General features: G+C 35.8%; 8 protein-coding genes and 1 long non-coding RNA gene across 13 annotated transcripts; 6 read left to right on the plus strand and 3 right to left on the minus strand.

The window, feature by feature from the left end:
* The first annotated feature begins 7294 nt into the window (after window positions 1-7294).
* On the plus strand, window positions 7295-8996 carry LOC117315658 (gamma-glutamylaminecyclotransferase C-like). 2 transcript variants are annotated; one of them, XM_033869957.1, is made up of 2 exons: window positions 7295-7765; window positions 8454-8996. In XM_033869957.1, the coding sequence occupies exons 1-2, from the start codon at window positions 7583-7585 to the stop codon at window positions 8754-8756; spliced, it is 486 nt and encodes a 161-aa protein (XP_033725848.1). In that variant the 5' UTR covers window positions 7295-7582; the 3' UTR covers window positions 8757-8996. The 2 variants fall into 2 exon arrangements, with proteins under 2 accessions (XP_033725848.1, XP_033725854.1); XM_033869963.1 differs by lacking the exon at window positions 7295-7765 and adding an exon at window positions 7881-7989.
* Window positions 8997-14563: 5567 nt separating this feature from the next.
* Window positions 14564-27961, plus strand: LOC117315675 (putative gamma-glutamylcyclotransferase CG2811). Its single transcript, XM_033869973.1, has 2 exons — window positions 14564-14851; window positions 27417-27961. Exons 1-2 carry the CDS (start codon window positions 14672-14674, stop codon window positions 27714-27716), a joined length of 480 nt encoding a protein of 159 aa, XP_033725864.1. The 5' UTR covers window positions 14564-14671; the 3' UTR covers window positions 27717-27961.
* An 11897-nt stretch (window positions 27962-39858) lies between these two features.
* Window positions 39859-42194, minus strand: LOC117315683. The gene is made up of 2 exons (XR_004529742.1): window positions 41845-42194; window positions 39859-40531 (listed from the first exon to the last, which is right to left on the minus strand). It is a non-coding gene; the product is annotated as an uncharacterized LOC117315683 (long non-coding RNA).
* Window positions 42195-42334: 140 nt separating this feature from the next.
* Window positions 42335-51489, plus strand: LOC117315684. Its single transcript, XM_033869996.1, has 2 exons — window positions 42335-42400; window positions 45433-51489. Exon 2 carries the CDS (start codon window positions 45452-45454, stop codon window positions 46715-46717), a length of 1266 nt encoding a protein of 421 aa, XP_033725887.1. The 5' UTR covers window positions 42335-42400; window positions 45433-45451; the 3' UTR covers window positions 46718-51489.
* A 5377-nt stretch (window positions 51490-56866) lies between these two features.
* Window positions 56867-62205, minus strand: LOC117315691. The gene is made up of 5 exons (XM_033870008.1): window positions 61897-62205; window positions 59422-59980; window positions 58588-58772; window positions 57932-58119; window positions 56867-57153 (listed from the first exon to the last, which is right to left on the minus strand). Exons 1-5 carry the CDS (start codon window positions 62020-62022, stop codon window positions 56961-56963), a joined length of 1251 nt encoding a protein of 416 aa, XP_033725899.1. The 5' UTR covers window positions 62023-62205; the 3' UTR covers window positions 56867-56960.
* Window positions 62206-65800: 3595 nt separating this feature from the next.
* LOC117315706 (deoxyribonuclease-1-like) lies at window positions 65801-80989 on the plus strand. The gene is made up of 9 exons (XM_033870057.1): window positions 65801-67187; window positions 69537-69625; window positions 71347-71427; window positions 71675-71781; window positions 72135-72250; window positions 72612-72766; window positions 73670-73766; window positions 75279-75330; window positions 77457-80989. Exons 1-9 carry the CDS (start codon window positions 67011-67013, stop codon window positions 77894-77896), a joined length of 1314 nt encoding a protein of 437 aa, XP_033725948.1. The 5' UTR covers window positions 65801-67010; the 3' UTR covers window positions 77897-80989.
* Window positions 80990-81536: 547 nt separating this feature from the next.
* On the minus strand, window positions 81537-88580 carry LOC117315696 (poly [ADP-ribose] polymerase tankyrase-1-like). 3 transcript variants are annotated; one of them, XM_033870041.1, is made up of 9 exons: window positions 88212-88580; window positions 87658-87837; window positions 87354-87621; window positions 87046-87143; window positions 86608-86731; window positions 86114-86314; window positions 83490-83608; window positions 82767-82887; window positions 81537-82544 (listed from the first exon to the last, which is right to left on the minus strand). In XM_033870041.1, the coding sequence occupies exons 2-9, from the start codon at window positions 87811-87813 to the stop codon at window positions 82252-82254; spliced, it is 1380 nt and encodes a 459-aa protein (XP_033725932.1). In that variant the 5' UTR covers window positions 87814-87837; window positions 88212-88580; the 3' UTR covers window positions 81537-82251. The 3 variants fall into 3 exon arrangements, with proteins under 3 accessions (XP_033725932.1, XP_033725921.1, XP_033725914.1); XM_033870030.1 differs by having other exon boundaries at window positions 87354-87837; window positions 88369-88580; XM_033870023.1 differs by having other exon boundaries at window positions 87354-87837.
* A 2497-nt stretch (window positions 88581-91077) lies between these two features.
* LOC117315712 lies at window positions 91078-98054 on the plus strand. Of its 2 annotated transcripts, none has more exons than XM_033870068.1 (4): window positions 91078-91413; window positions 92809-92904; window positions 97268-97444; window positions 97779-98054. In XM_033870068.1, the coding sequence occupies exons 1-4, from the start codon at window positions 91371-91373 to the stop codon at window positions 98036-98038; spliced, it is 576 nt and encodes a 191-aa protein (XP_033725959.1). In that variant the 5' UTR covers window positions 91078-91370; the 3' UTR covers window positions 98039-98054. The 2 variants fall into 2 exon arrangements, with proteins under 2 accessions (XP_033725959.1, XP_033725966.1); XM_033870075.1 differs by having other exon boundaries at window positions 91350-91483.
* A 14369-nt stretch (window positions 98055-112423) lies between these two features.
* LOC117315730 lies at window positions 112424-121003 on the plus strand. Its single transcript, XM_033870084.1, has 3 exons — window positions 112424-112636; window positions 113072-113248; window positions 120482-121003. Exons 1-3 carry the CDS (start codon window positions 112576-112578, stop codon window positions 120739-120741), a joined length of 498 nt encoding a protein of 165 aa, XP_033725975.1. The 5' UTR covers window positions 112424-112575; the 3' UTR covers window positions 120742-121003.
* Window positions 121004-122246: the final 1243 nt, after the last annotated feature.

The raw sequence follows: 122246 nt of genomic DNA on the forward strand, positions 1-122246 counted from the left end.
TGTGTACAGAATTCATAAGTAGATTCGGGGTACCTGCTCAAATTCATACAGATAGAGGGGCAGAATTTGAGGGTGAATTGTTAAATTATGTGAAAAAGTAGGAGTCTCAAAAACGAGAACTACCCCTTATAGGCCCCAGTCAGAAGGGTTAGTCGAAAGATTTAACCGTACGTTAATACAAATGCTTTCGTCTTTTGTAAACGAGCACTATGATGGTTGGGACGAACACTTACCATACATGCTAATGGCATATAGGGCAACTAAACAGAGTAGCACAGGCTGTAGTCCAAATTTGTTGATGTTAGGGAGAGAAACCAACTGTCCGTTAGATATAATGATGGGTGTCCCTTCATCACCTTCAGTAGAAACTTGTCCGCAGTTATATGTAGAATGGCTAAGGAAAACCACGGGGAGTGCATTTGGGTATGCATATGGATATCTTTTTTTTATAATTTTTTTATTTTCAAAAGCATTTGATGACAAAAACATATACATGTTATATCCACTCACATACAAGTATACAATTCATTCCATTATTATTCCCTTCCTTCATCAAAATCATCATCTTTCTCATTTATCGTCTATTATTTGTTTAATATTAACCAGAGCGTATCATCATCATCAACATTCATCATCATCACAATCATCATCATCATCATCATCATCACCGTAAGCTCCATCATCATCATCATCATCATCATCATCATCATCACCACAATCATTCATCATAATCATCATAATCATTGTCTCATCATCATCATCATCATCATCATCATCATCGCAATCTTCATCATAATCATCATAATCTTTTTCTCATCCTTGTCATCATCAACATCATCACAAGTTCTCATAAGTCATGATAAAATAAATAAAAAAAACCCAAACAAACATAAACAAACATATGCTGTTTGTGGAGTAAAGAACATATGGACTGCCATGAGTATTTCTGCAAAGCAGATTAACATGTATCACTTCCACACACAACCACACATACCCGCACACAACCTAAACACTCATAACTCATTCACCTCACAAGCACATAACACGCACATACACCCTCACTACATAGACAGTACAACCAGACACACATACAATGTACATTAAAGGGAAAGAGACCTATATCTAATATATCCATTCAAATAAAGTGATCAACTGAGAGAGAGAGAGAGAGAGAGAGAGAGAGAGAGAGAGAGAGAGAGAGAGCCACATTTACTTACCAGGTATATTCTGTAAGTGTTAGATGAATAAATAAAAAATAGAAAAACTAAATAAACAGTTAAAGCCAAATGTCGAGACTTGGGGTTAGCGTGTATAGTAGGGAAAACAAAATTTATTGTAAGATAAGCTACATTTCCAGCATAGGTTTCCATTTTCTCCATTTACTTTCAAACTTCCTTCTCATATGGATATCTTGGTGAAGCGGCTGCTCGCCAGATTAAACATTATGATTGTGGGCTAAGACCTAGGACTTACTCTGTAGGCAATTTTGTATGGAGGTGGTACCCTCCAGCCTTATCATGTAAACTAGGTCAAGGTTGGACAGGACCTTACAAGGTCGCCAAGGTCATATCAGAAGTAACTTATGGGATACAAAAAGAACCTAAAGGTAGATCCATAAGTGTTCATGTAGACCATTTAAAACCTTATGAGGGGGTAATTGTTCCGAAGGCCTGGATGGAAGAGAACGAGACTTGTTCATCTGATTCAGAGCCTGGAATTGATGTAGATGTAGGTGACATGACATCAGAAATGGGGAATGTTGAAACTCCAGTGAAAACTCCAGTTAAAACTCGTGCTGGTCGGGTGGTAGTCCCCAAGAAAATATTTTCACCATAAGTACAGGGCCTGGTTCCACAGAATGCCTTCTACCATCTCCTTTTCTTTCCTCTCCTTTCTTTTTTCTTTCCTTCAATTCTCTTTTCCTTAAAAAGAAGTAATAAAGTAACAGTGAATTATATGAGCATGTTTGTTTAAGCTGAATAGTTTATATATACCATATCATTATTATATAATGGTTAATTTATATTATTATACAATAAAATTAACTGTGACTAAGGGAAGTTTATATGGATTATAAATATAAATATACACTTAACGTCTAGTATTGTTTTATCAGTACTAAATTTGTTGATAGCTAGCAGTATTAAATTTGAAATTGACATACCTGAAATTGAGTTGGATATGAGGTATTATCACTCGGTATATACTATAGCGCGCACATATATATATATTATATACTAACTGATAATTATTCATATTATAAATGCTTACCATTTTCTTGTAATTTTTGTGTCTGCAGATATGGATGTACTTGATTTGACGGTTAAAGTACGTGAGGTGCAGGCCCTGGACAAGGATTTAAGACCTGTCTGGGGGGAGTCTGGCATGCCTTGTCCTGTGGCATCATGTGGTACAGACATGATCTACACCAAGTACAGGAATCTGGTGGCGCATTGGGTGCAGATTCATCGTCCATACATCAAAAAGTATCCTTGTGGTGTTGGCACCTGTGCCAAGAGGGTTATCAACAAACAGCAGCTTCAGAGGCACATGACAAAATCTCATCATCTACCTGTTGATGTGGCGAGGACCAATGTTGGCAGGTGTCAAGGTTCTATGGAGTCTAATTATCGGTACATCTCACCAGGGGAAGCTCAACTTCCTGTGGCTGAGGTTTCTCGTCGTACAGCCAGCTTCCGGGAAGCTGCAGATTTCCGCCGTAGGGAGGCTGCAAATGTGTCAAGTGTGGAATCTGAATCTCTTCCCGGGAGTACATCAATCACGGGACGAGACCGTCGACGTGGACATCGATGGAGATGAGGTCAAGGTCACAACCTATGTGAGGGGATGGGGGCAAGACCACACCCCCAGGGAAATTAACTCGCCAGACTTCCTGTGGAATAGTCAATAAAATATTAGAATATATACAGGGTGGACTTAAAGTTCCTTCATTTCTTTTTTTTCTTGTAAATACTGACTGTTATATACCCTGTTGGATGTGGTGTCACTTGTTAATTTTTTTGTGTACATGTGTTAAATAAATTATTAATATGGATGCAGCTGTGCTAACGCGTCGCGTGTGGTGTGGACCCTGATGTCGCGATCAGTTGGACAATAATTTTTGATCATGAAATAATTGCCATTTTTTTAATGGCGTGATTATGTTTGAATTTAGTAACACTTTGATACATTTTTATACATTATAATATATTGTTACCGTTATATATTTACTTGAATGTGTGTTAGTCGTTTACATATTCCTTATTACATACTGATGCAGCACTTATAGTTATTTCTATTTGTTGAGATCAGACTCTGCATTTTTGCATGAGATAGGTCTAGAGCAAAATGTTGTTCAGTAGTGTAATAGGGATAGGCATGATATGTTTGTGTATATAAATAGTTATCTTATATGTTGTATATATATATGTTATAGGCAAATGTTTCCTAGTTTAATGGTTTTTTTTGGTTGACATTGGCCTATTTTTCAAGAGGGGGGGGGGGGGGGAGTGTAGCAGGATAAATAGTGTAGGTTATATATATTAGAACACACCTCGTGTTTCACTTAGCGTCGTTAGTTATATACCGGAAGTCTATCTACTTCCGCTAATCTTTTCTTCCGCAATCGTTATGTAACCTTAGCTCTCATTGGTTAGTAATTGTGTATTGTTGGCTAGAGTATAAATAGCGTCTGCACGTGTATTTCGATAGCCAGACGGATGCGTTTAGTCGCAGGTCAGCTCATTCTTTAGCTCTCTCTCTCTCTCTCTCTCTCTCTCTCTCTCACTCTAACTGTGATGTAGTAGTGTAGGGTACTTTATATTATTAACATTGTAGTCACATATTCTGTGGAACCGGCATGGGGTGGTTTATTACACACACATCTGTATACCGGTAGGCGAAGTTATAAGTAGCTACTGAGTAGGACAGGGTTATATATTAGGTGATAGGGTAGTAAGGGTACGTATATTTCTAGGTATTATTGTTTGTATTTGCGTGTGTATAAACTCGTCAAATATCCACGGGGTATAATAAATGTGTTATTGAATGTTTATCTGCCTTTCTTGCTTATTCTACTTATAGCCTATATATTACTTATACACAACGGAACCTCGAGTACAGAACCTGGGTACTATACTTCACGACTAGACAGGTGTACCTCGCCTGTTACACATGCAGTAAAATGTTATAAAAAGAAAAATCGTAAGACGCGATACAAGAATGGCAAGTCATTGTACGTGTCACCGGTGTATGTTAATATCTACAAGCTCCTAGTGGAAGAAAAAGGTAACATGTAATTCAACAACATCAAAAATAATATAGAACCCAACATCAACACTGAAGAATTAAAACCGAAACAGATACAGCACGCAAGGACATCGATTATGAATTAAAACAAGACCTTAATAAGGGGATAAATGAAAAGGTCGGGGATTAAATCGCAAGGTGCCTCTCCCAACAGGTGTGTCGAAAAATTATATCTAATGTGAAAGCCTTCATTATACCTGAGTCAAGATGCCATTCCCGACAGGTGTGTGGAGAAATTATATTTAATGTGATAGCCTTCAATATACCTGAATCAAGGTGCCTCTCCCAACAGGTGTGTGGAGAAATTGTATTTAATGTGATAGCCTTCAATATACCCCAATCAAGGTGCCTCTCCCAACAGGTGTGTGGAGAAATTATATTTAATGTGATAGCCTTCAATATACCTGAATCAAGGTGCCTCTCCCAACAGGTGTGTGGAGAAATTGTATTTAATGTGATAGCCTTCAATATACCTGAATCAAGGTGCCTCTCCCAACAGGTGTGTGGAGAAATTGTATTTAATGTGATAGCCTTCAATATACCTGAATCAAGGTGCCTCTCCCAACAGGTGTGTGGAGAAATTGTATTTAATGTGATAGCCTTCAATATACCTGAATCAAGGTGCCTCTCCCAACAGGTGTGTGGAGAAATTATATTTAATGTGATAGCCTTCAATATACCTGAATCAAGGTGCCTCTCCCAACAGGTGTGTGGAGAAATTATATTTAATGTGATAGCCTTCAATATACCTGAATCAAGGTGCCTCTCCCAACAGGTGTGTGGAGAAATTGTATTTAATGTGATAGCCTTCAATATACCTGAATCAAGGTGCCTCTCCCAACAGGTGTGTGGAGAAATTATATTTAATGTGATAGCCTTCAATATGCCTGAATCAAGGTGCCTCTCCCAACAGGTGTGTAGAGAAATTATATTTAATGCGAAAGCCTTCAATATACCTAAATCAAGGTGCCTCTCCCAACAGGTGTGTGGAGAAATTATATTTAATGCGAAAGCCTTCAATGTACCTGAATCAAAAGTGAACAGGTGAGCAGGGAAAGAAAAACGAAGTCTATACTAAACGAATTCGGTATTTGGAGTCCAGGAAGTCAAAATAAAGGTAACCATAGAAATAAATAAAGTCTGCCACAGCAAGCAAGCACAAAAAAACATGTTCAACATTAACCATCAGATAAAAAAAAAAAAAAAAAAAAGTGGGGATACAAAATGTAGATATGGGAGAAACGATTGTAGGAGCAGACACAAATATGAGAGAAAACCAGCAAGCGAGAAAAAGATAATTCTGGAGATATAATCGGTCAAAACCCAAAAGATTTGTTACTAGTGTATTCACAATGGTAAACATTGACATTTTTTTCACAGTCAGTGTGGAGGACAGGCCTGGAAAGACGAACAGTACAGAGGCTCGCACAAGCATCTGAACTGTTTGGAGGGAGAGAGAATACAGTACCTCTATTAACTATTAACCCGGAAGCCAACCATTCGAGCACAGTGAGTGATCACTATAACTTAGTGTGCAAAACAGAACAACTGTTCACTACTAACTTTCTATCCACGTTACTTTGTTGTTGACCAGATGCCACACCAGAGATGGTAAACCAAGTGACGAGTCTGAGAAGCCAGAGACATATACAGTGGAACTTCGTTAACTCGAACTCGGATAACTCGAATACCCCGCTTAACTCGAAGTACCTCGCCGGTCCCGGCCGAATTCTCTCTTTATCTTAGTAAAATAAACTCGGATAATTCGAATTCGGATAACTCGAAAAACTCGGATAATACGAAGTAAAAATTTGGTCCCAACAATAAAAATCCTACTTAAAATGTTCGAATAACTCGAAGTAAAAAATTTTCGTCGATCGGTGGCAAACGCCGACATTTTTTAAGAGCTAAATTCCGTTTGTAATACTGAACATCTCGGCACTACTAACCTATATGCTATTATAAGTGTTTCATAAATTCATCAAAGAAATTGTCGGTTGAATCTTATAACAACAAGTCTTGGTGATAAAAAGTACTGCTTTACTTACATCAGGTAATTTCCCAAGGCGGTCGCCGATACCAGTACACACGATAGTCAACAACTCATCTACCCGTTCGCTCAAGCGGAACTAATCTCTGACACACCGGTAGATCTACCCGGCTGATGTTTTTACAGGTGTAGAAATGACACAGTCACCGGCGACTATTAAATCTTTAAACTGCTGAAACAATAGCGTAATTACTGCCGAGGTGTTCAGAGTACAACTGTAACGGTCAGTGCTGTCTATTAAATCGGATAAAACGCCAGCTCAGTTACAGTAACATTTTATACGCACATGCGCAGCCCAACTTCCGGTGCTAATACACATGGAAATGGCGTGGTTATCAATAAAAAGTAAGTAGGCCGATCAAACAGTATTTTACATATGTCCAATAAAAGGTAATGGTTCTGTTACGTTTTGTATGCAATCTGTGTTAAACTTAAACGGTTATTTGTTTTGACATTAATAACTTGTTATTTTGTCGAATTCCGTTTTATCGTTTACCTTTTGCAAACATGACTTGCACATCAGATCGTTATTGAAGTGACTAAGTGAAAGAAACTTTATCGTGACTGTATATCGGCAAAACTACACCAAATTACAAGTGACATAACGAAACATTACATATATATTTACATGTATTGACCAGTCTTCACACTAAACTGATGAGCGACAGAGCGAAGTTATAATGATTATATAATGTTGTCAAATATTGACCAAACTTTTCACCAAAAACGATAACTCGCTTAATTCGAACACTCGGATAACTCGAAGTTTTTTCGTGGTCCCGTCGACTTCGAGTTAACGAAGTTCCACTGTACATATATTTCCGCTATGACATGAACAGATAACAGGTTCATTTCGGGCAGTCTCATAAACCAATGAAGGCATCTTTAGGGATATTTGGGTACAGGTGACCCTTCACTTTCTGTTTCACAGACACCGATAAAGTTGTGCTGAATATTCATCAGGAGATACAGGTACATAAAATTATATACAAATCGCTAATTAAGAATACAAGTCTCAATGACCTAACTGCCGATACAGGTCACCGAGGAGTAAACAGTGTAGATAAGAGGAGAGAAACATGCTAGCGCCTAATCTGGACGGTGGTCAACATCTTCACCGCATACTCATTTGGGACAACAGTACCTGTAATGCTAACTCACTACAACTGGTATAAGGTACAAATTTGGCTGATATCTATTACTATTGACTAACTATAGATACGTATGATGAAGGTGTTTGTGTACGGAGCGTTACAAAGAGGTCAGCCGAACTCAAAGTTGTTTGACAACACAAAGGACGGTCATTATCAGTACCTAGGTGTCGGAGTGACCGTTAACCAGTATCCGCTGGTGATCGCCTCACGGTTTAATATACCGTTCATGTTGCCTGTGGAGGGTAGAGGCAATGTAAGTATTGTACATGTGTATAATCTAACTCCGTGATATTACCTAAATAGGTAGTGTAGTATGGGGACCTTATAATATACCGTTCATGTTGCCTGTGGAGGGTAGAGGCAATGTAAGTATTGTACATGTGTATAATCTAACTCCGTGATATTACCTAAATAGGTAGTGTAGTATGGGGACCTTATAATATACCGTTCATGTTGCCTGTGGAGGGTAGAGGCAATGTAAGTATTGTACATGTGTATAATCTAACTCCGTGATATTACCTAAATAGGTAGTGTGGTATGGGGACCTTATAATATATATTGGTCTCCTGAGCTTCCATGAAAACGATTAGTTGTGTTTTACAGAACGTGTCTCGTAATAGATTACCTTCCCTGTACATGATGGTGTATAGTTACATGTATAACAGTTCCACGTGTGTCGGTGCAACATGATACTGTATAATGCTATGTGATGTAGTTCTAACGTGTCCGTTTACTATGTTATAATAGGGACAGCTTAGATGGTGGCTCGTTTGTCCAATACATGATGAATTAAAAATGTTTTAAGTGTTGCTATTGAAATTATTTCAGAATTAGTAGTGGGTGTTGGGCTAGTTAACGCCTTTCTAAGGACGTAAAGGTTTGTCTGAGTATAATTATTTCATTAACTCTGATTTATACATGGTGTTTTCTGTTTCCCTCAGAGGATTAAGGGCGAGATTTACGACGTTAACGAGCCGATGTTGGAAGCCCTGGATCAACTCGAAGGTCACCCAAACTTTTACCGTCGCGAGTTGATAGCTGTCACAGGTGAAGATGGCTCGACTGTAGATTGTGGCTGTTATTTCCTGATCAACTTCCGGAAGGACTTATTGGAACTGCCCTTCCAGGAATCTTACCATTTCGAAGGGTCCCACAATTTACAATTCTCCATGCCTAGCGCAAGGGAAGGCGTCGATGAACTCGAAGAGCGGCGCACTTTCCTCGCTTCTGTTATAAACATTTGATCCCTATCAGTATCCTATATGGACTAGAGCCTTAGTAACTTGGACTCCCAATATCCATGGAATATCTGTATGCGTATCCGAGTGTCTGGACTAACAAAGTTGTGCTTCTTATCAATACTCTCAAGTGTTTTCTTAATTAGTAATACGATGTAACCTCTCAATACTACAAGAATGATTGTACTAGTATTTGGTTTTATTTTTCATTTATAAATGCAAAAAAGTACACGATTATGAATGGAATTTCATTGTGTTGATATTTTTTTCTATAGAGGATCTACTGCATAATCCAGTAATTGTAGAATAATTTAGTAATATTGTTACTCAGATAAAGGACGTAGGACACATTAATTGTGTATATTATTATAATTCTCTTTACTTCCTCCTTAAAGAAGATTTTATAAATAGAATAACATATTTACAATAATAAACAGGATAATTGATATGTAGGGTATATGATATAACAAACCATTTGAATACAACAATATCAATTATAAGGGTTGTACAAAAAAGTATATACAAAATGTATCTATATATCTAGGTAATTATTTAAAATATTTGTTTAGAATTTTTGAACGGTACTGAACCGATACCAGCCGGAAGTCCGCTAGCTCTGACATAACCAGTTCATATTTAATTTTGCCACCAATTAGTTTGCGAAATAACTGAAAATCTGAATGGGAGTGTATATAGATATTAAACATAATTTCATTTGAATCAATTAGTTCACAGCATAACTGATCTCTTACTTAAAAATATTGAGGAAATTACCGGAGTAATTAATTATAACAATGTCCATAGATGTAACGACGTGATGAAAAAAAAACTAATTCGAATCTGTTATTGCTATAATGATTTGAATTGAAATCAACATGCTCATGATATGTGTTAAGATAAAAAAAAATGCATACCGGTAAACCCCAGCTTAATATGTACAACTGTTACGACGCACAATTCATTTTCTTTATCTCATGTGAAATATTAGACACTTTAAATTCTATCAAACTACCTTGTACATCGTAAACTGGTATGTTCTACATTATCGTACTCTACATTGTATCATGTATAGACAGCGGACATTGTGTATCGTGCAATATACATCATACATCCTGTAGAATAATAAAAACAGGTGGTCAAGAAGTGGACACGCTTATAAGAAGACCGATGACTGATATTGCTATTGCTATTGCTATTGCCCTGCAGGTAGGGCGTAAGAATCGTACCTGTTGCCCAAATTGCATGATCGTAAGAGGCGACTAAAGTTAGGATCTTATCTTTTCTCTTCTTTCTTAACAACTGTATTCTTCCTAATGTCTCCCTTGACAATACCTCACTTAGCCAAGACATACCAGAGTCTGTAAAAATGGTAGTTGCTACTCCTGCTAAGCGCTAAGCATTCTTGGGAGTGGGAACTACTAGTACTGGTTCGCCCGTTGTCAGTATGATTTGACCGGGTGGGGTGTCCTGCTGGATGCTTCAGTGAGGTAGCACTATCAAGTCGTTATCAGATACGCACTATCACGAGGAGAAAAACTTAAGCGTCCAATCCCAAATCCAACTTACAATGATAATATTTACTTATACACAAAAATAATATGTATAAACTTTTCAAATCAAAACCACAAGCAACAGATTTCCTTCGTTGTTTGTAATGTCTATTGATATTATTGACACAGAAATTCTCCGTACAATGTACGATCCTGACCCACAAGCACATGTGCAATAATATAACTAAAATGTAAATTTGTCGCATCCGAGTGTACATGTAAATGCAACTCACCGGAGCTAATTTAGCCCTGTGTTCATACATATGACCCACAGGCACGTGTGGAATAATATAATTAATGCAACTCACCGGAACTGATTTAGCTCCGTGTTCATACATAAAGTGATACCCCTGTAAAATTTGAGATTTTGGGTCACCTTAAGTATTACCTACAAACAATGGGTCTTAAACCTTGTACACGTACCTACATTTGTATATTCCTTATACAATGGGGAACTGGAAATTTGAAATGTGTTTACAGAAGTTGTGATGAGGCAGAGATATATGTAGCACAAAACGGAATGGAAGTTAATAAACATATACAGATTTAACAAACAAATGGTTCCATTCGACAACGTATACGAAACAAACGGGTCTAAAAATATAATATTGATAGTATTGGTATCTGAAATGTACAGGTCAAATTGAACGCTCGATATCAACCTGTATGTATAACTGTTGATATATACAGAACATCGGGTATCTATGGTAGGGTTTAGGTCCCAGAGATTTTGCGATTAACTGTAGGTTCCCGCAGTGGTCAAACAGTATAAATAACCAACTACAGAAGACGGAATGACTGGGACAATATACATTGTCGTTGATACTCACCAACCTAAACCCAAAACGCCCGCTGGAGTCCCCTTTCTTGCCTTAAGATATAAAAATTGATATTTGAAAATTTGAGTGCATGCTGTATGAACTTCAGATTAGTTAACGGACTTTGTTTTAGTAAATTAACTTGAACAAGATGTAAAGTACGTCATTTAAAATATAACATGTATATTTAATTAACATTTAGTATGTATCTCGATGTCGGATGTACATATACTGGGAAATTAATATCAATATTGAACTCGCCAAACAGTCTCCCTAAAGCGCATTCTTTAAGAATAAATACGTTAGTTTCAATACAGGTGAAAAACTGACATTTTGCATTAACGAGAGGCCCATAAGCCTTAACGGTCAACTGACTCTATAAAGACCCTTGTACTATACATACTCAGTAGCAAGTATAGTGGTACGTATGGCCATGGCGACCATTTTGGATTTTGGGCCGACCAAAAAATAACAACATTTGGTCAGGGCCAGATCAAGATCATTAAAACCAAGTTTGAGTTGAATGCCATTGGTGGAACTTGAGAAGAAGTTTAGTCAGAATCATTTCTGGTAAGCTTGAGAAGAAGTTAAGTCAGAATCATTTCTGGTAAGCTTGAGAAGAAGTTAAGTCAGAATCATTTCTGGTAAGCTTGAGAAGAAGTTTGTAATGTGAAAAGCCTACGGACGACGACGGACGAAACACGATGACTATAGGTCATCCTGATTCTTTGGGTCAAATGACCTAAAAAGCAGTTTTATCAACGGAATATGCACCTAATCAACTTATTGTGCAAAACGTGTGGAATTTATTATTTTATAAGAGTTGCCTCCCCTGAACTAATTTGTGTATTGTCTATGTATTTCATCAAAATGTCCTTACAGAAAAAACGACCCCAGTTTAAATGGTCCTATATAGTATCGATAAGTCCAAGTACTGTAGTCTAAGACTTTCCAAAGTTTTGATATTGGTATATAAGATTTGATCAAAGGAATCGTAAGTTAAGTTTGATACCAGCTATGCATATTGTTTTTGGTTGGCTAGTACGCCAAGCAGCAATTGTTCAGGCTTCCATTTCAATGAGTGGCTATTTCATAAAAAAAATCTGATGGTGGAATTGGCATTTATATGCATCAATATTGAATGTACGGTTCTGTTGATATTGATATAATATGTATGTGTCTATAAACCGTGAAACCTAGTGATATCGCAGTCCATTCCCAAAGTGTCTTCCATCAAGCGTCGGTATATTGATTGCTATGTACAGAGGAACGTATCTCATCATACATTCTCCAGTAACACGATACATATCATTTAATGCGATGTTCCATGCAGTGGTGTTAAAATTAAACGCGTTTATTCATTTCATATAATTCAGAAAAAAAAACAAAATCAATAAATAAAACATTAATGATTACCACGTCATTATATCAATACACGACATCACGCTTTGTTTATGTACGTGTCCTTTCGACAAATGTGTCGGTACAGATGGAGGCAGAGGAGAAGCCTTGATTCGTTTTTCTAGAGTGTGATTATTCTGTCGCCCCCTAGGGTGTGATTTCTATGTCACTCTCTAGGGTGTGATTATTCTGTCGCCCCCTAGGGTGTGATTTCTATGTCACTCTCTAGGGTGTGATTTGTCTGTCACTCATAGGGTTTGATTTCTATGTCACTATATAGGGTGTAATTTCTCTGTCACCCTCTAGGGTGTGATTTCTCTGTCGCCCCTAGGGTGTGATTTCTATGTCACTCTCTAGGGTGTGATTTCTCTGTCATTCTCTGGGGTGTGATTTCAATGTCGCCCCTAGGGTGTGATTTCTATGTCACCCCTAGGGTGTGATTTCTATGTCACCCCTAGGGTGTGATTTCTATGTCGCCCCCTAGGGTGTGATTTCTATGTCACCCCAAGGGTGTGATTTCTATGTCGCCCCCTAGGGTGTGATTTCTCTGTCACTCTCTAGGGTGTGATTTCTATGTCACTCTCTAGGGTGTGATTTCTCTGTCATTCTCTGGGGTGTGATTTCAATGTCACCCCTAGGGTGTGATTTCTATGTCACCCCTAGGGTGTGATTTCTATGTCACCCCTAGGGTGTGATTTCTATGTCGCCCCCTAGGGTGTGATTTCTATGTCACCCCTAGGGTGTGATTTCTATGTCGCCCCCTAGGGTGTGATTTCTCTGTCACTCCCTAGGGTGTGATTTCTATGTCGCCCCCTAGGGTGTGATTTCTCTGTCACTCCCTAGCTAGGGTGTGATTTCTATGTCACCCCTAGGGTGTGATTTCCATGTCGTCCCCTAGGGTGTGATTTCTATGTCACTCTCTAGGGTGTGATTTCTCTGTCACCCCTAGGTTGTGATTTTTATGTCGCCCCCTAGGGTGTGATTTCTCTGTCAATCCTTAGTGTATACCAAAAAGCGCGTGTTGACAATGACGTCATTAGGGTGTTGGGGGAAAAAAGATTAATAGAATCATTCATTCGGCAAGCCTCGTGTTTGGCAACTTAAGAATCCCCCTCGGGTTGTCTTCTAGACAAATGTCTCATATCATATCTTATATGATTATGAGATATCTTATATGTTTATAAGATCTCTTATTTAAAGCTTATAAGATATATAATATATAAGATACCTCATAAAAGATATAAGATATCTTATATCTTTTTTAAGATATCTTATAAGCTTTTCTTTATAAGATATCTTATATATTATATAAACTTTTCCTTATAAGATATCTTATATATTATATAAGATATCTTATATTTTTTCTTTATGAGATATCTTATAAAGTATATAAGATATCTTATAAAGAAAAGTTTATAATATATCTTATAAAGAACGCGACTCTCGTGAGACCGGCAAAATTAAGAGTCCGAGAATGACTGCTCCCTCTGTAAGGTAACTTCCGTTTTGTTGGAAGGCACGCGGAACAAACACAATCAACCATCTGTCGCGACCACGTTCGGCTAGGCACGGAGCAATATATGGCAATTATAAATCTGTTTCAAACCATTATACGTTACATGTCCTTTATAAGATATCTTATATAATATATATGATATCTTATAAAATGTTTAAGATATCTAATTTAATTTTCTTTATAAGATATGTTATATCTTTTATGGGATATCTTATATTTTATATATAAAGATGAAGTATATAAGATATCTCATTTATTATATAAGATATTTTATATAATTATATAAGATATCTTATATAATTTGGCAAAATCCTGGATCAACGTTGCTTCGTGAATGTTACATGGCTACGTTTACTATGCAATGTTAAGGCGTAGTGCATAGTAAACGTACCCATGTAACAGCTGATTTTAATCAGATTGGAATAAATGACAACTTGGCTTGCCATAGTATGTCCTCTGTCGATATTTTCCCCGTGCCACTAGGATTTTAATGTGTACGCTAGGATCGATTTTATGTGGGCCCATTTTACCGTCAGACCGCTCTGAGCTTTATTAAGTAACATGAATGCTTTCGTTTCGTAGGCTCCACCATAAACCTTATCTACAAGGGCTCGTCGGTGTTGCTTATTTGTCACGATGAAGGTGTTTGTGTACGGAACGCTGAAGAAAGGTCAGCCGAACTCAAAGCTGTTTGACAACACAAAGGACGGTCATTATGAGTACCTAGGTGTCGGACTGACCGTTAACCAGTATCCGCTGGTGATCGCCTCACGGTTTAATATACCGTTCATGTTGCCTGTGGAGGGTAGAGGCAATGTAAGTATTGTACATTACATAAATAGGTAGTGTAGTATGGGGACCTTATAATATACCGTTCATGTTGCCTGTGGAGGGTAGAGGCAATGTAAGTATTGTACATGTGTATAATCTAACTCCGTGATATTACATAAATAGGTAGTGTGGTATGGGGACCTTATAATATACCGTTCATGTTTCCCGTGGAGGGTAGATGCAATGTAAGTGTCACGATTTTTCATCCCTCTTCATAAACTTTATTAGCCCACCATCTGATGATGGTGGGCTATTCAAATCGCCCTGCGTCCGTGGTCCGTGGTCCGTCTTTCTGATCTTTCTGAAATTTCATATGTAGGTTCCCCTTTGTGCCTAGTTATGCATATTGCATTTTGAGACCAATCAGAAAACATGACCGACAGGCAGCCATCTTGGATTTTGACAATTGAAGTTTGTTATCGCTATTTCTCAAAAAGTACCAAAGGGATCTTTCTCAAATTTCATATGTAGGTTCCCCTCTGTGCCTTGTTATGCATATTGCATTTTGAGACCAATCGGAAAACAACATGGCCGACAGGCAGCCATCTTGGATTTGAACAAATGAAGTTTGTTATCTCTATTTCTCAGAAAAAAACTGAAGGGATCTTTCTCAAATTTTGTATGTAGGTTCCCCTTGGTGCCTAGTTATGCATATTGCATTTTGAGACCAATCGGAAAACAACATGGCCGACAGGCAGCCATCTTGGATTTTGACAATTGAAGTTTGTTATCGCTATTTCTCAGAATGTAGTGAAGGGATCTTTCTCAAATTTCATATGTAGGTTTCCCATGGTCCCTAGTTATTCATATTGCATCTTGGGTCCAATCAGAAAAAAACATGGCCGACAGGCAGCCATCTTGGATTTTGACAATTGAAGTTTGTTATCGCTATTTCTCAGAAAGTACCAAAGGGATCTTTCTAAAATTTTATATGTAGGTTCCGCTTGGTGCCTAGTTATGCATTTTGCATTTTGGGACCAATAGGAAAACAACATGGCCGACAGGCAGCCATCTTGGATTTTGACAATTGCAGTTTGTTATCGCTATTTCTCAGAAAGTACTAAAGGGGTCTTTCTCAAATTTTATATATAGGTTCCCCTTGTTTGAAAAGTACTTGAGGGATGTTTCTCAATTTGCACAGATTAGTAAGGGGAAGGGAAAAATAGAGAAAAGATCAATCTGACATGGAACCTATAAAGATCATTCAATGGTGGGCGCCAAGATCCCCCTGGGATCTCTTGTATATATGAGAACTGAAAATAGCTACATTGAATTTGAAGCGTGTTTAATGTTCATATTCCCACATAACTCAAAACAAAATTTGTGATGAAAGATTCTTTTTAATAAAGGAGTTGGCTGAAAAATTGTACCACATAATTGAAGCAGCTATAAGCATATTACTGAAAAGGACATTCATATGTAGAAGGAATTCAAATGTGTTTACCTTTAAGAGATAAGTGTTGTAGCAAAATAAAGAAAATAGTAATGATTCAGAACTGAAAATCTATCATCCTGATACACACTTCATTAAAATTAATTAAGTGACCATTATTTCTGGATACCCTATGATGGAGGCTAAAGACTGCAATTACTCTACAGACAGTACTTTATACACTTAAGTTATTGGACTTTAAATCCTTATCACTGTTAGAATTCTCCCTTATGTATTTATATCAAATTCTTTTTGATGGCTTTAAGTATAAAAACATGTATGTATCCTTTGTAATACATCATGTGCCCCACTTAAATATGTCACAAATCTGGCCCATTTTGTTTATGGCTGTAATGTTTGTACGTTCCATATACAATTATATTAAAACAAATCTCCTTTTTCTTTTCTATCAGTCTATCATTGATATTTGTTTCGTACTTATGTGTACATTCTGCTTGTAATTAGCAACCTTATTTTCTTGTTACAACCCCCCCCCCCCCCCCCCCCCCCCCCCTTTTTTTTTTTTTTTTTTACACATATTTTTTTGTCTCATTTTACATCTCACTATGTTCACCGATCTGATGACAAATGTTGTTATACATTTTGATTTATGTCATTATTTATGAATCTATTGTCTGTGATGACTAATACTAATAGATACATGCATAATTTTTTTCTGAAATGTGATATCAATGCTTAAAACTGTTTTTTTTTATTTATTTATTTAAAAAATAATGTGTTTAGAAACCAGTGATCCAGAGGAAAGATAGAAATGTAGAGAAAAGATCAGGCTTACATTCACTCAATTAAGCTCACTCAATGGTGGATGTCAAGACCCCTCTGGGATCTCAGTTGGATAGCCATGTCATAGAGTCAGAAGACCACTTTAAACACTATACATGCTGTATCTTATTATGTCCTCAGCAATATCAATATGAATGTGTTACTGATGTGTCCTACAAACTCCTGGCTGTATGGAACTTAACTGGAAAACAATAGAAAAGTTTTTTTCCCCAATATCCATTTGTGTTATTCATTAGAAGCTAATTAAAACACTCGTATTAAAGCCTGAAGCAGTATAGTATAGCAAAGATGAGTTGATGATGTGTCGTTTTGCATGTTGCTAACACATATTTGATACTTCGACAGGCCTGACATTTAAGTAATACACTTATCATAATAGGCCTTGTAACAGAGGAAATATTGATGGCGTTTCTTTGATTGACTCCTATAAATAAACAGATGTTGGCTTATTTATTACATAAAAAGTGAAAACAAAACATTTAGTTGTGATTAACTACCAGAACGGATATATTGGATATCTATGAACGTCACTTCCACAACAAACATGCTATGTGTCATTTATGACCGTCACTTTGAATCTTATATACATTTGTAGTATTCACATATACATGTCATTGTATAAGCTACATGTGTATTACTGGAGTATTATAATTAATAGTTAAAGTAACGGTCAAGCATCCTTAATATCTTGTACCGGAAATTATTGTCTGTATACATGTGATCATGCGCAGTGAAATAAATGGAGACCATGCTTGTGAAGACCTTGAATGGTGTTTGTGGTTTAATCCAGCTGTCAGAATAAGAATCATGAAGTCATCGGGTGATGACAACACTACAACATTAATTATAGAATGACAGATGTTGGCTTACTTAATGCATATGTTTATGATGTTTGAATGTCAGAACAGCTGAAAACGTTTTTAATATTTCCATTCTGGAAACGGGCATCAGTGTTGATAATAATTTCAAGAGCTAGTTCACGCTTTTGCTTATGGTATTTGAGTATTGGGTGTTAATTTTATATGAATATATATATATGTGTGTTGACATTTTGCACTATATAAAATTAGTAGAGATAATATTTTTCAATATAATCACTTTATTTGGACATTTGTATACTTTTGGATGACATATTTCTACTATCAATTTTGTTTTTAAATCATCAAAAAAGTGTAATAAACACTTGTTTGTAGACACTGGTAGATTGTGTGTACCTACAGTTGTCAATACAAAAATAGTTTGGTAAGAATGTACGAAATATTGACCAAGGGAATACAAAAACATGAAAATGTTTATCGTTTTGGTGTCATAATGATCACATTAGTCCTATTATTGTATGGGCTGTGAGGTGATTTAGTAAGTGGCCATTCAACACATAACTATATTGTAGTCAATGATGGGTGTCTGACAAAACTTATTCAGCTTAAAATTCACGACATAACTTCTCAATCATATTGATTAAACTAAGTTATAAACATGATGATTATAAGCATACTATTAATGATGACAGATGTTATTTCTCTTTCCTTCTCAAATGCTTATTTCCAAACCAAGGGCTTTCATCAGTTTGAGACTTCTTCACATTTGTATCCCCTCACAAACCAAGTTTTGAGGGGACATATGATTCTTGCTGTCACACGTTCATTTCTCAGGGGAATTTCATGAAATTTGTTACACAAGTTTATTATGGTAACGTCTCAAATGAGTTTGAGTTTCAGAATCCATGCTCCTTTAAGTGTCAGTATTGCCCTTAGTTTATTTCATTCAGTTTAACTTTGTCATCACTCTCAAAAGTGTTTCCCCAATGGAATTTCATGAAACTTAAGTTGTTATTTGAGTTTCAGAACTGGTGTTCATTATTTACTAAGTTATTGCCTTTAGTTTATTTCACTTGTTATTGCCCTTATTTTGATTAACTCAAATTGAATTCTATCAGTACTTTTACAAGTACATTACTTTACAGAATTTCATGAAACTTTGTACACGAGTTTACTCCGGCATTGTTCCTGACAAGTTTCCCTTTTCATAAGCTGCATTCCTTATCTAATTGCACTTAGTTTCTTACACTCAAATTTCACTTCATCAGTACTTCTTGCACAACTTCATTTCTCATCAGAATTTCTATATAGGGAGCTTTTTTTATTAGGCTATTCAAATCGCCAAGCATCCGTGGTCCGTCCGTCCGTAAACAATTCTTGTTATCGTTAATCCTCAGAAAGTACTGAAGGGTTCTTTCTCAAATTTCATATGTAGGTTCCCCTCGGTGCCTAGTTATGCATATTGCATTTTGAGACCAATCGGAATACAACATGGCCGACAGGCAGCCATCTTGGATTTTGACAATTGAAGTTTGTTATCGCTATTTCTCAGAAAGTACTGAAGGGATTTTTCTCAAATTTCATATGTAGGTTTCCCTTGGTGCCTTGTTATGCATATTGCATTTTGAGACCAATCGGAAAACAACATGGCCGACAGGCAGCCATCTTGGATTTGAACAAATGAAGTTTGTTATCTCTATTTCTCAGAAAAAAACTGAAGGGATCTTTCTCAAATTTTGTATGTAGGTTCCCCTCGGTGCCTCGTTATGCATATTGCATTTTGGGACCTATCGGAAAACAACATGGCCGACAGGCAGCCATTATCGCTAAATCTTAAATTTCATATATAGGTTCCCCTTGTTTGAATAGTACTAGAGGGCTGTTTCTGAATTTACACAGATTAGTAAGATTTAGAGAGGAAGAGAAAAGTAGAGAAAAGATCAATCTGACATGGAACCTATAAAGATCATTCAATGGTGGGCGCCAAGATCCCTCTGGGATCTCTTGTTTTCAATTTAAACTGATCAAATTGTTATATCGATTACAACATGTGTGTGTGTGTGGGAGAGAGAGTGTATATATAGAGGTTACATAACGAGTGGTTGTTGGATATGGAATTTATTTCACACTTGCAGATTTTCTAAGTTATTTTTTAAAAGTTACAAAAGACACGAGTTTTAGCGAGTGTCTTTCGCAACTTTTAAAAAATAACTTACAAGTGTGAAATATCCATATCCAACAATTACTAGTCGTGTGACCTGTTTCTACCACAATAATATCGGCTTGAATCAAAGGCAAAACGTGGCCAAGTATTATTTCGCGTATGCAAATAAAGTGTACCGGTGACGTCCGGGACCCGGTGATGTGACGTCATTCGATTATTGATGACGTCAATAGCAATTACAGCTTTGGTCAAAGTTCGAATTCTTGACCAATCAAAAGACCGGAAGTATATGGTATATAACATATATTTATCCAACAGTCGGGCCATTTATACAATGGCTTGAGAGTGGAATAACGCGGCGTATTGTGGTAGAAACATAAATATAGTTCAAGTTCAACTTGATGAAAACATTGTAGATCTATATCGTTTATTTAAACAATAAAAACTCAAAATTGCTTGAAAACGTTAGCGATAATCAACTGCAATTGCCTTTTTGAGTTCTTTATTATTGCAATATATGTATAGATCAACTATGGAAAAACCGTGAGGTCACTGTACCACGTACTGTGGTGGTACCACCATACAGTACCAACCGATCCAGGTGGTACAGTGACGTCACAGTTTTTTCGTAGTTGATTATCGCTTTAACACGTTTCAACATGATTATATTGGTAGTGACTAAAACATGTTTCCACATATTGAAACACTTTAATATGAACAGATGAACAGAAATCACGTACTTGAAAGTATTTATTAGGTGTTTAGGTGGACGTCAAAAACCCTGATAAACCAAAAAAGCTCTACCTCTCTTCTCCCTCCAGTTTCGCTAGTGTAGGCGTAGCTACTTCTAAACAGAGCTAGGTTCAGAACTCATTCGAATCTGGAAGTCGTTTTCAAAATTAATTACACCATCAGTTAGACAGACGACTCCCCTCTCTTCATCCCACGCTCTCCTTTTACTCCATACTGTACCCATTCTACTCAATTCCTTATCTCTTCACGTCAGCTGAAGGGCCGCAAGGGCCATTAATTATATATAAGTAAAAAGACCGAGGATCATTTTGAGACTGATACCCGTACCGAGCGGACGTATTCCGAGCAGCAGCAGCAGCAGCAGAAGCAAACTCTAGCTGAAACTCAGTTACCACAAGAAGATATGTCAGCCTGTGACGATTGTTGTATTGTGTTCGAAGACATGCATAATTGACAGACACATGAAAACATTGTGCCGAGAAAATGATTCCCATAAACGAAACGAGAACTTGTCGACGAATATGTGTATGTGTGTATAAGTCAAAAAGGCAGATCCCATTTGAAAATCTGGAGTCTGATGATGAAAACAGCGATAGTAAAGAATGCGAAGTATTCAATACCATGATGAATGAAGCAAGATCCTCTAACGAGACGAAATGGAATCAAAAGTTTTGATAAATAGGTAAATAAGGGAATGTCTGATGACGAAGCAGAGGAAAAAATAAATGAAAAAATGCAATCTGAAGACATAGATTAATTTAAAAAACAGTATTGGTCCATTATCCAGTCCATTTTCCAGCTAAGAAATGGTATGATCCACGAAAAGGTCAGGGAAGAATTTACAGATTTCATACACGATGGATATGAAGATCGTAAAGCGATCAAAAAGAACTGGCACGACTCCGAAGATGAAGAATCGGATGACGAATCTGAAGAGGACGAAAGCTGACATAAATAGGGTTCTAGAAGTATCTTGTTTAAAGCTTCATTTCAACGTCTAGCACTCGACAAGGAACGATGCTATCTTGGGAGGATTATTTAAGAGATATTTATTTCAATCCTGCAAATACTGGGAGTTTCTCTGGCCCGAAAAGTTATATAGATACGACAAGAGCCTTTCAGCCTTCATAGACCACTCCGAAAATCAGTTAAAAGGAATGGGATAGTAGTGACAGTGATCGACGACCGGTGGTCTGCTGATAACATCTCGTGGACATTGTCAAGTTCAAGAGTGAAAACGACGGTTATGCCTACATTATGTCGGTCATAAACGTGTTTTCCAGGAATCTGTGGATGAGGCCGTTAACAGGTAGGAAAGGCACATCTGACGCTATGGCACTAGTGGACAATCTTGGTCAGGGGAGACAGCCTAGTCGAATCCGTACTGACAAGGACCAGGAATTCCGACCAAAAGAGGCCCAATTTGCTTTTGAAAAGATACGACATACAACATCACCATGTGCAAAACGAATCCAAAGCAGCGGAATCTGAGCATGCCATCAAGATGATAATAACAGATATTTCACATGATTATGTTAAGCAATAACAAACGTTTGCCGACAGCTAAAATCAAACGTATTACTCGACGATCGATATATCGCCCAAGCAAATGTAACTAAAGACCAAGTGATTTCTTGTATGGGCCGAAGAAATAGCCAGTGTTACGAAAAACGACGAAAGTCTGTAAACCTTTCAAGTTTAAAGTCAGAGATGAAGTAAGGTTGTCTAATTTGAAAAACCTTTTCTCACGAGACAAAAAATGGACAGAAAAGATATTCACTATTTCTCAAAAGATACTACACGGAGGCTTACCAGTTTACCGATTCAAAGACAATGATGGAGAGGAGATCAAAGGAACCTTTTATCAGTCGGAACTCCTGAAGGTGAATGTGAGAGATGGCGATATGTGGAAAGTGGAAGAAATATTAAACAACACTATGGCAAATGGCTTCACTGGCCCAAGAAATTTAATTTCTTGATACGCGCATCTGATATTGTAATATAGATATTGCCATTTTGTAGGAGAGTGAACTACTCTGGAGGGATAAATTTCAAGATCCTGTATGATGAGAAAGAGCGTACATATATACAGATCGCTTCAATACTATAGTATGGGTGGATTAGTTGTTAATATGTATTTGTTCATGATAGGGGTTAATGGGTGATATGGCTCTCATTCCTACATTTATTCTGTCGCGACGGCGAAAATAATATGGCTCGATATTAAGCCTTCAAGTTATAAATTTGTTAAGCAGCAATCTCCTCCTCTTCTATTCAACCATTCCTTTCTTCCTTTTAAGATTCATACGACCTTTCTCTCCTTCCTCAAATTTTAATCAGTTCATAGAAAGAAAAGGGACTTATGTCTTAAGTCTAGATCACTGAACCGAGAGAGACCAATGCTTATCTAGTCACACACCACACATGTTCAGTCATGTTTATATAAAAACTGCTTTGATGTTGGATGACTCACCGACTTTCATTATCATTGGCAACATGTGCTAACATGTTTTAGTCACAATCAATACAATCATGTTGCAGCTTGTTAAAGCTGCAATCTAAATATAGATCAACTACGGTAAAACCGTGACGTCACTATACCACCTGGATAGGGTGGTACTAGGTTGGTACTATAGATTATATAGGGGAGGGACTGCGCGAGAACCCTTACATTCTCTACTACTAATACGTATTTTATGAATTATCACAGCATACAACGACTCATTCGACGACACCACCTCAAAAGTGTCTGGATGATATGCGGTATTTTTCGGCGTCGTGAACGTTAACACAGACATGTCCTGGCTTATTGAATTAGTTTATCACAACTTTGGTATTTTAAGCATTTAAGATAATAGCGCGTAATATACTCATCACATCTCAAGTCAATAAAGAAGTCACATTTAAATATGAAATGAAATTCATCTACAATGTTAGTATTATTACACATGGTGTTCAATAGTTGAATTCTTTATAGGTTTCTAAATCTACTGATTTTAATGATATTCGTTCATCCTAACATGCTATTTATATAAAATTATGCGATGTTCTTAATTTTAACCAGCACTTACTAATTCAAAGATTCTTACCGTCAAAATCTTCCTAACTCACAATAAACTAAATTATTTCACGTGTTCACCAAGTATTTTTTTACAAAAAAGTATGTGTTTTTTCTCATCACTTCTGCCTTATTGTTAAATATGCAATAAACGTTGGTATAAAAAAATTGAGTTTGATTATTAAAATTATAACTTTCGAACTCAAAACGCAAAATACGCCTTATTACCTTAATCTGCATCATACTTTTGTGTTATATTAACTTTGCCGCTATAGTTAAAAAGGACACCTAGATAATTAACTGATCAACAACCTGTATATCGCCGTTATCAATATACAAGATACAAAAATACGAAAGGCCCACATGGGGGCATCATAAAATAAATGTACATAATGAGATGAAGTAAACATTAATATCAACCTAAAGTATGATACAAACCCCCTCATATAAACCTAAGTATGATACAAACACCCTCATATAAACCTAAAGTATGATACAAACACCCTCATATCAACTTAAGTATGATACAAACCCCCTCATATAAACCTAAAGTATGATACAAACCCCCTCATATAAACCTAAGTATGATACAAACACCCTCATATAAACCTAAAGTATGATACAAACACCCTCATATAAACTTAAGTATGATACAAACCCCCTCATATAAACCTAAAGTATGATACAAACACCCTCATATAAACCTAAGTATGATACAAACACCCTCATATAAACCTAAAGTATGATACAAACCCCCTCATATAAACCTAAGTATGATACAAACCCCCTCATATAAACCTAAAGTATGATACAAACACCCTCATATAAACCTAAAGTATGATACAAACACCCTCATATAAACCTCAAGTATGATACAAACACCCTCATATAAACCTAAAGTATGATACAAACACCCTCATATAAACCTAAAGTATGATACAAACACCCTCATATAAACCTAACGGATGATACAAACACCCTCATATAAACCTTAATTATGATACAAACACCCTCATATAAACCTCAAGTATGATACAAACCCCCTCATATAAACCTCAAGTGTGATACAAACACCCTCATATAAACCTAAAGTATGATACAAACACCCTCAAATAAACCTAAAGTATGATACAAACCCCCTCAAATAAACCTAAAGTATGATACAAACACCCTCATATAAACCTAACGGATGATACAAACCCCCTCATATAAACCTCAAGTATGATACAAACCCCTCATATAAACCTAAAGTATGATACAAACCCCCTCATATAAACCTAAAGTATGATACAAACCCCCTCATATAAACCTTAATTATGATACAAACACCCTCATATAAACCTCAAGTATGATACAAACCCCCTCATATAAACCTCAAGTGTGATACAAACACCCTCATATAAACCTCAAGTATGATACAAACACCCTCATATAAACCTAAAGTATGATACAAACCCCCTCATATAAACCTCAAGTATGATACAAACACCCTCATATAAACCTAAAGTATGATACAAACCCCCCCATATAAACCTCAAGTATGATACAAACCCCCTCATATAAACCTAAAGTATGATACAAACCCCCTCATATAAACCTCAAGTATGATACAAACCCCTTTATATAAACCTCAAGTTTGATACAAACCCCCTCATATAAACCTAAAGTATGATACAAACCCCCTCATATAAACCTAAAGTATGATACAAACCCCCTCATATAAACCTAAAGTATGATACAGACCCCTCATATAAACCTCAAGTATGATACAAACCCCCTCATATAAACCTAAAGTATGATACAAACACCCTCATATAAACCTAAAGTATGATACAAACCCCTTATATAAACCTCAAGTATGATACAAACACCCTCATATAAACCTCAAGTATGATACAAACCCCCTCATATAAACCTGAAGTATGATACAAACCCCCTCATATAAACCTCAAGTATGATACAAACACCCTCATATAAACCTAAAGGCCTGATGATACAAACACCCTTATATAAACCTAAAGTATGATACAACCCCCCCCCCCCCCCCCCCCCCCATATAAACCTAAAGTATGATACAAACCCCCACATATAAACCTCAAGTATGATACAAACCCCCTCATATAAACCTAAAGTATGATACAAACCCCCTTATATAAACCTCAAGTATGATACAAACACCCTCATATAAACCTAAAGGCCTGATGATACAAACACCCTTATATAAACCTAAAGTATGATACAACCCCCCCCCCCCCCCCCCCCATATAAACCTAAAGTATGATACAAACCCCCTCATATAAACCTAAAGTATGATACAAACCCCCTCATATAAACCTAAAGTATGATACAAACACCCTCATATAAACCTCAAGTATGATACAAACACCCTCATATAAACCTAAAGTATGATACAAACCCCCTCATATAAACCTCAAGTATGATACAAACCCCCTCATATAAACCTAAAGTATGATACAAACACCCTCATATAAACCTAAAGTATGATACAAACCCACTCATTGTCATAGTGTACGAAGGATATCAGTTTTTATAAAACCTCGATCAGGTTAATAATTAAAAGATTCTATTAAGACTGGATTTGGGACTGACTGTGGACGAATACACCACATCAAAATAATAAAATTGTATCATGTTATCGTACTCGATAATTGATTAGAAATATGGATATGTATAACTAAAAAGTCCCGAAAGTGTTCAAATTGTTGACTTTTACACATTGATAATAAAACCGCATTTCGTTATTTCCAATAACACCACAATTTCTGAATCAGAAGACGACAATCTTGATCTTGTGTGTTATTTAAGAAAAGTTTGTATTGGTCGTTATATGATAATAACGGGTCTAATATTGCATCTTTTCTGGTGTCATGTGAATAGGAATGTCGTCAGCATGCATTAAATGAAATATATCGATAAAGGTGATTTCAATTGATATTTATATTAATATAAAAGTGGATTTTTAATCTTACGCTCAAATTCAATTCTTCGTGTGCAATCTGCAAATTTTGGAATTGATTGTAGAAAATAAATTGTCAATATCTATTTTCTTTGATTTTTTTTTTTTTTTTTTCTTCTTCTTCTTCTTCTTTGGCAAATGATTTCAGGTAAGATATTCCACCACATCTCTCTCTCTCTTGATGCTGATATTATCTCTTAAGCCTTAACTCAATTTCCTTACACTCGGACTTTCTTCACTAATACTATTTGGTTTTGTTTATATTTACATGATATTTCTGTTTACATGGATGGGGTTTTCTAAAATATCATATGTAGGTCTCGTGTTCAGATTTGTATCTTGTGGTGTCGTTCAAAGACTTATATACAGTGTACCTATCCATGTTTTAAAGGCCAGCGTCATGTTAGGTTGTCACAATCAAGACATTGTCTATCATTCTGTCGTTTCCAGTTTCTTTCTATTATAATTCCACATTATTTGTTGGGAAACTCTCCATCCAAAAGTCACCGTCTGTATTTATATAAAATGCTTCGCTTTGCTACAGAAAATCAAGGGCGAGGTGTACGAAGTTGACGAACGAATGTTGGAAGCTTTGGACGCTCTTGAACGCCACCCTGTTTTCTACCGTCGGGAGATGATTCCAGTCACGAGTGAGGATGGTTCCACCGTAGATTGTGGCTGTTACATCTTGTTTGACTTCCGGGAAGAACTGTTGGAACTGCCTTTCTATGAATCTTACGACTCCAAAGGATCCCATAACTTAGAGTACATCCAACATAACAAGAGAGAAACAACCTCTGACAAAGACGAGAATCAAAAATTTATTTCGTCGGTGAAGAAGTAGAATAATTTCAAAGTCAATTGTGAAAAAATCCTTAACCCATTAGTCCAGAGCCGACCTTATCGACGTGAAGTTACTGTATATAGAGAGAAACAATGGCAACTTAACCAAGGAAGTCGGATATTTTGCAATAGCAATACAAATACTACGGTCGGACATGTTTCAATTAGTCATATTCCTTGTACGTATATAACGTTTGAGGAAAATTTCTCATTTTGTAAATTAAATACAATATGAAGAAAAAATGAGTCACATGAAACAATATTTGTTTTAACGAAATGCACAAATGCAAGATGTAGGAGATATCTTTATCCTTGTTATAGCTCGCAGGCTGTATGTAGTTTTGGATGGTTAATCAGGACCGATAACTCTCAAGAACTATTGCTGTTGACTGGTGACGCCACGACGACATAAACCGATATATTGAGAATACGTGGTCAGTGTCTTAAAATATAAGCTGTGTTTTGGCGAGGATAAAGAAAGACAAAAGTGACGAGCCTTGGCGAGCAACATTTGTCTTTCTGTCCCGAGCCAAAAATACAGCTTATATTTTAAGACACTGACCATGTATTATATTTATCATGCAACAGTCATAAAATAAGCATTTTTAAGTGAAAAAGTATCAACAATGCCCCCAAGTAATTTCACCTTTTAAATGTTGTTTCACTTGGAAGTAGGTCAGTCAAATTGACGCACGTGCTAAGATTCTAAATACGGCTGTTTTCTGTCACTGCCGTATACAGCAAAAAATATATATGGTGGGTGTATACCAACAATGCAGTGCATGTTGCAGGATAAATAACTTTGTAACGATACTATGAATTTGCTACGGACAATCTATTGTACGATGACTTTAAATTGTTCAACTCTACGGTCATAAAATTGATTTCAAGCAAAACAGATTACATATGATTATTAGTTACCTTCATTAAATAAATTTAATGAGGTAATCAGTAATGAAGTACAGCGATATCGTGGCCCTGACATGGGAGGATATTTGGTGAATGTCAAGTTGGTAAAGCGATACCATAGCGCGGACATGGGAGGACACTGGGTGTAGGTCATTGTGGTACAGCGGTACCCGAGGCCCTGACATTGGAGGACATTGGGTGTAGGTCACTGTGGTACAGCGGTACCCGAGGCCCTGACATTGGAGGACATTGGGTGTAGGTCACTGTGGTACAGCGGTACCCGAGGCCCTGACATGGGAGGACATTGGGCGTATGTCAAGTTGGTACAGCGATACCGAGGTCCTGACATTGGAGGACATTGGGTGTAGGTCAATGTAGTACAGTGATACCCTAGGCCCTGACATGGGGAGGACAAGGGTAATAGGTCTTTATCAATGTTGTACAGGGTCACCTTCGAATCTCTTTCCGTTTCAAATCAATTACATTTCTTGATAATATCTCAACAGATTTGGTTCATATTTACATGATAGTATCGGAACATCTCATTCTTAATTATTTTCTTATAGTCATTGGTCAAGGTTTAATGGTCAATGTCAATATTTGAAATTTGTAGAGGTGAACAAAAAGTGCTTTCTCTTAATGTCAGAATTGTTGGTTATGTGTTTTCTTCACAGAGAGCAAGGCCAGGAATTTATTAAACAATACATTGGTCCATACTTCGTGATACGAAGACGTGGTATCTTCCATTTGCCTGCTCATTTGGCGACAGTGATTTTCATCAAAAATGTTCAGTCGGTCGTTTCATCTAGTCTAAAGGTTTTGTGTAGACTCGAATTACAATGACCTGCAACTTTGAAATTGCATATGACCTAAGCTTATCAATCAACTAAGTTTATTTTTTAAATAAGTCAATCAAAGAAGGAAACATTTATTACGAGATTAGAAAACCAAAAACCGTTGGAAAAGAGGAACCATTGTGTTTGACCATGTTTGACTTCAAGTGCTATACAACAGCTAAACATTTTGTGACCAACGGCATTGTACGATAAAACGATATATATATTACCATAGCTTAAGACCTCGAGAGGTAGGGAGCACGTACAGGTAACATTACAAAACAAAAACAAAAACAAATGAATACGAAAATGAGACAGTATGAAACAAAGCACACTCTCGGAAAGAAGGCTAGAAACCAGAAAGGTATGCTGTCTAAATAAAGCAAGAAAACTGAGAAAGGAATTCGATAACAAGTCATCATCAGAACCCGAAGGCAATGTAGAAATTCGTTCGAAGTCAAAAACGAAAACCGAAATAGATTACTTTTCCGAACTAGGTAAAGCAAACAACAAAACTAAAGAGAAAAGTCAAATAGTTTGCCAACTTCTTTCAAAACCGTAGTAATAACCAAAACTTACCTACAAAAAGAAGTTTACTTCCCAATGCAACCGATACATATTACTTAATGTGTTGATTGAAAGTCAACAAAATCACCAGGTATAGAATAACTACATTCGGGTTTTCTAACGGAAATGGCAGAAACAATTTCAGCATATTTATCATAGTTACAAAATTAACATGTCGTTAGAAGTACAAAATGTAGGTACTGTACCAGATTATTGTAAGGCGACACAAATTAGCGCTATTTTTTAACAAGAGGCCCATGGGCCTTAACGGTCATCTGACTTAATTATTGGTGATTGTGTACTTCATTGAATATCCAATAGAAAGAGGTACTGTGGACATAAATCGCTGATTGGCATGGAGGTTTTGGTTGAGAAGTTGTTTGAAGACTAGAGTCCTGTAGTCTTAAAAGGAGGTCAGGGTTATTCATTTGGACAAACTTGGTAGCCCTTCACCCCAGAATGCTACAGATCAAATATCAACTCCCTGGCACTCTTGATTATTAAGAAGAAGTTGTTTGAAGATTTTAGCCTAGTTTACTCCTGTGCTCTTAAAAGTAGGTCAAGGTCATCGATTTTAACAAACTTGATAGGGCTTTATCCTAGCATGCTACAGGCCCAATATCAGTATCCTGGGACTTCTGGTTATTGAGAAGTCGTTTTAATGAGAAATTTATGCACGACGCACGACGCACAACGCACGACACACGATGCACGACGCACGACGACGGACGAAGCATGATGACTACAGGTCATCCTGACCCTTTGGGTCAGATGACCTAAAAAGGGAGACAAGTGTCCATCATGTGAAAAGTATTATAACCAATTTTATTTTGTTGTTAAATACATTACGGTAAAACCACGGATTCGTATCCGGTAGATCTAACGCAAGCAACTTCTAGTTCTATCACTGGCAGACAGCAACGAGTACCACGGAACGGAGAAACTGGATGAACGTAACTTGTTGACTACCTCAAGGATCAATGCTAGGACTGTTATTGTTTATAATTGTTCTTCCTGGTAGTGCTATAGCCGGGTGTATACTTTTTTGCGGGTAATACGTAGGTTTTCATAGGTTAACGTGGAAACGCTGATGTAGATATTTTACATGACATAAATAAACTTTAAACTTGAGCGATAAATATTTATTAAAATGCATCCTTGTAAGTGCAAATTAATGCATATAGGCCGACCCTGTAGAATATATTACATATAAAACGAACCTGTACAAATGGAGCAAGAGAAGTATATAGAGCCATCTGTCAGATTTCAGGAGGCCAAATATCAAATAATCAAACATAAAACTAATCTGAACGAACGTATTTTTTCAGTTTGGAAAGTTAAATCAACATTCATTCAAGGAAGACTGTCGATCCTATTTTTCATAAAGTTATTAAAAGATACCATACATGACATTTACAATGTTTTATATAACATAAGTTTAACATTATGAGATATCTTTATATAGCATATAAGATAAATCATACACGATAAAGATAGTCTGAGTTTCCTCTGCCCCTGTCACCATGTCTGGTGTAGCCCCCGACATGGTGTCAGGGCCAGAGGAAAATCGGGCTATATTGAAGATAATCAATATACTAAACATAGAAAACTAAGAGATACCCTATATAGTATGAGATACGTGTAACTTTTATAACAAATAAGATATTTTATATCTAATCTTAATTCATTTCATAAGATATCTTACATATATGTAATTCAAATCTCGTTACTACGTAAGATATCTTATACAGAATGAGATTTACTTCATTTTAACATTTTGTGAAAGTCTCGTTCCTATATATCTTCTACAGATTACCAAGAAAGCAGTAAATGAGCAACAGTGACCTTGACCTTTGAACCAGTAAACAACAGGCCCATGAGGCCTGTATCGCTCACCTGGTTGGATTTGACCAAACGTCAAAATAATGTTCATGTTCATTTTGTTAATATGTAGCTCTATTTGTCAATCTCGAACAATGCTATAGAGAGAGGATATTGAATGGTTTCAAGTTTGATATAACATATATTTCACGAGTATGACAGAATATTGATATTTTCACGAGTGCGAAGCACGAGTGAAAAATATCGAAATATTCTGTCATACGATTGAAATATATGTTATATTTAACGGGAAACCATTCAATTTTCTTTTTATTGCATTTCTTCAACTTAAAAACTAAATTAAAAACATACAAAAATTAATAGCGTCAAAAAGTGCGAGAATCAGTTATGACATCATTTCTTTGTGACGTTACTCCACGTCAACTTGACGGCGCCATTTTGAAAGGACTGATCAACGCAATTTAAGCGTTTTCTGCTGTTATAGGATAATCTGTGCATGAATAGCTAAGGTCAAGTGAGTATTTTGTCAAAAACTAGTCTGAACATTTCAGAAATACAGTAAAATAACCAATTTATCTATCTCCGCTTCGGTTGGAAAAATCGGCAAGTTTCAACGAGTTGAATACAAAGGTCCGCTCTGATTGGCCAAAAACGGAAAACTTATATTTTCACTGCAAAATCTTATATTTTCACTGCTCATCACTGCAGTGGAAATATAAGTTTTATTAGTTTGATAAATTTCTATATTTCACTGGCAAAAATGCAATAAATGGTTATAGTGTGGGATCCCAACTGCTTAAAGAAATAATGAAGTCAAGACTGGGTGTGAAAAGACCTCAGAGATTGTTTTTACAACATGATTGTGTTTAAAGAAACAAAGTTCCTAAGGGTGGGGAAAACCCCTTGAGCCTATTTTTACATCAGAATTGTGTTTATCCCTTAACGCCCAGCGATGCTATACATGGTTATGGGATGGAGGGTCACAGCAACCATTTATGCAAAATCAGTTCCCCTTTCCCCAAGGATGCTTCTGGGTTCAAATCCATTCATAACTTTATGACTAGTAACGATTTAAAGGAATTGCCTCAATTTCCCCTATTGGGCCCCCGCCTCTCTGGCCCCTTAGGGGTCAGAGTCACCATTTATGCAAAATCTGTTCCCCTTCCCCAATGATGTTCCTGACTAAATTGGGTTTAAATCCATTCATAACTTTATGACTAGTAGCGATTTAAAGGCATTACCTCTATTTCCCCTATTTGGCCCTGACCCTTTGGCCCCTCCTAGGTCAGTCACCATTTATGCAATATCTGTCCCCTTCTCCCAAGGATGTTCTTTACTAAATTAGGTTCAAATCCAAAATAGAACTTATTGACAATTAGCGGTTTAAAGAAATTACCTCTATTTCCCCTATTTGGCCCCGCCCCTCTGGCCCCTTGAGGGTCAGAATGATTATTTATGCAAAATCTGTTTCCCTTCCCCCAAGGATGTTTCTGGCCAAATTAAGTTCAAATCCATTCAAAACTTAATGACTAGTAGCGATTCAAGGGCATTGCCTCAATTTCCCCTATTGGGCCCAGCCCCTCGGTGCCCCTGGGGGATCAGCGTCACCGTTAATGCAAAATCTATTCCCCTTCCCCCAAGGATGTTTCTGACCAAATTAAGTTCAAATCCATTCAAAACTTTATGACTAGTAGCGATTTAAAGGCATTGTCTCAATTTCCCCTATTGGGCCCCACCCCTCCGGCACTTGGAGGTCAGTCACCATTTATGCAAAATCTTATATCCCCTTCTGCCAAGGATGTTTCTGACCAAATTTGGTGAAAATCCAATAAGAATGTTTTGACTAGTAGCGATTTGAAGCAAATGTTGAGGGACGGACGACGGACGCTGCGCCACGACATAAGCTCACCGGACCTTCGGTTCCAGGCCACAGGCGCTTGCATAGAAAATGTTATTTTCATTTTTTTTTGACAGTGGTATGTGTAATATGTTAAGCTGAAGGTTGGCAACAACGCCACGAGCGAAACGGCACCCCATCTCACTTCAACCGACTAAAAAACACATTTATTCAAACTGACACGGCGCACACTATATGCGACCGTCATCAGAAAACATTCATCTTTAACCTACTGTGCCACTCAATACGAATTGTTACATCCAAAACACAATAATCCGTGAAAACATCGCCGAATTCCTCGCTCAGAACGCCATTTCTCAAACGGCTCCCTGAGCCTGTCCAGATTCTTCATTTACATACGGGGTTCAAAGGTCATGCGATTATATAATCGACTGTCACCAGGTGCACTTTTTGGGGTCATCTCGGCATACTTTATTTTACAGGTGCATGCACAGGACGTCGTTTGCGATATCACGGACTAATAAGATAGCATGTTTTAATGCCATGCAGTGATGAGATCGTCCTTCCTTTTCTTCAACTGCATCATTTCGGTAGTTGTTGAACTTCGTTTTCAATCAAAAAGATTGCATATAACGGTGCTCAATAACTTGTTCAAGACAGGGCCGGGACATTATACGTATACCATGAACAAGCAGTATCAGTTGGGATTTTTCGAAGTTAAAATTTTGATGGGGTAATAGCTGATATTTGTTTGATATTTTGATTTTTTATTGTACTTGCCATTATGTAGGGCTATGCCAATCTTCAATTTAAAAAAAAAAAATGGACCCCTACATGACTAGTTAAAAATGTATGTACCACACAATACCGATAAGAATAAGAGGTTGTTCTGGGTATTCTGGCGTTAAGCCCTAAAATACTATAAAAGTCTGGCGTTGACACAAAATAACCACTACTTCCCCCTCAAGTATTCTCTTTTCTTTCTCATTTTAATTCAGTTTCATAATTCTGTAAGCAATTCAGCCAGCTTGATTAATATTAGAGTAGCGTTAGATGCTTACACACTCAATTAATCAGGTAATTCATCAATAACTTAAATTTTATATATGCGAGCGATGTAAAGTGGAATAAATGGATAATGAGTATTACAAAGAATACATTTTACAATGCGTTAAACTCTTTGACATTGTCACTGGCGGATTTAAAGCCCCCCCCCCCCCCCTAAAACTGTCAAAGTAAGGGTATCTTAAAAAGCGAATTCCCGTATCAATCAGTGAAATAATAATATAAAATCATTAAAAAACATCTCTCATATACTTGTTTTTATAAAACACACCAGGTATGAATATATCGTGAAATACACTAGAATGCAGGAATTTGCATTTACCTGCCATTTTTTTCCGGGGGGGGGGGGGGGGGGGGGGGGGAACCCCCCCCCCCCCCCCCCCCCCCTTTAATTTCGCACGCCCCCTATTTGAAAATCCTGTGTCCGCCCCTGATTGTAGACACTAAGGGGCAAACTGATATCGAGTGTATTAAAACCGAAATCAAGTAAGAAAGTAATACTGTTTCGAAAATTTGAATAAAAAGGGGTTTAAAACAAAATGACTGAAGGAACTCAATATTTCGATAATCATACAGTGATAGATGTACTCATAAAATTTGGATTGAACTCGAAGAACTTCTAGCAAACATTAAATCTAACATTGTGGGAAATGAAAATAAATTGATGATGGATCATAGATCACAACGTACAAATCGTTTGGCAGGTCTGAAGTATGATTTTCGTAATTAGACGACGACATGATATTTGTAAAATGTGCAGAAATAAATGAACTGGTCTGAAGTAAGTAATGTTGGTACACATGTATACGTTCCAGTAACCTGATGACAGTCTTATTCGTGATTCACTTTTCTTTTTGTTCGTCCAGATTTCAGTAAACTGACAAAAGTTAATCAATAAATAAGCATTTTGTTCTACCTTTGTGACAATTATTTCATTATTTAGAAAACGATACGATAGTGACGTTCTGTGTGAATCAATTTATTCCCCTCCCCCCTTTCCACATATCGAAAATCTTATTCTCGAAAGATTGCAAAATTTGCTATAATCATTTAATCATTTCATTTTTCCGAAATTTTGTTCCGAAATTTTGGCCCCCAGACCCCTCGCCAAAAAAAAAATTCGGCTCCCGCCTATGGCGCACGCATTACCACATTACCACTAAATTACTGGACCCCCCCTTTCCAATTCCTGGATCCGCGCCTGCTGTGTACTGTCATATACGGTGCATGGTAATCTAACGTTCAAAATAATGAATAATTTATGATTATAAATCATCGTTCATCGACGAAACTCTTCAAATAATCGTAAATTAGACGAAACTCTTCAGCGAGCCGAAGCATTTTCCGGACAAAATGCATGCGGAGATGACCCCCAAAAGTACACCTGACGACTGACGATCATATAATCGCATGTCCTTTGAACCCCGTATGTAAATGAAGAATCTGGACAGGCTCAGGGAGCCGTTTGAGAAATGGCGTTCTGAGCGAGGAAGTCGGCGATGTTTTTACGGATTATTGTGTTTTGAATGTAACAATTCGTATTGAGTGACACAGTAGGTTAAAGATGAATGTTTTCTGATGACGGTCGCATATAGTGTGCGTCGTGTCAGTTTGAATAAATGTGTTTTTTAGTCGATTGAAGTGAGATGGGGTGCCGTTTCGCTCGTGGCGTTGTTGCCAACCTTGTACTTAACAGATTACACATACCACTGCCATATCAAAAAAAAATTGAAAGTCATATTTTCTATGCAAGCGCCTGTGTTCCAGGCGAGTTAAAAACAACCCCTTGCAAGCACTAGTGGTAATGATAAACTGCATGCAAACTGAGTTTGATGGACCTAAAAGAGAACTTGAGTTACCACAAGGAAATTAATTTTCTATTTTTAGTAACAATGACCTTGGCCTTCATTCTTAGGACCCGAAAAGCATTCACAAACAAGCACTTTTGGTAAGGAAAATCTGCATGAGGTTTGGGTTTGATCACATCTTCTATTTGGGTAGCAGAGTACAGTAAAACTGCCCAATTCTAAAAAATATGGCACACGTTTTAGATATGTGAACATTGTCAGTTAACTCTACATATTACCTCTAATAGAGTATATATATTTGTAATCTGTACAACATTTGCAATTTTAATACAGCTCTTAAGGATAAGTAAACTTATTTTTTCTGTGATTTTTAGAGCTGTGAATACCATGGTAACAGCTGAATAAGTGCTAAAAAATTGCAAAATATTATGATATTTGACCCAAAATGACACAATTCTCTACACAATTTTTTTCCTGAAACTTATTTAAAATTAAATATCTCTATCCAAAAGACAGAATTAATCTTGTTTTGACATATGTTGTAAATTAAGTTTTCCTGCTATCTTACCTTTTCTGTGGGCTTCCATTTTTCGCTCTAGGCAAAACTTAATTTCCTATGTAAACACACTTTCGGAAAATCTAGAAATTTAAAATCCGGAACCAATTTAATCATTTTTGTTTTAATTAGTGTGAAGCCTGTATGTACTTCTTCATACTGAATATACCAATTATAGAGTACATTTATTTTTTCATTTTTTTATGCATATCATAATACAGGAGTTATTTACTTAACAAAAAAATTGCCCAGGCCAGGCTGTCCTACTGTAGTGTGCTACCTTGTAGGGACAGTGACCTTGACCTTTTCCTTTTGGACCTGAATAGCAATCCCATGTGAGCACTCTTAGTAAGGAAGATCTGCATGAAGTTTGAGTTTGATCTGCCCAAAAGAACTTAAAAAGAGTTATCGCACAGAAACCTCCAAGTCTATGCAGATGAGGATGACACCAACATCGACATAGTGGTATCTATATGTCGCCTGCTTTTGTCAGACAACACAATAAGATATACATACCTTTACATTTAACCACCACTCACATTTAATTCTGATTAACATTGTTTTATTACAAGTTTATTATCCTGGAACCACTGGTCTTTTCACTACTTTTCCCTTCTCCTATAATCATTCGAGAACAAGGGTAACCTACACATGAAGTTTCAGCAATATCAGAAAGATCTAATAGAATATTGACAACAAATTTCCACAGGGCAAATCCAAATTAGGCACCTGTCTACCATTTTGATTTCATAATTGAACTTCAAAGTAGATGGGTTCAGCTAGGGACCAAGGGTAACCTAAAAATGGAGAAAAATCCTTCTAGAACTTCTTAAGAAATAGCAGTAACAAATTCCATAATGTGATAACAAAATTTTCATCAGAAAAAATGGTTAAAATTTGACCTTGACCTTTGGTCAGTTGATTACTTGTTAAATTCCAAATAACTGTTCACCTATGAAAAGATATAAAATATTACCTTGACCTTTGAACTTGATTTTTGACCTCATTATATATTTTTGTATACTGAGAATCTTAACTAAATTTTATGTAAACCAGACAATAAATACTGAAGTTTCAGTCAGAAATTTGTTCACACACACAGTGCTAATTATATGCAATGATGTTTCAGACCAAAATTTGGTTATAATCCACTCTGGAATTAAGACCTTTTAAATTTATTTCTAAAGCAAAATTTAAGTTCCAATTTTTAGGCCTGTCCCTCTGTCCTAAGCGGTCAAATCAGTCTCATTTATTTGAAATGATTGCCTTTTCCTAATGTTGTTTTAAGACTAAGTTTGGCTGTAACCCACTTAGGGATTAATTAATAAGAAGGATTAGCATTTTAAAGCAAAATTTTGGCAAGGTTCCTGTTTTAGGGCCCTGCCCTTCAATCTATCACCCTCTACTTTTCAGCCCTACTCCCTGTCCCAAGAGGACTAATTGACTTCATTTATTTAAGAAATGATTGCCTTCCCTAATGATGACCTAAGACCAAATCTGGTTAAAATCTGCCTGTGGGATTTGGAGGAGTAGCATTTTTAACTGAAAAGTTTATGGATGGCAAATGGCAAAAGACAATAATTAAACTTTAGGTTTAAAGTAATGACAGCAGAATATTTAGGTTTCAAAATGATATTACCAAAATGCTAACAAGGCATCGCAAATGATACAAATCCCCTCGCGTGCTAACACATGAACTCCAACGCAAAATGGGGGGTGGGGTTATTGCAGGACATTGAAATGACATCAGTTGTCATTTGCACTGAACTGCAATAGACGTGGATGGGCTTATTATCAGGCATGGGCTATCGAGGTATTGCCATGCTGGACCAATATATGAAGTTTGGTCAGGATCCATTCAAAAATGAAGTCGCAACAACGCTGACAAATATTTTCTATAAATAGTAACGGTGACCTTGACCTTGGCGCCCTGAAACACGAACTTGTTTGAGGTATTGCCATGCTTGACCCATATATGAAGTTTGGTCAGGATCCGTTCAAAAATGAAGTCGCATTACAGCGCTGACAAAGATTTTCTATAAATAGCAATGGTGACATTGGCCTTGACCTTGGCGCCCTAAAACACGAACTCGTTTGAGGTATTCCCATGCTGGACCCATATATGAAGTTTGGTCAGGATCCGTTCAGAAATGAAGTCGCAAGAGTGCTGACAAAGATTTTCTATAAATAGTAACGGTGACCTTAACCTTGACCTTGGCGCCCTAAAACACGAACTCGTTCGAGGTATTCCCATGCTAGACCCATATACGAAGTTTGGTCAGGATCCGTTCCGAAATGAAGTCGCAAGAGCGCTGACAAAGATTTTCTATAAATAGTAACGGTGACCTTAACCTTGACCTTGGCACCCTGAAACACGAACTCGTTCGAGGTATTCCCATGCTGGACCCATATATGAAGTTTGGTCAGGATCCGTTCAGAAATGAAGTTGCAAGAGTGCTGACAAAGATTTTCTATAAATAGTAATGCTGACCTTGACCTTGGCACCCTGAAACACGAAGTCGTTCGAGGTATTCCCATGCTGGGCCCATATATGAAGTTTGGTCAGTATCCGTTCAAAAATGAAGTCGCAAGAGCGCTGACAAAAAGTGAACATACGTCGTACTTACGTACAAACGGAACGCTATATCCCCTCCCCGACTTTCGTCGCGAGGGGATAATAAAGGGGGAAAAACAATATTGTCTTCAAGTTGAAAGTTTTTAATGTTAGATGACAAAATATATGTACACATATATTTCATACAAGATAACACAAATTTATTATCACATGACTACAATTCAACACATTTAAATGTGTTACAAAAATTTAAATCTATCACAAAGAACAGGACATTACAGTCTCTGTGCATGGTAACTTATACAGGTATTGTCATAATCAAGAAAACATTTAATCAAAACAGTTTGAAATGCTATAGTTTCTACATTGTTATACCTATAGTTATCTAACCTGCATGTGTAACGTGAACAAACCACAAATCATGTATAGATATGTCATTGTGGTCCATCCCATTCAAAGTTCACCATTCCTTCCAGCATCATATTGTAAACCCGAAACAACAGCTTCTCATCAGTGGGAGCAATGTCTGTCTGTGATTTTCACCTTAAAACTGTGAAGAATATGTAACATCTTAATTGTTGAAACTCACAAAATTATTCATTCAATTAGATTTTATTCTAATCCATAATTAAAGTTCCAATTCCAGTAATCAATCACACACCTTTTCATCCTTATAATAAAACAGAAGAAACAGGCACTCCATAGCATTTCACACAAAAAAAGGAAATGCTAGGATTTATGCATATCGTCAAATTCATCCAAGAATGTCTCTTGTTTGATGCTGCGGAGGGTTCCTAGATCTGAGCAAAGTGTTAAGGATGTAACAAGAATCAATTTAAGTATGCCGTTCTCAATTTGACAGAATGGTAATAACTTTTAACCAAAATGTTTAAATGATTTTGTCCAGTGCAAGAAGATATGTCAAATAAATATACTGTTTCTATGAAGAACCTGCAAAGGACTCTTTCAAATGAAATCATGCTGGATTTCTTTGTTTCCTTCAATAAACTAAGGTTGATTCCTATAGTTCAAGCCCACAGGCTTTTTTATTATGGACACTTTCCTATTACAGATTCGACATTCCAAGTTTAAAATAAAGGTTGAGGTCACCGCCGAAGCAAATTACAATTTTCTGATTAAATTGACCAAAATGCAAATTAAAGATTTTCCACATCCTTAATCAATTGGGTTCGAAAAATGTGTAATTACATGTTTATACCAAGTAAAAATAGATTACCGATCTAAAAAATGTAAACTTTATTCATTTTACAACAATTGCAAAGCAAGTTATATACCAACTTACATTAATCACTTTTGTTAGCCCGGATGGAAGCAAGAGAGCTCGAGGGCCTCAGTGTAGGAGAGGTGAATGGCAAGTGTGTTACCACTGCAGTACCACCCAAATTATGAGTGGAATTTGGTTTTTTTTTTCTTGATATTTTATTACATGTGTGATGGCCACATCTACCTTGAACTGATAGAGAACATCCAGAGGAGAGCTACAAAACTCATACCTGGATTAATTTAATATTAAAAAGCTTAGAGAAATTAAACCTGCCAACCTTATATTAGAACACTGAAAGAAAAGAGGGGTCCTAATAAGCGTATGAGTTTAAAACCCTGAAAAAAATATCTATGTTGAACGAGTCACAACATCTGTACTCTGAATTGATACTATCAGCAGGACAAGAGGATATTCACTAAAATATTCAAAAAGCCATGTAGCAGGGACATCTGAAAAAAAACTGTTTTAGATTCCACATTGTAGAGTACTAGTAGATGCCTGGAAATACTTGCCACAGCATGTTATTGTTGTATCAGATGTAAAGCAATTTGAAATTCTGCAGGACAATCATTGGGGAAATGCCAACACACTTAAATGCTGTTTATTTAAATACAGAGATTATTCTAATTATACCACAAGTATTGTATTGATATACAGTAGGGCTTACAGCCTGCATTCATTATTTATCGTATTATACATTAGAATAAGAGTTTTTAACTACTAAAGTTGTCACATTTTAAACAATCAATCAGGTTTTCGACACTTCGTTCATCTCAGACATTGCCTGTCATGTTTACATCAAATATGCTGTGACATTGAAAAGGATACATAACCCGACAGCACTAAAAAGCAGAAAAAGACCAATAAATCGGCCTCGCTTCTTTGATGATTTCGTCTGGATAACTCGCACTTTATTCGCTTTTTCAATCTTCTTCACAAAAAACATTTGATTTTCATCAAGGTATTTCGACGCATCTTTAGAAAGATCCAATTGCTGCATGCGTGTATTATCTTTGATTCCGAGTTTCTGTCGGATCCAGGACGCCATGCTGCTTATGAAATGAAATAGCAACATATAGTCGATATCTTTTAGAAAATAATCTTCATGCCATCGCTTAGATTGTTCAGTAATAAACTATTTCATGAAGATAATTAGATCGATATATAAAAGAAAAATATAGAGTATTTTGAGTCATACTGGTAAAAACAAGCATAATTATATACAAGGGTAATTTTATCGGTTAGTTCTTTTGAAGGGATGTCGGTGTCGATCGAAGGTTTGAAATGATGGTCGTTATCGTACAAAGCTTTTTAGAGACGCAGTGTTTTGATTTTTGACAAGTGCAGTCGACTCGACTTTCAGCTTCAGATTATCCACAACAAAGTAAGTTTTACTTCTGATTTTGGCTATAATGATCAATCGGACATTTGAACAATATCTTACTTAAGTGCACTAGTGCACAATATATACAAATTTATCACAGGGAAATACCATATGTATCAGATGACGTATAATTTGATGTCGAACACTTGAAAAAAGGCACTTAGCGATTTGCGTCTGTAAATTAAACCAGCAGCGGAAACTGGTGAACTTGTAAGAAAAATCGTACGACTGACACAACGATAAGTTTTTTTTATTGCAGATATTTATAAACCTTCACTTGTTAACATTTGTTTATAGATTTATAACATACAAGTGTAATCCTGTACCACCAGACGTTTTCTTATTAATCAACTAACGACGAAAGACACCAAAAACAATACTTTGATTTAGGCCTAATAAGTCACAAGTGCGTGAAGAAAGTTTATTTTTTGTCTTGAGCATGAAATAACAATGCACAATGAAAGGTCTAATAACTACAATGAGTTAGTTGATATGAAAACCCAAGAACTATGCTTCTGTTAATTATAATAATTATTAACTAAAATCTTTTAAGCTGAATTTAGAGTAAGAATATGACATTGATTGATTTGTTGCAATTTAATTGTATATTACAGTTATGATTTTGACATTGATATGTTACTGGTCTGATAAAATTGTACATCGTGATTGTTAATAAGAGATAAAGCCAGACAAATAGTTAATTAATGCATGTGCTAGCTATAGACCAATAAAGTTTCCTGTGACGTTACGTTGACACCATGTCTGGTCCATCAGACATGACGAGAGGAAACTCAGGCTATGCATGTATCTTATGTTATGAAAATATAGTAAATAACAGTGTTTACATACAATTTGTACATAACATAGCAAGGAAGTCATTACATGTACAAAATCAAAAAACATTTCAGTAATTAAATAAAAGCACAGATGAAATTGAAATCTCGAAGGACGAGTGGTTGAAGCAGTCCCTACTGACCAAAACCTTTGGCCTATTGAAGGGTGCAGCACAATAAACAAAAGCAAAACAATTTTCATCTTTGTACAGGTAAAGCATAAAAAGGGGACCATCCCAGATGTGAAGCAGCCTCTGCCCAGTATTCCGAGACTGGGAAGTATTCACATCTATGATATTAATTGAGGGACTGTTCTTTACACCAGCAGCCATGGTTGACCTCCTGATAATTCAAAATATTATTCTTCTTAACTATATGTTTTCTGTTTGTTAATGCAGTTCCCTAAAAATACAACAGCTTAAAATGTTGAAGATCTTGCCATGCAAATTTGAAAAAAAAATGAGCATGTAACAATGTACATATTTAGTATCCATAATCTGTATGTCCCTCGACTAGTATAATAGCGATTGATATCTGTGATTTTGTTTTGCTTGGAAACCAGAGGCTGTCATAATTTTGCAAATTGTTTGTATACATCAAAATTTTGGATTTTAGTGTTATCTATTGTCACTTTAACTATTTTCACTTCTCTTTTGGGTTGATATATGAACAATTTTGGTTATGGTGGTTTGATTTTTTGCCGTATAATATGCATTTGTATTCCATGTTTTGTAAAAGTAGACAAAAAAGACTGTTTAAAGTTGTCTTACCTCAAACTTTTCAACAGCAGCTCATGTGGATTTCAGGGTATACGTAACTTGTCACTTTGAAGTATGCACATCAAATAACCTTATCCATTTTGATATTGAAGTAAAACTAGAATCATAAAGTGTTTAGCCCACGATCATAAGATGATAGGTTATCCTATATATATAGCTAGGTTGCCTTGCCTCTAGTGGTCCGTCGTTCATTAGTCCACCCGTCTGTCCATTAACAATTCTTGTTATTGCTATTTCTCAGAAAGTGCTCAAGGGATCTTTCTAAAATTTGGTTGTGAAAAGTTGTGCACATTCTATAACGGTACTGATCAGAAAACAATTGAAATTTGTTATCACAATATCTCAGAAAGTACTAAGTGTCTTTCTGAAATGTAATAAATATGTTCCCCTTGATACTTAGTTGTGTATTTTCCATTTTGGAACTGATTGAAAAGCAACATGGCCGACAGGTGGCCATATTGGATTTTAACATTGATTAATGAAGATTTTTATTGTTATTTTCCACAAAGTAATTGAAGAATCTTTCTGAAATTTAATATGTCCCTCAGTCCCTAGTTCTGCATATTCTATTATAGGACATATTGAAAACCAACATAGTTTAACAGGTGGCCAGCTTGGATTTTGACAATTGAAGTTTGTTACTGCTATTTCTCAGAAAGTAATGAAGGAATCTTTATGAAATTTTTATTGAGGTTCCCCTTGGTACCTTGTTATGCATGTTCCATTTTGGGAACAATTGGAAAACAACATGGCTGACAGGTGGCCATCTTGGATTTTGATATTTCTTGTTTGTCACTGGTATTTCTTAGAAAGTACTAAAGGGATCTTTCTGAAATTTGATACTTATGTTCTCCTTAGTTGCTAGCTATATATATATATAGTTGTGCATACTCCATTTTAGAACCAATTGAAAAATCAAGGTCAAAGCTCAAGGTAATATCCATTTAGCCCACCATTATCAGATGGACCATCATCTGCTGTCTGTCCATAAATAATACCTTTTAATCCCTATTTCTTGAAAAGTACTACCTAACATGTAGGTTCCCCTTTGTCCCTACTTATGCCCATTTATCTTAGTCTGATCAGGAAAACGAAATGGCTTAAAGGCATCTACCATGAATTTCAACAGTTAAATCTCTTATTGATAAATTTCCAAAAGTTTTTCTTAGATCTTTCTTAGACTTTATATGTAGGTTTCCCATATGATCAAATGATTTAGAGTAAGAGGGAGCAAGAAGAAAAAAGTAGAGAAATGATCAGTCTTTCATTAGATGGACAAGGATCATTCACTGGTGGACGCCAATATAATATCCCTATGGGATCTCTTGTTTTTTCTAAGAACTAGTACATTATTGAGTGAACATTGAGAAATCACCTTTATGCAACATTGAAACAATTCACTAAATATTACCTTTTGCAGGTGGGTTGGATGGACCATCATGGGGAACTCCAACAGCCACAAGCGGACTGGATGTACCAACAAAGTGGAGCACTGGTCGTTGATCCAGAACACACCAGTAACAGGAGTCCTGCAGTCTTGTTCCTATGGCAGATGGATAAAAACTCAGCGCACCATTTGTGGTTATGCAGATTATGCTGACTTCACTACTTGTCGTGAGTCCAGGAGAAGGTGTGGAGTACTTGCCAAACCTGACACCACATGTGGGAGATACTTTGTACCAAGTTTCAAATCTAAATCTGAATTGCTTATTGTGGAAAAACAGAAATGGTATGTTGGGAACTTTAAACTCCCACGTGTACCTGTTCCAGACCCACAATGGGTCCGCCATTCTCAACATAATCGGAATCGCAGGGAATGCAGTGTTATTGCATACAGCAATGGACTTGTCGTTGTTCAGATAAACACCAACAGGTACTACTTGTCACCAAAGTTCTATATACTGGACATTGAAACAGGTCAGGTCATAGGTCATTTTCTGATGTTCTATCACTGTAGAAGATGGTATGAGAGCTATATTTCACCCAATAAGCACAGGATTCTATTACGTCCTGACAGTCTCACAAGGGTGGTGGCTTTACCTGACAACTACCTGTTAGAAAATGTCTATGTTAATCCTAACTCCAACTACTCTGGTCTGTCTGTAGGAACCATCCCACCAATATTTCGTGCTCATGTCATGACATTTAATGCCTTAGCTGGTGACAATAGAATTGTCATGGCAAATCAGAAAGATCTGGAAATCCGCTCTGTAGAAACATGGGATATTCTTTATGGTGTTCAAAATCTTGACCTTCCTACAAACATACAACAAATGAAATCCAGTCCGCTTGGTGACTTCATTGCTCTGCGCTGCGTTCACCCTGTTCATTGTAAGGAGTACAGCGTCAATGTAATCGCTTTGCTCAACTTTCGGACTCTAGATATTTTGTTCAAAGTGGATGTATGTGGCTGCTACTGGCCAGTGTCAGAGGTTATCAATCTTCAAGTCTTCCCCTACTTTTCTCCTGGTGAGGCTTCCATATCACTAATGAAGAATTGTACCTATCATCGCAAAGTAGTCACATACAAACTACCAATACCCCGCTTGAATCTGCAGTACCTGTGTCGAAGAGCAATACTCCATCTGACAAACTTTAGAGATCTGAGCAAGTTGCCTCTTCCAAAGAAGATCATCAGCTTTCTCCAGGCCAAACCATCTGTTAACAAGGGACAAACCATTGTGATTATCCAGCCACAGAGATAATTGGTCTGCGTACCCAGGACACTGCCATCAATTAGCACCAACTGTAACTCTTCAGCTGGCACCATATATAAGTGAGGAGACAAAAAGAACTGATGTACACACATATATCCTTCTGAAACTTTGTGTGTCTGTTAAACACTTGACAGTTTATCTAACTTCATATTATAACTACAATGTAAGACAAGCCAAATAACCATTGCCTTTAATTCTATTTTTCAAAATATTTTGGCAGATACCTGTAATCAGGTAGGAAAGCAATGTATTTTGGTAGAGCCAGATTTAACTAGAATTATATAGTAATTCAGATTGGTTTGTTGGTAATGTCTGTGCAGAGTAGAAGGCGGTGAGATTATGGGTTATATATATATATATATATATGTTTTAGTATTTTAGTTTTAACGGTATGTTAGAGGTTGTGTCTGACCAACATTTTCTGATTTATTGTTCCTATCATGTTTTGTAGATTTCATCATATTAATTATGTCAGCTTTATTCTTCATCATATTAATTATGTCAGCTTTATTCTTCATATTAATTATGACAGCTTTGTTCTATTCTCAGAATGGGATCTGCAGCTACTTACTGACCGGCCACATCACTCCTCAGAGTTATAACAGAGTTATCAATTAGTATCAGGCATACACTGGTGATGCATTTTACATTGTGGCTGTGGTCTCCCTACCAAATTATTATTTATACCATCTGACATAGTACTAGATTATTTCTTTATTTTTTTCAAATGTTTCACAGATTGATGAAAAATATCCTTTTATATAAGTGGAATTTACTCTATCGTGTATGTAAACTAGAATTGAATCTCCTTAATTGACTCCATGGTGTATGTAAACTAGAAATGAATCACCTTAATTGACTCCATGGTGTACATAAACTAGAATTGAATCTCCTTAATTGACTCCATGGTGTACATAAACTAGAATTGAATCTCCTTAATTGACTCCATGGTGTACATAAACTAGAATTGAATCTCCTTAATTGACTCCATGGTGTATGTAAACTAGAATTGAATCTCCTTAATTGACTCCATGGTGTATGTAAACTTATATTGAATCTCCTTAATTACTGTTATTTCTTTGGGTATCCAATTTGTGTATTGACAGTGCTTTATCTTCTTAATGTTTCTTTTCTGTAATAGGAACTATATATGTTAATTATACTACTGTAGCTGTTTACTTGCCAAAATTACATACTTGTAGTAAACTCTCTCTCTTTTATGAGTTATGTTGCTTAAATTAAACGTCTCTATTAAACATGAGACAAGATAACAGGTTAGAGATTGAATAATTATAAGTTAAGTCAGGTTGAATTTGTACATTTCTAGTTGATGTTCATTTTTATGAATTATTTTTTAAACTTAAAGTTCAACAAATCTAATTATATATATAATTGTATATTTTATAATCAGCATACATATTCTCTAATAATCATTAGAATTCATTGCTTCATTAGCTCAGTCAGTAGAGTATTTGATAATAAAACCTCAGGCGAAGGTCTGAAATGTGTAGTTCAACCCCATCCAGGACAGTTTGCCTTTGTGATCAAGAAGCAACGGTTGCAGACAGTAATATGCTGTTGTTGTCAGCTCATGGTCAAGACACTTTACCCAAATTGCTTTGAACATTATGGAACAGTCTTGCATTATATTGTTCAATGAGGTAGCCACCAGCTACTACAAGAAGAAAATTGTGCTATTATTACATCATTTGGATTATACATATACAAATTAATTCACCATTCTATGGTTTATAATAAGTAATATCATCACATGTTTACATCATCATTGATTTAATGTGACGTCACAACACATCGGACATCTGAAACATTTATATAGGTACTACTGGTGTCAATCCTACAGTCACCCTCAAGTCATTACAGTTAGCTCCCTTTGTTTCACTCATTGTCACATTGTTGTAGACACTTTCATATTATGTGCATTGTCATTAGATTGACCCACAAGTCATCAATTTGCCTTCATGACAAAGTTACAGTAATATATAAACCTCATTAGTACTTCGAGTCAACTTTGGGCTGTTATATTTTCTCTCATCATCAAGTCAGTACATTCACCATCAAGTTTTTAGGTTATACCAGAATATTAGATAATGTAAAATATTTGAGAGAATGTTTACATCTATGAATATGAGCCTTTATATTTTGAAGCTTGCCCGCTATTAATTTTGATCCATTGAAAGTTTTAAAATAAGAAATCAACATCATTTTGTCGGAAATATAAATTGAGGTATATTGTAGATGAAAGGCAGCAATTTAAGCAATACTCATTACACACATGGACAAGAAAACCATTTTCAGATTTTGACTTTTTATAGCTAGGAAGTCAACCTGTATAGTTGATATGTACCCAGTAGATAGATAGTTTCAAATGTCAAAAATTTAGATATTTGTTTAAGCATGGCCATATTTTACTCAAACATAATTGTATAATATTCTGCGGATGAAGGTTTTGACATTTTTACTTGTATATATGTGTGTTAATGTTTGATTTGAAACTAGCTAATGTTGATATAATATGTTCATAAACTAGCTAATGTTGATATAATATGTTACACCATGGCCATGATGAACATACCTGCTCTAAACTTAATAGTTAGAATTATGGATTTGGAGGCAAGTTTCTTTTATCAATTCACAATCTAGAAGTTCCACTAATGTTATAAGTTGGACTGAATGATATACTATATTATGAATTATTACAGGATGTTTATATGTTTTATACAAAGCCAATTTTAGCAAATAGGGGAAAATTAGATTACATTTTATTGTATTTGTGATCTAATAATTATGTTTACTATATCACTAACTTGTTGAAAATGTATTGAACTGTTACAGTAAATAGTTAAAATGGCTTTATTATATCCCAGTTAACAAATTGATTTACTCTAGCTTCACTTGTGACAAAGACACTTTTATTATAGCTCTTATATATTAATCATTTCTACTAAAAGTAGTGTCAAAATCAGCATTAGCCTCCCACATCTCATACATTAGACTGGCTCTTGTCTCTAGAATATTAAAATTATAAATAAAATTGGAGATTTATAATTTTGGTCTCTAGGATATTTCTAGAGACTCAATCTAGTGGGAGATATGCTAGTGTAAGTACTCAGGGGTGGGTAGCCAGTCTTATATCTTATAAATAGATGAAATTTATGTAGTTATTTGTATTACCTTAATATTGCAATGGATACCATTTTGTATTTTTAAAGTTGGCTTTAATTTCAACAATTATTTTTCCAAATTTCACCTCACATACAGTAAATTATAGAACCTTTTAAAGACGAATGGTAAACAAACACTAAATATATGCCATTTTTTACAGATTTTGTATGGATTTAGCCATATGTTGGTGCTAGAATACAATGGCAAGTTAATTATAAGTGAACACAAAACTTACCTATTAGTTACTATCTTAATTTCCACACAAAAATATCTTCAGTCTTTACTGTAGTAATGTATACAGACTCAAAAAACCTCTTCTCGGGCATCGGAAGCTGCCTGTGAATGAAAGTACATCTTCCTAGCCATGCCTTGATAGATTTTTAATGTTATCAGATTTGGGGTTTATATAGAAGTACAGAGTAACATTGTATGTGTTGTATATTTGCATAAAGAAAAAAACAATTGCCAAAAATTATATCAACAATACCTTAAATTATAATAGTGTGAATAAGAGTGATGAAGCATGTTCCTGTCTGGAAAAATAATAAATAATGGAATTTTTTCATGATCATTCAATCAGAAATAATATAATTAAACTGTCAATTTATTGTATAATGCGGGAGTAGTTTTTTTGTTAAAACGTTAATTATCAGCAGTTATAAAGGAATGATATTGAATATTTACTAATATTACAGGTATGTGGTTAAATTAAGTCAGCTCTGCATTATTTTTCTCTCCTCAATTTTTATACTACCCTATATGGAAATAAGGTTCAATTTTAGGGTATGTATAAGGTGACTTGCTAAGTCAGTAAGTTATACCATTGGTATATAAAATACATACATGTATTTGAAGTATAAGATTATTGTCAACAGATGATATACTCAGGAATATTAATATATTAAAAAAAAACTTTAATACATTGAAAGTCCATTTTCATACAATAATAGATATTGTTTCAATTTAAAAGATAATTTCTTTTATTTTATATGATTAAAATCACGTTTTTCATTTCAATTAGGCACTTGCATACTCTGTCATATAGATATCTATGTAACATATGCTACAAAAATGAAATCAGATATCCATGTAGCATATGCTACAAAAATGAAATCTGATATCCATGTAACATATGCTACAGAAGTGAAATCAGATATCCATGTAACATATGCTACATAAGTGAAATCAGATATCCATGTAACATATGCTACATAAGTGAAATCAGATATCTATGTAACATATGCTACAAAAACGAAATCTGATATCCATATGACATATGCTACAAAAATAAAATAAGATATCTATGTAACATAATGCTACTAAAGTGAAATCTGATATCCATGTAACATATGCTACAAAATGAAATCAGATATCCATGTAACATAAGCTACAGAAGTGAAATCAGATATCTATGTAACATATGCTACATAAGTGAAATTAGATATCCATGTAACATATGCTACATAAGTGAAATCAGATATCTATGTAAACATATGCTACATAAGTGAAATCAGATATCTATGTAAACTTATGCTACAAAAAAGAAATCTGATATCCATATGACATATGCTACAAAATTGAAATAGAAATCTATAGCAAATGCTACTGAAGTGAAATCAGATATCTATGTAAAATTTACAGAAGTGAAATCATATCTATGGAATTGTTACAAGGTTTGTACACGTATAGGAAAATCTGAGCAAATATCAAGTAAACAAACAGGAAAATTAACTGATCATAGAACTTTAAAAAAAAAAAAAGCACTGGTTGGCTTTGTGATATATGTGTTAATGAGAGACAAAGATCGACCATAGATTGTCAAAGTTGTTACAGAGACACCAAGGTCGTAAGCATGATGACAAAGTTTTTTAAAGGTTTTGAATAACTCGATACATCATAGCTTATGAAATATAGACATTGATGCTTATTGGTTCATTAATTTTGATTATTTTATTTTTGTAGTTTTGAAATATAAAATTCTATAGAATGGTTACATTACACTGAAACGCACTTTGCTGAAATGGATATTTTTGAATGTGATTTTATTTCATGTGAAAATCTATATGGATTGTTGTGATTATAGAAATTCAAAAATGAATTATTGGCAATTACTCTTATGAGAAATAAGACTTGACCTAACTGCTTTGTGATTGATGGTTTGGTACACATTTATAAAAGGATCTGCTTTATTTGATACATGTAATGCCAATACATACGTTTGTTCTAAAAGTAATGTCATTTGAATTGCTAGAAGAATATTTCGTTTGTAACATTTTAATCACAACTTGAAATTTCTATCAAATATATAACTAATTGAAGTCAGGGTATTGAATGTAATTGAAACTGCCAAATATATACATGTATATTGTTTATTGCTATAGGTGTATACAATTCATTTGGGATGTTCACTGAAGATGATGCACTGCCAGATGTTATTTGACTGCCATTTTCAATTTTTACTTAGTTGTGATGTTAGAAGTTGTGATTTTTACATTACATTTCAGTGCATATTCTGACAGAATGAAGTACTAGTACATCTATATATGATGTGGTCTGTTGCGATGTTTTGGAATGAGGTAGAAGTCATAACCTACAGACGATAACAAAATGTTATTAGAAAATATTAGTTTTACGTAAAAGATACTTAATGGTTAATTCTATGTCAGTACACAGATGTTGTTAGATGTGGATCAAATGCTGTATCTTCTTCCATGGTTTTGTTGACATCCGTCATACGGCATAATGTCATTTATCCCAATAGCTTTGTTAATAAATATGCACTAATTTAAAGTTTGATATTGTAGGGAAAACGGTTCAAATTGTCAATTCGGTGGATAAGACAAAATCGTTTGAATATTTCAGTTAAGCGTTTTACTTTGATTTGTATATATTGTATCTTTTCATTAATCGTGTATGGTTTTCGTTAGATGTTTATATTTATCTGCAACTAAATTCTGTAACAATAAAGATCATAAATTTCTCCCAAAGAACATACAAGAGGCGAAATCCTTTATTAATCATGACTAAAACACTATTAAGGGTCATCTATACAGGATAATAATGTTATATATCAAGCATAAAAGATATCTACAAATATATACAAAAATACTCGTAAAGAAATATACTAAGTCCCTATTGTGTGCTAGATACCTTGCGAGCAAATCGGCTTGATTATTTTGTGCAATACATATTATACAAACGAGCTAATTGCGTCCCCCTGAAACAAATTGCATGTCAACATCAAGGCCCAAGGTTTGCCATGATGCATACTAAAAGTAGTTAATCAAATTACTTCTGGTAAATTGCACTGTAATAGAAATTTGGTTTGTAAAATATCAGTGTTTACTGGATTTGCTATTTAGATGCCGCGTAATAATGATGGTATATATTTATTGTACATACATTGTATTGTTTTATGATGGTTTAGTCTTAGGTCGCAGTTTGTACATTGTACTAATATGATATGTTGTAAGTTCTGTATTTGCTATTGATCTGGACATCCACAGAAAAATGCATTTTCTGCCAATTGAGATTTGTGTCTAAAGCAACATCCTTACACGTTTCTGTATTCTACGTTGAGCCTTTTTATATTGGTCAGTAAAATCAGGTAGGAATAATGGTTTATTTTGTTTTGCGAACACACCTCCATGTTTTCAATAAAATACTAAAATGACTAAATAAAAATTATCACTGAAATACATAAAGAACTATTTATCTATAATGTTAATTTTTCTGGCTTTTTATGATAATCGATTCCATTTCTGTTTTTATTCACCTTTGAAAACATCTATCCTTAACTAAGCTTATCCTGTTTGTATGTAATGCTTTTGTGTTGAAACTGTAAATATTTGTCGTAAGTTAATCCTTATCAACTGTAAGTTATGTTTGACTATACTTTATGATAATTTTAATAAGATGTATGCGTTATTATTGGTGATATTTATAAAGGTTATTTATTTGAATTTGTTGATTTTTTTAAATGTTTTTCACGTATGAATCTTTTTTATAGTATATAACACCCCCTCGGATTCTTAAAGTGAGTCTCATTTTATATTTATCACTATGTTTTGTTTGAATTGTTTAGTCATTTGCTTTTTCAATGATGTCGCTTGTGTGGTATGATAAAACGTGGTTTTTTTTCGTGACATTTTAATTTGTATTTAGACAGAGGTTGATGTAGCATCCGTGATTTATAGTATTTGCCATAACGACTTCTAGTTTCCAATTTGTTTATAATATTTGGCCTCTAAAAAAAATTCACCCAAAAATTCGTATTTTACACAATAAAGTATACACAGGCTTTCGTTCGACACACAATTAAAAAGTTCCATTTATACATTGTTTACACTCGGTATTTGATCATGTGACGGCCAAACCTGTCATGTCAACACGCAAAGCAGAACTTTCCGAATAGTGATTGATGCACGGACTATAAGACAATGAGTCATTACAGTAGAAATATGTCTTATTGTAATACATGATATACTTGAAATACAACATTATCAGACTGAAAAATGAGGCTTAAGACAGGTCATGTGCTAAAAACACAGCAATATACGTTATGAAATCCTGTTTTCGTTTTCGGTATATTGTATGCAATACTGAGTAATAATGTTGATATCCATGGACGAGTATTGAATGAGATCTTAAACAACCGTGCTCTCATATTGTATGCTTCTAGTACTCAAATACGGAACAGTATGTTATTTACCGATGTAAGTGCTTTATGTTTTGTGCCAATTTTTGAAAACATTACAAAATCGAGTGTTTATACATTTTTGCTTTATTATTTATGTTATGATTTATTAGTCACGTAAGGTTTATGTTGCTGTGTTCATATATGCGATAATATCATTGTTTTCAAAACTGTCTGTGCTGCTGATTCTGTTTATCAAGATTATTGTCCCCTACTGTGAACAAAAAATATGGTAGAAGACTCACATTTCAAGAGCCATGTGTTTAACTCGACACTTAGATGAATGAGGTTTAATGAATACTTTGTAAAACCTCACATTTGAATATAATTTTACAGCAGAAACTCAATTATTGAATGAGTACATATTTTATACAGCGTGGATTTTAACTTGTAATACTTAGCTAAGTATTACAATTACTGTATAAAACTTTCGGATCATAAAGCTAAGTCTTACAATTACTGTATAAAACTTTCGGGTCACAAACGGGTTGTTTTGGCATTGTTAAAATATCTTTCTGTTGAAAATTGTGAAAACAGGAACACATAGAAGTCACAGAGCCAGAACCCGGGATCTGTTTGGGTCAAAATCTGTACTACAGAACCAGGACAAGAGTATTCGACCGATTCCTGTGTTTAAACTATATAAATCTGCGAATACATTTGTCCGACATCTGTATGACATGATCAATATCTACATTATGTGACATTGAAACGTAAACGAGGAAGGAGTTGTCTACCTTTTATTATGTTTCTAATAAGGAGAGCAATATCCTGAACCTGATGATAATATTTTGTGGATAAGGCAGTGTCGTAGTAAAAACCATAGACTTGTATGTGAGCTGCTGAAATATTGTGTATACAATAGCCATTATCTATGGAGTGAACCACTACGTGCAGGCATAATCAGTTATTTATTGTGCTGTTTTTATCGTAAATATAATAAAGTGAAACATATTTGAAACATATTCTTGATTATTTATTTCTAACCACTGGGAATTTTATTGCCGACATATCTAAGTTCTAGCCGATGAAAGCATACTATGAAAAGCCGGTTATTTTTCTGTGGTTATTGTTGTTGTGTAATCTTTGGGATGATTTGAAGGTCACCATAGTGATCTCACCTGGAAAAAAATGGAATCTTGATGTTGTTCGATGCCTAACGTTATCTCGATTAGCTGTCGTTCGTGAAAGAGTCTTATCCTTCTAGATTACCCTTTTTAGTTCATCTGGCCCGAAGGGCAAAGTTAGCTGATGCCTTTGTGCGGCATCCGTCGTCCGTCTGTCATCAATCCGTCGTCAACATTTTCCTTTAAGCTACATCTTCTCCATAAGGCATATCCTCATATTTGGCCGCTAGGTTACTGGGATAGAGCCCTACCAAAGTTTGTAAAAAATCATTACCTCAATTTGTTAAAATGACTTGGACAACTACTGATTCATTTAAGACATAATCAGGATATACGACTAGTAGGTTCCTTGGATGACCCCCGAAAATGTCCCAAGAATCTTTGTTTTAGAAAAACTCAAATGACCCTGTTTTTATTATTAGTAGGTTCTTTGGAATCCAACTAAATTTGTGAAAATAAATCACATTGCCCTATATTCAAGGTCACGGGGTTTAACTTTTTCTAACGCACAGAAACAGGTTATTTTGATAAACTGAAAGGCAAAGAAAAATCGAGGACTTTGAATTACAATATTGTTTACACGATGGTATTCGCATGATGCTTTTTGAAAACAATTACAGGATGTTGCCTTCTAACATAAATTGACTGATTTGATTTTGTTTCTTTTGACTTTTTGCCTACAAAGACATTTTGCTCGTGCCTGATCTCCTACATTTCTTCTCACAAAGTTTTACTTTGGATATGCTGTCATCTTACTTGGGGCATGGGTCCACTTGTATTGAACAACTGCTATCTCCTACTCAGTGATATTCCTGAATTAATTTGCATTGACCAAATTCAATTACTGAATGATTATATACAACCAGTTTCCTTGGTCATATAATTCCGCATTTGGCGCGAGACTGTTATTCGCCGAATCGTCTTGTTTAATTTTTAACACGGCCACGTACAGCTAAGTTAAGTCCACGGACCTTTGCTTTCTGCTACCAACTCATATGATTCAAGCGTAATTTCCCTTTTATGTCATATTTTAAAAACTCCAGTATAATCAAAATTTACAGAGACGTCGACTTATGTAGTTTATTCAAATTTTAGTAGTGTCAATAAGAAACGACATTTTTTTGTGGAATGAAGATGTTGTACCTGAATGGGAGCATAGTCACACACTATTCGGTTCTTATGGCTTCAATAATTTATTTACAAGTTAATCGTGTGAGTGACCTTTTTAATAACGTGGTTTGAAATTGTATGCACTAAGATACAGTTTAGTTGCCACAGCAAAACATTTTCGTTCTAATTCTGTCCTTGAACGGTACAATTTCATGGTTGATGGCGAACGGTTTCTGATACAAATTATCCACATTGCCGAGCATTGGCTTACGTGATACACAGCTCCATTATATTCAGGTAACGTGTACCTGGAAAGAAATAGTACAGCAATAAGTAATGGTTTAAAACAATGTCATTTGATTTTTTTTTTCTGCATCAAAATGATTACATGTATAGTTTACCTTTTCTACTTAATATTGAAAGGGCTTCACTCATCATAGTTCAGTATATATATATCCACTGTCGGAGTAAAATTAGTTCATACAAATCAGGTGTTAAAAACATTGCAGCATTTACTGTCAGGGTAAGAGCTCTTAAAATAAGCGATTACATTACATAAATCCCTTTTCTGAACATCGGTGATGGGGGGGGGGGGGGGGGGGGGGGAGTCTACGCCTTCCGCAATATGTTATACTAATTCCTTCAATGTAAATGAAAAACTCAGGAAAGCCAAGGCTACATAATGCATTATGGCTGCTTGAATTGGATATTGGTAATTGAAGTCTAATGAACATTTTTTTTTTCGATTATCAGAATAATCGTCTGAAAATATCTCAGGCGTAGATTTAAATGGAAATTGAGTTTTTCTGGAAGACATTGGTACACTCATGAATATATTGCACAATAATTTTCTGGAGTGGAGGAAGCAAATTTCGTTAAGTAAGCAATTACAGGGTTGATAAGATTGATGTATAAGGTGTACTCATGTTCTTGGAGCAGTGCATCCCTTTAGTATGGCCTATGATATCTTAGGTGAGAAAATTCATATCTTTAAACTTAAAACAGTCATTGCCTATCAACGTTTAAGGTCATGGAATTGAATGAACTGTTAAGAATTGGTTAATGTTATATATATCGTATGCTTACACATGGTAATTTGTGTGTGGTATGACCAGGTCGCTTCTCGTGGGTTCCACATGTCCAGGGATATAGATGATCTTGTACTTAATGCGTTCTGTATCATTTTTTCCTTTGAAATTTGACTTATAATGTGAATCTTGTACATATCGCAGTTTCACGGCTGCGGCGTCGGGATATGTCTTTTCAAATGTTTCCTACAAGAAACGATTTGTAAATAATGTTACATTTACTGATAAGAATGTGATCTTTGTTAAACATATGATAGAAGGGTATTATGGTAGATACCGCTATATTTTCTTACGATTATCTCGTGCTGAAAAAAATATCAGTGTGCTATTCTGTGTCAAAATTTATCATTAAAAATTTTGTTCTAAAACATCCTGTGAAAGTACCATATCTAAATACAAATAAGAGCTTTAATTGACTAGAAAATAACGTATGGGCAACGGTTATACTACAATGTATATTCCGTATTTCCTTCCCAATATAATATCTAATAGAAAGATATTCCGGGAAAGAATTGCAAAAGTAAAGGCAACGGGTTACCTTGTGATGAAAATACTTTCTTAGCATCAATTATCTATAGCATCAATTATCTATAACCGGAAGTTTGTGAAACCAACAATCGATACAGATTTTTTTTTCTTGGATAGTTATTTTACCTCGAGAAAGTAAAATAGCACTCTCCATTTTTCTGTTAAGATGAATTCATTTACGTCGATATTGGCCGCATATCCATAACCACGAAGATATTCCCTACAATGGAATGTTCCTACGAGTTTGTCCTGATCAAGCTGACGTTGGATAAGGTCGTCCATTGTTGTCGTAAAACTGCGATCGACGGTATCTGTAACATTCACATAACTCATTACCTTTATTACGATATCAAATCAATCTCTTCTTTTATTTTCATTTTTTAAAAAGAAAAAATAATTTCATTTGCGTCGTATACTTGTATCTGGATTGATAATATAATCTACAAATAATTTGTAAAAAGATAAAAACAATGATAGCAAATTCAACTTATCCTTCTAGGTAGATTGTCCCAGTATTGTATGTTGTAAAGATAACGAGCTTTCTAACTCGTTTTGAATTGTTCTAACTTGGTGTTGCTTCTCACTATACCAAAAAAAATCGTTTTTATTTTTCACAAAAACAGTTAGCCGTCCCGTGTGAGGACACAGATTGCCTTAGAGGCCTCAGGGTTCCCCAACCGCGGCATTCCACTCATTTGCTGGGTGAATAAAATAAAAGTTATCTCATGTTCCTGGTTGTCTTAATGCATATTTACAACATAACTGGGAACTATTTCAATTTTTCTAACTCCCAAACTATTAACCAATATTTGTATTTGTATGAATAATGAGAAGAACACACACAAAAAACAGCAACTAAAATATACCTCACGAAGGTGTATATGTAGTGGAGAAGTGATGGGGCGCTTTACTCGGGTATCCTTGACGATATAAGTAATTTGTTTAATCAGTTTAACATACCTTGTGATCTACCAGGTAGTGGGAAAGGTAGTTCCTTTATCTCTAGGAAATCATTTCGTGAATAGTATGATAACACTGTCATCAGCTGTGCATACGGAAGCTGGAGAACCAGGTAGATTTTGTCTACTCCTGTAGATTTATAGTATTCTAGCCATTCGATCAGCTGAATAGGACGTACTTCTTGTGTTAACACAGAATAGATAACAAAACTGTTGACTATTTTTGGCCTTGAAGGAAACATTACGTTTGTAAACTGTTCACTCATCGTACATGTTTTAGAAGCCGGTATCATAGCAACGGAGATCACATGACCTTTTAGTGAGGAAAAGGAACATCGATACTGTCGAGCAGATATAACGTTTTCCTCGTATGCAGAATCTAGTGGTTTCGCTAAAACTTGAACTAATTTTGCATTAGAAATCAAAATACAACATTTGTAGTCCATGTCCCTTGTCCCATCCCAGACATTTAATGTAACTTTGTGTTCATCTTCAATGTCAATAACAGCAGAAAACACGGAAAGTAATGTAGAATCTTGTGACGGGACGTAACTGTACATCTGGAATTGAAATATAAATATTTTTATTTTATTTCATTATTATTTCATTGTCATACCGAAACCATTTCTAGGTAACTTTAACATTGATATGCATATCTCGGTAAATATGTAACACAGCCATATCAATATGGAAATATCTTACTACATGCTTCCTTATTACATGTTCATGTGTGTGAAGGAATGTATGCTTCTTTAGGTGTTAGTGTTTAATTCCTTATTACACGTCTATGTGTGTGGATGCCTCTTTTTATAGGGGTTATGCTGTTTCTGTAGGGGTTATACCTGTTTCTGTAGGTGTTATGCCTGTTTCCGTAGGTGTTATACCTGTTTCTGTAGGTGTTATGCCTGTTTCTGTAGGTGTTATACCTGTTTCTGTAGGTGTTATGCCTGTTTTTGTGTGTGTTATACCTGTTTCTGTAGGTGTTTTGCCTGTTTCTGTAGGTATTATACCTGTTTCTGTAGGTGTTTTGTCTGTTCCTGTATGTGTTATACCTATTTCTGTAGGTGTTATGCTGTTTCTGTAGGTATTATACCTTTCTGTAGGTGTTATGTCTGTTTCTGTAGGTATTATACCTTTCTGTAGGGGTTATGCCTGTTTCTGTAGGTATTATACTTGTTACTGTAGGTGTTATACCTGTTTCTGTAGGTGTTATGCTGTTTCTGTAGGTATTATACCTTTCTGTAGGGGTTATGCCTGTTTCTGTAGGTGTCATACCTATTTCTGTAGGTGTTATACCTGTTTCTGTAGGTGTTATGCCTGTTTCCGTAGGTGTTATGCCTGTTTCTGTAGGTGTTATGCCTGTTTCTGTAGGTGTTATACCTGTTTCTGTAGGTATTATACCTGTTTCTGTAGGTGTTTTGTCTGTTCCTGTATGTGTTATACCCGTTTCTATAGGTGTTATGCCTGTTTCTGTGTGTGTTATGCCTGTTTCTGTAGGTGGTATACATGTTTCCGTAGGTGTTATTCCTGTTTCTGTATGTGTTATACCTGTTTCTGTAGGTGTTATGCATGTTTCTGTTTGTGTTATACCCGTTTCTGTAGGTGTTTTACCTGGTTCTGTACGCTTTATACCTGTTACTGTAGGTGTTATACCTGGTTCTGTACGCTTTATACCTGTTACTGTAGGTGTTATACCTGGTTCTGTACGTGTTGTACATGTACCTGTTTCTGTAGGTGGTATGCTAGGTTTTAATCCATATAATACTAACAGAAGGACATATTCTGTTGAACGTTTATCATTAATTGGAGACGAATCGATATTCATAAATTATATTAGAAATAGGCATATTGTGCAAGTGTATATATGCAACATTGTAAAGTAATGGACAACAAGACAGACGGAATTTCTTTATTTCCTTCTCCTTTGTAGAGACTGTACATGTGTCGTGTTTTATCCTGTGTTTAGATCAAATGGAGAATACATACATGGTACTAGACTGGCCACCTGCAGTCATTCGTTATAATTGCACCACTAAATTCTAATACTAGATTATCTCCCCCTAGTTTGAAACTTAGAATCAGAGATATTCTCTAGACCAAAATTATAAACCTCAATTTAATTCATAATTTTGTTATTCTATAGACAGGTGGCCAATCTAACAATGTACATCAACTTTTCCCCCTCGTGATTTTTGATATAATTCAATTATCGCTTTAACCCTTTTCTGTCTGTATATGTCTCACCAGTGTCAGTGGTGTCGTTGTTGTCGTCCAATAGGTTCATAATTAATTTAACTATTTTACTACCGCGTCCCTCACACTACTGCTTTTCTAGTATTTACATATGTTACACAGCCTTGTCCAGTTTAATACACTTTTCATTTCAATGACAGCATCTGTTTCTATCAGAAATATTGGATATTCCAGAAAAAAAATGGACAGTATATAGCATAAAACATTAAATGATAATACTTACCGATATAGGTTTTATATATTCGGAATATGCTAGAACTGTATAAATAAATAAACCAAATACTGCGCTCAATACTGAACACATTCCAAAGGAAAGGGGCTTCCGCAAGCGACCGGAACCGTACACCATGACCCTTCAATAAAAGCAAAGCCTTGTATTAACAAACGGTAAATCATTCATTATTCGCGCTAGAAATGTTAATACACTGATGAGAATACCCTCTCCTTAGCTCGGTTATGTCAATGGTGATCAGTTTGTTTTCTAAAGCAGTTGGTCCAAATGTTATTTAATAAAATGTCAGCTTAACGTATAGTTTCCTAAATGATATGTGTTCCTTTAATGGCAATGTATCCAGATATTCTCTGGCCAGGTATTAAGTTAACTATGCTTCAGACAATTGATATAGGTCGTGGGTAGGACCGCATTATGCATTCAATTCAAATATTGAAAAAGTTATAGCCGTAAATTAACCTATTGCGTTTCTATACATGGAACATGTATTCAGTTATGCGAATAGAAGACATTCAGTCATTGAAACTCTCGTCTCCCTGTGGCTGTGTTATAACCAAACCGTTTATAAAGGAACTGTACAGAATCAGTGATATCCGTGTATAGGAAACTAGTATTGCCACTCATTCAAAACAACTTATTTGAATTAGTATAACACTTATTTGAATTAGTATAAACAAATATTGTCAATGTTTGCCAAACAAACAATATATTAAAACACCACACTAAACAAATACTTACGATTATAATACTGGCACACAGTTAAATTATATTTACACTGATCAACCGAATATCCACTGATCATTGCCGTGTCTTACCCTCGCATTGAATGATATCAATTACCATTGTTGTTTTATCTACCATTACGCCGAGGTCAAAGGTCATATGTCATCCAACCGGTGTTATTGTTTTTAATCTTAGCTTTATTTGTACCATATGTATTGTTTCGTTAACAACTACAAAGTGACATTGTTATTTAACTTTAAAAAAAATATATCTGATACAATTCATGTTAATCTACTGTAGAATAAAATAAAATGAATCTAATTGGGTCAGACAGTGCGATCATAGTTTTTCATCATTGTATAGTTATTTTAATGCGTTTGTTGTAATTGAATGTATTATTGTGACTTAACATGACACGAACGTATGGAAATCAATCAATTTATTCAACTTAGCTTCCTTTGTAAAACATTTTAAATTGTTATGTAATATTCCTCCCTTTCTGAAAACTACATTTTTCGGCATAGCCGTTTAATTTTCTTTTGGCCCCGGATATGACGCGACAGGTGGCGTTACTGGTCAAGATGAATTATGTGATTGGTCAATGTAGCGGTAAATGCAAAATGCAGATAAGCAGTTAAAAACGAAACAAAGATAAGATTGTATACAGTAAATGCAAAATGCAGATGTGCGGTTAAAAACGAAACAAAGATAAGATTGAATGCAAGCAGAATAAATATATTATCTTTTTAAATGACACATTGTTAAAATCACATTCCTGATTCAAATGCAGTCTTAATATCAACAAAAATGATTCAAACTTATATAATTTTGTTATTCGTGCTAAAACGCTTTAGTTCGTTAATTTATTTCACCAGCAGTTTTACATTATAACCACCAGCATTAAAACTATGCCGTTTATCTTTTTTTTAAGATATTTCTTGTTAGTTTTATTTCATACTTAAAGTTAAATCCGACTCAGTACCATCCTTTCTTTAAATTATCAAGCTTAGCTCAAAGACCTTCATCAATTTCATAATGTAATACTATCATATATCATCATATATCAACTGAGTTCCGCAAAAAAATGATAACTATATTTACATTCTTTTATACAATATCATTCAAAATAATTAATACGAATTCACTTCGTAATATCAATAACTTCACTTCACTCCACCTAAGTGAAACTAGTCAACTCAGTTCAGTTCATTTCCCAAAGAAGATTTCTGGTGGTGTGTTTCTGTTCTAATAGCCGAATCACTTTTTCATTGTTTACATCGGCTATCTAGTTTTTCACCGCCTCAGACTTGAATGCACTTTCATTTTGGATATTATGTAACCTTGTTATACACGTTTATAAACACAAATGGAACAGCTAGTATTACAGAGAGTTTAGGAAACACGATCTGACAGAACACTGACACTCCTGGTAGTACCGAGCTCATGACCTCTAGGCCCTAGCTCATGATCAGTATCGAAAACGATTCTGGATTTCGTATGACTGGTCACAAAAACGAAGCCATAGTCGAAACACTGTTAGACAAACACAAAACAGTCTGGTATCGGCAATATATTATAGCTAGCTTGTGGGCACTCTCGTAAAGCTTCCCTGTGACTCATAAACTGTGACGATGGAAGAAACAAGTTGGAAGGTCCGGGTATACGAATACCACCAGTCGGTGGTAAAATCCACATTGTAACACTTTTTCTTAAGCTCTGAACACCACGGCTATTCGGTTGCATCGCGTGTACTGTTTGTTGCTCTGAGTCAAAGGATTTCGGTTTTAGTAGTTTTTGAGTAAAACTTTTGTGTTGTGGTTATTGAATGATGGTTAAGTTTCTATTATAAAAACTGCCATCAATTTTATGTTAACAAAGTATTCTATCTTGAGAATACCATATTTACGATATCAATACCAATATAACGCATGGACTGATAGAGGGAATAGAACCTCATGCAAATGGTACATTAACTGCATCGCAGTTCACTTCATTTGCACGAGGTTTAATCTTTAAGCAATCCCACCTCCTTTGAGAAAATATTCCGACATTTCTATACCCCCGCGAAGAAATGGTTTAGGGGAGGAATACTTTTACCCATGTCCGTCCAGTCCCGTCCCGTCCCAATGCAATGTAAGTAGCTAATCTTATAGATTGCGACTCTCACCAAACTGTGTTTCGGGGTGTCACGTGGCAGCGGGGGCATTTTTCTCTTACAGACATTTTCTAGTTTCATCTTGTTAAACACAAGATCAAATATGGGGATACATAGACTTTTCTGAGAATTTTCCTCTTATACTAAGTTTTGATAAGTTGGCATGTAACTTCAGTATGAGTAGCTACAGATCAAGTTCGAGTTGCAGCTTTTTTGGGTCAAGCTCACTGTTACTATATTTAACGAGGGCCTGTATTGTTCTTGTTCATTACTGGAGATCATCCATATAGGATTTCAAATATACAATGAAACGTACTTTAGCTTCTTCATACTTTGTATGAAATCTATTTTTGACGGTAGTTACATTTGTGGTCTTGGCTAGCCACTCATGTATTACTTATGCAATCAATGTCGGGGAACATCGACAAACATATGTATAAGTTACTCTCTTCATATGCTCCGTACATGATTAAGACAGAATACTACGACAGTATCTCAAGCCAGTATATATTGTTAAGGGTACAATGATCCAAATGGTTATACATTTTAAGTATAATTTACAAGATTCAAAATCACTATGAATAATGCTTACACTTTCATAGGATAAATGGCATAAATATCTAATGGTACATGCTTGTAAACTTGACAAATTACTTAAATGTATTCTAAAAGGTGAAAAATATATACAGTGTGTGTATAACAGGATATATCGGTTAGCTATTATACAGCTAGGGAATAATGCTGCACTTCAAAACGCAAATTAGTTTTATTTTTTTTCTAACTGTGTAAACAAACGTATTTCTAAGGAAAACAGCTTTTTTCTGTTGTCTTCCATACTCGAGTTTTATATAGTTTAACTACTTAAGCGATGGGTGTATAGGTCTTTGTCTAAATATACTGTTGTTGAAGCGAGACTTACCTAAATACCTACATGGAAAGTTCTATACCTATTATAAAATGACAATATTTTCGAACGCCGTATACAGAATTGTAAAGGTGACCCACACGTGAAATGTATTCACGCTAAATGACCTCGAAGCGTTTGAAGATATCATCTGTTTGTAAAGTTAAGTCAGACGTGTCACTCTGATAAAGGGGAATGAGTTTATTTCAGGGTAGATCATATCAATGTCGACCCTGGTTAAAAAAACCCATCCATGCATGTGGAAAGAGAAAAGTCCAGGAAGGATATAAGAACTATATGGTACAGGGCGTCATCATAATTTTTTGAAAGTGCGACTATGTTCCGGAAAAACATACTGATGCGACCTAAATACAGGTTAACAGTATACATGTTTTCATCTCTGAATATGTTAACACTGTACATTAATTCATCTTTACACATGCTAACACTGAACATTCATCTTTACACATGTTAACACTGTATATTCATCTTTACACATGTTAACACTGTACATTAATCTTTACACAAGTTAACACTGTACATTCGTCTTTGCACATGTTAACACTGTACATTAATCTTTACACAAGTTAACACTGTACATTCGTCTTTACACAAGTTAACACTGTACATTCGTCTTTGCACAAGTTAACACTATACATTCATCTTTACACAAGTTAACACTGTACATTAATCTTTACACAAGTTACCACTGTACATTCGTCTTTAAACAAGTTAACACTGTACATTCGTCTTTGCACAAGTTAACACTGTACATTAATCTTTACACAAGTTAACACTGTACATTCATCTTTACACAAGTTAACAATGTACTTTCATCTTTAGATAGGTTAACACTGTACATTCGTCTTTACACAAGTTAACACTGTACATTAATTCATCTTTACACAAGTTAACACTGTACATTCATCTTTACACAAGTTAACACTGTACATTAATTCATCCTTACACAAGTTAACATTGTATATTCATCTTTACACAAGTTAACATTGTACATTTATTTTAACACATGTTGACGCTATACATTCATTTTAGATGTGTTACACAGTGCATTTATCAACTGTACCTGCGTAACACCTTATACTAGTATACCTTTTTACTCTTCAAATCTTTCTATTACAAAGAAGGCAAACATCTTAATATCCACACAAAAATAGGAAACAGAATGGTCGCCGACGCTGTGATTGCTATTAATGTATTCAAATTGGAGTACAGAGGTAGTTAGAAAGAGATCCACCTACTGACACCTAGTACACTTAGGTAGTGAGGTGTTACGCCCGTTACTGAACACATCGCCAATACAACATGGCAGGCTTCATCACTGGCAAATTTCTCTTCGGGATTCTCGCCTTTCTTACCATCCAATTTGGTACATGTTTGTCTAAGATGTTAGAAGAAAACTTGAGAATATCAGCTTTCAACCTGAGGATGTTTGGAGATGCGAGAGCGGAAAATACAGACGTTGTTGAAATTCTCGCAAAGGTATGTGTCTGTTTTCTTGTTTGCCATCCAATATATTTCATTCCTGGGCTTCAAAGATACTCGTTTATATGTCTTTATTTGTCATTTCAGACTGCACGAGTTTATCAAAATTTCAAACCATATAACATTTATATATTCCTAACACAATGTACCTCAATGCGTAGTATGTATTGACTTTATCGTCTGCTCTGTCCAAACTTGATTCAGGTATAAAATAGCAGGTAATGACATTTCAACACTGACTTATGTGATTAGAATGTCACAGAGTGTACCACCTAATCCTGTTAAGGGGTTGTACAACCGCTACGAAGCAATTTACCTTTAAATAACTACAGTGAACTGTATTGATGTATCATTGCATCAGTGATTTGCATTTCACATACTAAATACAGATCAAAATATATGTGTACAGGAAATTGGAAGAACTCACTACTAGGAAATAAACAAAACAGATCAGAAAACTAATTATTGTGGAGGGAACCTTTGTAAAGCCAGTGCTCAACATTCCGGCGGCGATGGCCATGACATCCTATTCAAACTTTATATATTACTTCAATGTGACCTTCGGCGTAAGGATTCGAAAATTGATAATTATCCAAAATTTGACTTTTACTGCAATGTTACCCTGAATAGTGTGTCAGTAATCAAATTGATGATACATGGATTCGTTACCACATGTATGTCTGACAATATCTATTGACCTACTGTCAGTAAGTAAGTTAACCTTTAACCTCAATATGACGTTGGGTTGGGAGTTCCTGTTATGCTATTCGACACAAATATAGAATACTGACATGTAAAGGAGATTATATCCCGAACAAGGCCTTTGTACTCAATGAAGAGTTGGATACAGTAGTCACACTGTTCGGTTTCACAACACAATTTACGAATTAATGAACATCTATACATTGAATGAGGGATTTTGTTTAGAATAATGAAATATTTAATATTGAGTATTAACTAGATCTTCTATAGATTTAGTGAAGTAGTTAGATTTTTGAAATGTAAATATAATTAAACAAATATTTTTGCGTTTCCCTAACAATAGTTAAACATGATTTTTGCACAGAGGTATTTATGACACTTATGACAATATATAATGCATGGTTACAACAGAATGGAGAAATTGACGCCCATTTATGTTGCGTGACAGATAGGTTACCTCCACTAGATTTTATATGAAGTCGGTGGGTTGGAACAAGTAGTAAACTACGCCTAGAAATATCATACAGGACAAACTCAAGACAAGGGGAAGAGAAAAGAGACACACGTAACCAGGTTACCCGCAAAACGTGGTCACTGGATAATATTCTACCAGTACGTGGGTCTCGAGTTAAACCCCCGTAACTGTAGTATATTTCCAATAACTCACGCAAAAAAAAGTGAATATCCGTGTCAAAATATGTGAAAGGATTATTATAAACCTTGGTACTCTGTATGAACGACTACGAATATATCAAAATAAACAAATACTTATGATTTATTACTGAATTTATCATGTAAGGTACCGCTTGACAAGCTACATATCCCAATTTGTAAAAGTGGTTACAGTCTAAGTGAATTTGTTGATACACCTAAGCGGAAACAGTAACAATTCCCTTTTCCCTGTTGGCACTAGTTCTGTCTAGTAAACGTTCTATGTGGTTGTTTGCTTACATTTAGTGGAACTTCAACTTCTGTTTTATCGACACTATTGAAATGTGTCCGATTATATATATCAATGCACTCGTATAGGATTTTTCTTGAATTACACTCGGTGAAAGTTACTTATACTATTTGCATTAAAGTCCTCATTCTGAAGGATGTATAATTGATGTTATCATTCCAGTTACCCTTCTGTTATCAACTATGAGTAATAAAGCTTTTTGACGATTTGGTGAATTCCTCGATTATATCTTCATTCTTTTGACATTATCGTAACACTGAAGAGTCCACGATAGACTATAATCTCTGTCTATATCGTCATTTCAGGTGATTAGGTCTATAAACCAAGCTTTATATCATGGACGCTCTCCTTCCAGAAACTCTTTGACTAACGTGAATTCCTTTAAAAATCTAAGTAATGTAGATATGGCTATGGTAACCAATATGTGTATTCACAAAGTAACAAAAATCAACCACTTTGTCTTTGAATATTGTTGGTGTAACTATATAGAATCACCAGTGTTGGAGAGTTAAAAGTAGTGTTCAATTCAGAAATAAATATTGTACACACATGTATCCAGAAATATCCTATCAATTATAATGTCAATTCAGAAATGAATATTGTACACACATCTATCCAGAAATATCTTATCAAGAATTATTTCTAATGAGACTAAATACTATATATGACTTTTATCTGTGCAGATTATCAGACGATACGATATCAGTATCTTACAAGAAATACGAGATAAAGACGGTTCGGCATTCAAACTGCTGATGAATGAAGTAAATGGGTAAGTAGTGTCTGATATTCAATTGGTATCAGATAAGTGGGAAAGTCGTCTTTGGCAGAACAATTGGTATCAGATAAGTGGGAAAGTCGTCTTTGGCAGAACAATTGGTATCAGATAAGTGGGAAAGGCGTCTTTGGCAGAACAGAACAAAAGTAAATATTCTCTAACAATATATATGATACTGATTTCTTCCGTAAATGTGAATATATCCCATTTTTTGTTTTTCTCTCAGAATTACTAAACTAACCCTGATATTTACGTACGTGGTAACATATTGTGAATTATTCAATAAATCAGATATCAACTCGAATCGTCCCTGCAAAGTGCTGGCCTATTATTGAGTCATTTAAAGATGCAGCGTATCCGACAAAGAGTAATTATGATAGATTAAAACAAGAATAGACTGTTGTATTTTCATGTACCATCCCTCAATGGTTTGAGCTTCCAATTTGATATTTTATATTTAAAGTGGATACATCATTAATTAATTAATTGAAAGGCAAATAAATTATATTCTCTCGCCTCTATATTTTGCATGTAACTGTCTGTCTTATAAGCGATCTATGCTGCATTTCTATACCATGGGTTTTAATTAGTTGGTGTTAATTAGATCTATACTTTATTTCTATACCATGAGTGTCGCTAGTTGGTGTTAATTAGATATATGCTGTATTTCTATACCATGGGTGTCATTAGTTGGTGTTAATTAGATCTATACTTTATTTCTATACCATGAGTGTCGCTAGTTGGTGTTAATTAGATCTATGCTGTATTTCTATACCATGGGTGTAGTTAGTTGGTGTTAATTAGATATATACTGTATTTCTATACCGTGGGTATCATCAGTTGGTGTTAATTAGATCTATACTGTATTTCTATACCATGGGTGTCATTAGTTGGTGTTAATTAGATATATGCTGTATGTCTATACCGTGGGTGTCATTAGTTGGTGTTAATTAGATCTATGCTGTATGTCTATACCGTGGTTGTCTTTTGTTTGTGTTAACTAGATGTATGCTTTATTTCTATATCATAGGTGCTAATCTATACTTGTGAAGAGCAGTGTTTACACTGTCGGCAGTGTAGGATATTTAGGGAAAATCACTGTTGCAATATTTGTGGTGAACATATATGATTTTAGTAATTCTTATATCATTGTTTGCAATGGTATAATTGTCTGCGATTAATCTTGACTATGAAGTTAGAATCGACATGATAAATGTCCCATTGTTTTCCTGCGTGTACAACATTGAAATTGATAAATAGAGGATATCTAACAGTGTCTTCAGTAATACCAAATATATTTCACGAGTTGGGCTAATATTTTGATATTTTTCACGAGTGCGCAGCACGAGTGAAAAATATCAAAATATTAGCCACACGAGTGAAATATATTTGGTTTTAGTGAAGACACTGTTAGATATTCTGTTTATTACATTTTTTATCAACGAAAACCCTACCCCGTATGCTAACTAGGACTACAGCGATAATTTGTAAACAAAAAAGTCCAGGTGCTGACATATATGTCGGGCTTTCTGATTGGTCAATTATTTTGGTATTTTCTAATCATTAATTTGATTGGTCAAATCAGCAAAAGTGATATTTTTCACTAGTGAAAAATATGATATTCTTCACTAGTGAAAAATATCACTTTTATAGAATGAATAATTTTTGATATTTCACTGGTAAAAATGTAATAAATCTACCTATCTTATTTTTAGTAACACTGATGAATATGCTAGCGACTTGAGTCAACGTCTGGGGACAAGCCACATCAAGGAGGAGTACGCAGTGATTTACAGGTAGGCTACACTGACACTGCCCCAATATGTGTCTATGGAATAGGTGTTTTGGAAGGCTATACTCTGTATAATATAATAGTGTTAAATAGCGTAGTACATATTCATTAGTAGAGATGAGGATGTGACAAATACTTGTTAATACAGATATACAAACAATTTTTCACAATTTAGATTTTATATAAGACTTGGTTATAATAATTTCAACTACTGTATACGTGAGTAAATATTTTACATACGTTTATCCCAGGAAAGATACTGTCCGTCTAGACGACACATACCAGTACCCCGACCCAGACTACGATTATTTTGAGAGACCGCCGTTTTCTGTTAAGGTTCACCTGAAAACAGCCGATGGTATGACTAAAACACTTGATATCATAAAATATCATTGACAATGAAACTATCAATAAATGCTTTCATACATGGAAGGTCAAAAACATGACAATAATGTCTTCATTTCTGAATAGATGTGTTATTACATGAACGAATAGGCATGCTATTTGTATATTGTTGAGCAATTAAATCCCAAAATGACAGTTTGATATATTTCGCCATTACTTCACGTATATTTTACAACAGTTACGTTATGGCACTCTTCTGTCAATGTGTACTTTAAAACATTACATCGATAACAACCAAGTCGTTACTAATGTGATGTTCGGGGTTCTTTTTCATCGCACGTCATTCTATAATGTCGTATATTTCAGAATTAGACGAGATGGCAATAATTGCCATCCACACTAAGCCCACCGAGGCCGTTGAGGAGATTGATAAACTCGTCGATGTATCTAAGAATACAAGTGATCACTGGAATGGTTTAAAGGTGAGAGGTTCAGGGTTACATTTATGTGGCGCCGTTTTTTTCCATTTCCCCATTTAGTGATATCACTTAGAAGTTCGAATATGTGATATCAATTAAACAAAACCTTTAAGTTAAAATTGTATTTAAGTAATAACCCTTTCATGACTAAGTGATATCACTTAGCGTCTAAATGATATCACTTAAGCCAACTTTTTAAAATGTGATATCATTAATTACTAAACGAGATTAAAGAGAAAAACGACGAACTATAGGCATTCACTTCCGCGTCCTTATTACGCAACGAATATTAAGTCTTTGTATATTTAGTGGAACATCAATGTAACACATGATAAGGTTATCGAATATTACTTCATGATTACAGAATATCCTAATCGCCGGAGACCTAAACGCCGGCTGCAGTTATGTGACAACTAAGGAAATGAAGATCATTTCTCTCCGAAAGGACAAGCGATATAGCTGGCTTATTGGCGATGATGTCGATACTACGACTTCCGGTTCAGACTGTGCTTACGACAGGTAAGTGACAGGTTATTAAAATAGGGACACGCTTCCTATGTTTAATACTCATGATAAATAAATCTTATACATAGGTGAGCTTGCATTTGTGACCTTTATTATTATTACGTCACAATTAACTAATGACGTCATTTATATTTGATACCATTACATTGTATTATCATTATATTAAATGACACAAACTCTTGAGAATACGCTGCCATCGGTATCCCCGCCCAGAACATAGCTTTCTGACACTATTTGGCCTATCTTGAAAATTCACGGATATACAGACCAAAGGCGGCTCAGTTATTTATTCATTTGATGCTGAGGCATTATGATCTGGCTGGCGACAACACGAAATGTAGACAAAATATAGTGTTAACAGCATGAATTATGTAGGGCAACAGTAGTAATACAACCATTCAGACCGACTTTACGTGCTCTTCTGAACCTTGCATCGTCGAACGCAGACAACAATTGAAACCTTTTATAAGAATAACGTCATATGAAGAATAAAATGACAGCGGCGATGGTTGATAATGATAAATGCTTCCACATCTCTAAATATACCAATAATCTGCGCAGGTTAGTGATAAAAATTAGAACGAAACAATACAACCGCACTCACGTTACCTGTCATATAGGTAAGTCGTATACTCTTAATTATCTTTGTATTGGCAGTGACATAACTTAAGTCTATGATGTAAAAACGAAAACATCAGCACACAGCCTTTATAAACGCCATTGCAACAATATCGTTTTAAATTTCCAAATCAGTATCTGAACATATCAAAACAAAATATTCACTACGTTTCACAGAATATTTGTATATGATTCATTAAGTACCTGATTTAGAGCAGTATAAGTAAATGATAATTAATATCCGCATTACTAAATTTGTCTTATTTGTATCGTTGTCAGATTTGTGGCTTCTGGTGATCAATTGAAGGCTGCAATAGTTCCAGGAAGTGCACGTGAATTCAAGTTTGAGGAAGAATACAATTTATCGGAAAAACAGGTAGAATATGCGCTCTATATTAATCAAACGTTATAGTGATCAACCATTAAACAAAAACAATTAATTTCATATTGAAAAGCAAGAGGTCCATTGGCCTTGCATCGATCAAGTCATTTTCGAAGTTGGTGACAAATATAACCTTCTTAGTAGACCAAACGAATTTTTTTCTCAATGCTAAATTTTACAACTTGAGCAATTAATTTGTTAAATATTCCAAACAACCCCTAATATTGTAGATGTTTAACGGTTAAAATGTTACAAATGGCAGCGAGACAAGGTTTTGTCTGAGCGCAGATTCATTCAAGACCTGTCAGCCATGATAATGCCATGTTATAGCTTATACATCATGACATTTTACATTATTTAATTATTCAGAAGAATCTGCTTAAAGCGCAGGCCCCTGTGAATTTTGGAGTCGATTTACATAATCGATTACGCTTATTTGACATTTCTTCATCTTGGCATGTTAGGGTCATTTAAAAAAAACATTAAAGTTGAACATTGGATGTTAATGAAGGAACGTTATTTGAGACATTCGCCCCATTAGGTTTCTAGCCAAATGATACTATCTCATTATCAAAAATAAAACTTAGTAAGAGGAATACAAATGGAAACGGAGATTAATAGAATCTAACATGGGTCTGTTCCTTGGACAGTGGTATCTCAACCCGAGTGTAAGAGTTTGGCCAGTCAGCACGAGGCTTGCCGAGTGCTGGCCAGCCGAACTCTTACATGAGGGTTGAGATATCCTTGTTCGCGGAACAGACCCATGTTTGATTATTTTCTCACATACTTGCAACCAAATAAAAGTTTTAATGAAAGTTTTTCACTGCGCCATCTTCAATGCTCCATGGAATGTGCATCAAAATTGATGACGGCTGTCTTTAACCCCCTGTACAAGATCGATTTATATTTTCCCTATCAACCTCCGGATAACCATGTGAAGTATGTGACAAATGATGTTCCGTTATATCTAGTCACAGCTACTTTGTACTAGATAAACTTGAACACTTTAATTTTGTGAAGTCGAAACCAAAACTAAAATATTTGGTACAAACTCGCCATCATATACAGCAGAACGGCGTTATTCGAATACAAAATCACCAGACGCCTTCTTCCTAAGATGTAAATCTTGAACATGCGATAAGAGGCTTTCTGGATTACACGTAATTACTTTTGAATTAAAACAGCTGATATTCGATTATTTTTTCATTTATTTATCTTTTTTATTATTATTTTATAAATGGAGTCAGTTCCGAGTATTGATATAAAGGTTGGTATTCTAGATTCAAGATTGGGAATACGTTTTTGGATCTTTTAAATTAAAGTTTTTACAAGCCTTTCATGTTGTCCAGGAAGAAACTTACAATCTGAGTATTATCATATGTTCATTATCCACTCCGTAAACTCCGTAAGGTCATACGTAGTGGATAATGAATATCTTACTTTAATAAGATGGAGAAACTTAAGTCTTCGTCTATTTTATCTGCTCGAATTCTTCCATATTTACAGATGAAAGAAGTCAGTGATCATTATCCCATTGAACTTGAAATCAGAGGGAGAGGTAAGTGTTATACATGTAAATCTTTTTGTGAGAGATTAGTGTTATTCGTGTAAATATATTAGGGAGAGGTAAGTGTGATCCATGTAAATTTATTAGGGAGAGGTTAGTGTGATTCGTGTAAATCTATTAGGGAGAGGTAAGTGTTACACATGTAAAATTTCTTTGGGAGAGGTAAGTGTTATACATGTAAAATTTCTTTGGGAGAGGTAAGTGTTATACATGTAAAATTTCTTTGGGAGAGGCAAGTGTTATACATGTAAAATTTCTTTGGGAGAGGTAAGTGTTGTCCATGTAAATCTATTTGGGTGAGGTAAGTGTGATCCGTGTAAATCTAGTTGGGAGAGGTAAGTGTGATCCGTGTAAATCTAGTTGGGAGAGGTAAGTGTTATCCATGTAAATCTTCATAAAATTTCATTATAGATTAGCAATAATATTGTTCAGAGTAATTTACACGTTCAAATTGCTTAGTGTATGTAGTATACCGATATGATATTGCAATATAGGTATATTACCCTCAGGAACATTCAGTCTGTCCACATTTCACTGAATAAAGCATTACTGGTTGTGCATTTTACCTTTTATGTACATCGAAAACAGCTTTATAGATTTATGCCAAACAAAATATATATCATCCCTTGTGTACTTCCCATGTCAATGTTGAAGTAATATATAGAGAGGGTATTGAATGGTTTACTGTTGAATATAGCATATATTTCACGACTATGAACGAATATTGATGTTTTTTTGCGACTTCGAATCACGAGTGAACAAATATCTGTATATTCTATCATGCGAGAGAAATATACGGTTTAATTGCATTTTTGCCAATGAAATACAGAAATTCATCAAACTAATAAAACTTATATTTTCACTGCAGCGATGAGCAGTGAAAATGTAAGATTTTGCAGTGAAAAATATGTTTTTCGTTTTTGACTCACCAGAGCGAATCTTTGTATTCACCTCAGTGAAACTTGCCGATCTTTCCAATCGAAGCGAAGATAAATAAATAGGTTATTTTGATGTATTTCTGAAAAATTCGGCTAGTGTTTTTACTAAATACTCACTTGACGTTAGCTTTTCAAGCACAGATTCTTCGATAACAGCAGAATATCCTTAAATTGCGTTGATCAATCCTTTCATAATGGCGCCGTCTATTCAATCTATTCAATTCATATATTTACATAACCTTTTTTTTTTTTAATTTATCGAGAAAACGAGAAATTTTATTAAAAAGAAAAAATTATCATGTATACGACGAAACGCCAAATTATTAGAACAGCCGGGAGATCCCGCCTATGCACCATCTTTTACCGTGTCCTTCCGCTCCGCAGTTTGCAGTAGTTTATTTATTTTTTGCTTGTTATTCAACATCGAATACACAAAGTTGTGTTAAATTAGATTTAATTTATGTAAATAGATTACAAAGAAAACATAATTTACGGAAATGAAACGAGGACTATTTTTCAAGCGTATTGATATTTTTCTGATGTTATGTGTGGAAAATCAGCACGAGAGACAATGTTTTCATACGGTTTTCATAGTGTATTCATGGTCATATGTTTGTTGTTTTCACTTGGTATGTTCATATCAGCAAACCACATTAGGAATGTAAATATAAGCATATGAAATGCAATAAAAAGAAAATAGAATGGTTTCCCGTTGAAATAACATTTTTCGTTTGTATGATATTCTGTCATATTCGTCATATATATGTTATATACAACGGGAAACCACTCAATTTTCTGCTTAATTCATTTTTAAAATCGCAAATAAAAGAGAAAAAATATGTATGCGTCGAAAACGCGATCAGTAGCATAATCTGTAATGCCACATCCTTATAATGTTAACATGACGATGCCATTTTCAATGGCCCTCTCTACGTAATTTCAACGTTTTCTGCTCTCACCTGGAAAGTTTAGCTTTCCTGACTTTGTCAAATGAGCATGTTATCTATCAATTTCAAGAAGGTTGATAAAAGCGCTGTTCTGATTGATAAAAAAAAAAAAAAGTAATATAATCACAGTGATGATATAAGCAGTGATGATAATTTTTTTATCGAGTTGGTTATTTCTTTGGTAAAAATGTAGTGAAACGGTCGTATTAACTACGTGTTTTTATTGCTTCAGTAAACCGCAGAGAACTGGCTAAATTTGACAGTAAATTGTCGATGTCATTCCAAGATAACACCATTCACAACAGAGAAGATGTCATGCGGATACTCAACTCGGACGACTTCGTGCAATATGGTTTTGACGTTTCGATTGATGTTAACATTGGCACCGAAAAAAAACATATCACTGCCTTTATGGACAATATGACAAAAGATCAGGTCTTATCAATAATGCATAGCATTAACCTTTCCTCGGATCTGATCAGGGAATCGGTGTGCGAGCTGGTAATACTCCACCTTAATTCGCCACTCATGAGTGGCATTCCAGGTGGACACGGTTTTCTGATTGAGTATGATATGAGATATGCTTTCGAGGTATCGTGTGAAGAGGACGGATATCATAGGTGTAGTTTTAAACTCACACGCGGTATCGTCACCATCGGCAGCTTTGCCTAGACGTGTAATCTTCACAGTTTAGTTACAATTACATTAAAATGAATATTAACAAATTCAATTATTATCTTGTGTATCGTTAAGATATAACCGGAGTGTTAACGCTATGAAACTTTCGATTACAATAGTTACATGCGTTTTAACTTTTCAAGTGTATCCGTTGAGACCGCGTGCGATCGCTGATGAATGCGCGTACTTGATTAATGTGAATGAAATCAGAAATATTACATATCTTAGTAAGCGCTATAAGTAAGAGACGATGTGATTTTTCCAACTGTAACAAATGATATAAAATATGTATGATCAACCAACTGAAATAAACATCATACATAATGCATAGGAATATGTATTGTCTGAAAATACTCCTACTCCTTGTACGTTAATCAATTCGAATAGCCTGAACATCATCACAATCCAAACGTTCTACTAAAACTTGAATTAGGAACATAATTTTGGGTAAAGATTTAACACACTATTCATCGAAGCAGGTCACTGATTTTAATCATATCAAGTAAATTTGTGCTATCACTGCAAGATATCAAAATAAGTTGGCTACTGGAAACGATCAGATCACGATTGTGTTGTCAATGTTTGTGGGATGTATATGTAAGTGTATGTAGTGCAGTCATTTGTGTACGTATCCTGCGATAGTGCAGAACTCATCCCGTGTTGATAGCGTTATCATACTGAAATAACAGAGTCGAGTGTATACAACACGATCGACGCTCGTTTACACTAAGGTTATAGATCGTTACCTGTATTTACACAACTAGAGGTATCCATTATAAGACTCTTTTCATGCGTAGGTATGAAGGTTATGGACATTCTAACCATTTCACAAACAAACAGGGTTTTACAACATTTTGTCATCCGGGGGGTAGAATATCCATGTCCTTCACACCTTTTCTATAGCAATGTTCCCGTATCCTGCATCCAGACCTTCCACAGTTTTGGAAAATTATAATCTATTGTCTAGAAATTAACTGTCAATACCCGGAAACGGCATCCAATGGTTGCACAAAACATTTTGTCGATTTTTCCCCCGTTGTTTGTGCCCCTTTTTATTTCCCTTTTAATGAAAACTATGACGGGAAGACGGTCATATTGATAACAACAAGATGTCACGCCAGTAATCTTCGTTGTAACGTCATAATCAACACACAAGGACCAATATTATACCCGTAAGTTTTTTAAAGTATACGGGGAATTCCCAAAAATAATAACTGTGGCTGCCGGACAAAGTTTCTCTGAAAATTAGTCCCACAATGCAACGGCGGGTTTTATAGTCCATACAAAATGGCAAAACTCCGAAAGCGTGGACCTGTGAAAACGCCGACAGATTCTGCCAAAAAAAACAAGAAACAAAAAACCGCAAAAGTGAGTGGAATCGGCAAAACCCGAGTATTTCCTTAGGAAAGGAAATGATTCGTCGGAACGTAGCGAGAGAAGAAAAGGGAATAGACTCGAATTCCGATTTTGCCGGACGTCTATTGGATTGCTGGTTAGATTTTGTACATTGTCAATTTGCTACATTTTAAAGTATTTAAATGTAAACTATGATTATTTTGTTCAGTTGCCTGGGTATTACGCGAATGTTTAAATGAAAGCATTATTAGGCAAAGTTCACGTATGCTCGATATGTAAACAACGGCCATGTGTGTAGTTTATGTGCAGTGCACGTTGTTATAGCCTCATTCTCGGCGCCGTGACAAATGTCGCGATAAATATAAATGCAGCGAGTTATTTTTATATACTGATGTCTCAAGGACTCCCCCGGTCAAGCGTCTAGACCAGTGGTCATTTTAATGTGAGGAGAGCGTGAATGAGCATCTTGGATTACCATTAATACATGTGAGCAACTAGAATTTTATGTTGTTTGGAAGTATGTGGCTTTAAATGACGGTCACATTCGATTTCAGACCTATCCGAAAAATAAAAACACTTGGTCAAGAATATCTGAATCCCACTGGAAGAACTTGAGAAGATTGAATTGTGAAAAGTTTACGCACATCGCACAACACTCGGCGACGGACAAAGCACGATGGCTATAGGTCAAAATAAATGTATTTTCTGTTGAAATGATAATAATATTTTAAGTAATTAATTAATATCAATAAAGACTTCTACCTTATAGTGTATGACTGTAAAACATAATTGTCATATTGAAACTGTTGAACAGAAATAAGTTAATCATGAGATAGCTGTTGGAACAAATACCAATATTGTATATAGAACACCATAATAATATAAGTTCGAATATGTTTTTATTATGATAGGAAATTGACATAACATGTTAATATACATATATGTAAAATTATGTAAAAAAAAATATCTAAAAACTTAATAATGTATACACCGCGAAGGACTTTAATGTGCATGTACATACCAGAATCCAACAAAGGCGTTTGTTTATAAGTTACCTTTCTGACGTTCGTTTATAAGTTACGTACATACCTTTCTATCACTTTAGAATGAACCTTTACTAAACTGTATCTAATATTGGTTTTGTAATTGACATATCTATGCTTACTTCCGCTAAAAGTGGTTATCCGTGTGGCGTCTCTGACAAATCAGTTTGACAATAGTTTACTTCCGAAGCCAATCAAGTAAATCAGGCCATTCTTCAAACATGTAGATATAGTATCACCATACATGTAGATATAGTATCACCATACATGTAGATATAGTATCACCATACATGTAGATATAGTATCACCATACATGTAGATATAGTATCACCATACATGTAGATATAGTATCACCATACATGAACTATCATACAGCATACTTAAAACAAATCCTCTTTGTAACGGTCTTGGTGATTTCGTGGGTTTTTTTTTACTAATTTTAAATCAGAAAATATTTGAATTTAAAAACTCAAATTCAATGAATTAAAATGACATTTGCTTGGTAAATAGAGCAAGATAGGTTCAGAATGATGGATATATCAACTCTTAAAATGTAAACTTATAGATAATGTAACAAGCATACTTTAGGTTTGTTTACATGTAGATTACACGTATGTTCACACCACTACAATGTTATTATTATTATCATCACAACCAGCACTTTACGTTAGGGGGGGGGGGGGGGGCATTAACAGAATAACGTAATATAAATATCACAAGTGTTCCCAGACGGATTTTGGCGCCCACCCATTGACTAAGTAAAATATCACAAAAGATCTCAGACGGATCTTGGCACCGTCTATTGACGTAATGTAAATATCACAAGAGATCCCAGACGGATCTCGGCACCCACTATTGACGTAATGTAAATATCACAAGAGACCCCAGACGGATCTTGGCACCCACTATTGACGTAATGTAAATATCACAAGAGACCCCAGACGGATCTTGGCACCCACTATTGACGTAATGTAAATATTACAAGAGATCCCAGAAGGATCTTGACGCCCACTATTGACTAAGTAAATATCACATGAGAACTCACCACTGAAAGTATTTTTATTGGTTCTTTGTTAGACTGGTCTTTTTCTCTTCTTTTTTTCTTTAATCCTTTTTGCCTCATACTTACCTATTGACATATATATATAGGGATATTACGTAAGGAATAAAATAACCGTACAATGAACAACTAGCAACAGAGAATAAACGTGCGTAACCAGAGACCAATTGCAAGGAACCCTCTACATATCAAATCCTTCTAGTACTCATTTTTCTCGTTCCCATTTTTCGTCGATCAATCTCAATATCAACTATGCAAAACTAAGGATCTGTCAAGATCAAAGATTGCCACCTGTTAGTCATTTTTTCCAATCCGTCTCAAGAATGAACGTGCGTAACCAGAGACCAAGGAACCCCTACATATCAAATCCTTCTAGTACTCATTTTTCTCGTTCCCATTTTTCGTCAATCAATCTCAATATCAACTATGCAAAACTAAGGACCAATGGGGACCTACATGTGAAATGAGAAAGATCTATAAATCACTTTCTTGGGAATAGCGGTAACAAACTTCAACTATTAATTGGAAGAAAATCTTAGAAATAGTGGTAACAAGCATTGTTTACGTACGGAATACGTCCGACTTACGGACAACGAACAGACCACGAACGAAGGGCGATTTGAACAGTCCGCCATCTGCTGATAGTGGCGTAAAAAATGCAAATTACTAGTCTTCTTGCACATGATGCGTTTCGATACAATGAGGATATTGCTACAACAAATCTGCCATTATATCACTTTACACACCCAAGCTTTAAGTTCAGACATTAATATGACAGATGTGGAAATAAAGAGGAGTGACACAATACGATTCAGACAGAGGAGCATACTTCTCCTTTAGATACCAGATCCATCACATACTTGTTTATGTGCCAGCTTCCGTTTACATGATTATTTAAACTGAAGATAATTCTTCAATGTCCTGGGTATCATCAGTTTCTCAAGGTCAGTTATATGACCTTGTCGTAGGTTATTTCTAATGGTATATCGGCAGGACCGCAGTAAAGATCTTGGGATGTTTAGTTCATTTTCCATCCACAAATTAAAGTGCGAGTAGGACTCCCGTAAATCCGTGATTTTCTCGCCACGAAGGAGGTCCATATCACGATAACAGTCCATTGACAGTAACATGTGTATTGTCTGCATTCTACCAAACCGAATCGATTTGGATAACGGTGTGTTTCCTGGAATAGAAATAGTAAACATAATTATACTTGGCCCTTCTTGGGAATTTGTAGATGAAGGCAACATCTCTTTCACAATGAAACTATATGCATGTACTATAATTCAAATACTGTCATTTTATTTGCTCGTTTTTATTTTGGTACTGTGAAATGAAATTATGAGTTCCAACTTTTCTGGAGAGTGCACTTTTGATATCAAAATGAGAAGATTAGTATTTATACCGTTCTTGTCTACAGCGTTTATATCAGCACCTCTCTGGATCAGTAACCTGGTGATGGTAGGGACAGCCCTAGAGCTAAGCTCTACTACAGAGTGAATTGGGCTCCTTCTCATGGCATCAACCTGAAAATACACGACATCCAACTTTGAAATCTATTACAAAGTGACAGTGGAAGGATTAAAGTTACACTTCACACACAGGTCCTAGCCTCGTCTGTCAATACATCCAATATAAATTAAATATAATTATATATTGGATGCATTGACAGACGAGGCTAGGACCTGTACGAATCAACTTTTATTTATCAAACAGCTTTATTTGTTGTATGAGGAAATATGGCGATGGCAATCACATAGAAAATACTAATTAAACTGTTCTTTTATATAATTTATCTGAACTGCAGAACAATTACATTTGTAAAGAAAAATAGTATTACTATTAGAAAAATATCCAATATTAAAGTTACGATAGTTCATCACTTTGCTACTGATAATAACTTATTTTCCAGTGTTACTTATTTTTCTAACCAGTCCATTGTAGCCTATGGCTGCATCCACTTGAATATTTCTTTGAAAAGACATGTCTGAAATCCCAACAGCCAAACTCTTCCGTATTTATCTAAAGTTCATTGAATCTCACTGTCCCAAATAAATATTAAACAGACACCTCACGTTCTATGTCTTATCTTTTATAAACGTATACACCTCACATTTCAGGTACTTACTTTATCAACATCCGCTCCTCCGTCCAGCAACATTTCTATAAGAGCGAGATCTCTGGTGGTGACCGACATCATTAGAGGTGTGGCACCCTTCTTGTTGGCAATGTTAACATTAGCACCACCTATAACGTGTTGATTTGTATTGTATACACTTAAAACAATCATTATCTCACTACCAATACATTACAAGTATATGTTAACATAACGTTTTTATTAGACTGGCCCCCATTCTCTAGAATATTAAAATTATAAATAAAATTGACCTTCATGATTTTGGTCCCTAGGATATGTCTGATTCTAGAAGTTTCAAACTAGGGCAGATAATCTAGTATTAGAATTTAGCTTGGCAATTCTTAACAAAAAGATCTTATGGTCTGGTGGCCAGTCTACGTGCTTATTTATGCAAATGACACATCAGTAGGCCAGATGTCATAGTTCGTCTTTTGCGGATGATATTATTGTCTTAGTCCCCAAGTCTGATAGCTCAGGGCAAAGTTGAAAATGTCAATTCATCCAGATATGTATAGTGTCGTGCTAATAAATGAAACTAAGTCCTCTATTTCGTGTACAAATGTCTACACATTACCACAAACACTGACTCACAACTCTTCAGTCAAGACTGTACTATAAACATTGACTCATAACTCTACAGGAAAGGCTGTACTACAAACATTGACTCACAACTCTTTAGTCAAGACTGTACTATAAACATTGACTCACAACTCTTTAGAAAAGGCTGTACTACACACATTGACTCCTAACTCTTCAGTAAAGGCTGTACCACAAACATTGACTCACAACTCTTTAGGAAAGACTGTACTACAAACATTGACTCACAACTCTTCAGGAAAGGCTGTACTACAAACACTGACTCATAACTCTTCAGTAGAGGTCGTACTACAAACATTGACTCACGACTCTTCAGTAACGGCTGTACTATAAAAAGTGACACACAACTCTTTAGTAAAGGTTGTACAATAAACAGTGACTCACAACTTACAGTAAAGGCCGTACTACAAACATTTACTCACAACACTTCAGGAAATGCTGTACTATAAACAGTGACTCACAACTCATCAGAAAAGGCAGTACTACAAACATTGACTCACAGCTCTGCAGTAAAGGCCGTTCTACAAACATTGACTCACAACTCTTCAGAAAAGGCTGTACTACAAACATTGACTCTACAGTCTTCAGTAAAGGCTGTACTACACACATTGACTCACAGCTCTGCAGTAAAGGCCGTTCTACAAACATTGACTCACCAATCTTCAGTTAAGGTCTTACTACACACATGAACTTTTCAGAAAATGTTGTACTACAAACATTGACTCACCAATCTTCAGTAAAGGCTGTACTACAAACATTGACTCACAGCTCTGCAGTAAAGGCCGTTCTACAAACATTGACTCACCAATCTTCAGTTAAGGTCTTACTACACACATGAACTCTTCAGAAAATGTTGTACTACAAACATTGACTCACAACTCTTCAGTAAAAGTCATACTACAAACATTGACTCATAACTCTTCAGTTAAGGCTGTACTACAAACATTGACTCATAACTCTTCAGTTAAGGCCGTACTACAAATATTGACTCATAACTCTTCAGTTAAGGCCGTACTACAAACATGGACTCATAACTCTTCAGTTAAGGCTGTACTACAAACATGGACTCACCAAATGCCAGAGGCACTCTATATAGCTAAACAAAATGTCCTATCGTCGAGCGATAACATATAGTTACCATTTCCTCACATAGACGTACAGGTAAACATGATTTTTGCTCACACAGTCAGTCAGAGCTCAACACAGAGGCAAGTCGGTCTTGAAACGTTGCAACAACACTTTTTCGCATTGCTAAGTATAATGTTTGTGTAAGGATAAACCTTCTGACTTGCTCCTCTGTAAAAGCTGTACTGGCAAACACTGACTCGACTTGCAGTATTACCTGTACTACAAACATTGACTAACCTTCCAGACACATTTATATTACAAATATTGAATCACCCTCCAATGCCAACTATAATATTGACTCGTCCCCCAGTACGAACTGTATCATAAAATAATATTGACTCATCCCTCAGCACAGGTTGTACTATAAAAATAATATTGACTCACCTCTCAGTACGAACTGTACTACACAATTATATTGACTCGCCCCTCAATACGAGCTGTACTACACAATAATATTGACTCACCTCTTAGTACGAGCTGTACTACACAATAATATTGACTCGCCCCTCAATACGAGCTGTACTACTATATTGACTCGCCCCTCAATACGAGCTGTACTACACAATAATATTGACTCACCCTTAGTACGAGCTGTACTACACAATAATATTGACTCACCCCTTAGTACGAGCTGTACTACACAATAATATTGACTCACCCCTTAGTACGAGCTGTATTACACAATAATATTGACTCACCCCTTAGTACGAGCTGTACTACACAATAATATTGACTCAGCCCATAGTGTGAAGTGTACTACACAATAATATTGACTCATCCCTTAGTACAAGTTGCACTTCATAATAATATTGATTTCTCCTGCAGTAAGAGCTGTCCTACATACACTGACTCAATTTCCAGTAAGAGCTTTGCCACAAATATTGACTTACCCTTCAGTAAGAGCTGTACGATATAATGTTTGACTGGCATGGTGAAGCTGGCCAGATGGAGTGCTGATGTACCCTTCTCATCTGTAATATCGAGGTCAGCACCAGCCTTGATCAGCAAGCTGACACACAATGTGTCCCCCTTTATCACTGCATACATCAGAGGAGTCTTCATACTGGCTGACTGTATATTGCAGTTTGAACCTGCATAGTAGAAAAAGGTATGTTAAGGTATTTCTTCAACCATTCCATGTCTTCAACCATTCAATAGTACATTATATTGACAGTCGGTTGAGAAATTCTAGAAAGTCCCTTTGCATCCAGTCACAACAAAAGTACAATATTTTGTTTCCATGGTTTCTTCTTGTCTTATAACAAGATTAATTGATGTATAAACGTTTTGTGTTGTTTAGTTACCATTATTCATTTCATTAGGATCAATACAAGGTCTGATGCCAGCCCATCACAATAATCAATTCCAGATTATCTTAATTTACCTTTCTGTACAAGGAACAGTATAACGTCTGCCCTGCCAGCATTTGCAGCATAGTGTAATGGCACCCTGTTGTTTCCATCACAACTATTTACGTCAGCTCCCTGGTCTACTAGGAAGGATATAGTCTGCAACAGTATGCATTAAAATTCATCATAATGCCTGTTTTAAAACATCAAGAATCAGTTAAACCCTATTTTCACTACTCAATTCTTTAACATTTTAAAAATATTACTGGCATGTTTGCAGGAAAGATAGTGTTCATTTATGTTTTTGTGTGATGGCAATAAAGGTATGGTTGTTAAGGTAACTATCAACAATTTTAAACATTAATACAATTAAGTCACATTCAGTCATTTATGTTATTTGGATAAAGAAAATGTCAGCAGATTATGGTTAATATAAGCTTTGTAAGACTACAACAAAGTTAACAGTCTCTTACCTTCATTGGACTCTGCAGTACTGCGACATGTAAGGGGGTATATCTAGTCATTCTGATGTGGCTCCCTAACACACGACATCTCACGGTACAGGGCATGCCTAAAAAGTTGCGCAAAGATTACAAACCCTTCCAATTCAAAATTGTTGAAATATTTTTTCCCATATATACCAGCTTGATATTTTAATGTATGCTATCTCATAAAACATAAACATGTACTGCTGAGGGTATAATTAACACATGCTCGGTTTAATCATAACAGAAAGCTGTTTTACAAGACAAGCTACTACAAAAATATTAGGGAACTTTACCTGGATGTTTGGAATTGATGTCAACTCCAGCTCTCACCAGTCTTCCAATCATATCTAGATCATCATATCGAACAGCTTTGAAGATATCCTCCTCATCATTAGGAACTTCCAAGAGTAGATCTGATCCATTGATGGGCTCACTTTCCCTAACACGGATGTCATTTATACCTACAGCAGTGCTATCAAGTGGCAAGAGGGTGGGTAATGGAGGGGGTGGGGGTGGTGGTGGTGGAGGGGCTGGAGGGATAAAGGGTGGGGATGCAGAAACCTGCTGATGTGGAGGTGGGGAGCTTGAGGGAGACACCTGCTGATGTGGAGGTGGGGAGCTTGAGGGAGACACCTGCTGATGTGGAGGCGGGGGGCTGGAAGAAGACACCTCCTGATGTGAAGGAGGAGAGCCAGAAGGAGACGCCTGTTGATGTAGAGGCACGTCATCCAGAGATTCAGGATCAAAATCCATTTCTGTATATTGTTCAGCTCAGAACTGGAAAAAATACAACAAAATCCATTACATAGTCTTTCTCTTCCACATAGATATATGTATCACTATCTTGCACCACCACCCCAGAACGAACTAAGGTTATATTCAAATTGTCTAATTTTAATTTGTAACATTGTAGTAGTACAACAACCAGAAACGGATTTTTTTTTTAAAGGGCCTTATAATCGATTCCAATGTTGAATAGGTGCATAAATAGACAAGAAATGATGTTACAAATAAAGATTAGACAATTTGATTATAACTCTTAACCCCAAGTACCTGTGGTAGAAATTAAACCTACCCACAACAACTACTAAGCACCATAACATGACATTCAAACAAATTATTAGATACGTGTCAAAATATATTCTACTTACCGGCTAATACAGGTTAGACAGTGTAGCTATTGTTCTGTGAGTTCAAGCTTTTCAAACTACGGTATACCCAGTATACATAAGCATTATGACTACTCCGTAAAGCAACCAATAGCCATATATGGTCAAACGAAATTAGGTTATCATTGGTTATGTGTACCTGTCTAAAAATAGTGATGAGCAAAGAAGCCAGTAAATTACTCAGTTTTCGTCCAGGTCTCTATATAGTTACTACCATAGCATATAAACTCAACTGCTATTTTTTAAACAATCTGATGATTATTTACCGACGGGACAGTAGGCCTATATACAGATAGATTGTCGGTACGATGCAAGACAACTGATTATTCCACAAGGATGTAAACAATGAACGAAGGGAGGTCACTGTAGTAGAAAGTTGGACAGGTGCGTCCGAATGCAAACATTGCGAACCTCTATTTTTATCTTACAGCTTTTTATTTCACGAATTACAATGTATCTTCAAACTGTTTATGTTGCATACTACGTCCTCTGAATACAAAAAACGTGTGGTCCGCATACTGTATAATAGAAGTACTGAACTTTGAAGAAAGGGTGAAAAAAGCAAACTTGCCATTATTAGAAGACAATTCCATTTTTAGATAACGCAACATTCGTCCCACTCTTCAAATGTCTTGTGAAAACATGTAGTTGGAATACGCAGGAACAGTTTGGTACGGAAGAGCATTAGGGCCATGAAGCAAAAAAAATAAATTCATTTTTTCGTGTTAATAACTCGAAATTTCGACTTAATAACTCGAAATTTCGAGATAATAACTCGAAATTTCGACTTACTAACTCGAAATTTCGAGATAATAACTCGAAATTTCGACTTACTAACTCGAAATTTCGACTTAATAACTCGAAATTTCGACTTAATAACTCGAAATTTCGAGAGAATAACTCGAAATTTCGACTTAATAATTCGAAATTTCGAAATAATAACTCGAAATTTCGACTTAATAACTCGAAATTTCGAGAAAATAACTCGAAATTTCGACTTACTAACTCGAAATTTCAACTTACTAACTCGAAATTTCAACTTACTAACTCGAAATTTCGACTTAATAACTCGAAATTTCGAGATAATAACTCGAAATTTCGAGATAATAATTTTAGTTATGGAGATTGGTAATGCACTAGATTTAGTGAAAAAACATGTTTCTCTTAATGTCACTACTGTAAATATCATGTTTTTGTCTGACAAATAGGACATGATATTAAGAGGAATGCACTGTATGTTTATGTATAAATGTGAAAAATATAAATTCAACATGACAACTGTTGTGTTTTGTTAACGTTTTCAGGCCTAACGGCCATCTTCAGGCGATTCATTTATTCAACGTCTAGGTTACCACATTATGACGTGTATATGCAGGTACATGTGTGACCATCTTTCAACTTTTATGAAGTTTTAAGCAGAATTGTTAAATTCATTTAATCAAAGTCTTCGATAGCATCTGTACTTGTAATTCCGTGATTTGTCTAAGACTGAAAACATAGATGAAAGGCCCCTCCTTATAGTCATTATTACCTCCACTATCAATTTACTATAAGCCTTCTTAGTTCTTGGCCCCTTTTAAGTGGCCTCCCACATACATATATACACACAAGAATGGGAAATCAACTTCATCTTCTCTATCAGTTTAGGTCAGGATGATTTATAGCCAATTCGTCTTAATAACCAAAAGTAAAATTAGTTTGCTTTCGTGAGATCCCCCTTTAAGTGAATATGATAGATTGTGTTGAATATACTTATGATTAACATAGAAACACAAATGATGAATAAAGACACTAAATCTAGTGCATTACCAATCTCCATAACTAAAATTATTATCTCGAAATTTCGAGTTATTAAGTCGAAATTTCGAATTATTAAGTCGAAATTTCGAGTTATTATCTCGAAATTTCGAGTTATTAAGTCGAAATTTCGAATCATTAAGTCGAAATTTCGAGTTATTATCTCGAAATTTCGAGTTATTAACACGAAAAAATGAATTTATTTTTTTTGCTTCATGTCCCTAATGCTCTTCCGTAGTTTGGTCATTGTGCAAACTAAAATATGTAAACAAATTCGAAGGTGTAAAACGTCGCACTATGAAATGACTAAGTCTACCAGGGATGAAGGGCATAAAATGATCGAAATGTACAAGATTGTAAACAGAATTTATAATACAGAGACATGTAGAATCTACTTTTATTAAGTTTGGAGTGAAGAATCTGTCCGAAACGGTACATGAGAAAACTCAAAGAACAAATATCCCCATATCAGTGGACAATATCCTAAGGAGAAGCCATGGAAAAGTCTTCCGGGTGACGTTGTATCTAAATATTGATACATTTTTAAAAAAGGGTAATTTTAAGTAACAATGAACTCGAACTTTATTATAATTATAGGGTAATTTTAAGTAACAATAAACTCGAACTTTATTATAATTATAGGGTTATTTTAAGTAACAATGAACTCGAACTTTATTATAATTATAGGACAATGTTAAGTAACAATGAACCCGAACTTTATTATAATTATAGGGCAATTTTAAGTAACAATGAACTCGAACTTTATTATAATTATAGGGTAATTTTAAGTAACAATGAACTCTAACTTAATTATAATTATAGGGCAATTTCAAGTAACAATAAACTCGAACTTTATTATAGTTTGAACTTTATTATAATTCTAGGGTGATTTTAACCAGAGACATATCTCGATCATCTCTCTATATATGCCTCTGTTTTAAGTAATAATGAACTCGAGCTTTATTATAATTATAGGACAAATTTAAGTAACAATGAACTCGTCAGTGTGGTATCACTACATTATGATTCACTATGATGACGTGACCTCCTCATTTCGAGTTAGGTGATATCACCCATTCATTGTATATTGTTATAAATGTTATAAGTTCTCTTTATCCGTGAGGTTATTAAAATCTCAAGTTAAACTTTGAAAAATCACATGAGTCATGTCGTAAAACAAATCGCGAAGATATATGCCGATATGTTGAGAGAAAATACTTAGACTCTCAAAATAAACTATGGCTTTTACCTTTATGAACTTTGTTAGCGGCAAACCTGTAAGGACCGTTAATTACCTACCTACACCACAGTCTGCCTGTAAAATAGCCTCGGGATATAGACGTCATGTTCCTAGAACGGAGACACAAAGGATTGTTATACATACATGGTAAATATTAACGTAGCTACCATATTGGTTTTGCTGACAGGCACGACGTCGGAAGTTTGAAGTCTTTAAGGTAAGGGGCACAGTATAAACGTTATACTAGTACGCCAGTAAATTATACTATATTGCTTGGTTTGATTGTTGCAAGCGTCCATGAATATACAGACACTTACATTGTTATTTATATTTAATACTCCACATACTTCATTTGAGTCATTAAGGCGTTAACCTGTTAAAAGCAGACGATTCTTGTCAATGAACATGTGCGCTGTATTGTGATTTTACATCACCAGTTTTTACATCTTGGTGTTGAAGTAAAACTATGATGGACTTATGGTGACTAAAATACATATAAAGGGAGATATAAGGTCCACTTTAGTGATATATTTGTGATTGTCTGACTGGAATGGACAAATAAGTCTATAAAAAGTAACTACAAATGACTCGGGATTGTTTCCCCTTTCTCGTGTTTATTTGGTGTGGTAATTTGTATAATAGCTTTGTAAATATTGTGATTATTATTGACACGATTATGTGAAATATCAATATCATTGCCATGAATGTATGGAATAATTCAGAAGAATATAAGATTTCAAATATTTCTATTCATAATTATTATGTATACAAATTACACGTCCATCAATACCTAACCAGGAAGCCATTCTTTTGTACCACATTTAAGAAGACTGTACTAAATATATGTTTTCTTCCTGTAAGATATGCATGTACAGGGTGTCAAGTGTATCATGTTTAACCGAGAACCAAAGTTCTTTTATAGGTATTTAAAAATCGTCCAAAAACCTGTTGGTATAGATTTCCTTTTAACTCTTCTCCTCCCTTACTCCCCTGTATGTTTAGTCTATGTAGCTACCCACCACTGGGGCGATATAACTAGTTAAAGTGGGGTTCAGTTTAGTTGTTCTGTTAATATCTACCTGATCATTGACATCAATGACAGTACATTAAAGTTGTCCATTATATACAGATAGCCCTGACAATAGACGGTAATGCACTATGTAATTGGAGGCCATTTAAGTTTAGGTAAACATGCGTTGATAACACGCTTCGCCTTGCAATTCATTGTTTAAGAAAACATTGAACTTTGCAGAATGAAAACGCGATTTTGTAAACAAGAAAATATTAACTAATCAAATATACCGAAATTGTGAAACAAAGTTTTATAATTCTTGTTATATTTAAATCAATAAGAAAAACGACACTATCGTTTAGAAAGCATGACTTGCGAAAATGAATAATAACTGGCCCAAAAGCAAACCATATGGGATCGTGATTATGATACTTTGTCCTGACCCCACATTGTGTGTTAGACATTATGTTCAAGGCCTTCGAGGTTTATTAAGGCGTTGGGAGATTTCTACGTTATGGTTATTGTTTCAGCTAAGGAAGGAGGACAACACGAGAAGGAAAACTATAATTCTAAAGTTGGAAACATGACGCAATTCGTTGGAGCATTGTTGTTGGCGGTTCTTACAGGTATTCCCTTTTTATACCGTGTTTACATCGTTGTTATCAAGTCGAATAACCGAAATATTTATGACTAGTATTAGTTTACTAATTACATGTTCATGACCACTTAACTTCAACCTTTATCAATATCAAAAGTGGGACAAAAGACGGGGTTTACACTATAACAGTAAATTACTTTTTTTCTTCTTCGCTGAAATGTGTTTTATACACGTTGCAGATCACTTAGCACTGCAAACTTCTCTTTCAAACCAATTCTTGCTAATAAAAGTAAACCATTGTTAGATTATGTTCATCTTCCCATTGTCTTCTTATCCAATCAGGTAGACACAGAAATGAAAACCACGTCAACTTCGAACCTGCCCTTTGTGCCTTTCTGACATCGAAGACGAATATCATTTCATTCTCCAATGCCCCTTGTACAGTGATTTCAGAACCAAATAGATTAAGCCCTATTATCGAATAAATGCCTCCGTTTTTAAATTACTTATTATCCTATCGTCTGTTAATACGAAAGAAATGTATAATGTAGGAAAAATTGTCAATCAAGCAAATCTGTTAAGAAGAAATTATGTAGTAAATAATTAAATGTTATATGAATGGAATTAACCTGGAATATTTATGAAAATAATTACTTGTAATATCTATGGAAATATTTATTGTAATTTGATGTATCAAATTTTGTATCTACGAACTGTAACTGTGAACGGTAACCGTCACAGACCTATGTCTATACCAGCCATCATCGGTACCTCAGGGTAACCGTCACAGTCCTATGTCTGTGCCCGTCCATCCTCGGTACCTCAGGGTAACCGTCACAGTCCTATGTCTGTACCCGTCCATCCTCGGTACCTCAGGGTAACCGTCACAGTCCTATGTCTGTGCCCGTCCATCATCGGTACCTCAGGGTAACCGTCACCGTCCTATGTCTGTACCCGTCCATCATCGGTACCTCAGGGTAACCGTCACAGTCCTATGTCTGTACCCGTCTATCATCGGTACCTTAGGGTAACCGTCACAGTCCTATGTCTGTACCCGTCCATCCTCGGTACCTCAGGGTAACCGTAACGGTCCTATGTCTGTACCCGTCCATCCTCGGTACCTCAGGGTAACCGTCACCGTCCTATGTCTGTACCCGTCCATCATCGGTACCTCAGGGTAACCGTCACAGACCTATGTCTGTTAGCCGTCCATCCTCGGTACCTCATGGTAACCGTCACAGTCCTATGTCTGTACCCGTCCATCCTCGGTACCTCAGAGTAACCGTCATAGTCCTATGTCTGTACCAGCCATCCTCGGTACCCCAGGGTAACCGTCACAGTCCTATGTCTGTACCCGTCCATCCTCGGTACCTCAGCGTAACCGTCACAGTCCTATGTCTGTACCCGTCCATCCTCGGTACCTCAGGGTAACCGTCACAGTCCTATGTCTGTGCCCGTCCATCCTTGGTACCTCAGGGTAACCGTCACAGTCCTATGTCTGTACCAGCCATCCTCGGTACCTCAGAGTAACCGTCATAGTCATATGTCTGTACCAGCCATCCTCGGTACCCCAGGGTAACCGTCACAGTCCTATGTCTGTACCCGTCCATCCTCGGTACCTCAGGGTAACCGTCACAGTCCTATGTCTGTGCCCGTCCATCATCGGTACCCCAGGGTAACCGTAACGGTCCTATGTCTGTACCCGTCCATCCTCGGTACCTCAGGGTTACTGTCACAGTCCTATGTCTTTACCGGACAATCCTCGACACTCTATGGTAACCCTCACAGGCCTATGTCTATACCGACCAATCCTCGATACTCCATGATAACCGTCACAGGCAGTTGTCTTTACCGGACAATCCTCGATACTCCATGGTAACCATCACAGGCCTATGTTTATACCGGCCAATCCTCGATACTCCATGAAAACCGTCACAGACATTTGTCTTTACCGGCCAATCCTCAATACTCCATGGTAACCGTCGCAGGCCTATGTCTATTCCGGCCCATCCTCGATACTCCATGGTAACCGTCACAGTCCTATGTCTGTACCCGTCCATCCTCGATACTCCATGGTGACCGTAACAGTCCTATGTCTATACCGGCCCATCCTCGATACTCCATGGTCCCCGTCGCAGGCCTATGTCTATTCCTATGGCGCGGGAAGGATGTCATAATTAAATATTTTTGCCTAGGCAGAAATCGAATTTTGCCTAGGCATAAATCGAATATTGCCTAGGCTGAAATATTTTTGCCTAAGCAATATTCGATTTTTGCCTAGGCAGAAATAATTTTGCCTAGGCAATATTTTATTTTTGCCTAGGCAAAAATATTTAATTATGACATCCTTCCCGCGCCATATATTCCGGCCCATCCTCGAAAAAAGACCATCCGCTAGACTGATGCATTTCGTTTAAAGATCAGAGAGGAGACAGAGGCATAGCGTGCACAAGAAAATAAAGGCCGGGCTTACACAACAAAATAAAGCCCGGGCTTACACATGAACATTCTGACCGTGTGTCAGGGGTCAATATTTCAAGTAACCGTCGAATAAACAATCAATTATGACTATATCATCAAATTCTTGTATCAAATAACCAAATTAGTAACTAGTCTACCATATATAATAAAAAACATCATACTTTGTCTACTACTATCAATCCAATGTGTCCTATTGTATAATGATAAGTGTAATTATTCAAAACGAAGAAGGCTTCCGAAAATGTGCAAAAGTTCGGCACCTTCTTCAAACTCGAGCAAGAAGTATTAGTTACTGAAAACCAGTCTAATGTAAGCTTTAGAAGCCCATTTCCTGGCCCGAGTAACGTTGCACAGACACAGGGCAAAGTAAGACTAATATGCACAGACACAGGGCAAAGTAAGACTAATAGAATCTACCATGGGTCTGTTCCTTGGACAGGGATATCTCAACCCGAGTGTAAGAGTTTGGCCAGTCAGCACGAGGCTTGCCGAGTGCTGGCCAGCCAAACTTTTACACGAGGGTTGAGATTTCCTTGTTCGCGGAGCAGACCCATGATTGATTATTTTTCTCACATACATGCAACCAAACGTAAGTTTTTATGAAATTTTTCTTCAATGCTCATTGGAATGTGCGTCAAAATTGATGACGTCATCATTTACGACTTGGTTACTCAACGTAAAATGATGACGTTACGTTATTGTGAGCAGCGTCATATAGCGCGGCCCGGCTGTCTTTACCCACCCTGTGTAAGATCGATTTATCTTCTCCCTAGCAACCGCCGGATAACCCTGTGAAGTATGGGAGAAACACATGTTCGGACCGAAAAACATCCCAGAAAGTGCAAAATTTCCTTGACATGGGATTAATTTCCAACAAACTTGATTATGAACAAATTCCCAAGTCGCAATCGCAAGTTCGTTGTCATCATCACGCAAAACGGACACTGCAAAGAACAGACCTATCAAGAGAAACATAATTGATGTCATAATTATGCGTGACCGGCAACGTATTCCGCTCCGCGGACACATTGGAGAAAACAGCAATTTTTTGTCCATACTCCACATGTATGCCAAGGATTACGCATTACTGGCAGACCATCTTTTCTACACAGCGAAACACAAACACAACTGTATGTGAGTCTTCCTTCGTACAGGTTAATGATCAGTGAAGGATTATTTTCTTGGTTTTCTCAATGCCAAATGTATGGATATTTGCGACCTTCTGGTTGAAGTTTATGCAAGAAAAGAACATTTCTTTCGGTTTCATGCGAGCACAAGGATACGAAGTTGCCAGTACCATGTCAGGACAAGTCAGCGGGGTTCAGGTTCTTATGAACCAGCATGCACCTAAAGCATTGTATGTGCACTGTAAAGCACTTTGGCTTGACCTGGTAGTCGTTCATAGCTCTAAAGAGCCGTGCGTACGGACAATGATGGCCACTGTCCAAGAAGTTGGGTTTGCGTTTAGTTACTAAGTTATTTCATCACTGGTTAATCATTAATCGGCGTCTAGCAATACGAATTTACATCCTCTAGATTTCTGTGTCTTTCCTCAATTCATAACTGCACATTTTTGTTTCAAAAGCTGCAGATTCTGAATTGCTAATTGCTCAAAATTAATCAATTAATTATAAGCATTAATAGGATTTCTTTAGTTTCTCGCTGGTATGAAAGAAAAAAACGAAATTACGCGCATTTTTCATACGTATGTAATTCGAGTTTTCTTTCATATCAGCATGGAACTAAAGAATATTTATATCAATACTTAAATAAAAGGACTTTGAAATTACCAGGCGTGTTGAACCATAACCTAAACAAATACATTGTAGCTGAAACCGGCAACACACACTACTAATGGGAGTTTTAAGATATTGTTTTAGAAAACCACGCTCTATCACTTATACTTGCAGGCACCGTATCTGTGGTGTCCGGCTTCATCAACTGTTACACGTGTTCATACACGATAACTGCCGCACCCTGGATCACCTTTGAATGCGCCAATGACACAGATCACGTGACAACAGGATCCCCAAAGGTGCAATGTGACGACTCGTTGCATTGCGTCACAAAGGTGGTTTACAACGCAGGTATGTTTTATGTTACATGTTCACCGGTTCTACAGTGTTATTACGTTACAGGTAACATGGTTATCGTGATTGTGTTTTTAACAATTTGTTCTGAATCCATGATAATTTGTATCATTCAAATCATATGCTATATTGTATACGAGGAAACATTTGCCCAGCTTTTTGTTTTGCCTAAACTATTCTTTTCACCAATTGTTAAGTTTTTCTCAATATATCAGTATATTCCTGTTATCAAAGACTGACGCAATTATGCGATAAATTTAATTCGTTACGATTATTCTGTTGATCTAACTGCATAGTGAATGTGTTATATTTTGTTTTCGTTACTACTTAGATCTTACACAAATAAAATCGGTCACACGAGGATGCTTTGTACCAGACCCCTTCAAGTGCGGTGTGAATTGTTGTGACCAGAGTATATATGACGTTTCTTGCCAGTACCAATGTCGTTCTGATAGCTGTAACAACAGGGATGTCACCGCCAAACTGAAGCGACAGACCGGTACGGCTTCCTCTACCAGTCCAACTGTCACCATGACATGCGCTCTGATGTTTTGTTACTTTATTTTATATATTTTTGTTGGCATTAAATAAATACCTTGTAAAACAATGAACTTAGTTTTTCTTTGTTTAAAAATCCAGCAAAGAGCAATATTCAAGACTGCATGCTAGATCGTTACCTTCAAACATGTTATAACTAGTGTCTCTCAAGATCAGGGGCATGACACTTCCTCATTCATATTCACGAAACGCTAATTTGCCGATGTTGATTCAATGAGATAAAACCTTAGGCACATCACTATCTCCAATAAACTTTAAATATCAATACATGGTCTAAATCCAATCACAAAAATACTGAAGAGGTGTCTTTCACTAGTAGAAGACATATATTAATATTTCGTTCGTTTTGCCATTCATTTGCAATCAAACTATATCAATCTTTGTTTAATTTGTCCCCGGATGGAAATGTCATTGCCACATATAAGATGTGTTAAAACTCGTTGAAACGCTTTAGAAATGTTAATGGATAGCTGGACTTTAAAAGGAGACTGTTATTCATGATCTGTTTAGCTACAGGGCCTAAGATTATATAGAACTATTTATTCTATCATGGCTGACAAGCTTTACAGAGAATATGGCTGAGAAGCTTTTGCTGCAAGATGGAAAAGGGGGTTATCATAAAATCATGATTGTAAACACTTCTTTTTACCTAAAAGATTTTGCCAAATATCACTTGAAGCACCAAAATAACATCTAAATTCAAAAGGGAAATAATATGCTGTCCCCTTTTTTATAACTACTTCCACTATTTATTCCTATCGTCCTGAACTGAAAGTAGCTCGCACTTGTACTAATGTAACAATGAACCATGCCGCTGTACTGTCTTCATACGACATTAGGTGTTACGAACGAAACAGATATGACATACAAAAATGAACATGCCTTATCAGAAATATGTGTACTTGTCTATATGTTTATTGTGTAACACTTCAGGTGTTTTACATGTACTTATATAAAAGAAAAGTTCAACCGCAGGTTCTTTGATGTAACTTCTTTAATTAGATGGCTCATGGCGTTTTAACATCTTTTCCCCCAGGCTGGTCAAATGGCAATAACTTCTAATATGAGGCTTTAGTTACGTGGCCGAAAATGAGTGCTAGGTACAACATCGAGATGTTGTACTGTCTGCGTCCCGGGTCCGCACTGCACACCCCGTAGTCGTGGACAGTGTCCCTTTTATAGTAGGTTGTTATGAAACCACTTTTGACCATCACGTTTTCAACACGTGAATTAACTTTTACATAAGTTAAGGAATGTTGACATTGGTCCAAAATAGATGGTCACCCTGACTTAATGACTTTAAAATAGATGGTCATCCTGACTTAATGACGTTTAAATAAATGGTCATCCTGCCTTAATGACGTTTGCCTAACGTGGCAGGACTCGCCTTATCTATTTCAACATGTGTAAACATTCTGCCCGCCTTTGACCAACCTGTAGTACATGTATATACATATCATAAAATATCTATGGTAATTATAATTGATAATTATAATTAACAACATTTATAAATTACGCAATAATATTACGTCATCAAGTCCATTGTGTTACATTCCTCCCACGGCCGAAGATTCATAACTTATGAATCTACAAATAAAGTTTTAACACAATGACTTGCAATTAAGTTTAACACAGTTCCTTGAACATCGACAGAAAACCAATCGTCAACATAACAACATAACTCTTTAGCACAGTTAATATCTTCTCATGAAGCACAGAGTTCCAACTCCACATCACAAAATCTTAATATATATATCAACAAAGAATTGTCTATTCATTGTTGACCTATCGTCTCGCTGGCCAGCAAGTCTTTCCACAGCCTGACCTTTGAACCTTACACGGTTCTAGTTTACGAACAAATTGTCAGGTATGTCCGCTCTCCAACTTGAGTGCCGAAATTAAGCGATCACCACGCTCCATCACGGGAGTGTTATCACTTTCCCGAAACAGTCTGATCGGCTGTAAGTTGAAAGGTAGTTGGGTATAAATTCTCTGTTTCCCTCCGTGCTTCTGATTGGTCTCTCACAGGAGCGCTAGGAGTGACGACATCCCTCATAGGTGCTCCTGGTCTGTCACGTAACATCGCCACCTCATAACTGGGTGCAGCTTTGATGTCATTCTTACCATACCTTAACATGGTCAACCAGTGCTTTTTACCCTTTAATCGTTTGCAGTAACAATAGAGAAATATAAATAATCCCAACCCAATAGTAATCGCAGCAGTGATAATAACCGTTTTCCATACCGGAAACGGATCATCCGTTTGGACAGGTTGTAATTCGTAAAGAGATTTAATCAACTTATCCATTGAAATTTGCTTAACATCCTTCAATGCTTCCGGTATTTTAACGCGAGTTAAATTAGGTAACGCTATTTGGAATGGTGTCCATAACTTAACATTAGTTACATTAGCATATGTTTTGATCAACTGATCGATTGGATCTACAATATTGTAAAAACTTTCCTTTTCAAAGAACGGCAATAACGTTATATAATCGTTAGCAGCAGAACAAGAATTATTTAAACGGACCACTCCCATCGGTGGTTTGACTATGACTGCGCGATCCATAGATTTCGCTACTATGTTATCAACCTTACACACTATTGTAAAACGAAGCGTGATTTGGGTGGCTACTAGCCATATCCCTTCTGTTAAATACTCTGCTTTCGGCAGAATAGTATTTGGTGCCACTACCTTTCTACAGTTTTGTTCAATCTTTTCGGTTGATTTAGTAAATAACGCTATTAAACATAATTTGCTCAAATTGGCTGGGTAAACAGGACTTTTAATATTACAATATTTCATAACTGGATTAATGCAATGATTAGATTCGTCAGAATTTAGTAACGCATAATGAGTATGCCCTGTATTTATTGCAAACGTTTCGGCTTCTAATTGATAATTCGCGACCATACCTGCCGTTTGTATGTCCGGTATGATATTGGATGGGCCTGGTAGAGGTAAGTTATGTATTTGGTATATATCGAATCTACCCCGTATGTCTAAGAGAGGGATGGAGATAATTACTAAAATTTGATTTTCTTCAAACACCGTGGTACATGTGAGAAATTTATAGTAATACCATCATTTGGATCTTCAGGAAGTTTCAGGGTGCTAGGTAAATTGACTTTAACCGAATGCAATATATTTCTAAGATTCCCAGGTGTGACTGTACTTGGCGACAAGTGTCCCAATGACAACATATTTAGTTGTAACCCTAAATGTTCCAAGTAAAACCTAGCCCGTTGCATCATTTGCTTTAGATCCTCAATTATCTTATCTAATTGCGTATATAATTGTACAGCTTTATTCAGACCATTTAGTTCCCTTTCCAAGGTGCTCGACACATTTTTCAAATTTTGATCCAGCTGTGCAACACCTGTAGCTAAGTTATTTATTGCTAATCTATTTTCAGATATTTCCCTTCTGGACACATTTAATATTGACATATTTTCTTCCAAAACATGTGCAATATCTTTTTGATTCTTGCTAAGTACCGCTATGTTCCTACGTATTGAATCTAAGTCAGCCTCGGACACTGTGCCGAACAGAAAACTCAGTGCTTTACCTATAATCGGTAACAGAGCTCTTTTTGATCTAGTTTGGTGTAACAGTTTATAATCTAAGAAATTGCCCATAACCGTGTTGTGAGTTGTCCTTACTGTTTCTAACATAGTCCGTAGTCCTATAAAAACATTGAGAAAACCAGCCCTTCCTGGCGTGTCGTACTGTCGTACCACAGTACTGGCTAAAGTGTTAGCCATTTCTATGTCACTTGTCAAGTGTGACATAAATCTATCATATGGTTCCATGTCTATTACAAATGTAACCAACCATTTCGACCTGGGTGTAGTTATCTCATTTACTTTATGAAAAACAACATTTTCTTGAACAATTAAAGCACTGGTTAAACCAAGCAGTAAAGGTAAGATAAGCTTCATCTTCCCTGATGATTCTAAAACAACAATAATATATAGTTGTCATCCAATAACTATTTACAAATATTCAAGGCCTATAACAGTTCAGAAATTGTCCTTAACAACTTCTTAACTGATTCACTGTTTGGACTTCTACGTTTCTTACGTTTCAACTGACGTTTTTGACCTACATGATCGATAGACATTAATTCCTCCTTGTCAGGCTCTGATGAACCATCATTACTGGAATTCCCATTCAATTGATCATTAGACGTTGAGTCTGTATCCTTACTTTCCTCATTATCACTATTTATTCTGGCATTACGTCGTCTAATTCTTTTTGCTAATTCCATTAATGGGATATCTTCTTCCTCAGAAGAAGTATCTCGTTCCTTACGGAACCTCTTAGCTATTTTACTCAGTGGTGTATCGGAGTCAGAATCTGAAGATGCCTCTTTGCTGCTATTGTCACTGTCTTTGTCTGGTACTGCATAAGTTGATTGTCTTAATAATCTATCGCCCCCGGAAGGTATCTCCCAATCATCATTATTTGCTAATCGTATATGTTCCGCGTGTGCTTTAGTCGTGCGCCCGTCAAGTTGATTCTTAATTATAAATGTCACTGGTGTCGTTTGTTCAATAATTCGAAAATAAGGTCGCCATTTCCCTTGTAACTTGTTTTTACGCAAATGATTCTTATAAAAGACGGGATCACCTACCTTAAATTCTAGTGGTTTGCTATTTTGATCAGCATGTTTTGCCTGGCGTTTTTTTAGCTTTCTTCAAATGTCTATGTACTAAAACAAACGACTTGTGTTGCTGTTCGAGGGCTATTTTATGTTGTTCTTCCCCCATGTATTTTCGTCTTGGTTTTAATAATGTATCTACCGGAAGTACGACATCCCTGTTGTATAACAGAAAGAACGGAGAGAATTTTGATGATTCACTTATATAAAACCTAACTGCAGCCAAAGTTTGATTCAGGTAGAGGTCCCAAGTCGTAGATTCATTATCTAATTTCTTAGCCAAAACATCATGTAAGGTTCTATGGAATCGTTCCACTTTGGCATTACTCTGTGGGTGATAGAAGGAGGTCTTAACGTGACTAATGTTCAGTGTTTCTAACACGTGTTTCACTACTCTGTTAACACTTTCTGTCCCATTGTCCGTAATTATTTGTAGTGGTGCCCCGTATCTTGGGAATATTTCTTCTATCAATAAATGGACAATGTTTTCAGCTGATTTGTCAGGAACAGCGAAGGCTTCCGGCCAACCACTGTATACATCTACAAAACTGATGATGTATTTATTTCCCGATAATGTTTTTGGATAAGGACCCGATAGATCTAGTCCGATTTTTGCAAAGGGATACGGTGGTATGTCCGTTTCCTGTAACGGAGGCTTTCTCCTCTTTAAACTACGTGTTTGGCAAGTAACACAACTACTTACATAATCATATAATTGCTTGTAAAGGTTTGGCCAAAAATAGTTCTGTTTAATTGAGTCAAATGTTTTATCAATACCCATGTGACCATTGTCCTCGTGGTATTGTGTCACTACCTTCAATCTAACATGTTCCGGTACATACAGTCTCAGTACAGGTTCATCGTCTGGGTCAGATATATAATATACTACACCCTCAACGACCATATAATGCCTTTGTACCTGACTTGTAGCTTTTCCTTGCTCTAGTTGCTGTTTAATCTGTAATATCCCTTTATCTTTCGTTTGTTCTGTCAAAATGTCAAATTCCTGCCAATTAATTGTAGGTTTCTCTGGTGTGTCAGGGGTGTCTAGTGTACTACTTGCAAATTCTTTAGGATTAAATTGATTAGAATTCAGTGTACTAATTTCAAATGCCTTGTCACTAATGTCTGGTTCATAATCTTGGTCTTCTCTATCCGATACTTCGGCACTTTGTGGAGTACGCGACAATAAATCTGCGCAACTGTTTTCTGGACCTGCTATATATTCAATCTTACAGTTATAACCCGCTATGCTTAGAGCCCAAAGTTGTATCTTTTTATTCTGCATTGGGGAATCTAACAAGTATTTCAAAGGTTTGTGATCAGTTTTGATGATGAACTCAGCCCCGTCTAAATAGTGATCTAATTTTTGCAATGCATAGTGAATAGCAAATGCTTCTTTCTCTACTGTAGACCATCTAGTCTGCGTGTTTGATAATCTGTGAGATAAATAATACACTGGTCTTTCTTCACCATCACAAGTTTGAGTAAGACAGGCACCTACACATGTGTTCGCTAGCATCGGTATATAAAGTGTACGGCTTATTAACATCTGGATATGCCAGGACAGGTACAACCGTCAAACTTTCTTTCAAGAAATTAAAGGCCTCTTCGCACTCAGAGGTCCATTTAAATTTCGCGAATTTCTTTGTCAAGTTTATCAATGGCACTGCTATTTTAGAGAAATTTGGTATAAACCGTCGGTAATAACTACCCATACCTATAAATCCACGTACTTCTCTTACTGTCTTTGGCGCCGACATTGATCGTATAGCTTTGACTTTATCAGGATCTGGTTTAACTCCTACCCTATCTATTACAAACCCTAAGTACTTTGTCTCTGTTTGGGCGAAGTAGCATTTCTTTAACTTAAGTTTTAGATCATGCTTCCTTAACCTTTCAAATGTCTGTTGTATGTGGCTCAAATGTTCTGAAATGGAGGGCGAGAATATCAGAATATCATCTAAATATGCAATTGCAAAACCTTCTAACCCCTGCAATACTCTAGACATTAATTCTTGGAACACCGCTGGAGCATTAGCCAATCCAAATGGCATCACATTGAATTCAAATAATCCCCTATGGCATGAAAAACTTGTCAATTCTTTCGATTTTGGATCCATTGCAATTTGCCAATATCCCGATTTCAAATCTAATGTTGTAAAATATTTTGCTTTGCCTAATAACGCCAAAATATCATCTATAAGTGGTAAGGGATATGAATTGATTTTTTTATCTTATTAACTGCCTAAAATCTACACAAAATCTTTTTGACCCGTCTTTTTTATCAACTATTACCACTGGAAAACTCCAGGGTGATGTTGACCTACTGATAACCTTATCTTCAAGCATTTCATCTACAGCTTTATCAATAACGTTCCTTTTGTTAAGCGGGGTTCTATACGGTCTCATTTTTATTGGAGGGTGGTTACCTGTGTCAATTTTCATTTTCACTGTGTTTGCACAACCTTAATCAGAATCAGTTTTAGCAAAGATATCTTGATTTCTTTTGACCAAATTGACAATGGTTGAATGATGTTCAGTTGTCACTTGTATTTCCTTCTCAAAATCGTCTGACGTAACACTACTGATGTCTTTTGTTACCTTGGTCTGATCTATCGTCACTACATTTTGCTCCGGTACCCCCGAAACCTTACCTAGTGTACATCCTCTCCTCAGTTTTATTGTCTTATTGGTGTTATTAACAATCATTACTGGGAGTCTGAGATTATTGTCAGCTTTAGCTATAGAATTCGTGACCATTACACCTGGTTCATTATGCACATACCCTGTGTCTATAGCTGATATTTGTAATGTGGTGTTTTTAAGATATTCTCTGTCCTTGACTTTACCTTCACGTACTGTGGCGGTCTGTGGTTTTAAAATAACTTCCTTGTGAACTCTAACAAGTGAAGAAATATGAATATCTTCTCCTAATGGTACATAGGCTTTACGTAATCTTAAACAACCTAAATCAAAATAAACTCTAACACCATTGTCTTGTAACCAGTCTCTGCCTAAAATGATATTTCTGTTCATGTTCTTAACAACAATAAACTTATGTGTCAGTGTTTCATTACCCATTCGAAAGTTTAGAGTTGTCGCCCCGTCAATAGTCAATGAGCTACCGTTTACAGATTGTAAGTAAACGTTGTGTTTTTCAGCTTCAGAGGATCTTTTAACATCCGATACACCCTGCTATGAATAAGTGACACTTCTGCTCCTGAATCTACTAGAGCTCTAAATTTTTGTTTATTTATCTTAATTAGAATTGAATTAGGATTTCCTGCCAAATTTATTGTAAATTTATGTTTCTTCTTTGCTTTACTCCTGGCATCGGCCTTATCATGACAGGAGTTTATTAGTTTTTTTCGACCGCTACGTTGTAACCGAGGACAATCGCGTCTAATATGGGGACCCCCACAATGCCAACATTCTAATCCTGGCCTACCCTGTTGCTCATTACCCTGCTGTTGATAATAACGATCATGCTGTCTTTGATAGGCATTTACTTGTCTTGGCGCCCCTGTCCTACATTTTTTTGCTATATGGCCCTGTTTCCCGCATTTGTAGCAGTGCTTATTCCTATAGTGATCTATTTCCATGGGCTCATCCCTCCTATCTGTACTATCAGAATGTCGTGGTGTTAAAGAATGTAAAGCGAACCTACGCCTAAGGTTTTGTTCTCTTCTGGCTATTTCTAGTGCTGTTTTCAACGTTTCTGGACTATCGCGCATCAGTTTCATTCTTACAGCTGAATTACCCAATCCCTTTATAAAGTATCCGACCAGTTGTCTTTGTATTAATTCATTTTTTAGGTCATTACCAAATGAATCGCGCGCGATGTCAGTGAGGCGCTCCGCATATACTTCAACATTTTCATTATGCTTTTGTTTAATTGTAGCCAGAACATCTAATGCGTGGTGTGAATCCACGATTTCGGCGAACCTTAACTGTAATTCAGTTTTAAAGTTTTCCCAATTAACCCCATCATGCTCTTCCAAATATCGCTGCATAAAATCAGCAACCGACCCTCGGGCAGATTGTAATGCGACATATTTGCGCATTTCTTCAGGTACTTGGGTAGAAATCGAGTACCTTTCTACAGCCTTCACCCATTGCTTGAATTCTTTAGCATCCCCCTCAAAAGGCTTTATATTGGTCCCCGCCCCTTGGATAGCTACCGAGGCCCCAAACACCCCGACTTGGTTACTAAGAGATTCACATGCTTTTTTAATCGACGCTACCGCTGGTTCGACCATGATGTTTAGGTATAGTAAGTAAAGACAATCAAAACTACTTACCCCGAAAATGGTCTGAATTTATAGTAGAAAACCGTCGTCGCTACCGCTGTCCTCTGCCCCAGCTGGGATGACGTTCAATGGTGCGTTGTTATTTGCTGTCTGCAGCTCTGGCTCGGCGCTCTTTATGTCGGTAAATGTCACCATTGGCCTAACCACACTTATTGGTTTCTGTTTTCCTTTTTTGTCGATACATAGGTGGTTTTTTTCTAAATTCATGAGCCGTTAAAACATCAAACGTGCTTCTGTAGCGGCTGTCCCGGGGTAATTCTGCTAATGACCTTGCCGATTCCCAATTGCGACCTTCAGCCATCTAAATAATCCTGGTCGTAAGGCACCAAAAATATATAAGACATGTAACACTTCAGGTGTTTTACATGCACTTATATAAAAGAAAAGTTCAACCGCAGGTTCTTTGAAGTAACTTCTTTAATTAGATGGCTCGTGGCGTTTTAACATCTTTTCCCCCAGGCTGGTCAACTGGCAATAACTTTTAATATGAGGCTTTAGTTACGTGGCCGAAAATGAGTGCTAGGTACAACATCGAGATGTTGTACTGTCTGTGTCCCGGGTCCGCACTGCACTCTCCGTGGACAGTGTCCCTTTTATAGTAGGTTGTTATGAAACCACTTTTGACCATCACGTTTTCAACACGTGAATTAACTTTTACATAAGTTAAGGAATGCTGACATTGGTCCAAAATAGATGGTCACCCTGACTTAATGACTTTAAAATAGATGGTCATCCTGACTTAATGACTTTAAAATAGATGGTCATCCTGACTTAATGACGTTTAAATAAATGGTCATCCTGCCTTAATGACGTTTGCCTAACGTGGCAGGACTCGCCTTATCTCTGAGAACACTATTTCAACATATGTAAACATTCTGCCCGCCTTTGACCAACCTGTAGTACATGTATATACATACCATAAAATATCTATGGTAATTATAATTGATAATTATAATTAACAACATTTATAAATTACGCAATAATATTACGTCATCAAGTCCATTGTGTTACAATTGAGACTGACTTGTACTTGTCTATTTGTCTATGAAAATTGATGTGTACTTGTCTATTTGTCCATGAAGATTGGTGTGTACTTATATTTGTCTTCTGGGTGCCCATGTTCAAAATATAATAATAATGTATAAAGTATAGAATTGGTTTATACAGCATTCCACGTGTGTGGCAAAATGAAATGTTACATTTCAATAGAAAGATCAATGCTTTTAATTTGTCAAAGTTATTATAAATGTATAGGAAGCTTGACATTATATAGATAATATATACATTGAACCGTGTTTATAGACAGTTTCTGTAATACACGCATAAATATGGTTTTTATAGACATAGAATTGTTATAAATATACTTTGGATGACATTCATAGACAGAGAAGTGTTTTATAGACATCGTATTGTTATAAATACACGTAGATATGTTTTTATAGATAAACATGTTTTTATAGACAGATTGTTGTCATAAATACACGTAGAGTTCGTATTTATAGATAAACATGTACTTATAGACAGATTGTTGTCATAAATACACATAGAGTTCGTATTTATAGATAAACATGTTTTTATAGACAGATTGTTGTCATAAATACACGTAGAGTTCGTATTTATAGATAAACATGTTTTTATAGACAGATTGTTGTCATAAACACACGTAGAGTTCGTATTTATAGATAAACATGTTTTTATAGACAGATTGTTGTCATAAATACACGTAGAGTTCGTATTTATAGATCAACATGTTTTTATAGACAGATTGTTGTCATAAATACACGTAGAGTTCGTATTTATAGATAAACATGTTTTTATAGACTTGTCATAAATACACGTAGATATGTTTTTATAGACAGATTGTTGTCATAAATACACGTAGAGTTCGTATTTATAGATAAACATGTTTTTATAGACAGATTGTTGTCATAAATACACGTAGAGTTCGTATTTATAGATAAACATGTTTTTATAGACAGATTGTTGTCATAAATACACATAGAGTTCGTATTTATAGATAAACATGTTTTTATCGACAGATTGTTGTCATAAATACACGTAGAGTTCGTATTTATAGATAAACATGTTTTTATAGACAGATTGTTGTCATAAATACACGTAGAGTTCGTATTTATAGATAAACATGTTTTTATAGACAGATTGTTGTCATAAATACACGTAGAGTTCGTATTTATAGATAAACATGTTTTTATAGACAGATTGTTGTCATAAATACACATAGAGTTCGTATTTATAGATAAACATGTTTTTATAGACTTGTCATAAATACACGTAGATATGTTTTTATAGACAGATTGTTGTCATAAATACACGTAGAGTTCGTATTTATAGATAAACATGTTTTTATAGACAGATTGTTGTCATAAATACACGTAGAGTTCGTATTTATAAATAGATAGGTGTTTTTTAGACATAGTATTGCTATAAATATGCATAGAGTTAGTATTTATTGATAGAGTGGAGTTTTTATAGACATTGAATTGTTATACATTGTACATACATGTAAAGTTGGTATATATAGACAAAGATGTTTTTATAGACAGATTGTTGTCATAAATACACGTAGAGTTCGTATTTATAGATAAACATGTTTTTATAGACAGATTGTTGTCATAAATACACGTAGAGTTCGTATTTATAGATAAACATGTTTTTATAGACTTGTTGTCGTAAATACACGTAGAGTTCGTATTTATAGATAAACATGTTTTTATAGACTTGTTGTCATAAATACACGTAGAGTTCGTATTTATAGATAAACATGTTTTTATAGACAGATTGTTGTCATAAATACACGTAGAGTTCGTATTTATAGATAAACATATTTTTATAGACAGATTGTTGTCATAAATACACGTAGAGTTCGTATTTATAGATAAACATGTTTTTATAGACTTGTCATAAATACACGTAGATATGTTTTTATAGACAGATTGTTGTCATAAATACACGTAGAGTTCGTATTTATAGATAGATAGGTGTTTTTTAGACATAGTATTGCTATAAATATGCATAGAGTTAGTATTTATAGATAGAGTGGAGTTTTTATAGACATTGAATTGTTATACATTGTACATACATGTAAAGTTGGTATATATAGACAAAGATGTTTTTATAGACAGATTATTATAAATACACATAGAGTTGGTATTTATAGATAGAGGGGCGTTTATAGAGAAATTATTGTTAAAGATACACGTAGAGAGGGTATTTATTGACAGCGGTTTGTATAGAGACATTTTTGGTTAACATAGATGCTGCATTTATAGAGAGATTGCTGTTAGGTAGAAGTGGACTTTAAAGACAGTTTATCTTAATGTAGAAATGTTAGTTTTGACGATATCATTTGTCTTAATGTACCCGGTAAGTAACACATTCAAAACTCTTTGATATACCACAAAAAGCGGACCTATTCCAATTACCTTCCTTAGTACAGACGACTGACGAAACAATGGTGCTAAGTAAGGCATTTGCCTTTATCGCACGTGTCATATTCTATCTATGACAGAGGCCTACAGATCAGAGGAGGGAGCGGAACCGGAAGGATGGGCGTTACAGAACTCGTTATTGGTACCCTTACTGATGAACTAACTTCATAAGGCTAATACTTAGAGGGTAAACTGAAACCTTTCGTGGGCCTCTGTGCCGGGTATCAGTTTGAGATAGGGACTGTATGTACTCGCTGATGGAATGGCCGGATCAACCGGCAGACACATTCGGAAATACCCGATAACAGCTTCCCGATGGTTTACATTATAATGAGGATATGTCATGTGACCGCGGTATCAACTGATGTGGATTTATAATATATAAACAAAACATTCCGTGATTCCTTACTCAGTCATTCCTTACATACGCCATAATCTTACTATGGAATGTACATAAACAAACACATGTCGCCAACAATCTTATGGTGATGACATATCTACATCAATTGTTCAAACAACCTTGTCACAAATCGTGCTCTCAAAAACAGCTCATCTGATTCGAGATTTATCATTTGATATCATTTCTATTTATGTCTTAATTATAAATTATAAATAGAAAATCGCCTAATCTGTTTTACACTATAGTTAAAGTGTGTTCAGCCAATATCTAATACAGCGCATTTATGTTGGTTGTGGTCTGAACACAAATGTAATAAGGGCGCGTTTTGATTATCGCGACGTCTTTCTTTCGGAAGACTTGAAATGTTGATGTTAATTGACACATCAATAAGTGGTAACTTCTCCCACTCCTCCTGGAAGGTGGTTCCAGCTCCTGACGATCCACCAATAGATTATGCTCATTATATCCGCTTTAACATTTTCGACTGTGTCCGTAGTGTGTGTGTACTGAATTAACAGAAGATGTCTGTCTAATTTGACATTGTAAGCCTTCTATGATCCAAGGTTGGATCTATAACTTTTTATGTTTAGATGGAAGGGAACGGTGCTGGATTTGTGTTACAATTTGTTTTCTTCCTTTGTACATTTCCTTAATATCTTAGATATAGAGGATATTGAATGGTTTCCCGTTTAATATAACATATATTTCATAACAAAATATCGATATTTTCACGAGTGAAAGATATCGAAATATTCTGTCATACGAGCGACATATATGTTATATTTAACGGGAAACCATTCAATTTTCTTTTTATTGCATTTCATATACATGTACTTAAAAACAAAATTGAAAACATCGAAAAATGAATAGTGTCAAACAGTGCGGTAATCAGTTATGACGTCATCTATTTGTGGCGTTACTCCACGTCAACTTGACGGCGCTATTTTGAAAGGACTGATCAGCACAATTTAAGCGTTTTCTGCTGTTATCGCAGAATCTGTGCATGAATAGCTAACGTCAAGTGAATATTTTGTCAAAAACTAGTCAGAATATTTCCGAAATACAGCAAATAATCAATCTATAGAAATCGAAGTTTCTATGAGGTGAATACAAAGGTTAGCTCTGATTAGTCAAAGCGGAAAAATATTTCCACTGCAAAATCTTTTTTAGTATGTATTTTACTGCTCATAGCTGCACTGAAAATACAGATTTTATTACTTTGTTAAATTTCTACATTTCACCTGCAAAAATGCATTAAATATTTATAAATAAGCTTATATATGTTTTTACATAGAGAAATAAGCAATATTACGTTCAATGTTCATAATTCAAATACATGTATATGAATTGAAATTGGTGATAAACACATGAAGTAGACATTGAATTCTGTCAGGAAATAAACAGTAGATTTCGTTTCAGGTTGAAATTTTACAACTTTAAATCGAAGCTGTTCTTTTTTTACTAAAATTGATATTAAAATTGTGCCAAGATGATTTCTCCCCTGTTTGGGACCCCTCGGTCTCGGCTAGTTATTCGCTCATTAATCTTATTATCTTTTACAACCTCCCACCCAGGCAGAGATAGCTTCTCGGACAGCCTCCAATCAAAGTTAGGTTGCTCCCTCACTTTCCATACAGACATCAAGATGCAAGGAAGGACTTCTATGTCGAATTAGCATGCCGTCTTCTTGCAATTATTTGTAAATGATACTTCATATATATGTTTTCTTAATTTAACCTTGAAAATGAAGATATTATCGTATGTTTTCATCACTGGACTAACTTTACTCCTTATTTGTGGATCATGTAAGTATACATACATTGACTCGGTTATTTTTACATCCCCCTTTTGTAATAGAAGGATCATTATAATTTACTCACAGCCTATTCTGATGGCTAGTTGTTATGATTGGCGCTTAATATATTCTGATAGCAAAATGTTATACAATTGAATTCTAATGTTTAGATGTTTATGCGGTGAATTCTAATAGCTATTTGTTGCAATTACCTGAACACGCTTCTAATATGTTCGTAACTTCTGTGAGCTAAATGTGTTGAAGTTGACATACATTTGATATACCTCTTAAAGCATAAAAGACTGAAACAGTTGGAATTTTTCTTCTTTAAGTATACTGTTTTACTTATTACGTAAGCTTGACGTTCTCGGCAAATTACACCACGTAAAGTCAGTAGAAGGGTTAAGCTAGTCCAATTTTGTTATCATATTTTCTCCCGTTTAAGGCAGTACAGAAGAAACAACACCCAATGGTGAGACATTCTGGTGTCACGTGTGTTCTTACACGGTAAATGATCAGACTAATGGGTTCGATTGCCTCAACAATACAGACGAAATGACTGGTCTACAGAGTCGTATCAAGTGTGGAAATTATTGTGTCATACAGGAACAATGGGACAAAGGTACGTCACGTATACCATCTAGGATCCGTAAGACAGTGATACATCAGAAATAAAATCTAGAGGTTAATATATAGGTTAATAATACAAAGGTACATCAGGTACACCATCTAGGATCCGTAAGACAGTGATACATCAGAAATATCATCTAGAGAGTAATATATATATATATTAATAATACAATTAATAGTACATTAGGTATAATATCTAGGAGTCACACAGGGAGGATATTACAATGGTACATCAGGTACACCATATAGGGGTCATACAGGGTCAATAATACAATGATACATCAGGTACACTATATAGGGGTCATAAAGGGTCAATAATACAATGGTACATCAGGTACACCATATAGGGGTCATACAGGATCAATGAAACAATGGTACATCAGGTACACCATATAGGAGTCATACAGGGTCAATAACACAATGATACATCAGGTACACTATATAGGGGTCATACAGGGTCAATAACACAATGGTACATCAGGTACACCATATAGGGGTCATAAAGGGTCAATAATACAATGGTACATCATGTACACCTTATAGGGGTCATACAGGGTCAATAACACAATGGTACATCAGGTACGCCATATAGGAGTCATAAAGGGTCAATAACACAATGGTACATCAGGTACACCATATAGGAGTCATAAAGGGTCAATAATACAATGGTACATCAGGTACACCATATAGGAGTCATAAAGGGTCAATAACACAATGGTACATCATGTATAACATATAGGAGTCATAAAGGGTCAATAACACAATGATACATCAGGTACACTATATAGGGGTCATAAAGGGTCAATAACACAATGATACATCAGGTACACTATATAGGGGTCATATAGGGTCAATAACACAATGGTACATCAGGTACACCATATAGGGGTCATACAGAGTCAATAACACAATGGTACATCAGGTACGCCATATAGGAGTCATAAAGGGTCAATAACACAATGATACATCAGGTACACCATATAGGGGTCATAAAGGGTCAATAATACAATGGTACATCATGTACACCTTATAGGGGTCATACAGGGTCAATAACACAATGGTACATCAGGTACGCCATATAGGAGTCATAAAGGGTCAATAACACAATGGTACATCAGGTACACATTATAGGGGTCATAAAGGGTCAATAATACAATGGTACATCATGTACACCTTATAGGGGTCATACAGGGTCAATAACACAATGATACATCAGGTATATTATATAGGGGTCATACAGGGTCAATAATACAATGGTACATCAGGTACACCATATAGGGGTCATACAGGGTCAATAATACAATGATATATCAGGTACACCATATAGGGGTCATACAGGGTCAATAACACAATGGTACATCAGGTATATTATATAGGGGTCATACAGGGTCAATAACACAATGATACATCAGGTATATTATATAGGGGTCATACAGGGTCAATAATACAATGGTACATCAGGTACGCCATATAGGAGTCATAAAGGGTCAATAACACAATGATACATCAGGTATAACATATAGGGGTCATACAGGGTTAATGATACAATGGTACATCATGTACACCATATAGGGGTCATACAGGGTCAATAACACAATGATACATCAGGTACACCATATATGGGTTAAACAGGGTCAATAATACAATGGTACATCAGGTATACCATATATGGGTTATACAGGGTCAATAACACAATGGTACATCATGTATAACATATAGGGGTCATATAAGGTCAATAACACAATGGTACATCATGTACACATTATAGGGGTCATACAGGGTCAATAACACAATGATACATCAGGTACGCCATATAGGGGTCATAAAGGGTCAATAATACAATGGCACATCAGGTACACCATATAGGGGTCATACAGGGTCAATAACACAATGATACATCAGGTACACCATATAGGGGTCATACAGGGTCAATAATACAATGGTACATCAGGTACACCATATAGGGGTCATACAGGGTCAATAACACAATGATACATCAGGTACACAATATAGGGGTCATACAGGGTCAATAACACAATGATACATCAGGTACACCATATATGGGTCATACAGGGTCAATAATACAATGGTACATCAGGTATACCATATATGGGTTATACAGGGTCAATAACACAATGGTACATCAGGTACACTATATAGGGGTCATACAGGGTCAATAACACAATGATACATCAGGTACGCCATATAGGGGTCATACAGGGTCAATAATACAATGGTACATCAGGTACACCATATAGGGGTCATACAGGGTCAATAACACAATGATACATCAGGTACACCATATAGGGGTCATACAGGGTCAATAATACAATGATACATCAGGTATACCATATAGGGGTTATACAGGGTCAATAATACAATGATACATCAGGTACACCATATAGGGGTTATACAGGGTCAATAATACAATGGTACATCAGGTACACCATATAGTGGTCATACAGGGTCAATAATACAATGGTACATCAGGTACACCATATAGGGGTCATACAGGGTCAATAACACAATGGTACATCAGGTATAACATATAGGGGTCATACAGGGTCAATAACACAATGGTACATCAGGTACACCATATAGGGGTCATACAGAGTCAATAACACAATGGTACATCAGGTACACCATATAGGGGTCATACAGGGTCAATAACACAATGGTACATCAGGTATAACATATAGGGGTCATACAGGGTCAATAATACAATGGTACATCAGGTACACCATATAGGGGTCATACAGGGTCAATAATACAATGGTACATCAGGTATACCATATAGGGGTCATACAGGGTCAATAATACAATGGTACATCAGGTACACCATATAGGGGTTATACAGGGTCAATAATACAATGATACATCAGGTACACCATATAGGGGTTATACAGGGTCAATAATACAATGGTACATCAGGTACACCATATAGGGGTCATACAGGGTCAATAATACAATGGTACATCAGGTACACCATATAGGAGTCATACACAGGTACGTAAAGTATACTACCATTGAGATACCATACACAGGTATGTAAAGTATACTACCATTGAGATACCATACACAGGTATGTAAAGTATACTACCATTGAGATACCATACACAGGTATGTAAAGTATACTACCATTGAGATACCATACACAGGTATGTAAAGTATACTACCATTGAGATACCATACACAGGTATGTAAAGTATACTACCATTGAGATACCATACACAGGTATGTAAAGTATACTACCATTGAGATACCATACACAGGTATGTAAGGTATACCACCATTGAGATGACATACACAAGTACCTAAGGTATACCACCATTCAGGTGTCTTACAGAGGTACGAAAGGTATATAATCGAGGGGCCACACAGAGGTACGCCAAGTATACCAATGGAACATACAGAGGTACGTTAGACATATTCACAATGGGCAATACAGGGACAAACTGGAACAAAAGTTTAATGATTATATTCGAGGTCATATAAACGTACGTCGGGCATAGATGTCATACGGACGAAAGGACAGCAGTAGGTTAGGCATCGATCTAAGGATCATACGGACAATGGTAGGTCAGGTATACCATCATAGGATCATACAGGAACAATACGTCGAAAGTAGGTCAGACAAATAATCTAAGGATCATACAGGAACAATACGTCGAAAGTAGGTCAGACAAATAATCTAAGGATCATACAGGAACAATACGTCGAAAGTAGGTCAGACAAATAATCTAAGGATCATACAGGAACAATACGTCGAAAGTAGGTCAGATAAAGCTAATTTTGGTCTTTACTACATATCAATACTATACTGTAAGATTGATTGTCGCTGTGGAGGGACTACTCTTGGTCTTTTCCTGTGGTATTTTTATATAGTTTTAGTTTTGGACAATTTAGGACAAGTTTATAAATGTGCATCATATATAAAGATATCACACACTTCTGGATATTCTTCAAAGGATTCTTATTTTGCACGTTATTGTGCCTTTATATAAATGGAAAAACACTCTCAACTAGTTGATATCTACCTTTGTTTTGATGGTTCTTAGCATTGGTACGTCAATACTAAGATCACATTATGAAAGTTGATGATGTCTCTAAAATTAATTTTATTACATTTTGTATTTTTGACAGCCATGTTACAAATGAGAGTAATACTCCCTGTCTCACTGATACGGTTTTCTGAGGTGTTGGTACGTTTCAAGTGCAGATAGAAATTATCCGAGGTGTGTAGTGTCTCATAAAGCAAGTTTGAAATCAATTTTCCCTATATTTAAGATGGATGATTGATATGTTGTGAGCCTCGTATTGAAGGAGGTATTCAATGATGCTCTTTTAAAGTCCTACTATTCTCTGACTATATAGGGCCGTGTACCCAAGGACTGATCTCCCATTTCGTTAGTTTATATCGACGAGGTAGCACTTTAAAGTAAACAAGACAAGCATCTTTTGGGAAATGGCCAAAATGGGTAAAAGAGCAGTGATCCAATATTTGCATAAAAAGGTTAAACACCTTAAATCCATAATGATATGGTAGCAACACTAGCGAAAGATGTCCCTTCATATGCTACAGTGAAAAGGTGGGTGGTGGAATTTAAGCGCGGCTGACAGTGCCTTGAGGATGAGAAGTCCTGGGAAGGCATGTCAATGTTGCAACCCCAAAAATGGCCAATAAAGTTCATGATCTTGTTATGACTGATAGACGTGTCACAGAATGATTTATAGCCAGTAGAGTTGGCATTTCAAAGGAAAGAGTACATTCCATTCTGACCCGAGGATCTTGCAATGAGAAAGCTTTCGGTTCGGTTGACAGTTGATCAGAAGCACACCAGGTGCACATTATCGCGTGCTAATCTTAGACTTTTTGAGGAAGATCCTGCCAACTTTCTTCAGAGATATGTCACCATGGATGAAACATGGGTCCATCATTTTACCCCAGTGGCAAAACAACAATCGAAACAATGGAAGCACCCTGTCTCTCTCCCCGCCAAAGAAGGCAAAGACTGTTCCATTAGCTGGGAAGGCTATGGCCTCGGCTTTCTGAGATGCAGATGGTATTATGCTTCACCTCTGAGGCAGTTACGACAAAATGTTAAACTTAAGCGCCGCAGAAAGCTCACTAAAGGTGTGTTATTCCATCAGAACAATGCTCCTGTTCACAAGTCTGTCATTACCACTGCTGCCATTCACGATTGTGGTTTTATTCACCTGATCCCGCTCCATCAGACTTTCATCTATTTCCAAAACTGAAAACAGCTATATCAGGCACCCACTTTCAGTTCAATGATGACGACATATATGCACTGGCTGACTTTCTGAACAGCCAATAAAAGGAGTTCTATAAAAGTAGCCCTGAGGCCCTTAAACACCGCTGGCAAAGGGTATAGATACTGAAGGGGTTATGTTGAAAAATAATACAATATGTCCGGCAAAATTGAAATCTCTTCATATGAGGTTCACAACATATCAATCAGCCCTCGTAAATATATTACTATTGCAAAACATTTCTAGAACCCCGAGACATTTGTCATGAAAGGTTACTGTTCGTGTTCAATGTCATTTGGAATCATGTACTTGGAATTTGATTTTAGATGTTTATCGCCAATATATTAAACTTGCCCTCTTCCTGTTTCATTTCACTGTTGAACTAGTATTTCCTGTCTTATATGAAGATGTTGGGTAAGATTATGGTTTCGGTGACAGTTTCTTCTTATCGTATAAATCAAGCAATTAAACGTGCTGCAAATCCGCTTGGAAGGAAAACAAGTTTTAACTCTCTAAAGTTATTTTCTTTAATGTCACGAAATGTTATGGTACATACCAGTGTTGTCGTAGTACCCCACCACTGAGTGGAAGTGTGAGAGTATAGGAGACGGAAGAAGTGTCGCCATTTTTGTCTAATCAAAGGTTGGGACGAGTGGACCGGAAGCTCTGGGCGTACATGTCCCTAAGATGGGGATTATCCTGATACAATTACCACACGTGGCAGTATCTATTATCGGGAACATATTGGCTTATTGGGGTTACTACCTGTAGCATACAGAGACATTTCAGTTTGAACTCATTAATTAACAAAATGTATTTTGAATGAAAGAAAAGGAAGTAAATATTAAAAGTGATAGTCATATCCAACTTTACAGGGTCAACCACATGCCTTCTCAGCCTTTACCGTTAAAATATACCTTGCCTAGATTTCTTATTATGCATGAATAAAGAATTGAATTGGTTATAAATTTATTAATAAGCATATACTATCGTTATGCTACGAATATTTTAATGCCTTACCATAGCATTAAGTTACAAAATGGTAGAAAAGGTTTTGGTTCTATGAAAACATTGGTCAATGTAATCCTTGCAAATATCCTAAGTCATTTGTTATGTTCTGTTTACTTATGTCAGGATAAACAAACGATATTAGTCATGCCCAGTGTGTATCTGTCCTCATTTATCTCTAATGTAAACAATTAGTTTTAACTTAAAAGTTTTATTGAATGTGAGTAGGTTTGCGACAGTATTTCAATCTACAATTTCTACTACATTATTTCAAGATAGGATCCTAGAGAACATGTATTCAGGTTTCCACCAACAAAAATAAATAACGTGTTTAAACGTTTCTCTCTATGAAAGTAACTTATCTATGATACTGAGTCATTAGGGATTTTTCTTTTTTTATTTTGCTAAAAAAAACGCTTCAACAAAAAAAAATTTAATACCAATTTTATTTCACAAGTGTGTCAGATACATTCTCGCGAGCTTGTTGGCCTGCAGGTTAAGTACGGATGTTTTGTTTTGTGGGTTCTACATAAAGACTCGAAAATAAACGGCCAAAATAAATCTGCTACACAAGCCGCTACATTCTTTATGTTTCCTAACAACACTTTTCTGGCGTTTTACCTGACCATGCCCTATTTAGGTTATTTGCAGTGCGTCAGCCAAATCAATGAAGATTATGATTTTTACCGTATACCGATACGACCAATATCTATAAAACTGGTAATCGAGTAAAGGATTTTTGATGCCGTGTTTCCGTTTTTTCACATTTCCAGAATTCCCTTGGGTGACCCCATACAACTGAACATTGTCTTTGTTTTATACTGTGGTATGGCCTTGTTGCGAGGACGTATTTTTTCTGTTCAACTCATTTATCTATATTTTAAATATTCCACGCAAAAACGTGTGTGCTTAATGTAATTCTGATCAACACTTGTATTTGCAGATAAAAAGGAGATCAATTCTGTGTTTCGATCGTGCAGCACTAACTGGGGAAACCAGTGTTATGATGACAACAAATACATCACGTGCAGAGGCTCGTGCAAGGGAGAATACTGTAACAACAGCACCGTGACAGAGAAGGACCGCTTCGACGATTTGTGTGATCAGCTATCTTGTGAAAAATCGGGTTCGTCTGCCATCCACGGTACCCTGGTGTTACCTGTCATCTGGCTCATAGTTTTTCTTACGATTCGTTTTGGTTGACTTCAAAAAGCTTATATAAAATGTATAAGTCATAATCTGGACTGAATTGCCCCGAAATTGAACTGATAAATATATATTCGCTGGTGCAATTTTCTAGGCAAATAATCAGAATCTTGACGTTATTTAAATGTCCACAAATGAGATATCTTGTATATTATATAACATTGTATTCATCGCTAATATCAAAACGTTGCAATAATTTCTTTTTATTAATATTGTAATCAAAGTTTGTTTGACCAATAAAAACAAGAGTAAATGTTCACATTGTCGACGTTTTTATGGTAATACTGCGACATAATCGTTGCATAATGCCTTTATTGTCGTATTAATATCGCAATAGAAAATGTAAGTCTCACTCACATTGACCTCGTCTTAAATTAGTGATCGTGCAGTCACTGTCGATAACGTGACCAGATGACTTGATTTTTTTGCAACTAATCCATAGCATTTTTTCCAAAACATGGATTTTATAATGTTGGACCAATTTCTAACATAATAATTTGTTTATCTCTTGATTTTCGAAAAAGCATAAGCCTGTGGACATAAACAGTATATGACACGCTATCTTGTCTCATTTGGGAGTAGTTCTGACAAGGTAGAGAGACATTACACCCTTTACCTAATTCGATATCGGCAAATTATCAAGGCAGGTTCCGCCTCGATTACAATTTCAACAAGTCTTCCATCTTCACGATAGATTTTGGATCTGAACGACAAAAACACAATGTAATTTGAAGTTGGCCTTCTTTCTGACTTCAGTTCGGTACTTGTCATGGTTACAATGTGTGTACAGTTAAGACCTACCTTATCCGCTCATCCTGGTCCGCTATTTAGAAAAGACCATTCCATACCACGTTATCGATAGTGATAGTATTTGATCTTCCTATGTCTGGTGACAACTGTCTAGTGTACACAGAGCTGGAACATAGTGACCGAGATTTAAACGAAACCGCAATTCTAACTCAAAATCGACAAAAACAACAGAGAATACTGACATCCAAACGACACCATAATTATAATTCAAAATCAACAAAACGCGGGCTAATTATGAATAGAACAAAAATAAACAAAAACATTTGCATGGAATCGCCTCAGAAAGTATAAGGAGAATAAGACCAGGTGTTCCGGAAACGTAAGCGTCCTCTGCTTCCAGGTCAAATCGCATTATCATAATAGGGACAAGGGTTGTTATAGGGATATTTTATTACGTATATAATACCGAGATCGCAAATGTAATATCTTTAACTTTCGTATACATAAAGTATATCAATCAAAATGGAAATGATTCAAAATCATACTTTTATTCACCAAGATATTGTATTTATAAACAAGATAAATAATACCAATATACATTGAGTTTCATATTCAATTACATTATCATCACACAGTGTAGGTAGCCTTTGAGATGTATGTGTACCATGGTATCTACCAGTTTACACATTCACTGAGTATGCATTTAACCTATACATTGTACGTAGATAAAATACGTTTTATGTTGCTGTGAT

This window comes from Pecten maximus, chromosome 2 (genome assembly GCF_902652985.1).
Source record: "Pecten maximus chromosome 2, xPecMax1.1, whole genome shotgun sequence".
Classification (NCBI taxonomy): Eukaryota; Metazoa; Mollusca; class Bivalvia; order Pectinida; family Pectinidae; genus Pecten; species Pecten maximus.

Bases quoted from the DNA above. Each gene is read 5' to 3' on its own strand.
- LOC117315691 (XM_033870008.1), bottom strand. From the start codon at position 62,022: ATGGTGTACGGTTCCGGTCGCTTGCGGAAGCCCCTTTCCTTTGGAATG. The intron at 58,120-58,587 runs GTAAAATAACTA...CGTTTCTTGTAG, and splicing joins TGCTATTTTACTTTCTCGAG to GAAACATTTGAAAAGACATA. The intron at 57,154-57,931 runs GTAAGCATACGA...ATTTCTTTCCAG, and splicing joins CCACACACAAATTACCATGT to GTACACGTTACCTGAATATA.
- LOC117315730 (XM_033870084.1), top strand. From the start codon at position 112,576: ATGAAGATATTATCGTATGTTTTCATCACTGGACTAACTTTACTCCTT. The intron at 112,637-113,071 runs GTAAGTATACAT...CTCCCGTTTAAG, and splicing joins ACTCCTTATTTGTGGATCAT to GCAGTACAGAAGAAACAACA. The intron at 113,249-120,481 runs GTACGTCACGTA...TTGTATTTGCAG, and splicing joins ACAGGAACAATGGGACAAAG to ATAAAAAGGAGATCAATTCT.
- LOC117315675 (XM_033869973.1), top strand. From the start codon at position 14,672: ATGAAGGTGTTTGTGTACGGAACGCTGAAGAAAGGTCAGCCGAACTCA. The intron at 14,852-27,416 runs GTAAGTATTGTA...GCTTTGCTACAG, and splicing joins CTGTGGAGGGTAGAGGCAAT to AAAATCAAGGGCGAGGTGTA.
- LOC117315684 (XM_033869996.1), top strand. From the start codon at position 45,452: ATGGGGAACTCCAACAGCCACAAGCGGACTGGATGTACCAACAAAGTG.
- LOC117315658 (XM_033869957.1), top strand. From the start codon at position 7,583: ATGATGAAGGTGTTTGTGTACGGAGCGTTACAAAGAGGTCAGCCGAAC. The intron at 7,766-8,453 runs GTAAGTATTGTA...TGTTTCCCTCAG, and splicing joins CTGTGGAGGGTAGAGGCAAT to AGGATTAAGGGCGAGATTTA.
- LOC117315696 (XM_033870030.1), bottom strand. From the start codon at position 87,813: ATGGATTTTGATCCTGAATCTCTGGATGACGTGCCTCTACATCAACAG. The intron at 87,144-87,353 runs GTAAAGTTCCCT...GCAACTTTTTAG, and splicing joins CATCAATTCCAAACATCCAG to GCATGCCCTGTACCGTGAGA. The intron at 82,888-83,489 runs GTAAGTACCTGA...GTGTATTTTCAG, and splicing joins GAGGAGCGGATGTTGATAAA to GTTGATGCCATGAGAAGGAG.
- LOC117315712 (XM_033870068.1), top strand. From the start codon at position 91,371: ATGTTCCTAGAACGGAGACACAAAGGATTGTTATACATACATG. The intron at 91,414-92,808 runs GTAAATATTAAC...TTATTGTTTCAG, and splicing joins AGGATTGTTATACATACATG to CTAAGGAAGGAGGACAACAC. The intron at 92,905-97,267 runs GTATTCCCTTTT...TTATACTTGCAG, and splicing joins GTTGTTGGCGGTTCTTACAG to GCACCGTATCTGTGGTGTCC.
- LOC117315706 (XM_033870057.1), top strand. From the start codon at position 67,011: ATGGCAGGCTTCATCACTGGCAAATTTCTCTTCGGGATTCTCGCCTTT. The intron at 72,251-72,611 runs GTGAGAGGTTCA...TCATGATTACAG, and splicing joins ATCACTGGAATGGTTTAAAG to AATATCCTAATCGCCGGAGA. The intron at 75,331-77,456 runs GTAAGTGTTATA...TTATTGCTTCAG, and splicing joins ACTTGAAATCAGAGGGAGAG to TAAACCGCAGAGAACTGGCT.